This window comes from Molothrus aeneus, chromosome 2, assembly GCF_037042795.1.
Source record: "Molothrus aeneus isolate 106 chromosome 2, BPBGC_Maene_1.0, whole genome shotgun sequence".
Taxonomy (NCBI): domain Eukaryota; kingdom Metazoa; phylum Chordata; class Aves; order Passeriformes; family Icteridae; genus Molothrus; species Molothrus aeneus.
This window is the reverse complement of record NC_089647.1, coordinates 102818317-102962495: the sequence shown is the minus strand read 5'-3', so window position 1 is coordinate 102962495 and position 144179 is coordinate 102818317. Positions and strand designations below refer to the sequence as shown.

The 144179-nt window shown below is 40.2% G+C and overlaps 1 protein-coding gene across 1 annotated transcript; it reads right to left on the bottom strand.

Moving 5' to 3' along the window:
• Window positions 1–48546: 48546 nt before the first annotated feature.
• Window positions 48547–143640, bottom strand: PHEX (phosphate regulating endopeptidase X-linked). Its single transcript, XM_066571650.1, has 22 exons — window positions 143529–143640; window positions 139351–139419; window positions 138023–138184; window positions 122240–122326; window positions 120964–121190; window positions 117682–117750; window positions 117010–117126; window positions 113889–113972; window positions 113434–113579; window positions 107190–107283; window positions 102098–102226; window positions 98522–98623; window positions 82542–82619; window positions 80835–80938; window positions 72819–72877; window positions 61549–61603; window positions 58325–58392; window positions 56815–56945; window positions 53832–53897; window positions 53616–53720; window positions 51856–51932; window positions 48547–48649 (listed from the first exon to the last, which is right to left on the bottom strand). The coding sequence occupies exons 1-22, from the start codon at window positions 143638–143640 to the stop codon at window positions 48547–48549; spliced, it is 2244 nt and encodes a 747-aa protein (XP_066427747.1).
• Between the last annotated feature and the right edge of the window lie 539 nt (window positions 143641–144179).

The following is a 144179-nucleotide window of genomic DNA, read 5'->3' as shown; positions in this document are numbered from 1 at the left end:
CTGAAGTCCTTCTAAGGACAGAGATTTCTAAGCCTAATATTTACATATATAAGGTTCTTAAGTACTTCAATCTCCTTTAGCACTGAAGTAGGAACAGGTCCAAAATGTTAGGTCTGCAGTCAAATTTACAGTACTGAGCAATGTTATATAAAACTACCCCTGCAGTTCTATAAAACACTTTTTTTTTTTAACTTCATATTGCAAAACCACATGAAGAACAGCAAAACTATACACTATCTTACAAAAAACAAACTAGAAAGGGAAAGACACATCTTTCATACCTCACATCAGTCAACATGCACAGATGCATAAGGAAAAACATTTTCCTCACACAGGTCTCTTCCACTAGTTGACGTAATTTGGTTTTTGCAGCTTACTGTTCAGCTCAGTTCCCTTCTCCTCTGAAACCAACTGATCTCTTAGAATGATATTAAATGTTCTTTTCTGGTCTTTACTGGGCAGGCTGGTGAATAACCAACCACATAGGGAGTGACAATCTCTTCTATCCAGGATCATTATGAATTCTGCTTAGATACACTAAAAGGGGAAGCCCCTCAAAATTGTATTAAGATGTCTTTAAAGTAAATTTCAGGTTTATCACACATTTTTTTATTTAAAGTCCAAATTAGCCAGTATTTTCCTCTAAAATTCATCACTCTTTTAAAGGTTGACTTGTATATTTATTCTTTTATTGGAGGAAAAAAATGTGTGCATGTTCCTCGTATCCAAAGAAAGATAAACCTTTCTGTCCCAAGGAGCAGACTGAGGACTTGCCCTCTTGCTGGATGAATGCATATGCAGCCAGTGATGAATTAGGCATGATGTGCAGATGAAGGGAAACACAGCAGAGGAGGTGGTGAAGAATAAAAGATGTGGAAATTTCAAAAAGGTAGTTCAACAAGGGCTAGTGTACAATATAGTGGGGAAGGAAGCTGAGGGCTTAATTTCAGCCTAGACTAGCTTTTTTGTTTTCACTTGTTGGACATTTCTACAGGTTTAAATATTTATTGATCATAGCATTTAATTTTCTTTTTCTTCCCAGTGGCACAAAGAAGAACCAACTTTTAACTGTCCTTTTTTTTTTCTTTTTTTTTTTTTTTTTTTTTTTTTGGCTGTTTGCCTTGAATTCCTGTGAAGGACCTTAAGGATCTCTACATTATCTTGGATCTTGGAAAGATCCAGAGCAGCACCATTTTAATGGTGTCTATGAATGTATGGGGCTAATTTAATGGGAAAAAAATAATTCCTATGGCCATGCAAGCTCTCCAGGTGCAGTCTGAAAGGGGTGAAGGATGGATTCCCTTTGGCACTTAGCAGACCATTGGCTGTGGTTATTATGAAACCCAAGTCAACCTTGGGGATCACAGCTGCTTGTCTTAACATATCTAATGAAGGCAGATGGGAAAATTTACATGGAAGTCTTAATCAAAACAGAGAAAAAAACATTACATTTCCAGTATTAATGTGCTGATCACACTGATACAGAGCCACTATACAGTCTGGGAATGAGCTTTTCCAGAACAGACTTTATAGCTGCTGGAGTTGATCCAGAAACCTTTGCAGTGAATGGTGCCTTCTGAATTACATGCGATTTCCTTCATTGACTTAAATGGTCTTTGGATCAGGTCCATAATGAATTATTGCTTAATATAGCCCACAATCATGATAAAAAATGTTCAATAAAAATCCCAAGGAAGAAAAGAAGTTGCAAACTTCTGTCCCTTGGTTTCCCTTTACAAAACTCCCTATTTAACAAATAGCACTGATTCAGATTGCAACCAACCACAGTGTGATCAAACCTGCCTCATAAACCAAGGTCTTCTCACAACACTCTTCAAAACTTGGGTTCCATTTTTTGTGGGGCAGTGATAATGATGTGGTGCAATCCAGACTGTCTGCTGGAATTTATTGTGTTATGGGGCCACTCCCAGTCCTGTATGTCCCCAGTAATGACCTGTGCTCAGTACACTGCAGTGGGTGAATAAAGCTCTGAATTAAACAGAAGCTATGTTCAGAGTCTGAAGGATCTCATTAAGCAACGGGTTATATCTGACCTAATTAATAGCATCTCATATGTGAGGATGAGCTTCTCATTTTAACATTTCCTTCAAGTTAGTAGAAATAACGTAATTATCCATATGATATCTAAACCTATCTGAAAACATGAATATGGGATTCTTCTGTGATTTTAATTCATCTTGTGGAATAGTTAGCAAACAGTAAAAGGTGGAGTCAATACATTTAACAATAACAGAGTTAATAAATAAACAACAGCCTTTTCAGGAACTTTTAAATCTCTATATTTGACATTTTGCCACTCAAGTAATTCCCCCCTAATCCTAAATTACATAGCAAGTACACAGCTAGTTAAATCTCAAAACCACTGGGCTGGTCCCTGAGGTGGCCTGGCACTGTATCCACACACACAAAGCTGGCATGCCTGGGGGAGCCTCCCTGTGAGAGGGAAAACCCTCACTGCTCTGAGAAGGCACTAATGGCAGCAGGCATTAAATTACTGGCAGCAGAGTTATTTTCTCTCTCTTGGCTTCCTCCACTTCTCCCACCCAGGAGGGTTGTTCAGCCAGCAGTGAAACTGAGCAATGAGCAAGCTGTGTATGCTCAGGGTGGCCTCCAGTCACTGCTGGAAAGGACTTCCACCGCCTCAGCCTTTACACAGGAAAACTCCAAGAAAGAAGATATTCCTCCTGCCAGAGGGGAACAGGTACATTCTGCTGGACCTGAGGTGAGTCTAAACCTAGGCCTGAGGGAATGAACATAGGAAACTCTGTTCTTCAGTCCTTTCTTGTGAGCAGGAAAGGCAGATTTCCCCCTGCCTGGAAGCTGCTGTGAGCATGCAGAGCCAGCCAGCCCTCCTGCCTGGTGTGTGTAAGAGCAGACACTGAGGCCAGCAGCTGTGAATTCAACGAGGCTGAAATGTTAAATGTTGCTGCTCTGAATATCACATTACTTCATTTCTCCTTTAGGAATGCATATCTAAAAGTGAGGAAATTTCACTTCCCATGTAGAAAGCAAGAGGTCATTTTCACCTCCTCTTCACAGTGACTGAATAGGTGGAGAAAGTGCAATAATGGATCTTTACAGTGACCCTTATATCTCATGAGAGCATTTTGCAGTGAGGTGTGTGCAGATTTTTTGCTTAAATTCAGATAGTGCCTAAGACTAAGCTTTAAAATGGCCTTCTTTCTTTAGAAGTGCTCTGCATTAGTTGAGTCAATTTGCAAATGGAAGTGTTTGTTTTTTCCCCACTGCCACTTCTGTTTAGCTGTTGATCTGAATATTGAGCAGAGTTATTTTGTTCCTTGTGGACCATCAGCAGTAATACTCATCCTCCATTTACAAGTTTGTTAAGAGAACTATTGATGGGTATGAGTCAGCACAGTAGTCAGTTCTTCCCCAATTATCTGATTTGTTCCATGGCTTTTATAGAAAAAGGGGAGGAGAGGAAGCAAAAGGTTAGTGGCAAATTGAAATAATAGGACACAGGCACTAAGCAGCAGGTGCAGCAAGGGAGAAGGAGTTTTACAACCCTGAATACCAAACAAAAAAAGCATCAACAAGGGTGATACAGAAGGTTACAAGGCTGGCATGCACTCCACTGTCCCCAAGGCAGGGCTGCCTCTCTGGCAGTGGTGAGTTTATCATCCAGTGTCAAAACTTTTGGCAGGAAACAGATAAAGCCCTAACTCTCAGTGGGAAGAAAATGGTGTGTGCAGGTATTGGTCCTACCTGAAGAGATGGTCTGTTGTCCACCCTGCCTGCCGAGGAAACAGTTTCTTGTGTGCATCTAAGTATATTAAATACCTATTTACTTGATTCTAATACATTTTAGACTTGGGACAGTATCCAAATTTAACATAAAGACAACCGTATAAAAAAAAATATATGTTTTTAGCAATTTCCTGAAAATCAGTGGCTGGCTTAGAGAGAGAGATAGAGAAGCCCAAAATGACCCTGTGGATGCACAGCCTTCAGTATGCACTGCCCACTGCCCAGGTAGCAGAGGGGCCAAGCTAGACAGGTGTGCTTGGAGGGCTCCAGTGCCCCCAAACATTCAAAGGCTCTCAAAGTCTATTCAATAGTGGAATATTTGACTTCAAATGCAAAGCTAAGGAACCCAGATCCCATTGCTGCTGCTGCTGCTTGTGGAAGTAGCAACTAACTTCTGTGGTTGTGAAGGAAATCTTGAGATGCCTGGAGCAAAAGGCTGGAGAGGTGTGACTTTTCTCATTCATCTCCATCAACCATTAATCATGAAATCTAAAAGTGAAAATTTAATTAGCAATGTTAATGATTTCACTGAGAACAGTTTTAATCAAAACATACAGTGCTTTTCTTTTCTGAAAATCTTCAGCTGCTTTATCCTTCTGCAAATCTTATTTTTGCCAAAACCCCTTTAACTTCTCAAAAATTCTAGTACCTTCACCTTCCATAACCCACAGCCTACTTTAATCAGAAGGCAAAGAATAAAATATATCAAATTTTAAATCAATAGGAAAAGCCTGAAGTGACTGTGGTGGGTCCTGAATTCAACTTCTTTTTTGTTTGCTACACCAGAGCACAGCAGGACATGGTCCCCTCCATGGAACACAGAAAAGTTTGGCTTCAAGGTTCTTCTCAGGGCTTTCTGTTGAGCTTTTTTTAGCCATCTTGCAGGCAAAGGGCCTAAAACTTCATTTTAATGGACAATAGTCTGACAGTAATTTGCCTTCTTTTTTTTTAATCCAAAATTGCTCTTTCGTACACACATATAAACACACATGTTCTCCCATGCATGCCTGAAACATTTTGATATATTATTCTCACAATGAAGAATTGTTTACTGGGAAAGACATTATGGAAAATAAAAATTGCAATAATATCCCCAGGATTCTGTATTGCCAGCTTTGGCTAAAACATGAATCCATCAAAGAGACAGATGCATCATTACTTTCCCTAAATACTATCAAGTAGGATAATCACATCATTCTTTCCTTTATCATCAGTCAGAAACTAAGATTTACTATAAATCAAACCTTTTCCCATAAAAATTCAGTTATTTTCCCCTGCTAAATTGAGTATGGGAACATTAAAATTGTTAGCATTTTCTTCCCTAAAACTCAATGAATGTGACTTGACTTGAGATAGGACCCAGTGTGGCAGGCAGAAATATATTTCCTCTCTTTGAGAAGAAACCAGTGATGTTCAAATGTAAACCAGAGGCTTCTTCAGCATAATTCTGTGATGATGTTAATTTTGGCCTGAATTAAATGCCATTTGTCACCATTAAACAGAAAATAGAAAACACACAAGCTAATTAGAGAGTTCTCTATAAAAATATTGCTATTGAGCATGTAAAGTTAAATGTTTTATTGTCATAGTAGATCTGTTTAAAATTAATGGGAAATCAATGCTCATGATAGCATTATGATTTTATTTGTAGTTTTTGGAGAATCATCCAAAAAGTCTTGATTTGGAATATTTCTTCAATATGTTCTTGTTAATCAGAAACAGTTGAGTGTCCCAGTGTTATGGGATGTCAAGGAGTAATAGGGTGATATGCTCCCTTCTAATCAATAAATGGCAGCATTGTCTATTAAAAACAGAATTTTAAAAAGTGACTTCAACACACATTCCTGTGAATAAATGATTTTCACTCTGGTTTGAGACTTTCCCTCACATTCAGGTAAATTCAGATGATCAACTGCCCCATCACTTTCAGTTTTCATATGTCTCAACATCCTCAGGAAACAAAGTACTGGGAATTTCAGAAGCAAGCCAGTCAGGATTTTTACTGCAGAAGAGCAACTTGGATCATTGAGTCTATTCTGAACAAAATCTCCAGCCTCAATTTAAAGCTGCTTCTGTTCCTTTACCATTTAATACTCTTTGCAGGGCTCCACTGAAGCCAATATCCTCCACATCCTAAAGTCAGACCCCATATATAGTTGATGGTAGCACCTCTGACCAAACTGACAGATGCATGGATCTCCTTCCTTGTCAGAAAATAAGTTATACCTACCAGTCTGTAGGTATACTTTATCAGTATAAATTTATTTTATCTCTTTATACAACCTCAGTCACTAACACTGCTTCTCACATACATGACTGACTCAGGAGAGCTCCACCAGAGCCAGCAGAGCCAGCAGAGTTATGCTGGTTCATGCCAATTGCTAACCCCACTTTTCTCCTTCCTCTTTCCCCGTCCTTCACAGACAGACACTCTTCTCATTGCATCTGTTCTTATGCACTAAATCCAACAAAGCTCAGCCCCTCTTCAAGAAATTTTTTCTGCCTGTAATCCACAGTTCCTGTCTCTTGTCTGGTCTTTAGTAGAGGTTTGCCCTTTAGTTGCTAACATGTCCCATGTTTTATTCCAATTTATGATTTTATGTCTATCACAAGTGTGCCCAAAGGCTGGATGCCACCAGTGTCTTCACTGGAAATGTCCTGCACCACGTTCATTTTGGTCTGTGTGCCTTCCTCCAGTCCACCCCTCCTTATTACTGTCTTCTGAATGTTTGCAATTTCTTACTATTTTCCCTAAACCAAGGGTTGGTTGCTGAGAGCTGAGAAAATACCTCATGTAAAATCCTCACAGTTTATTTCTCATGCCATATAATCTTTTCTTTGACACGTTCAAAAAGAGCTGAATGGCCTTTTGTTCTTTCCCAGCATGGCCATTCTCACTTCACTGAAGTGGGTGTTAGTCTGTAGCCCACACGAGGTCTTTTTGGTCTGTAACAAGGGAAGAGCTCCTTATTCCCTGTTCCAGAGAATTGTGTGTTACTAGACACCTGCATGGAACTCTTTGAGGGATGCTTTTTGAAACCCTTCCCTAGAAAGGGGATTCCCATTGTTGCTACATTTGGATAGGAACTGCTGAAAGTTTAATGACCTTTGCAAGCACAAAGGACTCTCCACTGATGCCCACCACACAGTTAAAGACTCATTGCCCACATAAATAGAGTCCATTTGTTCCAGGGATGTTTTCAGGACTTTTCAGATCATCCAGATATATGCATATTCCACCAGGTCTTTATTGCAAAGACTCAGTCTTGAGTGAAAGGGAGTTTCCCCCAAGGGGCCATATCTGCCAATATGGATAACATGAACTATTCATATTGCAGATTCCATTCTGTTCAAGCCTCAACAGGTGCTGATGAATCCCTTCTTCCCACAGTGAGCTCAGGTGCAAGTTATGCCAGAAGGAAGATAGAATCACTTTCAAAAATCCCCTCTAGAGACTTCACCTTCTCAGAGCATCTGCTGCACTCATTGCTAAATCAATCCATGGCCTGAAGATCATCTCTGACTGCCTAACACAACCAGGACCACAATGTGAAATTATAATGATGGCAAAAATATTTTTTTAAAGCAATCCAAGCACCCCCTGAAGTCCAGGGGGTCAAGAATCCTGGGCTAACAGAAGCAATTATAGGACAAGTTCATAACACTGTACTGTCACTTGCATTAATATTCAAGGTGAATGATATGGATTGACAGATGCAATCAGTGACCTTGGCAGAGCACCTTGTTTAGTGCAGAGAAAACTCTGGCTGGGTTTTGTCTCTGATACCAGTGCTCAGCTCCCAAGGATCATAACCCCAGCACTGCAGCCTTGGGCCAGAACACTTCCACTGATTGCCAGCTGCAATCGAAGATCTTTGCCCTCCTGGAGGGAAGGAACAGGATCAGACTCAGGAGAAAATAGATAAACAAACCCATGTAGCTGGGGGAATAATTCTCCTATTCTATTTGTTGCTGATATCCAGCATACATCAATAAACCTGTGGGATCACTTGGGGGAATCTACAGAGCAATGGATGACTATGCTGTACAAGAGAATTTTTTTTTTCACTAAAAAGAAGGCTGAAAAAATTAGTTCATAATTATTTTTGGCTATGTGTTCAAGATATAGAATCAAAATACAGAGTAATTTTCTCCCTCCCTAAGAGTGCTGGGAAAAACAGCAATGAGCTTGAACAGCAGCAAGGGAAATTTAGGATAAACATAGAGTAATGTTTCCTGATGAAAAGGACAGCCAGCCCTTCCACCACTGGAGGACTGCAAAGCCTAAATTAGACAAATTCATAATGAAATCCTGCCAGAAGAAAAGACAGAGGGTAGATAGTCTCTTCTGTCTCTATTTTTAAATTTCTAGGTGTTGGGAGATGAGGTGTTGGGAATCTTTCTGTTGGTCCAAGTCCCTGGCTTTAGCTGCAGGGACTATTTGATATGGCTGCAGAATACAGACATAGTTCTAGAAGTGCTAGAAGATTCCCAGGTCTTTGGGATTTAAAGCAAAGGATTGAACAAAAAAACAGGTCCTGAGATTTAAAAACATCACTTCTGAACCTCTGTTTTTCTAAAGAGCACCTCAATCTTTCATTCTCTACTGCATGTATGTACAACTAGTACATACACCAAAACATGAACAAGTGAGGTGCTTCTGAGCAGTGAAGGGAAATGGGCTTTATAGAATTATTGTATTTGCACCTATAGGAAATGCAGAGACACTGCAACGATTGCAGTGCTGGATTGAAAAGAGTATTTATTCTGAAATTATAGAAATCACCTCTCCTTGACCCTGTCTTCCAAGGAAGTCAATACTATACCTGGCATTATGCATGCCACTAGATTTCAGCTAGCTCTGACATCTAGTTATTTTTCAGCTTGTATTGAAGTCCTTCCTTCGCTAGTTCCAGTTTTCCCTAGGTTTTTGTACAAAATCTTCTTTTTTTCAAGTTTTGTCATATAGAAAATTATTTCCCGATTCATCTGGTAGGTTTCTGACAGCTTTTGTGAAAGAACAAAAGGTGGCTTATTTCCTCCTCTATTGACAGTATCACCTCAACTTCAACATGTTTCCAAACTGCTGTGCTTTGTTTTCTGTATGCTTTTAATTACAGCTCTTGTACCTTTGGAAGAGTGAGGTTTTTCTTCCCTCCCCCCTGAGAGCTGCCCTGTTCCCCTTAAAGCTTTTATTTTCTTGTCCCTTTGCTATCTTGGTATTGACATGATCTTCATTACTATCTGATTCTGTCACTTCTCATTCTTTAATGATGCCATCTCTCTGCCTCAGAGCAGTGTTCCAAGGATTATTTCTGTGTCTGTCCAGGTGTTTTGGGCAGTCAGTCTCATATCCCCTGCCACTGTGCCCCCACCATGGCACAGGCAGATCCATCTCAGTTATACTCCATGTGTCTCATGTGCCTCTAGGGCTAGTCCAAAGACAAAGAGAGGCTTGGAACACCTTAATTTAGCATTTAGTGTACCAGGGAGTGCCAGGAGCATCCCAAGGTCCTTTGGCATCTCCAGCTGTTAGTGATATGCCTCAGCTGCAGGAGAGCAAGGACAGACTGCAGGGGGGGCTTTGTCTGCCTGCACCCCCTCCCTTTTAGGAGCATTTTCTTGACATGCCTCCTCACAGACAAAGTTAATCTGTCTTTACTAACATACAGCTGCCAGAGGCTGATGTTTCCTAGGCAACATTCCTATGGAAAAGCAAAGGACTGACCATTCTCACATTGCTCTTTTGAAGTCAAGCTATAATTTCATTTATTAGCCTTTAAAAAGGTGGTTGCCACTATGCAGGTGAAAAAGAAGACAAAGTAGCCACTACTATTTCCCAAGAGCCACAAGCTGGTCTTTACACACTGCTCTTAGCAGCACAGGTGTGAAAGTGCCCTTTAGGCTCATAATAATTCCTAGGAGAGTTAACATTGGCTGGTTTTTTTAAACAACAATAATCTTTGCACATTTTTCATTCACTTGGGGAACACCTATCAGCTAGGTGCTCCAGAGCTGGGTGAACCCTAACTAGTCCTCTTATTTAAACCAGCTGTAAGCCTGGGTTAGCAGCCCCAGAGGAGGCTCCTGCTGATTGCTGAGGTCAAGGTGACCCACTCTGACTGCTCACAGCACTGCACAAACACAGACACTGAAGTGCTCCTCTGTTTTCCATGTCTGTCTCCAGCACACTGTGAAATTTTTATTTTTTGTAAGCTAATCCAACCCTGCCTTCCTGATAAGCATGGCTGTAAACTTAATTGTTTGTTTGTTTTTTGAGGAGGAGGAAGGAAGCAGCAAGGAAAGCATCGCATGCTGACGCAATCACAGGAGAGAAAAGCAAAACCTCTCCAGGAACAGGTGGCACCTAAACAAATGCTGAACAAGGCAGTTCATCAATATGCTCACCCTGTGCTTCCTGGATTGGCTTTCTCTCAGTCTTAACTTGACAGACTGGTGGTTGCCAGGTTTTTCTCAAGAGAGAAAAAACACCTATCTAAAGCCTATCAGAGGAACTTGCCATGTCTATTCTCAGCCTCCAGATCTATTGTGGCAGAAGAGAGGTGGGGTTCTTCAGCTAGCCAAGACAAAAAGAATCAGCTGTCTGCAAGCTGATAAAAGCAAAGCTGCAATTTCCATTTACTTTTCAGTTTCCTATGTGCAGTGTTGGGCTGCTTCAGCTCCCTGTCACTGAAAGATTTGGTTTATATTAGAAAAGCTCACATTCTGGGGAGCAGCAGTTGGTAACAGGAGAGCTACCACCACTTTCTCTTTTAGAAAAATCACTCCTAAGCAAAAAATAACCCTGTCCTCACAATCAGAGCAATTGTATATCAGAGGCATACAAAATAATAAAATAGGTGGCGTGTTTTAGGTGGCTCAGACATGCACACGCCACCAAAAAGAGACTGCTATTTTATACCAGGGACATGTGGATTGCTTATTTTCTACTTTATCCTGAACAAGCTATGGAGAGCATGAGCTGCAGAGGGCAAGGTGATCCCCTATCAGTGATCCCAGGGGATTTTCTGCTCCAGCTCCCACAGCCCTGAAGCATTTACCATCACTGTAACATTAGGCAGCTGGCTCTAGAGCAGAACAGGTGCAACTCAAAGGCCTTGGTGCTGTAATTCTCAGTATTTGTGTGAGGGAACCTGTGGGCCTCACACACAGAAGGTGAGACAATATAGCTGTCTTTGCAGGTCCTGCCTATGACCCTGTGCATTCAACAATCAGGAGGAGAAACTCCCTCCCCTGCACGCTCCCCGAGGGCTGATGCAGGTCACACATGAGTGAAGGCAGCTATTTCACACTTGGCTTGCAGAGGGCACAGCATGCGTGTCTGGGGAGCAGGGAGAGGAGGGAATGGGGGAAGGAGGAGAAGGAAAGGAAACAAGGCAATGGAACTTGAATCTGTCCTTAAATCATTCACAACACCAGCTGGGTATAAATGCAATTCTCTTAAGAGGCTTGGTTTTTTTAATGTTTGTTTGGATTTCTCTTTATAACTTGTCAGAGAAATCTTTTATTATTTTGGGTTTTTTTCAGAGTTCTTAAGTCCTCTTTTATCCTCTCTCTTCAGCTCAGTGTAGTTAGAGACTGCCTAGTTTATCTCCAAGTCCCAGGAAACCCCAGGAGCTGCCCTCCCAAAGCCTTTTACAGTTTTGAGTTCACTCACTGGGGACATTGGAAAGGAACAAACCACATTCCTTTGGCCATGACCTCCCAAGGCATACCTGGCAGATCAAACCCAGTGTGGGTTTTGGAGACCTAATTCAGCTCATCCATCCTATCCACGATTCTGCTGTATCGATCTTGATGCCAGTAAAAGCCTGAAATTTATTCCAAGATCATCTCAGATAACATGGAAGCAATGAGTAGAATTGTTCATTCCTCTTGGTAAGCATGATTACAACCCATGAATGACACTTCCTTGCATGAAACCAAAGCCAACTGTGTTAGTAAAAACTGCCTGTCAGAGGTGTTCTATTTAGAGACAATTGCAATTCAGGATCTTAAAACATTTCATAAAGAAACAGAAAAAATATGCAAATTTTGCTGAGGAAACAAGTTTTCAATGAAATAATCTACAAACATTTCCAATTTTGGGGGGATTTTTTTTTATTGTTTTTTGGGGTTTTTTGGGATTTTTTTGTTTGAGAAAACATTTAATTTGGAGAGAGGACAGAACGAATACCTTGGGGGTGGTAAATTTATTGGCACATATTTGACATGGATGGCACTAGGAAGGCTGACAGGTTTCTTCTTTTCAGGACCCATCCTGCACTCCTTGCAGAGCCAAGTATTCCTGCTTACATCAGGCACACCCTGACTGAGATGTGCCTCTGTCTCTGCAATGCTGCACTTACAGCCTAATGTATCAAAGCCAGTGCACATTAATTTTAATTCCTATGACTATGCCAAGCTGTAAATTGAGGCAGTTCATGAATCATTCATCTGGAGAGGCAGCTTCCAGGAGAGAGGTGAGGCAGATGGCTGTGACAGCTAAACCTCACCAGCTATCCCAGGTTTAACTTCTCCGTCTAGGGCAGTATTCTTATTTACTCTGCCTACTGAAGCCCTGTGAAGACAAAATATCATTTCTCCCCTGCAGCTTATCCAGCTTCCTTCTCCCAGGAGCTACTCAGAGCTGTCACCTCACCCTTATTTGTCCCTAACCAGCTCCAGATGAAATGAGAAAGGAAAACCACCTAGCTTCAGCTGTAGCTTGCTGGTAAGAAAGTCTTTTTTTGGACTGAAAGGGAGGTGAGCTTGTCTCAGCACCTCAGGCAATAATTCAGAGAAATAGGGACATGCAAGGGCAGGGCAGGAGAAGCTGAGCTTTCTCTGGTATCAGCAATAAATTTTCCCAGAAGTCTGGGAGGAAGGTGTTGTGTCTCACTTTCTCAGCCAATGAGCAGTGTACAGAAGAACTAGGATGCTTCTGGAGGCAGGAGAAAATGTGGGCTGAACATGGAATGTTGTGTTATCATCATTTGTGTGGCTCACAAGCTTTGTCTCTGCAAAGGAGCAGTCCTGATCTGCCTTGTAAAGATTTTATCATTAAGGAATCTCCCTTGTGAACTCACACACTCATTTCTCTGTCCCCAAAACAAAAGGCTCTCCACGTCCCTCTGTGTCTGGGGGAGGGCAGCTCCTCCCCAGCTGTGAAGCACAGTGCAGGACAATTCAGGCAGGGCTCTCTGGGAGCTCTCCCATCCCAGGGTACCACAGCTCTTGCCTATCTTCCACTCCCTGAGATGTTAAGAACAGACACCCACACAGCTCCAGCTCTGGGAATGCTTTCACCATGAGGGATCTGAGAGCTCCTCAGTGGTACCAGGGTCCAGCTCTTGGGCAGTTCACTGAAGCTCAGTAGCCCAGAACTGTCCTTGGGCCCTCGCTGGTCTCCTAGGGCTCAAGCAAAATGTGAGGCATAGATATGGACACAAGAAGTGCCCCAAGCCCAGTGCCACAAAAGGATGTGCTACTTCCAAACCAGCTCTGCAGTATAAGAGGAGACTTGAAAACCAGGGAGCTGGAAAGCTGAGGGAAGCCTTGGAATTTGCCTAATTTGCATTGTATCAATTCTGTAAACACCTCAGAAGGGATATAGCTTGAAAACTTGTTTCTACCATTAGATAGCACCTGCTTCGAATAGCAATGAACAAAAAGTGAAAGAAAAGGAGAAAACAATGTTCTACAGTTCTATTATGTCTCCTGCAGTTCAATGAAACAGCTCCCTGGTTTGAGCTCATGAACATTTACTCTGTGTTCATTTTATGGGCTTTGAGTAACTCTTCTCAGTTAAAGGACTTTTTTCAGCACATATGGGCTTCCAAATATAGTGAAACCAATTTACTTTGAAAAGCAATATATCTGCTAAAGGGCAGTTTTATTTTCCTTTAGGTAAAGCAGAACTTTTATGCATAGCAGAATCTCAAAATACAAAGCCCACTAATTGGGGACAGGGAGAGACAGTATACTAAGGCTAGTTAAAAACCTGGTGAAATATTTCAAAATCTCAAAGGATCCTGACCTCAAACCCTTTATAGCAGCTATTCCCAAATACTCAAGCTCCCTCCAGCACTTAAGCAGGAATGAGCAATCCCTGTTTTACTACCTATGTGTCTATTATACAAGAAAAAATTGTTTATACATTTGAAGGACCATTTGTAGACATTACACTGAGAATACACTCAACAGTGATTAAAGAAAAGCAGGTCTGCCAAGAGACCTGATATGTAAAAGCAATGAAACCTTGTGCACTGCCCCATTCACCCCTGTTCTCCCGCCTCCTCAGGCTCTGCTCTCATGAGGAGTTGAAGCTTGTTCTTTTTCCTCTTGCTGCTGTAGCTCCATAAATCTGCAAGCCAAAGCTAAAACCTGGCGTTCAGAGACTTGTAGGGTCTGGGTGCTATATCTGCCAGCTGGGGACATCAGGAGCAGAAGTCCTTCAGTCTGAGAGGGAAGTCACCAAGGGTTTGCCAGTGACAAACACTGGCAGTGAGACTGTGCTGGCAGGGTGTGACAGCTAAAGCTGAGCGTGGTCTGTGCAGTGTCAAGATGTGAGCAAGACACCCAAACCCTGACTGTAAGCAGTAGGAGGCCAGGTTCCAGTTCAGCTCCCCAGCCTCACATCCTGGTGCCACTTCCTCGGGATTTCTGCTGGTCAGAGTGACCCCGAGATGCCTTCGAAAGTCTCTTTTCCCAGCCCAGCCATCGAAGAAGGAGTCAGGATTCTTCTGTTCTCCTTCTCAAGGTTGTTTATTATTTATTATCTATAAAATTCCTTCTCCAACCTGCCGAGGTCTGTCTGGCAGGTCAGGTTGAGGCACTCTGCCCACCTCAGAGGTGGTATTGTCTCTTTATACTAAAAACTACGTGTGCATTATTTACCATAACTTCCCAATACCTATCACCTGTGTTAGACAGTGAGCTTCTACCTTAAACCAATCCAAAAGTGCCACCCAGAACATGGAGGCTAGGAAGAAGAAAGAAGAAGGACAGGGCATGCCCAAACTCCTCCATCTTGGGACCCCGAGCCCCCATTCTAAAAACCCCAAAAATCTATTTTTCACCCCATGACAAACTATTATTCTGCTTAAACTCTCTTGACTTGTAATTCTTCATATAAAGGTGTTAATTTGCTCCATGGGTCAAAATCAAAGTCACAGGTGTCTTGGGCTCTGTGCCAAAGTCTCTGAGCCCCCTGGCAGGGTCTCGAGCCATCCAGAACAGCCAGAGGGATGTCCTGAGTTCCAACACCACTTGAGCCACCAAAGGGCAGCCAAGACACCCACACAGGGCTGGCTGAGGTGATGTGGAGCTGAGGGAAGACCTCAGCCTCCTGATGAGAGACAGGACATAGCACCAGAATCATTTAATAATGGTTTGCTGCACTTAAGTACGTGAACCTTGACTCCACTCAGTTGAGTCAGCAAGGGTTTTCACCTGTTACAGACACCAGCATTTGTCTGGTCAATGGCTCTCCTGGGCCAGTTACCTATGTCAACAGTATGGCTGTATTGAAATTATTAGGAAAAATTTCTACACTGATAGGGTAGACCAGCATTGGAACAGGCTGCCCTACACAGTGGAGGAAAAAAATCAAAAATGTGTAGATGTAGTGTTGGACATGGCTTAGGGGTGGACTTGGCAGTGCTGGGTTAATGTCTGGACTCAATGATCTAAAGGTGTTTTCCAACCTAAATGATTGGGTTAATTGCACTCTAAGTGTGGTTGCACACCCAAATTTCTACCTACCTCTGGAGTGTACCTGCCTCCATTCACATGGGAATGGAGCTGTTCATTTGGCAGAGAAGGGGGAACAATTTGTTGTAGGTTGCAAAAATGCGACACATGACAGTCCCTGTAACAGGGAGCAGCAACCTCTGACTATTCTTCTCCTTGAGTGACTGACTGAGTAAATCACAGGGCTAGAGAGCTCAGCTCCCCCTTACCTGCCCTTACCCTGTGCCTTACCCTCGTTTCATTATGTGGCAGCAGAAAAAGAAGTTTTGGATGTTACTCCTTACCTGGGCTCTCTGAAGCCTGGTCTCAGGTGTTTCACATTGACATTACACAGTGAGGAGGAAAAACTGAGAGCTTTTGCTGCATAAGCATCCCTGTTGGAAGAGACTGCCTGGATTGAGAAGGCACATGTTTGCAGGTGAAGGGATTCCCTGACCAAGCATGAGCAGTGCCCTACAGCACAAGAGGACACAACTGTTGAGATACAGCACAACACACAAACAGGGTCCACAGTGGAATATTACACCAAAATAATACCCTGTGGGGGTATTACAGTTTTTTAATCATTATGTTCTGAGAACCTCTCTGTAGGATCTGGAAAAGCTTCTTCTACAAACAGAGAGACATTCTGGACCTCAAATGTACATCAAGTGATGACAGAATGGCACCACCCCCTCTGCAATGGCTCAACAGCTTGGGTTTGTACCACCTCCAGTCAGAACAGGTTGGCCTGAATTCCTTCCAGGACATCAAAAAGCTCTTATATTTCAGCAACAGTTCTTGTCTTCCACAGCAGTTTGACCTATTGTCTTAGTGGGAATATTTTTTTTACTATTCAATACCCACCACAATAAATCAGACTTTATATATTAACAGGAAGCTCAGAGTAAGTTAAATATCAATGGATTAATTAAATGTGATGGATAATGATTGCCAGCTAACACAGGCATTTGCAATGTTATTGCATGTTTTAATAAACAGTCCTCAAATTAATTTGTGAGGGTGGTGCCTATTCTGAATCCATGCTTTGTGCCTTGCCTCCCCTGCCCCACTTCAAAGAACATTATCTGCTGCTGTTGTGTGGTGGAAAACTCCTCTGCATATGGAAGCAGGTGCTCCCCAGTTATCACAGACTGACATTCAGCACCTTCACTGATGTGTAGATAATGTCAGCCTGGAAAGGTGGCAGGCAGCATCTTGTCCAGCCTTCCCTGTGGTATGGGAAGATAAGCATCTCCAGCTGTCAAAATCCTTCTCCTTTCTTCTGTATGCAAAACTTACATCCCATTTGTGACAGCTGAGGATGAGAGATATGCCCTTGGTTTAACATGCTTTGCAGTTAATCCTCTCCAAAGTGTATTTAAAGCCAACAGCAGTAACTCAGTATATTAAGGGATTTGGTCAGTGACCATATTTTAATGGCCATCACATTGACGGTGCCCCCTTTATATTTTAATTCTCTTGTGGTACTTACGCATGCATTGCATGTACAGGCATGCATAAATTGCATGTAAATCCTGTGGCCTGAGAGAAATGCAACCCTGGCCCGGAACAAAATATGCGCCATTTCATCAGGTTTTTGTATCATTACCTATCTCAATTTGCAGAAACAAGCTGCTTATAATTGCAGTAAAGAGGCTGATGCCTGATGTCTTCTAAGCACTTCAAATAGCACATGATGATATAAGCTGGAACTATTGTGCTTGCTCTAAACAGTGGCCTGTGATGACACATTGTGATGACATGGACTGTTGCAAAGCTAGCAAAAACCACCTCTAGCCATAGGTATTGGGCAAATACAATATAGTATAGGTAACTAGTATTATAGCAGCATAAATAAACTATTTTGATACTACAAGGAAATATTTTTAATCCTGTTTTCCTGATGTTTATGTGATTGCACTATGACTGTATCTGTCTGAAAACTGTTGAGTCAGTAGCAGATTTCAATCAGCTGTGACAGAGCTTCAAAGGGTATTGTACTTTTGCCAGTTCTGTGAACACTGGGTATCTGAATAGAGTTATAAGAGACACATTTAACACCCTGATGAGAGAAGAGGGGGAGAAAACCAAAGATCAAAAAGAGAAAAGGAGACAGAGAAAAGTTATTGTCTTATTAGACATCTGCATGTTTGCTGCCAGATGCAGACCTTGGTGTGTTCCCTGCTTGCCTTGTCCCTGCTCCTGGCATCAGGTAACCCAGCCTGCATACAGCAGCTGAAAATCAGCACCTGGACTTTACACCCTGCCAAGCACAGTTACAATCAACAGCAAAGACAACACAAAGACACCTGGACTTACTGCTCTGGGGTTCCCTGTGCTTCACTGTGGTGCATGAACCTCCATGGGCTGGGGAGAAACAAATGCATGGAAAATCAGGAAGCTGGAAGAAAATGCATTTGACTCGTTCGGGTAGGAGCTGATTACTTTTAGCCAACACAACAGCTTGTCACTGGTCTCTCCTGACCATTTGTGTCCAATTGGGCTTCAACCAGCAGGACTCTGAGCAGCCCTCAGTCATGCCCCATGGCTATAAATTCCTGGGAGCACAGGAAGGAACAAATCCAAATCTCCCACAGGCTGGTGGAAAGCTTTAACTGGTGATTTATTGCACAGCAGGACAAGGATCTGGCTGCTTTACTGATAGGAAGCTGCACAACTCCAGAGCATGTGTTGCATCCCTCTTGGAGGCAGGCATCTGACAGCAGCTGAAAACCAGAGTACCTTTGGTAACTCTGCTCTTGGCACCTCAGGTCCCACAGATCCATTCTGACATACCTTACCTTGTCACTGCATAAAGGATCCACAGAGGATCCACTCCAATGGCTCCCAGGGATTCCTCCAGCAGGCAGTGCCCGGCACCCACTGTCCCGTGCTGACACTGTTCTGTTCAACAGCTGTAGAGTCACAGAAAGGCTTGGGTTGGAAGGGATCTTAAAGGTCAAGGTAGTGACTCTGCAGCTGAGGAACAGCCTTCCCAGGCCTGCAGACAAGTTGAGGTGGGAGAACACCTCTAGAGATGGTCAAGTTCAACCCCCATCAGTCCAGCTGTGTCTCACCAGGGCTGAGTCACTCTCTTGGACCTGCTGGTGACACTTTTCCTAATGCAGCCCAGGGTGCTGTTGGCCTTTTTTAAAAGTAGGGACATTGCTGGCTCCTGTCAAAGCTGGTGTCCACCAGGACCCCCTCATCCTTCTCTGCAAAGATGCTTGTGAGTCAGATGGCCCCTGGCATGTTCTGGTGCCTGGGGTTTTTCCTCCCCAGTGGAGGACTTTACACTTTCCCTGGTTAAACTTCACAAGGTTCCTGGACAGCCCCTTTCTCCTGCCTGGTGAGGTCCCTCTGGATGTCAGCACGACTTTCTGGTGCACCTGACACTCCTCCCAGTTTTGTACCAGCTCCAAGCCTGATGCTTTCCCACAGCCAGAGCCTGCTGTGGAATGACACCGTGCCTTGGTGAGAGCTAACTCCATCAGTGAGATTATTGCTTCAGCAGCTCCAGACAGGGCTGAGCCTCCTGCTTGTGATGCTGTGGGCACCAAGAGGCCAGGGCAGGAATCTGGTCTATTTATTATTCTACAAGTAAAATTACAGCTCAAGAAAATTTACAAATGAACATCCAAGGTCTGAAATGCCTTAGATGTGCAAACAGAGAGACCGTGCCCTGAGCCTTCTAACTCACCTTAAATTGTTAATATCTGCTTTGCAACTATTTGTCTGAAAATGTATTTCATCTGAACTAACTGCTGTGCAGGACTGAACCAATGTTTTGTTGTGAGACATGCTAGATACAGCAAAAAACACATTTCTACCTCCAACACAAATGCTTGACTCCCCCATCCTTATGTTTGCTCAGGCCCAACAAAAAGTCATATTTCTCATTGGTTTTTCTACTCATAGCCACTAGAAATCAGTATAAAAGAAAAAAGAAGTAGTGGGAAAAACTCAGAATCTGAAAATTTTAGTGCAGTGCTAGTAGAAATATGGGTATATTTTTAAGTCCATTTGATGAGTTTCATGCAATTGAAAAGGAAAGTAAATGAAAATGTAGGGGATTTTTAGTTTTTGTTTTGTATTTTGTTTTACCTTTCCACAAGTAATCACAGGTTCTAAAATGTTGGGGTTTTTTGGGGTTTTGGTTGCGTTTTGTTTGTCTGAACAGAGGAATTTTTACTGCAGGTGAAGTAAACAGAAATAATGGTAAGGTAAACAAAATTGCAACTGTGTCTGGGGGGAAGGTAGGGAAGATGACGAATCTATAATCACACCTCTGTCAGGCTGGCTGCTCTCAGCTCAGATGGCAGGATGGTGCTCTCTAGGTATAATGGAGATCTAAAAATAGCTGCATCATTATATAACCCAGCAGCAGTCTCATTCCCTTTCTAAATATAGGCTGTGCAGCAAAGGACAGTCTGGTGATGCGCTGCTCCCGATACCGATTAATAGCATGACTCACACTGCCCAGCTAATAAAAATGAAATGTGTGCCTTGGAGGCACCACACTGCATAGGGGGAATTTGCACGAGGAAAAAAAATATATTAGATTTGGTTTTGTGACCAGTGAAGGAGAAACTGAAATCTAAGCAATTTCATCATGCATAAGTCTCTAATCATAATGGCTTCAAAGAAATGTGAAGCTGTCATTAATGAAATGTTTAATGTCTTGTGTTCTGTTCATAAAAAATAGTTTATTGCCTTTGAGTAATACTGCAAACTCATTTGGGGGGCTATAATAATCTCACATTTCCTAGGTCAATATGGCTGGCATGCTTGGGATGCCATTCAGAGGTGGGCTGTGTTCACTCAGGATACATGTGCAGAGCTCCCACCACCAACCAGGCTGCACATGCCAAAAGGAGAGAAAGTTTTCTGTAAAGAATAAACATTCCTTTTGTAAAGAGTTTTGAGATCAATGCAGCAAATTGCATCTAAGGCACACTTTGACCTTCAAATGTTAATTATCATGAATAGTGAGGCTTGTACACCCTTGTTCAGTCATGCTGCTGCTTTGCTCCCTCACATCCAGTCTGCAATCAATATTGCCATTTCACACACAAGCATTTTGCATCCACCTTTTTGTCTTTAAAGTTAGGGTGCTGTCTCTGCTGAAGCCCTTGCTGATGTCTTTATTTAATTACATGGCCAAGGTGAATGTCTAACTCTACATTGTGACTTTAACTTTGATGAAAAGTGCTGCAGTGGATTAGCCCTGTAGCTCAGGACATTGGTCTTTGCTCAGGAGGGAAGGAGCCTTCTGCAGTGAATTGCAGCATCATTTTGTACCATCTTCACCAATTTGTCCAGGCTTTCATGTCTTTCATTAGAAACACTTTGGTGTTCTTCCAGGAGCTTATGCACTAAAGCAGTTCTCAGCAGGGCCCTTGGACAAGTGAGGCAGTTCTTGCTCACCACTGAAATGGGTGCTTCTGTGTGAGGCTGAGGTTTCCTGGCTGGGAGGGCACACCCAGGCATTAGATACCACAGTCTGAAAATTCAGCCTCCACTTCCTACTCAGATACATTCTGTCCACTGCTTCTTCAGACTCCAGCCCTCTGGTTCAACAGTAAATTGACCATTTCCTCACCATAAAATAGTCCTATGGTGTTTTGCTGAGGAAAATCTTAGGTTAACAAGCACCAGAGAAGAGGGAATATTATCCACAACTTATTTTTATACAATTTCTCTGACTTTTTCCAGCCTCTTGTTTCAAGCAGTTAGATGTTCCATTTGCACCTCCAGCAGCCTCAGTGTCAGTAATTCTTAATTTAAGCGATTTAGCTGAGTTTCCCATCAAAACAATATTTTTTTCTTCTTTCCCCTCAGGATGTAGAGCTCTGCTCCTGCTGCTTGCCTTTGACAGATTTACGGTAATAAAAAACAAAGTAAGAAAACTGTTATTTTGCTTTCAAACACAAATCTTTTGTGACAGATTAGACATGGAGGGATAACCTACCTGGCTGGAGGAGTCAGGTATTTATCAGCAGGACTGCACAGCTATATTCAGCAAAGACATGGTACCAGCAGCTTGATCTTGGTCATGTGGATAACCTTAAAACCTTTTAAAACCCAGAGCAATGCTAAACAGACACAAAGGGAACTTGTACAGAAATGACAATCCTTATCAGTCAGGAAGGTTCCTGCACTGAAAGCCTCAGCTCTGCTGCACAGCTGTAGTGGTCCCAACCAGTTCCAAGGGTCCCCTCTCACCTGAGGCTGAGGATACAAGGCACCAGCAGCCAGCCCACAGCTGCCTCATGCCACATGGGATAACACAAATCCTGAAATACAGCTCTGGGGGGCTTCCAAACCTGACAACTATCATGAACCCTAAACCTACTCTATGGTGAGGAAGAGCCATACCCAAAGAGGAGAGCTACCATTTTGATGAAAAGTCACATAAATAAAGATTTGTGCGTTCCTGGGTATTTCTATCTGGCTTGAATGGACCTGAAGAGAGGCTGAAGATGGACAGAGAGGCAGAAGATGGCTCCCAAAAGGGTCCCCTGTAAGTATTGATCTGTAAGGCATTTTTAGAGAAAATATAAACCTTATGGACACTTCTGTGTGTATTTTAAAGTGCTGCTTGCATTTAAAATGAAAAGAGGCAGAGGAACACATTTTAGATATGATTGTAAGCTTTCCAGGGAAAAGCAGACTGTTTATTTAGAAGCATGCAGATCCCATGGGAAGGCTCTGGGACAGGTATTCCCCAATATATTGGGCATATCAAACCCCATGCAGCAAGGAAATTCAGGGTAACGGGTCTGAAAGCACAGACAAAATGTATTCTGATGGTAACACAGTGAAGTCCCCAGGCAAGTACTGGAGAGCAGGGATGCTGTTCTCTGCTCTCTAGCAGAGCACTGGCAGGTTCTCTGACACTGCACATGTGGTGAGGCCACGCCACTGCCCCAGGCAGGATTTAAAATTCATCTGGCTGGATTTCCCCAGGGGCCAGCTCTGCAGCACCCTGCCAGGGCTGTTCACTCGGTGCCCCTGAAGGCTCCTGGACTCACCTCCCCTGCCTGAAAAGTTTCCAGGCATCAGCATCCAGACCTGCTCAGTGAATATGCTGAGATTAATTTACAGTTTCCTTCCTGATTGATTAGTTTGGAATGAGAAGCAAATCATTAAACCCCAGGCCTTTTATTGATAATTTGCAAATGGGAAAAATGGTTCAATTCTTGGTATTGATCATTAGTTACATCCACTTTCCCACAATTACACAAAACATGGCTTTTGTTGCTTGAATTGTGCAGGTTAAAGCCACATCTAGGAAGAAAATATGCCTCCCTGTGGCTCATTGCAAAGGATCTTGTCTTCTACAAAACAACTGCAGGAGCAGGAAAGAAAAAGAAGCAATGTGCTGCCTTAAAAAATGCTTGTGGTCTTGTGGAGAACAGAAAGGTCTTAACTTATCAGCTGCAAGAAAAAAGGTAAAGGTCCAGAACAGCATAGTGATTCAAGCCTTACAAGCATAGACTGGAATTTGGTGAATCTTCCAAGTTAATGCACAAACAGCCAGACCAAAGTAAAAAGATCTACAAAGCTCAAAGGCATTTCTGGCTTAATAAAAGCTAGTTAATAAAGTTGGGAACTGAATATGCATCCTGCCCATCCCTCTGTCTGGAAGAACCACACAGACCCTGTCTGTGTCCACATGTGTTTCCAGGGCCCCTCCAGGTGGGAAAGCCTCTCCCATCTCCCCCACTGCTCTTGGCATGATGTACCACGAGTCTGTCTGACCCAAAAACCCCCAGCACCCTCCATGCTTTGCATATCCAAAATTAATGCAGCAGGGACCATATGCTAAAACATCCTAACCAGGCAAGAAATCTTACAAAGGTAAAACTTGAAGATTTTACCCTTCATTAACAAAATGCCATCACAGTTCATTCAAAAGTTGGAATTATTTAAAACCCGATGTATTTTAATCCAAAAGTAATTCTAAATGGATGGTTTGCTTAGCAGCTGTGTTCTGGGATGAAGCCCTTGCTAAATCTAAAATAGCCTTTTTTTTATATAATAAACGTATATAATAACAACCAAACCAGATGCTTTAGCCTACATTTTGTATTTGAAGGTACTACTGATATAAAAACAATGCCCTGTAGGATGGTCCTACATCGTGCAGTCCATGCCTTGAAGAGACAAGAAAAAAAGGAATAGCCTGGCAAAGAATAATCACCTTTATTATAGGTATAGCTGAGGAACAGGGGCACTGAGTGATTGGCTGTCAGGCTCATAATACCACTGGAAGGCCACAGCCAGACCTAATAGGGTCTGCTTGTGCCAGACAATATGTTCTCACTACACTGCCATCTTTCTTCACTGATGGAAATGGCTTGTTTTAAAAGTAAATTTTCATTGGAATCAGCTTGGTTAAAGACACCCATTTCTTATGGCTGAATCACACATTAAAGCTGAATAACCCCTATTCTTCTGCTGCAGATGACTGCTGTGGACAGCTGTAGTTATAGGCACTCTAATACTACCAAAAAACCAGCATATTAATTTCAGTAAAAAAAAATCACTGAAGTTTTAGGACCTGAAAAGAACATTAAGAAAAGATCTTATTCTCCTTAACTCTGTATTATACTGTCAGGTGACAGGTATGTGATTCTGTACAATATTGCCAGAAAAAGCCCAAGATTTAAAGCACCTGTAATATCTCTGACACACACTAGAGATGTAATAACCTGGGGCACAATGTTCAAAGTCCATCTGATTCCAGGTGACAGCAGCCAGAAGTGTGCACTGTGTAGAGAGGTTGCTGTATGTTATATCTATTTGTGCTTTCCCTTTGCTGAGGAGTTTTTGTTCACTGCTGTGGTCATTTCTCTCACTGCATGCTCAATTTAATGGAGCAAAAATCCCCAACAGGGAGATTTACAACAGGGCAAATCTTCCTCTGGGACAGCTGCTTTGTTTACATAACATGCTAACTTTCCTGGCACTTATGTGTTTTATAAGAATATGTCATTGGAAGTGTAACACTGGGTGCAGGGATTGCAAATAAAGTAATGGTGTATTAATTACTTTCTTTTTGCACCAGGGCTTCTAAATTTTGATGTAACTAAATAGAGAGCAGGACAAGAAAATGTGAATCACTTGAGACTTCTGAGCAGCTGTTAAGGAAAAGAGTGATGACTGGCTCTAAAAATAAAGCAGTGGAAGAGCAGACGTGATGCTCCAGGTGGTCTGTGTTCCCACAAAGCACCACAGAGGATACAGCAGCCATGTGTCTGCAGTCCCCATTGGAGCTGATCTGGAAATAAAGACAATCAGGCCTGATTGTCTGCTGCAGACTGAGTTTTTCTGCCTGGGGAATGGCTCTCCCAGAGATTTCCAGCTCTCTAAAGCCCATCCACACAAGTCCATTAATTATTGTTGCTCTCCTAAGGACTGAGACCCAAACCATCAGTGGCACTAAAGATAGTTTCAAGACTCTGTTGCCTTTCCTTGGCACCAAATTTTCCTCCTATACTTCTGCTTTTGCCCTCAATGTGCTTACAAGCTGCAGAAACTCTATTTAGGGTTGATGTCTCCCTCCTTCTCCTGCCTGGCAGCAGGTGGGCACAGTAATGGTCTCGTCTCTTCTTCTCTTCTCTTCTCTTCTCTTCTCTTCTCTTCTCTTCTCTTCTCTTCTCTTCTCTTCTCTTCTCTTCTCTTCTCTTCTCTTCCCAACCTTTATTTTCTCACATTAGCAAGCTGCTTTCTTTGTGAAATAAAATCAGTGGCCCAAATGCAATCTCTTCCAAGTCTCTCCCAGACAGTGAATTTTGGCAGCATTTAATCTGAATGTCAGGGGTTCTGCTGACCAGTTTTCAGCTTCTAGTCCTCACCAGGAGGAGCTGAGCCACTGCTGTCACTGTTTCCATATTCACTAGAGAGCCCAGCCAAGCAAACAGGCACTTTATCTCAGAAAGGGCACATCTATGGATTCACCAGAAAGACACAAATGAGAGATAAAGCAAATGTGGAGAGGACAAAGACAAGGGAAGATAACAGAGGAATTAATAATTTCTTCCATTTTCCAAGCAGCTCTGGGAGCTAGCTGTGACATCTTTGCAGCACTCATCCCACTGCAAACAGTGATGTGTTTTAAAATATTATTCAGGCAAGAAAGGGTGTTCTATTACTGCCCTAACTTTCCCAGCTCAATCTACCTTTTGCAGCAGACATCTATGCCTTCATAAAACACTGCCTTGCTTTTCCTCTCCTACTAGTCATAATTGTGCATAAATCTTTATCACAGAAGTTTGCTACTCTAGTGAGACCACTTTCTTCAATTTAAAGAGCTGAGAAACACATTACATTGTTAGTCAAAAGGGCAGGAGATAAAAGGTTTGAGATTTCTAACTTAATTTGAGATATCTGTGCTTGTGTTGTGTGATAATGTTAAAAGTAAAGTGTGGGTGGGCTCTGGTTTTATAGTGTCTGAACTTCTTAGGGCCTCTTCCCAACAACACTGCAATAATTCACTTACTACACAAACTACCATGCAGAGAATGACATTATGTTCCAAACCTGTGGAAGAAAACCATGACAGAACTAGTAAGGAAATAATTTCTTCTGAGTGTGTCAAGGATTGAAGGCCAATTTATTTTTCAGAGAAGTCCAAATCAATTTGTATCTCCTCAACATCTTGAAATCCAGGTCCAATTATATTTTTTCTTTGTAACTGTGGCAAACAGGCAGATTTCATGGTTTCCAGAACATTGTTCTCCCATTGCAAGTCAGGTTGCTTCATTATTTCCAGTGGGAAAAAATATTTTGGGGGGAGTCAGGCAACTCGAGAAAGATCAGCGGGCAGAATTTCTTTAAGTAGATACAACATAAAAAAACAACAGAAGTGTTCACATTTACTGCAGGCTGGGTTTTAGACTAATATCCACATTTGGAAAGGAACACGGTGATCTTGCAGCAGGAGAGTAGTGCAGCTTCTTGTGAGGTAGTGAAGCAGAAACAAAAATTTCATCCCAAAGTTTCTCCTCTTCAGATTTAATTTGTGTTCTCCATGGTACTTGAGTGGTTCCTTTTGTGATGCTCCACAATGCTGGAGCCAAAGCTGTGGAGTCTGGATCTCTGCTGGGATAAAGCTAGGGCAGGTTTTCAAGGTAGAATTTCCTCCATGGGTGGTTTGCCCTATGCCTTTGCTGCCTGATGCCATTTTAGATCAGACTGAAAGGAGAGAGTGTGTGTGTGAAGTTCAATTGTAGCTAAACCAGGAAATCACCTCCTCACTCCTTCAGTGGCCAAAGGTGCTGGATGAGTGCACTCTGCATTTCAGTGCCTTCTGAAAGGGTGCAAGCTCAAGGTTATACTTTCTGTTATCCACTTCTTCTTTAAATATTTTCCTCTTTTCCAGCTAGGTGGCATGCCAGAGCCCATAAACCTCTTAAAATTCTAGCTTTACCACACAGCTTTTACAAACAAGGTCATAGAGAACAGAAGGAAAACATATAATTAATAATTATCAAGACTTACTGCTGTGTGGGCTGCAAGTCCCTGCTCAGAAATTAGAACCAAATTATTCCAGGCTTTTAAAAAGGTAGTTAAGATATCCAGCATACCTAAATTATCTCCTCTGAGAGACTACACCAGCTCCATTAGCTCCCTGCATGTGCTTTGCTCCATGCTAACACGTACCACGTGCTTTAAATCACAGCAGCCAGTTCCTTGCCACTGCACTTGCCTCGCTCCCCACACTCCCTGAAATGCCTTTCCAGTTCCCCTTGCCTTGTCTCCTTCACCCCAGCCCCCTCTTAATGCCAACTGATCTGGAACAGCCACACAGATTATTTAGCAAAGCAGGGAAAAAGGAAAATATTTCAAATATTTTTGAAATAGCTGCAAAAATAAGTAGTGCAATCTTAGTCCCATTAGGAGAGCTCCAGGTTTGTTTTGGTGGGAGACAAGAGAGGGAACTACCAAGCAAGGTAAACCCTTATCCATGGTATTTCTAAGCACTCCTTACCAAAATCTGAAAGTTATCCAGAGAATTATTAAGGATGTATAGGTTTTAAGACAAGGAGGCACAAGTATGTTACCTAATCTGACTTCATAATCCTGGATATTGAATTTGTCTCATGTTCCTCCAGGTTATCCAGCAGTTTGTTATTATGTAAAGAATTATTTTCTAGGCAAAAGTATTTATATAAAAATCTAGGACTTCTTCATTTACCAGTGAATTTCCAGAATTTTTCAACTTGAAAAGTTGAGTATACATCCCCATAAGGGACATTTGTAAGAGGTGGGCCAACACTCTCCTGGAAAAGCTCTCCCTGAGAAGTCTGTCCTCTTCTTGGAAAGCAGCCCCTCTGTTTCAGATTTTATATATTCCCTCATCAAATGTTGTGCATGTCCTTTGCCCAGGGAGTGGGTCTGTGGTTAGTCAAACAGTACTTAAAAGGCATCTATTTTTCTTGTAAAGTAATAAATTATTGACTCTTAGATTGTGATATAAACATATTCACCTAGAAAATAATTACTTATGTTCTTCTGGCAAATAATAGAAGGAAATCAGATTAAGAGCATTTATTCAATAAATAAAAAGTAAGATTGTATCCAAACATCTGTCACCAAATGAAATGCTTCTGCAACCCAAATCCATTTGTTAATTGTCTCCTCTCTGCCTGGAATGCAGCTGTTTAGGTAATTTCTGGAGCAGCATCTATGTCATTGACAGACATCTGTGCAGAATTGGTGATGTGCAGAGAATGCTCTATTTATAGAGAGGCAATCATGCCTTTCTCTTCTCCCCTCCTCCCACCCACAGCTCTGCAGTGATATCAGGGGAGCCCCAATCATGGTATTAATTTATTTCCAGCTGAAATGTACCCATAAAGTTTAGTCAAGAACAAATGAGTAAAAGAAAGTGAAGATCATTTTTCTTGTGCTGAAAAATACTGTTAGATACCAACCACAGTGATTTCTTAATATTAGAAAAGGGCAGTATTTGTTGAAATAGAAAGAACATAAAAATAACATTTTACAAATAGTATAGCATCTATTATTTATCATAGCAGTCTTTGGGTAAAGGCCCACAGCAAAATATTTGACTTTGAAGATGAAACAAAAAGAGGTGGCAACTATTAAAAAACCTTTTTTATTTTCTTTATGAAAATTTTTTGCTGAAATGTAGCCTCTACCTAAAGCAATCTTGCTGGAGAAAAAGAAAATAAGAGTTTTAGTTCTTTTCAAATGCTCATAGAAGAAAGGAGAAAGTTCTGTACAATGTTTCATTTATGAAGGGACCAGTTCTATTTAATTATTTGTTGCTTTCTATGGAGCAGGATGCTCCTATTCCACAGCAAGCACCCTGCGTCATAAACTTATCACAGTAGTTCTCATGTTCCAGCCCCAGAATAACAGAATTTGATTGAATGCTCCTTAGGAAGAAGAATAGGAAGGTTCTTGAGACACTTTCTAATGAAACACATACTAATTATAGTATTATTTAAAAGTAAAACATTTCAAAATGTACTTTATTTTACAGTGTGAGGGGCTATTCAAATATTAAAGATCATATGTTATTCACCTACAAAGAAAATGAGTTATACTCTAAAATGGAACATACATAGCAGGGCAGAAAACTCCAACATGACATTTTTGTGAATGTGAAGGCATTCTAGCTAGAAATTGTTATTTCCAGGACTCCTGTGCTTGACAGCAGGCTTCAAATGGGCACAGTTTAAGTAAAAAAAAAGAACAAAACTTCTATGAAATGTCTTCAACATCAAAAAAATGACTACACAGGTCCAATGTGAAGGGAATTTACAGATTTTGTGCTTACTTTTGTCTTCAGAATTTAATTTTTGCTTAATTGTCTGCATTACATAAAATAAGAAAATTCCATATGTTGGCTTGTGCATCTCTGCTCAGAGAAGAAAAGGATCTTATGATGACTTTGAGGAAGTCAGGGTAACCTGGGGTTCTCATGGCTTTGCTGAGTCTCAGCAAAGGACATTGCAAAAAAATTAGCCAACTGTTTCACTATTCAACAATTTAATTTATGTCAGTGTTGTTATTTGTAAATTTTTCATATTCACAATCTGTGCTAACAGCTCCAACTTTCACAAGCAATACTTCTAAATAAAATGAGGTACTTGCAAAGATCAAGAGGTAGAACAGTTATTTGTGAATACCTATTCTGCAAAATATCTTGGTTCAGTTCCTGTCCAGGTTAGAGTTAGCTGCAGGCATTGTGGAGCCTGCTAACTCGAATGAGGATCCTCCACAATCATTGAAGGTTTTTCTGCAGCATGGGTGAGGTGATCTGTTGGGTTTTCCTGGCCTAAGAGAGATATCAAAACATTTTAAAATACTCTGCATTGCCATTCAAGCTCTGCTGAAAGGCAGTACTGCAGCTGCCTGCTCTGTAGACTCACTTCATGTTATTCCTGTCAAATGTTTTTGCATCTCATGCAGTCAGGCTGGGTTCTGCTCCTGGCTGGGCCAGGCTGGAGAGGGCCTTGGCCTTACTCTTTAAGGTCCCTTCCAACCCAAACCAATCCATGATTCCATGATCAGCACTGGGCTTGCATTGCTGATTCCACCAAGGCCCTGCATAAACTCTCAAAAAGAGAGCAATCCATTTTTTCAGACCTGATAAACCATCCAGCAGACTGATCTGTGTTCTCCCAAGCTGAACTATCCAGGAGCCCAATGTGACTTTGACAAGATACAATCTATGTACTAAGACAAATTTAGGCACAAATTTTGAAGGTCTGAAGAGAAACCCTGGCAAGTGTTCACAACTACTGGTGCTCATGGGAGAGAAATCCAGAGTCTGACTAGACATCAGCTTATTTAAAAGCCCACATGGCACAGCACATCACAGCACATCACAGTCCTGAGTCTCAAAGCAGCACTGCCCCAGCAGAAAGAATGCCAGGAAAACATTTAGCAGAGAACAGCTTGAGGCTAAACTTTGTGTTAATTTTCTTGCCTACCTCAATCTTTTCCTTTTACTGAAGGCTTTTACAACCACTGCATTTGTCAATGTCAGACATGGATAAAATGCACAGCAGTCAGGACAGAGATTAGTGGAAAACTGGCCAAGGGTTGCTCCCTCCATTCAGTCAAGTCCTTGTGTCTTGAAGCATGACAGCTTAAATTTTTTAAAGCAGTTATGTAAAATTGAGACTGCATTTGTGTCCCCTGCAGCAGCAGGTCACTCTGCCCCCTGCCCTGGCCAGGAAGGCTCATCTTCCTGGCAGGGAGCAGAGAGAGCATCATTTAAATTAACTCCTTGGCTGCCCATGAAGAGCTATTCCACAGCAGGCTGGGAAAGTGCCACACCACTTCTGAAGGCAAAGCCACCTGCTCCTGAGGAAGGACAAAAAGTCCAGTTTAATGCACTGTCCATGTGTGTGGTGCTCTCTGGGTTCCATGTCTTTCCTCCTAAATGATGAGGCCACAGGTATACTTGAAAGCCAGGGAGCAGATAGATAAATTTGCTGTCATCCTTTTCTTTTTAGTTTGTGTCAATTTTACTTTATTTTGCCAACAACCCCAAGAAGGAGTTTACTTGCTGACCTTTCTTAGATGTGTTGTTACATGTCTGAAAATCAATTTCTAGAGTTATCTGTTGTCTTTTTTTTTTTTTCCTTCCTCTCCTGTAGCACTTTGAAATGTGTAGGCTGGGCAGAGATAAGCGATATAGGTTGGCTGGACTGACACAAATGTAACAGGGACACAATTTATGACTCAGCTCATTCATGGTAGACTATATGCTCTTGAGATACTTGATGATTTATGGCCGATGTAAATTGTGATGCTTACTGTGCCATTAGCAAAGCCATTATCTCTGTCGTGAAAACTTAGAATCAATATATGTCAGCAGAGACAGAAACAGTATTGTGAGCTTGCTGATAGAAATGGCTTTGTGGAGAAGCATTCTAGGATTCCATTTGACACAGCCCTTTCAGAATTCTGAGAACACCAATTTTACTAGTGAAAATCCTGAATTCAGGTAGTTATGTCCTTTGCAATTATTAGGTACATGGTAATGGCCAGAGTGCATTAGCAGCCTCTCTCAAAAAAGAATTTTGCAAGTCACAACTAGGAAAAACTAGCCTGTAACATGAGGCTGCCAGCCATTCTCTAGATAATAACTAATAATATGTTGAAATATTACTTTTTATAATGAAAATTAATTCCCAGAATTAATTTTTTTATTCTGTAAATGAAGAAAATACATTTTTGGAGAAATGCAGTACTAATTAGAGCCTCTGACTGAAAAAGAGGATCAGCACTATGAATTTGGGACACTGAGAACAGGTTGGGTGTCATGCTGCACATACAAGGCAAACATCTGAGCTAGAGCTAGAGTGAGCAAGCCACTGACTACAGTCAGTTCACAGTGAATATCACACAAACTCTTTGTTCAAAGTCAGCTTAAAAATCATTGTTCTTCAAGTGACAGCTCTAAAGATTTATTTCACTAAATAAGACATCTTTTAAGATTTTTCACTTTGTGTTTTTTTTCATGAGCAATTTGTAAAGGAGAACAGCAGAAAGAACCACCTGCCTTTTCTCAAAGGTATTGCTGAGGTCTCAGGTTGAACTGCTTTCAGAGCTCTGGAGCCTTGGATGTGGCACTCTAGCCTAGCTCATTCTGGAAACAGTTATCAGCCATGAAATGCTGATCTCTCTCCCATTTCTCACTTGCAATTTGATATGAACAGCATTTACCATGCAAAGAGTCAGGATTTTCCATCAGGCTCTTAATAGCTTCACAATCATTATGTTTGGCCCCTGCATCAGTTCCTTCCCCCACCTCTTGCAGGACTGGCTCACCAAATCAGACAAATCCCAAAGTGCTCTTCTGTCTGCCCTTGCATCTCAGATGTTCTCAACACCCCCAGACCTAGACTGGCCAACCAAAACAGTTGCTTTTATCGTGGTCTCTAATCCACCATCTTCTAATTTCACACAGTGTTGTTATCAGAGGATTAACGCTGCCAGAGACTTGCAGAGTATTCCAGGTTGAGGAGAACTCTGGCAGTCTCCAGTCCACTTCCCACTAGAAGCAGGGAAGCTAGAGCAGGTTGCCTAGGATGCCTCCTGTTGGGTTTGAGTGTTTCCTGGGATGGAGACTCCACAGTTTCCATTGGCATTTGTGTCCTTGTTTGACCTTCCTTACACTGAAGATTTTTTTCCTACTATTTTTTCATAATTTTTCTTATCCTTATTTCTGTCTGTTGCCTCTTCTCACTGCACCCCTATGAGCAGAGTTTGGATCTGTCTTCTCTAGACCCCTCCCATTAAATAGTTATGGACAGCAATGAACTCTCCCCTTTGCTTTGTATTCTGCTGAAAAAGCAATCCCCGTGGTCTTTCCTTTATATCAGGTACTCCAGCCCCATGAATCCCAATCTTGGGATTGTAGCTGAACTTGCCCCAGAAGGTCTGTATCTTTCTTGTAGTGGGTAGCCCAAAACTGGATGCAGAACTTTCAGCACAACATCATAAATGCCAAATACTTGGGAACAGAAATTTCCTTGGACCCCCTAGGTATAGTTATGCCAAAACCGTGCAGGATGTGATTGGCTGCCACAGAGATGCACTGCTGACTGATATTTAACTTCCAGCACCAAACTGATATCTCCCTTTTTGTAAGGTTGCCTGCTAATCACTTAGTCCCTTGCCCAGATGGTTGCAGGGATTCTCCTTTCCCAGGTGCAGGATTTTGCACTTCCCTTTGCTGAGCTTCATGAGGGTCCAATCAATGCATTGCTCCAGTTTAGCAAGATCTCCCTCTGCACAACTTGGTATCAGCTGTGAATTTTCTGAGTAGTGCACACTGTGCTATCATCCAGGAAATTTAAAGACATCAAGCAGTCCTGTCCCAAATAGGAATCCCTGAAGACTATCACAGTGACCACCAAATAGGTACACGTTATACTATTGATTAAAATCTTTTAAGACACATAGTCTAAGCAATTATCCATTCACCTTATTGCTTGTTGTCCACTGAGCCAAACATATCTCACCATTTTGGCTGTCAAGATACTGCGGGAAACCACACCAAAGGCTTTGCTAAAGTCAAAATACACAGCATCCACCCCTGTCTCCTCACTGTGGGTCATCTGTCGGGTCACAGAAGGCAAGCAGTTTCTCCAGGCACAACATGTGCTGCTGGTAACTCCATGCAGGCTGCTCCGAGTCACCCTTCTGACATTCCAGCACCAGGACAGGACCTCCAAAAGCCTCACTCCATAAACTTTGTGATGCCCATCAAAGCTGCCATGGAGCAGCCACATGGTGATGCTGGCCTGCTCCTCTGGTGCTCCCAGAGACATCCCTTCTGGACCATCGGGCTTCCACGTGCCCAGCTTGCCTGACTGCTCCCTTCCTCTGTCTTCCTCTCCTCGGGGTACTGCTGCAGAGGAGACTGCAGCCAGCCTCAGGAGCAGGAGAGCCTGAAGGCAGTCTTGGACAGCAAAAGAGGCAAAAAGGCACTGACCTCCTCCACCTTTTCCATGTCCTTTGTCCCTCCATCTCTAGCTGTTCTTAGCAGCAGGCTCACAATTTCTTTAATTCTCCTTTTCCAATTCTGTTACAGAAGCCCTTCTTCTTGTCCTTCACCTCTCTTGCTAATTTAAACTCCAGCTGCTTTTCTGGTATCTCTCTGGTTTCTTATATTACACTAAATTAGATAAATTCATCCCATTGGTAATAAGAAAAAGTCTGAGGAAGAACTGAGTATTCACTGGAGCCATTCACACAAGGGAAATAGCCAAATGCATCTAAATCTTTCAAGACTTGGGAGCAGCAACCAGATGGAAAGGGACAATTTCCAGATGCCAACCCTCCATGGAAGATTTCAAATCCTCAAAGAAAACAGCTCATAGAACATTTGTCTTATAAGAAACATCAGAGAAAGAAAAACAATTGTTCTATTCTGTTACTGTGCAGCTCAAATCCTTTCCCAAATTCTGACTCTTGCTCTAACTCTCAGTGCACACTAATTACCAATTGTATTTTAACATTCTGTCAGCACATTATATCTATTTCCGCTAAGAAAACTTTTGGGTTTTTTTCCCATGGCACATTAAGATAAGCACTTAATTAATTAAGCTGCCCAGAATTGAATGCAGATGTTTGGGAGTGCTACCACTTCTGTCAAGTATGAAACATCATTGTTTGGAAACATGTCAGGCAGCTCCAAAAAAAAAAATCCATGGTTGAGTACATACTCAAGGGACAAATCACTGTGTCCTTCAAATCCTTGCTCTCTCAGGACTTCCTAGGAGGATCTTGGCGCAAATAAAATTTTGGAAAACAATAGGAGTGTCCTCTTAGTCTTCACAATGAAAGGCTACAGTATTTTCAACATGCAAATATTAAAACCCTAGAAGATGAAATGTGTTTTCGATCTTTTCTTTGAAGATTTTAGTTTGCTGCCAGGTATTAATTCTCCTATTTCTTGTGAACCATGCTGCTACTCATAGAGGGTTCAACACATTCACTGTCTTTGCTATGAGAAATTTTTGACATTTTCTCATTAAGTATATCAGGTACTAAAATAGCAGAAAGAAAAAACAGTAACTATCAAAGGAGGACTGGACTCTTGCCTTCTTTTCAAGTAACTTTCCAGACTAAGGTTGTTACTGTAGAGCTAAGAGTAGAGTTCATATCAGCTGTCTTGCCAAAATTATCTCCTCTTCCCTTTGATGGTAAATGCTTTATCTCTTTTTCTTTTGAACTTTTTGCCCTGATGCATAAGGAAAGTGTTCCAGTTTCGCTTCATTTTCCACAAAACAAAGCACACACCTAGTCACACATCTGCTGCTTGGTATTGTAATGCCCAGAGCCAGCCTGGCTCCTCCTTTAGTCCCTGCCTTCAGGCACATTTCTATTTCCATGGCAGGGATCTGAGGCAACAGGTCTTCAGCTGTGTTAGAGCTTAAAATGGCAAATGGGGCAGCTTTGAAGCTGTCCATTTATACATCCCCTCTTGCACTGCTGTACATTGCTCCTCTGGGATAATGTGACTATTGCCTCCTTGATTTCCTACATCATGCATGTTTTTCTAGCTCCTGAAGCCTCTTCCCACATCAGCTTGAGAATCAGCTTTCTCTTTCTCATTTCATGTGGTATTTTGGCTTATGCCCTCTTGCATTTAAACATTTAAGATCTCTATCACAGTTTCGCATCTCTGTTTTATCGCACTTGAATCTTACTTCATACATGTTGTCTGGACACAGGGAGCAGGGCTTTTCTAGTTCCTGCACTACATAATTCTGGTTAGTTAATTCATGCAAGAATTATCTGGAAATTATTTCTATATTCACATACACCAAAGCCAGCTCTTTTTGAGAGTAAATGTTCCTTCTAAATAATTGTATTTGTTGGTGATATCCACCCTCTGCACCAGCAGAACTAAGCAAATCTTAGGCATTCTTCATGTGTCCTTTGAAATCCTGGGAAATTTAACTTTGATGAGGAAACATTCAGTGTTTTTGTTCTTTCTTTTCCCTCACTGTTCTCTTGACACCAAGGACATTTCACTCAATCACCCCAAGAGAAGGACCTGTCACCTTCAATTCTGCCTGATCTGTCTTTGTTTCCTAAGCTGTCACCTAATATAACATGAGCCCAACAAACTGATCTGGAAATGCCTTGAAATGAAAGTTTTCCACAGCAGGAATCAAACCCACATCAGCCATCATGGAAACCAATATCTTCACATGTGAAATCATCTCTCTCCAGCTAAAGCATCCCTTGGGCTCTCCTTTGTCCTGGGGTTTGGTCAGGACTTAGGTGCTGCCACATCAGCTGCTGGTGACCTGGACGTGGCACAGGGCTGGGAGAAGGGGAACAGTCTCAGGTTTCTGTGGTTGAGATGACCCCGGAGGTATTAAAAAGTCTTTTTTTCCCAGCCCTGCCATCGAAGAAGAAGTTGAGATTTGTTGGTTCTGCTTTTCAAGGTTGTTTATTTTTTCTTATCTATTACATTCTTTCTCTGACCTGCTGAGATCTGTCCAGCAGGTTGGGTTGTGGCACAGCATGTGCCCTTGGGATGGTGTTAACTTTTTATACTAAGAACTATCTGTACTTTATTTACAATAATGTCAGACAGTCTGTCTCTAATCCAATCCAGAAGTGTCACCATCACAGCAGAAGATGGAGGACAAGAAGAAGAAGAAGAAGAAGAAGAAGAAGGACAGGACAAGCCCAGATTCCTCCATCTTGCTTCTTGATCCCCCATTCTAAAACCCCAAAAATTCTACTTTTTCACCCTGTGACAAGCTATCATTCTACTCAAACTCTTGTGGCTTCTAAATCTTCACACAAAGTTGGTAATTGTTTCCCTGGACTAAAATCAAAGGCACAGCTGTTTTTGACTCTGTGCCAAGGTCTCTGAGCCCCTTGCCAGGGTCTTGAATCACCCAGGACAGCCAGAGGAATGTCCTGGGTCCTGACAGAACAGTGTGCCTGTGGTCTCTGGGCTGATGTAGGTCTTCCCCCAGCCAAGTTAAGCATTTCTCTTTTGGAACTTCTTTGCTTCTGGCAATGTAAACACTTGAATAACTTTGCAAACACCAGTCAACTAAAAGTTAGGCTCTGAAAAGTTTTGACACTGGGGGAGGGTTGGAAAAACTAGTTGGGAAAACATTATTGACAGAAAAGACAAAGCTCAATTTTGACCTAAATTTCTCCATCTATCGCGTAACAGAGCAAAAAGGGTGAGTACAGGGACAACAGGGACAACTCTGGGCTCTGGACAGAAGGCACCAAATACTCTTTCACCTGCAAAAGGAGACAGAGAGCAAGGCTGCCCATGAAGTCCCACATCTTTCAAGGTTTCTGTGGTTGTTTGCTCACAGGGGTGCCCGAAGTCACTTTGGTGACCATGGAGAAGCCACTCAGTGTCTGCCCTGGGGTGAGAGGCTGGCCTTGGCCTGTGGGAAGTGCTGTGTGAGCTGGGTGAGAACAGGGCAGGGTAAGAGAGCAGCCAAGCCACAGCCATCCAGCTGGGAAATGCAGAATACGCTGCTGGGGCAGGGAAAATGTCACCAGTGCTTTTCTTAAGGGTCCTGACATGCACAGCCCTGGGGAGAGGCTGTAGGTAGGAGGAGGTGGTTGGAAAACTCTATCCAAAAGCCTTTGGGAGTGACAAGTGGCAAATTCCCACTACACACTTGCAGTTCTCTTTTGTGAGGAATGGTGTAGGGCCACCCTCAGTTTTAGCCAGACACCAATTGCTCCTAGTGACACAGAAAGGAGTGTAACTCCACACTCCTTCCTTGGCTCTGCCTGTACAGCTCAATTCTAAAGATGGCACTGTAGGGTTGCTTTGCAGCAGTAAGTACAGAATGAGCAAGAAAAGAACATCAGACCCCAAAATTTAGGGGAAGACTGCAGCAGAGCAGCTAATCCCCCTTGAAAGGATGGGTTCATGTCCAATTACACATTTTTTTTCCAATCCACTGGGAAAGCCATTATACTGATGGCAGTCAGATTGCTGCAGCTGCAGCAATCTTGAAAACGTTTAGGGTATCTTTGATTAAATGATCTAGTGGACAATGACTGAAATTTCTTCTCTAGGAAAACCCTAGCATGGATAGGTTTTTTTAATTAAAATGAACTAATATGTGATTTTTGCTTGTAAAATCACAAGAAAGGGAGAAAACAAAAGTGAGTGATACGAGAAAGGGAAAACGCCCCTTTGTTTTCTCTTCTGACTAGCACCATACTGGTTTTAAAATCCCTTTGCTTCCCTGTGTAATCAGGTTGATTAAAATCCTCTAAAGAAATAGAACAGCTGCAGAGACCTCCAAAATCACATTATTTTCTATTGCATTGTATTATTTTCAACAGCTTTGTTTCCAAATTATTCTTTTCCCTTCATTGCCTCTGAAAGTCTATTAGTGGATTTATTAAAAGAAAGCTGAATAAGCATGCTGGATACAGCCACAGTGATTGCCTCAACACATGTTGTTCGTGCAAGCAGGTTTGAGCTGCTGGCTGTCACTGAACTGAGGCAGAACAAAGGAAAACCCAGCTGAAAGAATGAAACTGTTCACTAAAGAAAGGTTCCATAGTTTGCCCTTCTAGCATACCCTGAAGAGCTAAAATAATTACTAAGCTGAAGTCATACCATGACATTTTACCTCAACCCATGCTAGGAGGAGAAATGGTCCTATCTTGTCTCTAAAATGACCTGACACCTTTGCACTGTGTGAGGTTGTGCTGCCACATGCTGCCGCTACAAGCTGTGCCTCCCAGGGAATTAGCTCATCTGGGGTGGCTTGGGAAGGGGGCACCCTGCTTGCTTCCCACTCCTGCTTGGTGGGGATTTGCCTGGCTGGAGGAGGGAGCAGGAATAAGGAGAGGCTGGTGCACAGAGCACACCTCACACATTAATTCACTGTTTGTACAGCACACACAGGCATTTGCACCCATGCACGGGAGGAAGGGAGTGCATGAGCCCTGGCAGGAGCCCTGCCCACGTGCATGAGCCCTGCACGAGTGCATGAGCCCTGCATGAGTGCATGAGCCCTGGCACTTGGGAGGTGGCACACTGTTGCAGTGTTGTGAGTGTCCCCAGGACGAGGTGAGAGATGAGAATTGACTCCAAGTTCTCAGAAGGCTGATTTATTATTTTATGATATCTGTTATGTTATATGTTATTTATGTTAAAAGATGATATACTAAAACTATAATAAAGAAGGATAAAGGAGACATCAGAAGGCTAGACAAGAATGATAATAAAACCCCATGACTGACCAGAGAGTCAGACACAGCTGGACTGGGATTGGTCATTAATTAAAAACAACTCACATGGAACCAATCAAAGATGCACCTGTTGGTAAACAACCTCCAGACCACATTCCAAGCAATCAGATAATCATTGTTCACATTTCTTTTCTGAGGCTTCTCAGGAGAAAAATCCTGGCAAAGGTATTTTTCATAAAATATCATGGTGACAACACACCAGTCCACAACACACACTGGGTGTGCCCAGTGCTTAAACAGACTTCTCTGGGCCAAGTCCCTTCCTTCTCCCCATTGCATTAGGTTTTTCACATGTAGGCTTCCCTAAGGAGGCAGGAGGTTTAACTGGGTGGGGTGACACTGTAAAAAGGTGTGTTTTACAGGGGTGACACTGTAAAAAGGTGTGTTTTACAGGGGTGACACTGTAAAAAAGGTGCATTGTACCCACTGCTGTAGTGGGAACTGGTGGTGGAGCTACTGGCGACTCCCCAGGGAAGGGGTTGAGTCTCCATCACTGGAGGCATTTAAAAGACCTGTGGATGTACCATTTAGGGACAAGGCTTAGTGCTGGACTTGGCAGCGTAGGCTAACCATCTTTTGCAGCCTGAAGGGTTCTGTGATTCCTCTCTGGGCAGCAGGGGGTGCCCTGTTTCCCACAACCTCTCCTTCTGTGCTGCACTGCCCATAGCAGTGAGTTTTGTTCCTTGCTCAGCCCACCCAGCAATCTGAGTCATCTCCAAACAAAGGGAAGGACGCAGCTGCAGGCAGAGACAGCTCTGCAGGGCCGTAACATCGCTGGAGTTTGCACAAGCAAGATGCAAGTGCTTTCATTGCCTCAGTCAGCATGATGTCTCAAGTCTTCCCACCTTTTTGAAAGTCCTTTAATTTCTTGGTCAGGACTACAGATTTGTTTGTTTTTTCAGACAGTACCATTTTAATGCAAGTTACACAGACAAGCACAGAGTTTTTCTTGCTGAGCATCTTTATGTGCCCATGGTGAATCACCCATCTCCTCCCCAGCCACCCTGCAGCCCAAGAGCACTGACCTTGCCATGGGTACCAACAGCTTCCCCTGTCACTCCAGTACCACAAAACTTTTCTGCCTCATCGTGGAGACCAAAGCATTTAGGAGAGACAAAAAAAATTTATGGATTCAAAAATATTTATGATCTCAGTGTCATAAATAAGCCTACACTTAGTTTGATAGAGCATAGCAAGTTTATTTTAATGATTAATAGAACCATATCTAGAAAGGGCAAGTTGAAAAAGCTACTTTGCAATTCTGAAACAGTGACAAATTCACTCTTGAAATGTTTAAAAATATGAAAATGGACTATCTGCTAAACAAGAGCAAATAGAGTAAGTTCTATGCAAATGACTGGGGACAGGGCAGATTCTGAAAATACCAGAGGCTAGAAATTTTGTTCTGCCTAGAAGAAAATGTGTCCCAAATAGTTTTAAATCAGTAAACTTTATGTGCTATTATCCAGATGGAATAAAATGCTGGCCCCACAGACATTAATCACTCAATTAACTCACTGAGGTCAGAGTTTTACCCTGAGACTCAATTTTTTAAAAAATAATTCATGTTTCTGACACTTTTATATGCACTCACATAGCACAGACTTCCCACACTGTGCCTATATATATATATATATATAAATTTATAGCAGTAATTGTACTAATGCTTTTGTACGAATGCAATCTTTTACTGTTTTACAATACTAAAGACTTTCTAATTTCTCTTTGTCATCCTATTCAGACATTACTCCCTATTTTGCTCTCTTCTCTCCAGTGCAAGCCACCCAAGGCCCACTCTAGCAGAATGACATGGAAGCACATGTGTTTTCTGGTGAAGACCAGCCCCATTCCACAAAACACACAGATGTTTTTGAGATGCAGCAGCACTGCATTGTTTTGCAGCACAGACCTACAAAAGCACCTCTTTATTCATTTAAAATGCCATAATATGGAAAGTGGCTGATTCATATGATGTGTTCTGTGGTGAAAAGAACAAAAAATACATATAAACTAGAAACCAGTGGCAGAATTGCAGCCTTTTTGGGTGCTCTAGACACCCAAGAGAAAGCAAATAGCCCCCAAGCCCCAGGGCTGATTGGGGTGAACTCTCAGAAGACAGTGCTGCGAGCCCCACCAAAGGACAGAGCTCAAACACCAAGTTACAAAGGCAGATAAGTCTCCTGCACTCAGGTTTTTCTCCCACCAAAAATAATCTGTCAAGTTATAAACCATTCCCCTGACCCAGTCTGGCAACTTCATATCCTACAATAGCTTTCTATTTCTTATTGCATATCATGGCATAAACTCACATGTTCGTGTTTCCCTAATTGTTGTATTTGACAATGTAATTTTTCATTTATCCTGGTTCTACTCAAATACTGTCTTAGTGTCAAGAAGATGTGACATCATATTTTTTCAGATTTCTATACTTAAATATCTGCTGCTCACATTTCAGAAGAGGACTAAGAGTCCACATAAAACAACCTAAGTCCATACAGCAGCACTGGTATGTTAAATAAACTTGGTGGTAGAAAAAGTTTAACATCCCTGTTGAAGCCTTTCCCCAAGCTTTGTTTACCAGTTTGGACAGTAGATATGGATGTGATAAAATTTTTAGAGACATGTATTATAATGTGCATCTCAGTTCACAACCACAGTTCATATATGCAGCTGTGTATGTTTCTAACCTCATACTTAGAGTGTTCCAGCTTTGGTTGCTTATGGATTATTAAAATTATATCATTATATCTCTTTCTTTGATCACAATTTAGTGTAACACTTCTCAGTAACTTCCAACTTTGATGTTATATTTAATAAAATATAATGCTGTGCTGAAGAATCCCTGGGGTATCTTTAAATTCTTTTCTTTTTTATTAATATATATTACACTGTAAATGGGATTAAATTGTCTGATTAGTGAAGCAGTTTCTCACTGCAGCAGTTAAACCCTGAATTCCTCAGGGTGTTCTATAGACATTGTTAAAGCATCTTGCCAAGGTGCTGATAACCCATGAGAATTAAGCCTAACATTTCCCTTGTGCTGAGGCTGGTTTCACGCTCTGACCCCAACCTTTACTTTGTTAATTCATCTTCCTGTAGAGAAAACTTTGCTTTTGTCCTTAGAAATTTTGTAAGGCTGCACTGTAAAGTAGGAGGGAGAACTGATGCAGGTTTTGGAAGACACCCTGCCACCCCAAACCCAAGAGCTGTGTGGAGAGTGGCCTGCAAGGGGCTGCACCACCACAGAGCACCATCCAAAATCTGCAGCAAGACCAACATCACTCATTGTTCTCACCAGTAGAAATTGCTCCTTGATGCTCACAGGCACAGTGCTGCCTTGAAGGGGGCCAGCAGCACTGCTTGTGTGTCAGGAAACTTGGCCAGGGCAGAGCCCAGGGAAGGGAGCACCCAGCCCAGAAAAGCCCAGCTGGTGATGCACGAGGCCCCAGCACAGCCCCTGTGCCCAAACTGCCCTTGACCAGTGCTCAGTCACACTCATGAAGGACATTGTGTGCTGAGCTGGAGTGCAAACCCAGGCACAGAACAAGGACTGTTGTGAGATTCACATTCTCTGAACCTGAGGGAAGCAGTGAGAGAAGCAGAGAAAAGAATGATCAAAACAATTCTTATCTCATTTGCTGCACCTGTGTTGTGCCAAAGTAGAATGCAATATGGAGATTGTTTACCCAGAATGATGGTGGCTTTTTTCCTTGGTCTATCAGGGCCAAGAGTGTGTGTCAGGACTGTCAGGTGACAGCCACGAGATTCTGTGCATTTGAGTTGAGTGCTTTGTGCAGATTCAGTTTAGATGTAATGTAATATAGTGTAATATAGTGTAGAATAGTATAGCATAATAAAGTAATTAATTAGCCTTCTGATATCAATGGAGTCAGATGCATTCTCCCCCATCGTTGGGGTTGACCTGATTACAATAGACTGTCTTATCAAAAACTCCTCTGGAAAATGCTTTAAAACAGCTGCAAAGCAAAGAGTGGGCTGAGAGAGGCAGGGATTTGGGGAAAAAGAGACGAGGGAGGCTGATAGGCGGGTGGATATTTTCTCACTCTTTCTTGTGGTCCAGTGGCTTTTGGTTGAGACAGCTCTGCCCTTCTGCAGTTTTTACAGCATCCAGCCCTCATCCACAATAGCTCATCAGATGTTCATTTTAATTACCTCCAGCAGGGTAATGAGGGCAAGTGGACCCTAAACTCTGGCTGATGATGCCTACACAATTCTCTGACAGAGAGAGGAGGTCCTTAGCCTGTCAAGCAGTAAAAGTAGTCTTGAGAACCTGGGGCCACATCATTATGCTCTTTATTACATCTCATTAAGACCATATATTATAGAAGTAATATTGTAGACTTGGACAGTGCCAAGCCAAGCAGGTTTTACCATACTGCTAGCATAGGAAAATTCTTCATCACTTTAGCTTTATTTGCTAACACAATTGTCTTTAAAACAGTCAACCAATGTACTATGCAAGTAGAAACATTCAAATGTACAATAGACTGACCAGTAAATAAAAAACAGATTAAAAAGACTTAAAGGCAAAAGACATTTTAAATCACTATAGTTCTGCCTCCTGAGTTGTCAGGCTTTTAACATTTCATTGACAGATACATGTGTATATATATATATATACATATAACATTGTTATGAGATATACTTCCAAGTCTTTAATTGAATAATACTCAATGAAAATTTATATGCAGACCTACCTGATTATTGTATAAATTATTCAACCAATTAGTGGCATGATAATGTTCCTACCTAAATAATAGTGAAGTCCAGCTGTACAGGGCATGAGGCAGAGTTTTATAATACAGCTGAGTTTTTTGGTCCTTTGGTGTGCAGACCCAGCTTGGACATCATTTATGTACCTAAGCAGTTCATACAGATGAATAGCACAGCTGCCTTTTCAGAGAGCTTAGTCTTCCACTAATATGAATGAATATGATCAGCAGAAATATTCACAGTGTATAAACTGGTATTTTAGCATTTCAGGCTTAAACAAACAAAAAAAAAAAAAACCACAAAAAAAACCAAAAAACCAAACCAAAACAAAAAAAAAAAAAACAACAAAAAATCTAGACTAGATTAACTAGAAGAGAATAGGTTTCCATATTTTTATGACCTGAAGAAGGACACATGAGATAGGAGTAGAGGTTGTTTCTTTATGTCTACACAGTAGAAAAATACCTCCTCAGATTTACAAAGGTAAAAATGTTTCATGCATAGGTGACCCTTCCCCTCCTGGTCACTGAAGAAGAAGTAGACTACTGAGCCAACAGGAAGAAACATTTCTCAATATTACTGACAATTAAACAAAATAACATTTTTAAAGCTCTGGGAAAAGGATATATGTGGTGAAGGATTTTTTTTGCATAGATGTAATAAGTGAACCTGAGAGCAATGCAGGAAGGCACTGCTGGCACAGACCCAGGAGGCACAATACAAAAACAAAGCACAGCCAGGTGCTCTGATAAAACAAAGACAATGGGCAGAGCCCTCACAAACCATCACTAATGTCTCAGCTGTCTTTGATGACAAAAGTTTTAAGAACTTGTTTAATTACCTTCTGTTTTGCTTTCCAAATGGTACCTAAGCAGCTTATCCAAAGCGAACTGTAAATTGTAAGATCAATTCTTTGGTTTGAGGTTAAAAGCAGCAGGTGAGGCAGGCCAGGGTCCTTATGTGGACACAGGCAAGACCTAAACCCCAAACACTGAGCACCTGAGTCAACAGCAAGAATTTCCTGAATTAGGATGCAACTGATGGATGTACCAGTCAGCAGCAAGGACTTCTGCCTTCCCCCAGCAGTGTGTGGGTACCCTCTCAGCTGCCAAAATCAGCATACAAAATCAGGTCATGATCTCTCTTCCAGTGCATTGCCCCCAAAACACCAGCCCAGACCTGTCCCCTGCCTGCTGCAGGAGATGGCCTAGCAAGGATGAAAGAGTTTGCAGTGGTTCCTGTGCCATTGGGAATACACACACTATCGTGCAGAAATCCCTGTTATTAAACATGAAAGACCTGAGCCTAACAGGCAGCAGGAAGAGTGACATTTAAGGCAAGAAACATCAGACATTTTAGAAAAAAATCCAATCCAGTACAGAGAAACAACTTCATAAATCACAAAATGACAGAATCTGTCCCACTGGAAAATAACCATGAGAGAGGAATTCTTGCAAATACATCTCTGATTTGAGAGATAAAATTAGAAAACACAGAGCTGACTGTTGTGAAACTGTCTTTGCATATTCCAGTAATTTATAAAATTCAGATAAGTGCCTGAGTTGATGTCCTGATTTTTCTGAGGACAACAACCATATTGGTAGTACCTTTAATTGGGCCAGGACATCAACCCTGAACTTTGTGCTGTTGATCCAAAGCAGCCAACATCAAGTCATGTCAGTGCTCTGTGGGCACAGAAATGAAGTCAGTACATACTCAGTTTGCTTGTTTGAGGAAAAGCTCTATGAAAATACTGCCACCGTTATTCATGGGAAAAATACCTCTCGGAAAAAATTTAGTAGTGGCAATTCAAATGATAAACTGAAATCCATAGAACTCAGGAATTGAGCTGGAATGAAGGAAGGGAAAATGCTTTCCTCTTAAGAAAAGTTTGAATTTTTCAGGGAAAAAAAGATAAAAGAATGTTCTGATCCCAAATCACAATATTTTGTTTCTAAAAAGTGGAAACATAGCCTTAAGGACAGGAATGTCTGTTTCCTTCACTCTGGAAGGTATTTTCCATAGATTATCATTCCATTATGACCCCCTTCTTTCCAAAGACACACAGGAAAATAACCCAATTTGTTTCAGTTAGTTAGCTTCAGTAAACCTTCCTCCACCATGACTGTTGGACACTCACAGATTCACAGAATGATTTGGGTTGTAAGAGACCTTAAAGATCATCTAATTCCAGCCCCCTGACATGGGCAAGGTCACCTCCTTGCACTTCCACCAGGTTGCTCAGAGCCCCATCCAACATGGCCTTGAGCATTTCCAGGGATGAGGCACCCACAACTTCTCTGAGCAGTCTGTTCCAGTGCCTCAGCACCCTCACAGTAAAGAACTTCCTCCTAATCCAAAACTACTCTCAGTTTACAGCCACTGCCCCTTGTCCTGTCACTACATGCCCTTGTGAAAAGTCCCTCTCCACCTTTCTTGTAGCCTCCCTTCATGTACTGAAGGCTGAAATTTAGGTCACACCGAAGCCTTCCCTGACCAATCCCAATTCTCACAACCTTTCCTCATAGGAGGGGTGCTCCATCCCTCTAATCATCTTGGTGGCCTCCTCTCCCTTTCCTTGACCTGCTGCCCTCAGTGCTTTGGATGCAGCCCAGGGCACTGTTGGTTTTTTGGGCTGCAAATACCTGTTGCTGGGTCATGTCCAGCCTCTCACCCACCAGCAACCCCAAGTCTTTCTAGGCAGGGCTACTCTTGATCTGTTCACCCCCAGAGTTTGTTGGTACCAGGAGTTGCCCAGCCCTGGGTGCAGCCCCTTGCACTTGGCCTTGTTTAACCTCATGAGATTCCCATGAGCCACTTCTCAAGCTTGTCCAGATCTGTTTAGATGCCATCCCATCCTTCAGGTGTGGCAACCACTCCACTCAGCTTGGTGTCATCTGCAAACTTGCTGAGGGTGCCTTGATCCCTTTATCTGTCATTAATGAAGATATTAAATGGCACTGGTGCCAGTATGAACCCCTAAGGGGCACCACTTGTCATTGATGTCCCTTGGAATTCTGAGCCATTGACCATCACCCTCTGGACCATCCAACCAAGTCCTTATCCAACAGTATTTGACCAACCCTTGTAAGAAAAAGTTTCTCTTACTAACATTTCTATACTGATAAAATAAAATAAAAGCATATAAAGTTTATATTTTGTATATATGTATATACACATGTATATTACTCCATATGGATTTGCAGTAATTAAATCAGTCTAAAGAAACTCCTTATGAGATAATTCCACCATGTAAAAATGAAATAATGCACAAGGTACAAATATATACCACTCATATGGGTACCTTTCTGATAGGAAAAAAGAGCTGTGTGTGCATCCTCCCTCACCCCCCATCTTACCCCCCCCCCAGTAATAGTTATATGTTGAAGTTTTTCTGCTGTAATAAAATATCTTTCCATGATTATTCTTAAAAATCAAATTGAAAACTCAACTGGTCTGTATTTTTACTGTATTTTTAAGTCCTCTACTTGTCAATTGCTCTTTTTATCCAGACAAGTCAAATGATGCTGGTACTCTGTTTTTCTGTCACCTTAAAATCACAAGTCATCCTGCCCCATCCAGAACATGAGGGCAAACACACACAGTACTTAAAAAGCCATGTAAGACCCAGAAACAATAAAATACATCATTTAAAACTGGTATACTATTTCTGGCTTAAAAAAATAAATGTCGATGAAGCTATCTTCACACACAAGGTGCTGGGAAAAAACTGCCTACATTGTAAACCAGAATAAATGCTGCAATATTTATGAGTATCATGGTGCTGGGAATCCCCTCTGAGAGCCTCTGATTTTCACCATACATTGATTTTTATCATAAGCTGTTCTAAAATTAGAAGAGGCCATGATCTGACAAGTATCCTTTGTGTTTTAGTCCTGCGGATGAATACCATGAGGTACTTTCTCAGCTTGAAACTGTTCCAAAACCAGAGGCACTAATCTGACATATTAAACTGAACTAATAGAAAGTCTTGTGTCTTTACATCATGCAGCATCATTTATGGCATGCTGGGCAGTGACAGCTTAAGTTATGAAAATGCAGTATCACACAGCAGATCAGAGCAGGCTTTATAGCAGGTCTCATGAATTTCTTCATCCAGAAAGAATAAATTTTACTGTGGAAGCATAGAACCCCTGCAGAGCAATAGATTAAAACTGGATTTTAGCATTTTCGTCTTGCTCAACTATAAATCAGGAATTAGAATTGATAATGGCAGTTATCCATCAACAGCAGTGATACTGCAGATGAGCCAGAGTAGTTTTATGGTTAAAAGGAGTTACTTTTTATTATTATACCTAAAGAAAAGCTTTTCTATTTGGAATGTTTCTAGGCTCTAAGTAAGGAATGATCAGATCCATGCAGATCGTCAACATGGGTGAGGAAGACGCATCTGAAGTAACACCTCTCCATATTTCAGAGCGTCATTCTGAAGCTCTGGCAATGGGTTTGAGCAGCTCAATTGCAGGCTCCTGAGAGAAGGGCTGGCAGGGAGAGCTACCAGAGCCGGCAGGACTGCGCCCCACGGTTCATCGTCGTGTTCGCCGCGCAGTTGAATGCCTCGCGGAACTCCTCAAAGTTGCTCATGGCTCCGATCACTCTGCAAAGAGAAAAGTGCTTGACACGCAGGTTGCCTTTTGTCAAACACTACAGGTCTGCAAGTGTTCCAGTGTTTTTTCACTTCAGGCTGAATTTTCAGGCTTTCATATCATTTTCCCCACAAATAAAACCAAAATGTTCAGAAGGGCTCCCAGTTAAAGTTAATATGAAGCAAATATTGTTTCATGCTTTGAGAATCATCTTGCTTTGCTATAAACTTTAGGAAAAACAAATTCATTTTGTGATATTGTGTCCTTTAGAACAATTTTCTAATGTAACCCTTGCAGCACAGGTGGGAGATCAGCAGTAGCTGTGCAGGGTGGAATTGTTCTTCCAGCCCTGGCAGACAGCTGCAGTGCAGCAGGCAGGAGGATGGAAGCACACACTGGGCTTGTGCTGGCAGTGGTTTCATGAGGCTCCAGATTCTCCTAACAGCTTGCTCTGCCCACCCACACACATCCACACCCACACACACTGGGTCCCTGGGACTTTACAGCTCTTGTTGGGCAGCTCAGCCTTGCACCTGTGAGCATCACGACTCCTCTGATAGTTTGGAAATATATTTTCTGAGCCTTCTGCTCTGAACAGCTCCCAAGCTCTCTTGCTTCTACCACAGGTGATACTGAAAGAGCAGCACATCCCTGCCTGGCACAAGCTGGACAATGTGCCTGCATTCCAGACTGGCACCTTTAGGCACAGGGGAAGAGCTTGGTCTTTGCATGCAGTAATCCTTGGCTCCTGCTTCCATGTCTGCATTTGATGCAGTCAGAAACTATTATTTTACCTTGGCTAGATTGAAATTGTGTTGTTTGCTGTTTTTCCCCGTGCTTTCAACCATCTTGGGATTTACTAACCTGAAACTTGCAATGGTTGTAAAGAGTTTTCTGAGTTAAAAGCAGAAAAAATATCTCCTGTGATAGTAATTGTATACCTTGCCTCTGTTATGCAGCAAGGAGGCATTTTTCTATATTGCAGACAATTTGCTTCTCAGTGTAGCTCAGCATGGTAGAAAATATTCTTATTACATTGATCAGACTTTCTGTGAGTAAGAAAATTTGCAGTCATCTGGCACAAAAATGCCTAAAGGTCAGTTTTGTAGCAAAGATTACCAAATTAGGTTAGGCTTCAAATAAGATATGCAGCTTTACTGTAAAAAAAAAAAATTGCAGATACATATTCAGGGGCAGGAACAGCAAGAGTTGGTCATGCAGAGCTGCTGCTGATGTTGGTGGGAGTTCTGCCTGCCATGCCAGGGATTTCAATCCGAAATTGGCATTCAAAAATAGCAAAGACACATGCTAATACTGAAAATCTGCCAATTAAAAACAAGTAAACCTGGAATTTATCCAGTGAAAAAATCTTTATGTGTGCATGCACACCACTTTTCTACCCATGGTTTGATTTTGCCACACATTAACTGAAATCAGAGTGGAGTGTCTGGATTTCATCCCACTGAATTATAGTAGAGACACCTTTCCTTGAGCAGGTCACACTGGCCTCCCTTGGTAATCAATAGAAAGATGTACTTGCATAGTCTAAGTAATTTAAATTTATTACCTACTGAAAGATTATTTTTATATATATATATATATATATATATATATATATAAACATCTAAAATGACTTTTCCTTTTTGACTTTGAAAAGAAACTGGTGTGAGTAGTTCAGATGCATATACCTGTGCTCAAGACATATGTTGTTCATTTCTATAATTTTTATTGTTACCTTTTATGATTACTTTTTAAAGGGCTGTTTGAGCTTTTTGGCCAGAAAGAGCTGTCAGTGTTGGAGCTAGCTGTATTGCAGTTATGCTTATAATGGTCTTGAGACATAAATGAAACCAAGCTGGGAGAAATAGATAAGATATTTTTTTAGCCCAGCTGATATGATTTGCAAGGAGACAAGCACCACTGCTTTTCTTCAGTTGTGAAACAGAAGCCAGTTCAGAGTATCTCTCACAAAAACTAAGAAAAAGTTTTATCTATGTTTTCTAGATCTCAAATTAACCTAAACTCTGAAATTTTCTTTCATAGCCTGATGCCTTTCCAAATAAATACTCTAAAAGAGTTTTCCAAATAAATACTCTATCACTAGAGTTCCATGTGTATCACCATCTCATGGGAATGTAGCTAGGAAATTATTCAGAATATAAATATACATACAGGTAAATAAACCTGAGGATTTTAAAAGACAACAGATGGTTATTTTACCAAAATCTTAACATGGGTAGGAATTACGAAAATAGTATCTCTGTAGGCTGAAGGTCAGCCTGATGCTCCCATCCTCATTGTCATGATGTATTTTCAATGTTAAAAGGCACACAGATTTGCATACTGCAGTACTTTTACCCTCACTAACTGGTATTACACTCTTTCAGTCAACAGAAAGTGGTGAGATTCTCTAGAAGGCAAATAATCCACTGTATTGTGTGAATTTTGTTGTGGATATAACATCCTTTGTCCAAATAAAGAGGTAATGTAGTACTTGACCAAGGGAAAACACAGAATTCTTAGTTAAGTAAATGCAACCAACATGAATCCCAACAAAACCAACATGTTCTTGGTGAAGAAGCAGAAAAATAAACTCAGGCTTCTTAATTCCTATGTAGTCTAAAACTTCCCCCCTTCCCATGGCAGGGAGTTCATGAGTGTCTGTGGCCAGAGGAGCCTTCTGGCCAGAACAGGCTCCCTCTGTTATGGCTGGACTACCACAGCTCCTTCAAGCAAAGTGTCCCTGGAAGGCCAAGGGAAGAGTCAGGGCTTGAACTGAACTCAGGGCACAGTTTGCTTTGCTTTATCAATGTAATTCAAGGTGAAGACTAAGGAGCTTTTAATGAACTCAGACAGATTAAATCAAGGCCCCTCCTTATATTCACTCTTTTCTAAACTGGAATTGCTTAGGGAAAGAAAGTGATAGATGAGGCATTTTAGGTACTCAGGCCATGATTACAGGACATCACAGGGATCAGAGTGTGTTCTGGTTCAAATGCTTTTGAAGGTAGATGCAAGCTCCTCAATTTTACAGAAGAGCATTTATAATAGTGAGAGATAAGCTAATAAAAGCAGTTCAATTTCCATCTAAACCAAGAGCACAATCCAATTTTGTGCTTGCTCTTAAACCCCTCTTAAAATGCTATATTTCTGCACTTCTGTTCTGCAGTGATTGATTCTGTGTGTAGACACTGAGGAAATACCATATTTGCACTACCTGAACTGAGGAGGGCTGTGAGCTCCAGTATATATTTGCTCCCTTGCAGATTCCGGTCTAAAGGAGTTGCATCTTACCTAATAAAATAAAAGAAAAAAAAATCAGAAACAGGCACATTATCTGGGATGACTTTTTATGCACAGCAAAATGTAATGTCACTGTTCTTAGGATGTCTATTACTTATAAAATACATAAAATGGAAAGACCATAAATTCCTACTTTGTTTCACCTTTGCCAATCTGCAGTTTTCTCTTGTTTTTCAAATCCCCTAATGGATCCAGTGTCCACCCACTGTTTTTCTCTACACACTCTTTCACATCATCTAATCACAGTCACTTTACTAGTTCTTTTTTTGAAGTTCTCTATAATGGTAGCTTGTTCTGCAGCATCTCACACCTTGATAGTTACCAAACATACTTCTTGGTCTCAAAACTATGTACTGTGTATAAAAGGTACACATAATAATCCTTATCATCTCTAGAACTGCTGCTATATTACCTTATATATTTATGCCATGTTGGAATGTCAGTTTCTTTCAAAATTATACATATTCCACATTTCCATCAGTGGTCCCCAGTTCCCTGTACCTGATAAGTTACTTAATTCAATCATAACTGACCAAAAAACAGGGTGGATAGAATATTTGCATAACTGAATAACCACTCTTATGCTGTATCCATTGCATGAAGTCTCCTTTAAACTGCCCCTACCTTACCTAAGTCTCTACATTAAATGTTCCTATCAACAAAATCCTTTAAGCCAGATTGCCCATAGGATTTCAGTGAACTTCAGTGCAATTTTTTCTGGCTGAACACAGTCCTGACATTTTATAAAAGCCTGTTGAGTGTCTTGAGCTTTGTGGAAATAGACTGAGCTCGAGGGTACCTTGCATACACTGCTCTCACTGTGCATGTGCCCTCCCTGTGAGGGACCATTGGACATATGATTTCTGCAGTTGTCCTGTAAGAGCCCCAGATGTTCCCTCTAGCTTCAAAATTTTCTTGGAGAAAAACTGACATGAGGTGAAACTCTATTCAGCATAAACAATGACAATGGAATAGTCTCTTTGTTCAATATAGTCAAATTGAAACAGCCATAGGCCCACAGACTGCTACACTGACTCTCAGCAGAGAAATTATTTTCAGCCAGGACTGGTTGCATTGTTGCATTGGGTCTTGTTTTTTCAGTTTGGGATGATTCATTCCTTCAACTGGAGGCAAAGTTTTATAGCCTTTTACTTCTCATGTAGGGAGTTTGCCCCAATTTCTTTACTCAAATAAATAATTTCTGCTCCTCCCTCACTCTATGTTTTTTCCTAAAAATATCACAGCCCTTATCAAAGTTTTGTCACAGCATATTTAGTGTACAGATGGGAAAAAACAAACTAAGACTTTCTTCACTGCTGCTTAGTTCCCTTGAACAATGTACACAGTAACAAATGGTGTGAGTTAAAATTGAAGGAGGCTGAGGAGTCAATACATGCAGGAAGACCCTTTTAGTGCAGAGAAGTAGAAAAAAGAAAGAAAGTTGCTGTGACAACACTGCAAAACCAAGAATCATTTCAGCAGTTCCGGCACCATGGGTAGTGGAGGACAAAGAGGGAAAGAGAAAGAAATAATAACTGTGGGAGAAGTCTCTCCTTATACTCTCAAAATCTGTGTTTGGGTGATGCAGGTTGTTGAAAACAAGCAAGCTCATCTCTGCACTGCACATTGTTCAAGTTAATAGATGGGGATTTGAAATACATTTATTCTACTCACATGGGCATAACTCAGAAAGAAAAGCTGGTTATGTGTGAACTCAAGGCCTGGCAGTAAAGGCTCTTCTTCTCCTCCTCTCTTTTCTGTAATCCATTTCCTGTATGCCTGATAAGAAAGAGATACTAAGTGCCTTTCAGCAACATGAAGATAACCACAGCTTTTTTTTTTATTATTTTTTAAGTAACACGATGTTTCAGATATTTTCCATCTACTTACCCTGAAAGCTTCTCGCAAACCTCCATTATCTGCAATGTTCTCTGCCAAAGTTCTCTTCCCTTTCACCTTGGCAGAATGAAAGAACATCAATCATTTGACCCATGTCTGAACTTCCTACTTGATCAACTTTAAAAAGAGGGGGCAAAGTAAAACAAGGCAAGAACACCTCAGTAAATTTCAAGCAACTTTGGTTAAGAAAACTGGGTTTCCATGTGAATACTGCCAGTAAACTATTTTCTGTGATGAGTTATCCTGGCTCTGGTAATAGATCTCTCTAGTACAAAATATAGTAGAATGCACTTAAGAATCCAGTCCCTGATCTTTGAGTTGAGTGTCAGTAATTTTCCCCTAAGGACTGTTTATATCTGGTGACATGTGACATCCAGTAGCCTCTTAAACTTTTATCTAAAAGGCTATATTTATTTCTCTACATAACTCTTAATATGCTACTGGGATGCAAAAAATAACTTCTGAGTCATAACATAAATAAGCTTAATTAAAAATAGCTGTCAGAATCAAAATTGGTAGTATATTCAGTGCTCTAAAAATATCTGCAAAGGAGATTCCTGTTGCTTGTCCTGGGTATTGATTCCAAGAGCAGGAGCAATAGCAACAAGAATGTGTTGTGGGAAACTGCACTATATAAACTTTGTGAGGAAACTACTCTCCTGGCATTATCAAGTTCGATATCATTACAAAGAAATCCTAATTTCTGCTGAAGTGGCATTATCTCTACTCACCCAGCCAACTAAGGTCCTTGTGTTACCAACTGTATTTGTAATTAAGCAGTTTTACTCTCTCCTGTGCCTCGAACAAGCAAGATAATTGAGGCTGGTTTGAGCAGGGTTCTGTAGGTCAATGCTGGCTGCAGCCATCAGCTATCCCCTGCCACAGGATGCCACAGTGGGGTTGGCATCAGGACTCATTTCAGGATAGAAAATGAGGGGAAAACTCAAGGGAAGGGCCAGGAACACAGCCCCACACTCAGTGCAGATGAGCACCCAGATTGGACTGGGACACCTTGATGCCTTGGGTACAACGCTACAGGAAAAATGGGAGCCAGAGAGGAAAGTGCAACCCTTTCCTGTCAGCTCTCCCCTGCCCTAAGGAGGGTGGAGATGGAGGAGAGAGAGAAGCTTTTAGGAGAAAAGGTGCTGAGACACCAGGGAGCAGACAGCACACAGCTGACTTTTCCTCTGGCCTTTTTGCTCGCACATTTCACTTGCACTGGGCTTGTGAGACTGACTTAGAGCACAAGATCAGAGTAACCTAACAGGGCCACAGGCCAGCTAAAAAGCGGAAGAATTCTTTCTGCTGATCTCAGGCAGCTGGGGATCAAGTATTTGAGACTACTCTGCACAGGGAGTTTGTGGCAGGGATCATGGACCATGATAAGCCCTTTATATGACGAAATGACTTTATGTGATTATGGCACTCTGAAGCTATTTCTATATCACTTTTTCTTTCATTAGGTTTCTTTTCTGGAGACATTTGTATTGTATACCAGATGAGAAGGAAGAAGAACAAATAGGTTTCTTAATCCATGAAAAATATTCATACAAGGGTAAAAAACCTGCAGAGTATTGATGCAAATGACAGGCCAAAGTGATAATAATAAAAGGCCTTTGCTTGCATAGCTCTTCCTACAAAAGCCATAAATATGTCAGAAAATTGGAAAAATATTCTATCATCTAAAAAGTGCTTTTGGATATCCTGTGGATATAGGAGGAATGGGATGACAAGGCTGTGGGTAACAGGGTCTCTCTAGTAAGCCCATGGACTTCAAAGGCAGTATCTACACTGGGATGAAATTCAGACCTACCTCATCTCAAGAGACAGTGCAAAGGTTAAAGGGGATGGCCAAGCCAATGGCAGAGCATGGGAAGAGCTCAGCCACATCCTTGGGGAAGGTTTTAAGGATCTTCTTTGAGTGGCATTTTTGTAATGACACTTTTTTGTCCCACAAATATTCAGGAATGAGCCTGAGAATTTTTATTTATAAATTAGATTATTATGAAGGATTTCAAGTCTAAGTTGCTGGACTTCAGACTAGACCACATTATGGCTTTCTTATCTCTGAGATCAGCACAAACAAGCCTGGGAAAAGTGCTAGAATTGTTGATAAGAATTTCATGGGTCCTCACTGTTCTTAAAAGGCAAAGATTTATTAGTATTTGTAAAATGTAGATAGAGGTGATAGAATTGAGTGGGGACTGGAGTATGTGTTTTATCCTGAAAACTAAGATTAAAATCGTGTCCCAGACAATATCACTGGAATTTCAGCTATTCATTTCTGAAGGTCTGGAACAGATCCTGTTTATCCTCATTCTGGACACACATATGAATGTACACCTCTTCAGGGAAGCCCATACCTTTGATAGACAACAGAAACAATTCCCTTGCACTTTCTCAATCCTTTTCTAGGAACTACTGCTGTCATATTCCCTTGATTAAACATACAAATGGGGTCTGTGTGCACACATGGAGGAAATAGCAAGAGTGAATCTGAAATAAAGTAGGGCTTATGCATCCATTTTATAGCTGCAATAAATAACAGGCAGAATTGTAAAAGGAATCTATAAAACATGCTATTATACTCTTTCTAAAAGAGTGACTGCTCAGTTTTCATTACAGACTTCATCTTCAGAAGACATTTAACATGCTCACAATAATTAGACCAGCCCTGCTGAGTGACTTCATCCTCTTCCTCTGATTCCAAAATGATGTGATGGAGAGAAATGGTTTAACCCTGTCACCAGAGTGTGGGTAGTGGTATTTGACTGGACTAATCAAACCTGACAGACAATTTTTGAGACAATTATTCACCTCAAAAAATCATTTGTTGTGAGAAATGAAGTTGGTAGTTTAATATTCCAATATGTTGGGATTTATAAAAAGAGAACTTAAAAAAAAATGAAAAAAAAAGCACAATGACCCAGACTCCTCATGTACCACTGTTTTCAGTCACTGGTGGTTTACATACATGTAAGCCAGCTTGCTTCCAGTAGTAGTTGTTGTATTGATTAATCATGCATTTTGTTTTCTCTTTAAATTTTTCTTCAGAGTCAGTTGTCCACCAAGGGTCTAAATTTCCATTTTTGTCATATTTCCGACCTCAAAAAGGAAAGAAAGAAAACAAATGTTTTTGCAGGAAAAAGCTTTTAAAGTTTAGGAATATATCACCTTCATAGAAATGAGAGGGGAATGGTCTCATGTGAGTGTGTGTACAAAATGGATAGGATCAGTGAGCAAAATCATGGCCCCACTCAAATAAGCAGTGAAAAGCTGGCATTCTATTTATTGTCATAATTTCCATTTGCAGAAAAATATAGTAATAACTAATGAATTCTACAGTACATTTTATAGTTACATAGTGTAAGAGGCACTTAGCTTTCTTGAAAGTATAATTGCATTTTTCATCCTCAGACCATATGTCTTTCATTCTGATAATGTGATAATAATTAATTTATTATTAATTCTTGACCTGATCAGGAAACAAATCCATTTCATGAAAACTTCTAAAATTTCCACAAGTTGACAAATTCCCTAGAGATGTATTTATTTCTGTATTTGGAAGGTAAGACCCTGGAAAGGGGGAAATCGAACTTTAGGTTCCTTTCTGAGGGGCAGGAAACAAGGTGGAGATTAGGTGCTCACCAACACAAAGTGGGAGTTTATGAAGAAAAATGTCTCCATTTGCTTGTGCTTGCTGACACAAAATGTTGTAGAGCAGTGCAAACGGGATTTGTGGCGTTTTTTGGGTTTGTTGTTTGTTTTGGGGTTTTTTTAAGGTATTCTATGTTGCACAACATAAGCAAACTCAAAATTACTCCCTAGAGGAGGAGGTTCAAGTTTCTTTCTCCCTGCATCTCCCTCCTCCCCCCTCTCCCCTAACTTTCTCTCAGGAGCCCAATTTTTAAAAGCACTTTGCTGAGACAGCCAAACATGAGTAGTGGCAATGCCCCACTTCATCCAGTTTGTCAGGACAATTACACTGACATTTTCTGACTATTTTTTTTTCCCCGTCTCTCTTTTTTTTTAAATTTCATTTTAATATTTTGCAACACCTTTTCTGTACCACTCTTGTTACAGTATTGTATTTTAAAACTTGTGCAATTATCTTTTGAAAAATGTCAAATCTGAAATGAAAAGTTTTCTTTGTAATTTTTATCAATCAGAAATTATCCCTTTGTCCTTCCCACTCTCCCCTCCCCCTGTTAGGACTTTCAGAATCTGTTGCTGATTCAGTTTTCATTTGAGACAAAATGAAAGAAGCAAACTTGTGGTATTTCTTACCAAATAAAATCCAATTCAGACAAGCAAGATTCCATGTAAATAAATCTAATAAATACAATTTTATAATTTTTTCACACAACTCAGCACCATTAAAAAACCAAAACAAGAAAAAGGCTACAGCATGTACAAGTCAGCTTTCTAATCTGTCAACTCTGTAAATAAAAAAAGAAGTTATCAAAGTGCAGTCAAATACTCACCATTGCTATCAAATCCATGAGTAAACTCATGGCCAACAATCACTCCTATGGCACCATAACTTAATGACCTATAAAAAGAAGAAGCAGTTTCCTCAGAAAGTGTTCACAGTCATGAACATTAAAGGACAAAAGACATTAGGAAAGATCATTATTGATTTAAAAATAAGCTGAGGAGGAAGGGGATATGGGTCTAAAAATCAGACCTACACAATTTTGACTTAAAGATGTTGAGAGTCTTAATGTTAAACTCTTGTTTAAAAGTAACATTTAATCTAAAACTTTGCTACACAATTTTGACTTAAAGATGTTGAGAGTCTTAATGTTAAACTCTTGTTTAAAAGTAACATTTAATCTAAAACTTTGAAAGCATTGTGATGGTTCACTCTTCCAACCAAATCCTTTATCAGCATCATATGAGCTCCACCCTCCTTCAGCTGACTGAATTCTCAATGTTGTGACTGGGAACAGGACAAAGTCACAGCTGTACCTACTCTGAAACAAAGACTATCTTTTGTGAAGCATTAACAGATCTCCATTCAGTTCTAAAAAGAAAGGTCATATAATTCCCTTGCACCTGCCCTGGAATAGGATATGATACACAGTCAGATCTAAGGCACCTGGGAAACAAAGTAAAAGGAAATACTTTGTATTCCTGACTGACAATTAATTATATCTTCTTTATTATATCCCAATAAGCATGCTTTTAGGAGAAATAGGGATGAAAGAGGGAAAAGCTCAGGGATTTTTTACACCAAATGCAGTGGGTATCATGTGTAGGTGATTTACTAAATGTATCTTTCATTTGTGGAGTTACTTTTTGTGATTTTAATTATTTCAGTTATTGAAATGCTATACTTCAAAGTAGCTCATAGTATTTCTAAGACATTGTATTGAAATAGAAGAAAGGCAGAGGGTTTTGAAATAACGTTATTGGACCTAATGATCCATAGTGCACTAATTGCTCATCTCAGTCATGCCCAAAAACTATTATATCATTTAATTCCCTATGCTCCCATGAAAATCCTTCACTTTGTTTTTTTCTTTCCTGAATGGTACTTTGCATGTGTTAAAATCTCCCCTACTGCTTTTTAGCCCAAGTACTGTTACAAACCATCTCCAAAAATGCAGGTTAAAATTATATGTTTAAGCAACAGAAATACCATCCTTTTGTGTGACAAGTTTGTAATCTTGTGTAGCACACAGTGATAATTACCCCTAATAAATGCACTATGTAAGACTTGTTTTCCATATCTGAAGTAAGGGGTTATACAGGATCTTTTGCAGCTGGAGAAGTATAAAAATAATGGCACAAAACATGTAAAGAGATCTAGAAGAAACAAGCCCTATTACTAAATACATCTTATTTTTCCTTTAAGGTTCCTTGTCACCATGAGGGGCAGGGACAAAGAACAGCCTGGTGTTCTGCCAGTCCCTGGAGCTTTCCTAAGTTCCAAAAGATGAGGTTAAGGTTGCAGTGAATTTTGGGCTTTGTATCTGTGAACCCCAATGCAGCATTCTGTCCAGCTCAACAACATTTTTTCCAGGAATTTTCCCAGTTCTGTTCATGCTTTTCACTTCTGGGCACAGTAGGACACAGATGGAAGGGTTAGGTGCAGCCCAGCAGACACCATATTAAAGGGGACCCTTCTGGGACTGGGGAGGCTCAGAACTGAAAGGAAACTGTGAGGTCAGGTAGTTTGAAGTCTCTGTTTCAATATATATGGCACTGGAGACTCACAATTGTGAATGGTGGCATTTGAGTGTTATTTTATTTAATGTACTGAGATGTAAAAGTGATAACTAAGCTTTGCTTCTGCAAATAGATGTAACTGGGTTTTGGTGGTTGTGCTGGAACTGGACACTAAAATGCCACTAAATGTTAAATATTTGCTAAATTAGTTTTTCAGCAGGCACTGGTGACTTTTTGATGGTTTATCTGCTCCACTGCCATGTACTGTTTCTTCTAAGCAGACAGAAAACATCCAGAATATTTCAAGGACAAAAACAATCTGTTGTCTGATATAAACCAGCTACATTTGTTTACTAAATTACATTTTGATACGTACTCAAGCAAAACCAATTTAAGCTAAGGTAACCTTTAAGGAAGAGAAATGAGCAAAGTATAATACTTTGAAAGAAACACAGTTTTATCACTATGGCAGAAGGTCAGAATACAGAGAAATCAGAAAGCAAAGCTGGTCTGCAATAACTACAACAGAAAATAAGTTCACCTTAACAAGAAAGGACTTTCTTTTATCCCCAATTCCCACTTACAAAGTCACCTGGCCCACAAGAATTCTCTTTGAATACAAATTAATTAATTCATAAATTGAACGTGTCTTTTTACATATATTGCCAAATTTCCTGTTTACAAGGACACGATCCAGATTGGATGACGGCAAACACAAAATGTTCAAAAAGTTTGATTTTTTTAAACAATGATTTATTAAGGATATATTTCACCAGAAACTGGCTTTATATAACTGCAAAATAACTTTCAGAAACTGCCACCAGAAATTTTTCATGGTCTTATCCTACCCTAAAATAGAAGGCTATTGAACTGCACAAAAGCAGTGATTTTTCAAAATTTAATGTATGTGACCTATAATTACCCTTCCTCAGCCTCACTGGCACATGGGCCTGCTCAGGCAATCACTTATGCACATGAAGATATTCTCATGCACCTCGACAGGCACAGACAAGGGCCCATTGCTAATCTTAGATATTAGCAGAAAATGAACAATACACTGATAATAATTGGCTTCTCAGGGTATTCACTTCTGTTCAGGAAGTGTCAGTATCTGATTTACAATTCCTTTTAATACCTGCCATGTGCACACTGCTGCATCTGCATGCTGTAGCACTGAAACACTTCCACTTGGGTGCACTTAATTAGCAATTCCTGTGAGAAATCAGTCATCAGCTTAAGACAACAGCAACACATACAGCTCCCAAGGGTAAGAAAATACCACACAAAGCAGCACTTCTCAAAGTCAGCCTTTCCAGAGGCAAAAGCAGGATACAGCAGGAGAGAACACACAACCCAAGGACCAAGTTTGCCCTTACAGCAGGACAACACAGATTTCCTTGGAGCTGCCTTTCAGTTGTCTTCAACACCACAGCCTTCCTCTCCTCACCCTCTTCTTTGTGTATTTCTGTTTGCAATACCTTTCCCTGTTATTCCTCAGTTGTAGGTGGATGAGGTTCCCTTGTGCACTACTTACCTAGGATATTCTGTTCCCCAAAAGAAAGGCTTTTGAAGTTCTCCTGCTGGGAATCCTGCAATAACAAAAAGGAAAAAAAACAAAAAAGAAAAGAAAAATCTGGTGAGGTCAATTGAATACAGCTGAATAGCTGTCACAATGCCCAAGGATTTCGATTTTATGACCTCATTTGTTTGGTTTCAGAAGGTTTTTCAAGGGGAGCTTTCCCCTGGGTGGTAGAATGCAATAGAGAGGATCTCAGAGTGGCAGCAGAGATCCTGCTACAAGCAGGTCTGAGTAAATGCATGTGTTCCTGTGAAAAACACTCCTCAGGCTTCCTATGAAGGGTCCTGGATTATCCTCAGATGTGCTGACTGATCAATAGACAATACATAGGTAAAGTGCAGTAAGAATTAAAATACTGTTAGCTTAGTGAGGTTTCAGTGAAGCAAGAAATGTGAAAGTGATAAAATGTAAGCCTGATTCTATTTAGTTTATGAAAAACAGAGGTAAATGAACATACTTAGGCACTTTTGTAAGGGAAATCTGTAGATTATTAAGGCTGTAGGGTCAGCCTAGCTACAGATATTACCTGGCTGCTTCTGGTTCTGGCAACTAACCAGTTGCCAAAAAAACAGCAATGGAGACACTCTGATGAGTGATGAGCAACTGATGTTTCACATAGGAAACAAAATTGTTCCTCAAATTTAAAGTCACAGGTTTATTTTTAATTCCAGGGGGACATTTTAGTGCCAGGATACTAAAGACAGTGGAACTGCACGTGGTAAAAGTTTAACAGCCCAAATAATTGCTAAATAAAACATACACCCATGGTCAAAGTTCTTATATGATGGTGAAAAGTGCCATCCTTCTAGGCCCAAATGTGGAATTTACTGTCTTGGGTCACAAACTCTCATCTCTAAAGCACCTGCTTAGAAGATTTACCCACATGGTCATCACCTTGTTGAGGAAGAACATTTCCTCAAATGATTCACTCGTTTTCCCAGGAACTCTTCTTTACCCTATGGGTCCCTTTTCAAGAAATCACCTGAGTACCCAGAACAATACAGAAACCATATTCATTTGATTCTAATACTATTCAGTTTTTTATTGATAGTTTGGTTATGGATTTCTTTATATCTGAGATAAGTTGTCAGGCAAGATCTTTGTCTTTTCCTTACAAGGTCTTTAAATACTTACTTTCAAATGAAAAAAATCCCCAAAACAGACCCAGGATGCTGAGTGTAATTCATGCCATGCCAAATGATGTGGCACAAGGCACGTCCTCCTGGCCTGCCCAGCTGCTTTTTTCTGCTGCTCCTCCATGGTTGCCATCATCCCTATCAGCAATTAGCTTATAAAAAGTGTGGCCTACAAAATTTTTTGAGTGTTGCCTGGGTTTTTTTTTTCTTACTTCTCCAGATGTTGTTTTATTTTTTCAAGCATATAATTTGCTTTTCCAGCAATGCAAACCACAATTTTACCAATGTCAAGGACAAAGTTTTACTGATCTAACTGTCCTTGCACAGAGATTATTTATCATACATGTTTTGAACATTTTAAGCAGCAATGGTACACACATACAACCTGATGAAAATTGTTTATTAGGCCTTAAGAGCTGTGTTCAGAGCTGAAAATCTAGTTTGAACTGGTTCCCTCCAAACACTGACATTCAGAAAAGGTTTTGGAAAGCTTAGGTTCTGCTAACTCTAAATGATCCTATCCCCACAACAACAGAGGAGAGGAACTGTGGCCAAAATGAACAAATGAGCCCATACCAAAGGCAGTGTGAACTAAGGCAGCACAGTCACCCCACAAATCATATTTAATGATCACAGAATCCTGGGAGCCTGTCACTGCACCAAGAGGCTATTCAGATCTTTTAAGGAACTGCAATTAGTTTTTCTAATTTTAGAAAGCTGCAATTAGTGTTTCTAATTTTAGAAATTTTCTCTAGTTTTAGATATAAACTTGTAGTGAGTTTGCACTTGTCTGCAGTAGAGGTAATATGCATTATTTACAGCAAATTAGGTGCAAATCTTCACTCAGGCTTATCCAGCTACACTAAATGTGTCTTCACAGAGCACTGCTGAAACACATTCAGCTGTGAGTTAAGCCATGAGATAGTTTCACTGAATGAGTCAATGTGCATGAAAGGTAGGAAGCTCCAGTGCTGAATCTGTACAACAGGTTGGTAATTATTGTACTCAGAGTCAGGATCCTTTTTAGGTTAGATATCACTGGGAAAAGTGCTGGTTGAAGGAGTGGTTTCTGCTTCTGGACATGTGTGAAAACATCTCTGTAGTTTGTACTAAAGGAAGCTCAGGAAGTATTTCCAGGCCAAAGCAGAGTCAGAGGCCAGTAGAATGTACTACACATTTCAGAAAACCTCAGGAAACTGGAATACATTATCACCAGTAGGAGTTGTTCTGTTTTGTTTGGAGAGTACATGTTTTTGTGGTTTTGTTGGTTTTGTTGGTTTGTTTGTTTGTTTGTTGGTAATAAAGAAAATCTAGGTTTGAAAGTGATTCTTGGTGAGCTAGAAAAGCAAATGGGTCCCATTCTCCAGAGGTCAGCAGCACTGAGGGACTGAGGGTGCTTGTCCACTATTCCAACACTAGAAGGAACACAATGAGAGCTGACAACACCTTTATGCAACATCTCCTTCAGGCAAGCAACAACTACATCATCCTTGGGAGGATCAAGGATAACAATGTCTTATACCTAGAGTGTCCTTGAAATTGTAACGTGAGATTGATCACCAGACAGTTTCTTATTTTGTGCTGATCTGAATCCCTTGATTTAGGCAATTCCCCCATGAAGCCTGTTTCTTTTTTTGCTTGGCTTATTGCACCTAAAAGGATAATGAAAAAACTCGGAGAGCTCATATTGGGCTGCAGATACAATAAATACTAATGGGATTACTTCTATGCAACTGGATTTCAAGCAGACAAAGGACAGATCTGGAGTAAGACAGACAGATTTCAGGGAATTTCACATCTTAAGGAATAGATATAGGCAGTAGGAATGTATTTTGAGCTAACACTTGACCGCAAACTTAGCCTGTGTTGTGCATCTTTTAAAGCTTTGTCCCTCTACACAGCCCCAGAAGAGAGATACAGGCTGACAGTCTCTCTCTTTATACAATGGATTACAAATGCAGGCCCAGAGTCTACACCAAAGCCATTACTCACCAACAGCACACAGGAAGAAAATTGTGTTATCTTATTACAGACCCCACACAAATGCATCTGCCATCAAGACCTGGACTTGCAGAATGTGCTTTGACTACTTTCTTAAAACCTACCCTTAATTTGGAGCAATGCCACTGGTCTGCAGCACCATTCTGAGATGGGCACTGGTGTCACATGTCACAAGAGCACTGCTCTGTGGACAGCTGAGCTCAGGCTGTCACAGAACACCACTGGTACCCTACATCCATGCATCTTACTGGTGGCAAGGTGGGACAGCCAGGCTAGATCATCCTCAAGATGGACTTTGTGCCACTGATCCCACCATACTAGGAACCAGCTGTTCTGATCACAGCCCTTCAAGCCCAGCAGTTCAAGGAGTTTTCAGTGCACCTGACCATCTGCTCGAGTGGTCAATTCTTCAGCAGTTGGTATTTGAGCATGTTAGGGAAGACAGTGCTGAAATTCTTTCAAAAGAATAAATCATATTTACATCTCTCTCCTCCTCCACTGAGCTAGTAATTTTAATGTAGAAAGCTGGTCAGAGAAACTGTTTCCAGGAATTACTTTATCATGTACTCAGGGACTGTTGCGAGCCTGGCTTGTAATTCCCTAGATCTTCCTTCTTGAAGATAAGAGTGACATTTGCTTTCTTCCAGTCCTCAGGAACCTCCCCCAGTCACCATAGCCTTTCAAAGACTACCAAGAGTGGCCTCATAATGGTGCTGTGAGATTGTAGGTGCACCCTGTCAGAGCCCATGGGCTTGTACTTGCCCAGTCTATTTTAACATTCCCTAACCTACTCCTCCTCCATGAAGGGCGAATCTCCTGTTACCAGGTCCCCTGCCCTCATTCAGCACTACATTTTCCCTACACTTGCTGCTGCTGCTGCTGCTACACTTGCAGAAAAGTTTCTTCACATCCCTTGCCAGCTTCATCTCCAGGGGGGCTTTTGGCTTTCCAAACCCCTGTGTCTCTGCACAGTGACAGTTCAACTTTCCCCTTAGTCACCTTACTGCTCTGGAATGCAGGGGCACCTCAAGCAGTGAGCCAACACCTGGCTTACTTCAAATATTTCACTCTGAATTTAGGCTGATCTTGAAGCTCTGACAGAACTTTGCCTGCACAGGACTACTTTTAATGTAATTAAATGTTTCTATCTTCATTTTATCTGTGATGTTATTTTCAGCATCTCCCTCCAGCAAGGTGCTGTAAAGCTTGTCAGAATGTATTTAAAATTTGAAGGTGTTTTCTTTTTTTTCAGTTTTGCAGGGGCTTTACTGTCATTATTAAATCCTAGCTAAAACCTTCTGGTATTATTATACACACTTTGCAGATAAATACCCTTACCTCAGTATGATATTGCTAGTTTACCAAGAAGATGCAAATAACTACATTTGATCTGATAATTCCCTGAAAAAATGCAGAATAATGGATAAACTAAACCAAAACCACATGAGACGACTCACCAAATCATGAGGAAATTTGGAGTTCAAGACTAAATATGAATTCAAATTGCATAGTTCACTTACATTATTCAGTTATATTGCATGCTGTTTTTAACTGAGCAAGGAAAAGCCTTATTCCAAGTTAGTGCATTTACAGCTTCCAGTAATGAGGTTGGTTTGTTTTAAGCAACTTCTGACAGGCTAGTGAATCGTATAGATAAGTAGCAGATATGGAAGACAGCTGTGCTAAACTGGGTGATATACAGGGTACTCTGCCAATTGGTGTGCTGACAGTTCTCAGATGTATTCAAAAGCTCTAACTTGCTTTTTTGAAGTCCCATTAATTCACTGAATGAATTCAGATGCAGAGTTTTAAAGGGATAAGATATAAGCAGAAGACTAACTGCTGGTCAGTAATCAAAGACTATTGAATTCGTATAAGGAATTAAATGTGAAGACAGCTGGGATGTTGGTTAGTTGTCTAAAAACAGCCCAAAGAGCAGGATACATTTGTTTAGAATGGTTCCACAGAGTTGTGTTTGGACTACTGAATCTCATCCCAGTGATGGTTTTGATGTTTGGGGTCTAGCTGTCAGTCTCAATGGCAAGAAGGGTTCCTGCAAGTTTCATGTCAGATAAAACACAAGAGAAAAAACACATTGCTTTCAGATACTTTGAGACACCCAAATGGCTTTGAGCACCCACATGTAGGCGACAGAGACCAAACTGTCTGACATTACAGGGACCTGAATCATACACCTTATTTCAAGTTTTATCCTCTGGACAAAGAGGACAGAAAATATCAATTGTGTAAGGCACAGTAACTGTTCCATGCAATGCATGAACACAAAGCTTAATTTTATTAAGAACTCATAATAATTAATTTATTGTGTGAATAAATTCATTAAAGAGATACAGGGAAGTAATGGTCTTTGAAAGCAGAGGACTCTGTAGCCTCTGCTTCAATTCTTGGCTCAGTTTCTCCCTCATCTGACAAGAGGCTGTTTTTCTACTCATGAAAAAGAGAGAACCTGGTGTTTACCAACCTCAGTGGGGCAACATGAGGAGAAACATGACATGGTTTGTAAGGTGCCAAGGAAGACTGTCTGCTAAGGGAGTAGGAAATGTGAAAACATCTGTTTTATGAGAAACTTAAATCTTTATTTTATGAGGAAAAATCCTCAGTGGATTCCCCAGGGTGAGGGAATGGGGGCTAGGGGGAGAAGAACAAAGAACAAATTCTTCTATTTTATACATTCATAGATAGGAATTTTAGGAAGAAAAAATAAAGAATGGAGGTAAGGATCATGCACCATGGTTAAATAAAAGAGAATAGTAGTCTTTAGTAAATCAGGAAAATTGAAAATGAGGGCTCACTTAAGACACTTAAAGCTTACTTAATAACAGGGCTCAGAAAGTGTCCAGTCCAAATCTGTTAAGTTCATTAACCTCCAGGAAACTAATGGCACACTTGAAACTACTTCATCAATAACCTTCCAAACAGTCCAATTCTTAAGGGAAGAGAAAATGCCCTATGCACATTCCCCTCATCCTGCCCTGGCCATGGCACCAGGTGCTGTTTTCCAGCACTTCCCTGGCTCCTGGCAAGATAAGAGTTATCCCTTGCAACTCCCAGCATCAGTGAGCTGCCAACGTCAATATCTGCGTGATGCTTCCTGCAAAGATGAGACTTACTGGCTAATATGAGCTCTCATCTGTGGTTTTCTCTGTGGATGCTAATTTGAATGCAATTTTTAAATTCTGTTGTAGATCATATCTGCCTCCTGTAACATGTATTGAGGCCTCTCTCTAAAGAGGCCTCTTGACTTTCACTAGAGAACTGCAGTAACAGCACAAATGACTCAGAAGGAGCATGGATATAAACTTACAGAGATAATATCAACATTAATTATCCAGTACATCTATTCAAGCTTACACCTCATGAGTGCATTGCTTATATTTGCCTCAGTTCACTGTAAATCTCCCCTTCATTACTGTTCACAGCCCACAAATGTGACTATTTTTATATATTCTAGAGGCATACATATTTACACTTAAAAAAAATCCAAAACACACCAAATGTCTGATGAATAGTTTCCTTTTATCCTTAACATATTCAAAGGCTAATATGTTAGTGCTGTAATGAAATAAAACCTTTTCTTGAATAGAAGTATGCTAGCACACTTTGATCATCACTTGTGTCTATTTTCAGCACGTATTTTTTGACTGCTCTAGAGTGCATTAAAATAAACAAATCCTTTAGAAATTGTTTTTGGTGTTCCAATTATGATAATTAAAAAGATAGTATTCATGCTGCTTAGATGATATGAAGTGTACTTAGATACATTTTGAGACTCTAAAGGCAATGACACATACCTGTTCTCCTTGTTAAGTACCTATAATTAAAGGGGAAATTGACGAGCAAATGCACAGAAAATTGAAAAATTATCCAAACTAGGATTAAAAAATAATTAACCACCATTATAAACATGCATAGTGGTTCCTTTAAGACACTTTGAATTATGGAAAAAGAGAAAATAAATAAATAAAACTCACATACAGAGAACATCAGGAATAAACTTGTATAACATTAAGGTAAATTATATGTAACATATTTTTTAACTCTGCTCTTTGAGGCGCATCTTACCTTGATGCAGCTACTTATTTCTCCTTTGGAAATATTAATAGAATCACTGGTCATTCAAACTATCAACAGTTTAGTAATGAAAATCAAACAAAGCAACACCAAAGACAGAAGTGTTTGCACTAAAAGACAGCAAAATTTGGTACATCTACTGCATTTGCAAGATTTGCTAAATTCTCCCAAATCTAGTAAATCTTTTAATCACCCAGTTTCTATTCTCTATTCATTTTCTCTTTTAGTGAAACAAGACCTTTTTTCCAAGTTACAGAGCAGTCAAGTTAAAAACACTAACAGCCTGCCTGTATATGAAGATCACATGGACCTGCATGGATATTCCAATATTTATGTCAGTGATACAGATTACAGAGAGAGAAGAATTTGTGATCCTTCCATCAGGAGTGTCAGAGACATCCCTGTGCTCTGAATATAGAAAGAAAAAGCAGCTGCCTAAAGCTCAGAAGTGCTCAGGACATCCACATTCACCTTCCCTTGTGCCAGGTACCTGATGGTTGCTCCTTTTCAGAATCCATGGGTCAAGGAACTGATGTTTCTTTTTCTCTAAACTTTTTCAAGAAGCCTCCAGTGACTAATCAAGTTTGGAGTTACTGTAGTTTTGTTGATATCCTCACTCAGCACATTTCCATTTCCAAGCTAATGGTCCTAATTTTTAGAATCAAATTTTGGAAGTGGGGATTTTCCAGTTCACATAGAAACCACTTTCCATAACCAAATTTTATTACACATTTTAAAATTATTTATCTTATTTCTCAAATTCTTCTTAGCAAACTCACTTACAAAGAGCAAAAATGGATGGGCCTTGAAGACAATAAAGTCCAATTTGCTCACTGAAAGCAGGGGCACTCAAGCAGATAGTGAAGAGGATATCTGGTCCATTCACTCATTTACAGGAGTGATCAGCCATGGATGTGAAGGCAAAGAGTTTCAGGCAACTACCTGTGAGGTAATTCTTCTGGAAGCACACATTCCTACCTTCCAGCAGCCAGCAGCAGAGGGAACTGTCCTCCTGGACTGGGTTTATATCCCTCTGTTCTTTTGTAAAGAACAGAACACAACACCCTCTCTTCAGTTCATCTCCTAATGCAGTGAGTAGCACAGACCCTCACAACAAACCCCTCCAACTATTTGCCAACAAGTAATTGGTTCCTACCTCCTTTTCTTATTCTAATCAGCCATTAATTTATGAAAGGACCTTCTTTCTTGTCCCATGACAACTCTCAGTTATTAGTATTGGGAAAGAACCTCATCAATAGTGTTCTTTGGAAAAGAAACATATGATCGTATCAAGCATACTTACTTGCTTTCTTAATTAAAAAAAGCCAAAACTCTAGTAGATTAAGAAAGCATGATTTTTTTCTAAAAGGAAAAGCAAAAAACATCTCAAAAACATCTCAAAAACATCTCAAAAAACATCTCATCTCATGTTCACTCTTCACTGTTATATCATATGATTATTCATTCTCTCTATTCAATCATGTTGTGGTCACAAACAGATTCCTTCATATAAAGGCTAAAATGGCTTGTTATGCAGATCCCTCTGAACTGTCTTTTGAAAAACAGGATTTGATACTTGTCACACCTATTCTTTCTGTGCTGAGGCCACTATAAGTCATAGGCTATACATCAAAGCTGGTTGTTTGGAAATTTTTTGTCTAAGTTCTTTTGAAATACCTGGGAGAATATTATCTGGTCCTTATATTTGTCACAGTTCCTTATATGAATTTCTTCTAAAGTCCCTTCTATTGACTTCTATTCTAAATTTTAAACAATTTCTGAGACTGACCTCTCACAAGAAAAAGTTCCAGAATTAGAATTTCCCAAACTCTTTCAATGCAAAGAATTATCTTATTTTTTATGCCTTAGAGACTCTCCTCTCTCAGGGAATTTGACAAACAGGTTTTAGTATAAGTTCTTATGCTCCTAGAAATTTGGTCCATGAAATTTTTCTGGGCTTGCTATATCACAATTTTACATCTAACTTGCTAGAGTTCAAGCTTAATTCTTATTCTCAAATGATTCTGGTTTCTAGAACTTTTTTTTCTGTTATTTAACTAGGCCTTTAAAATTGCCACAGTTCTGTGGCATGTGAGCAGCCCCCAGAACTTTGTACAGATTACTACTGAAAACACAACTGCAAAGCAGTAAGGTAGCAGAATTAATGGGAAATCAGTAGTGATGTGTCAAATGTTTATCAGCAGCTTCTACCAGAGAATGTCCCTCCCACATCACCCAGGGCTCTTGCCCCATAAAAACAATGCCACTGCCATAAAAACACAGCAGCCAGCAGTGGCAGACAGTACTGTGCCTTTCTCTGAATCCTCCCTTCTCTTGCACATCATTTTTAGGGCATGATTACATTTTTACCTCTCTCTCAGGTGCAAGAGGATTTTGTTCAGAAAGAGCCACCTAAACCCTTTTCCTCTTTGAAACAGTCCTAAAAGGACTGAGAGTCAGTGGCACTGTCCAAACTTCCAGGTCACCTGCCAGCAGAATGAGAAGTTCAGCAGTTATGATATAGAAAATACAATCACCTCTACACCCATGACTGATGGGTTACATTTGACAACTGCCTCTTTTTTGCCTCCTGACTCTTTCAGACACAGCAAGTGTGAAATGTTCAGCGGCTCCAGCCTCTCATCACAGTTTTCTCTAATGTGCCATGGCAGAGAGACTGGGACAGCTGAACACTGCTCAAATTTGAAAGAACCCAATATTAAAGAAGGTATAACAGCAATGGCTCTCATTTTTCTCTGAGCAGGCTTCCTCTCCACTCACACAAAACCTTCCTAGCAGCAGTGGTGGCTGGAGGAAGAGCAGCTGTAATGCTTCAGGGGTACCTCAGAGCTGTGACCACCTCAGCCAATGCTACCTCAGATGATCAACAAAAATGTGACTGCCTAATGATGGCAGCCCTCTAATTAAGGCAGAGCTATCTAAATTGAGCACTAATTTTAATCAAAATAATTTTCTAATTATTATACGTGCTTTACAAATGAGATCACTTAGACACAAAAAAAATTTAAGTGAGTGCTTTGAAGGCAAAACTGTTTACAGAAATTGGTAGAAGCAAATACCAGCAGACTCAAATTGCCTGTCCTCTGTTGTACCTTCTTCAGTGTGATACATTAACTTTGTGCCTTTCTTTCTGTGACCAAAAGAGATTCAGGAGAAAAAAGGAGAATCACTCAGCAATTTTTGAGGTCCTGACTCTGGGGACTGAGACCACAGAAGTGGTGGCAACCACTTTTCAGACCCTAACAGCTTAGAATGAGAAGGCTGATTTAACATGCAAAGCTAATAAGAGCAAAGAGAATTGCCAGGGTAAAGGTAAAACTGTTGCACAAAGACTGGCATAGAATTTTAAAGCCTGTTAGAAAATTTCAATTCAAACCCCATTAAAGCAAACAGGAATGAACATCCAAACTCGTAACACATCATTGAAAAACTCAGCTCTTCCACCTTATTTGTTTCCACACTAGAATATATGCTGCCTAAAACCAGCCAGTAACAAAAAATAGAATCAGACAAGTAGTACTGCACATACAGGTAAGAATTTTCAGTTAACTACAGATATCACTCCTTGCCCTTGAATGAATTGAACAAATCCACTGGATATGCTCTATTATGTCTTCTGGTCTATATCACAGTCTTCTCTAGTCACATTTATTGTTACATGTCTGTCAATACTAAAGGACAGAACTGCTATCACTGTGTATTTATGGAGATGTGTGTACATATTCTTGCTACAGAAAACAGAAGATAGAGACATTAGGCTTTAATAAAAGTGATTTATGTTATCATTCACAATGGACAGAGTACAAACACACACACACGCACACACACACTCTTAAGTCTCACAGCTGAATTACCAGGTTTGAACTTTTAATTTTCAGTCATAAGAAACACAACAGGTACAGCTGTTATCTGAAGCTCGATACATACATTCCCAAACAAGCATTTTATAAGGAGGCTCAGAAGGAAGATACTCACTGATTTGGTTGGTAGATGCACTATAAAAAGCATTTACAGTAGTTGGGCTTGTAAACCACCTGGAGTAAGAACAAGAGAAATTGTCTGTCAGTACATTGGCATTCACCTTTATGAATCAAAGGAGCAAAGATAAAAATTGAACTCAGTAGAAGAAAGTAAAACATTAGGAACTTAAGATACATTAAAGTTTAAATATTTCTCCATTTCAGTACATGCTACCTTCACTTTCTAGAACATTGAAATCTATTGTTTAATGACTTTAACTGCATACAGTCAATAAATGCCCAACAGGAGCAATTCTTAGTGTTCCTATCATGTGATCTGTTTAATTTTTAAGTGGCCACTGTGCTTGTGAGGCTGATGAAACAAAATTCACCCAGAAGAGGCTGCAACACGGACAGCAGCTGTGAAAACTCTCCTGGGTGTCTTTCAAACACGTGTGGAGGAACTCCATGTGGGAATTAGAGGAGAGCATTTTGAAACAAGTAAAGTGGCTTTAGAGGCTTTGCTGAACAACTACTTGGAAAATTAGGATTATGCCAGCAACATAAAGAGATGATTTCTGGGAATGTAAATTCAAAATAAACAGCTTCATGTTCTGTGCCCTATGCAGTGAGCATGACCATCCTAAACAAACAGACCTCTTGCCAGGCATTTTTTCTCATAGTTTGATTTCTCATATATACTGGAAGAAACCTTAGATTTAAATAGGAGTTGGACTTTGATGATCCTTGTGAGTCCTTTCCCACTCAGGATATTCTATGATTCTATGAATAGCAAATGAATCTCCTTAGCCTAAGCTCTTCTGTATTGAGAGTGGCTTCAACCACATGAATGGAAAATCTTGACTGACTTCAGCTGGATCCAAATCCCCTCAGATGAAACCCTGAGTTCAGTGAGCCCAAAATTTCACTTTGTGGTTTTATAAGAGAGAAATTAGGCTAAAGAAATAAAGATGATGATAATTAGTGGCTAGTTCATAATAACTTAGAAGCAACTCCAGTAAATGTTCAAACAGGAACATCCTGATATCATTAGCAAAATATTACTCAGAAGTTTTATAAAACTGTGTGAATGCAATGTAATTGCTTTGGAAAATTTCTTTTAAAGAGAAGAGAAAGGAGCTGCAAAACAATGAGTAAGATCTTTCCAAAGGAAGATCTATCAGAATATGGAAAATGTGTGATATCAATGACAATGTATACACAATTCATGCTTTTAAATAGCCCCCTTAGTAAAAGAATCATCTGCAGATCCTGACTGTTTTTCTGACAACTGATGTCCTCACTTAAACCATGTAACAAAGGGGATAGTTCAAAAATGGCAGCATTTTGTCTTTTATCAATAAATTTAACTGCTTGTATAATTCTCCAAGCTGAGCAGCTTATTTTGCAATACATCAACTAGAAAAACTAATAAATGAAGGCTAAAAGAGTGATGTCATGTACATATCCTAACCATCCATTACATTACATGCTCTAATTGTCAGAGATAACTTTCCCTGTCTTGTTCATTAGGAGATTGTGGAGGGGAGGAGTAGGGGGAGGTTGTTTTCTCGTCTATTTTCTGCTTTCTTCATAGTAAGGAGATTAAATGTTAGAGGTAATGTAGTGAGATAATGGAAAATTGAAGAAAGAATGTATATGGTGAGGAGACAAAGAAAAAAAATTAGGGGCTTAATTAACTACATTTGAATTTCATGTTTGTTCATAGCAGCAATCAGCTGAACTGTTTTGAAGGATGCAAGCCTGCCATTCATGCCTTGGGACTGGTGCTCCAGGCTTAGCTGTAAATCTGGAGGACTGTCCCTTTTTTGAAAAGGAGAAAACCCATCTGAAAGAGTCAAGACTTCAATTTATATTTTACTGTAAGTTTGAGCAAAGACACATAGTGTTGTGACTGGCACCTCACCCTCTTGGCTTGTTCTGCTTACAATGGCCTTTCTGTTCTCAAACAGCAATTTTTGAGCATGAAAAAGGCTTCTGGGACAGAAAATGCTCCCTTTTTGCAAAGTCCTCTTAGCCTTTTATTTCCAGTCAGAGGATCAAGGGCCTGAGACGTATAACAGACACTTCAAAACAGATTAATGTGCTCTGGCTCTTCTCTCCATCCTCTGGGGGGGCTTACCACAGCTAGCTGCAGAGAAGAACCACCACAAGCAGCAGCAAAGAGCTCTTCACTGGCTAGAGACAGCCCTCCAACAGCACAAGTTTGCTCTTGCTCTTCCTGGGTGAGGAGTGGTGATGCAGGAACTTGCTCCCCATAGCAGCACCTTAGTCTGCCCAACAGCAGCGGTGAATGCTGGTGACATTTGGTCCACATTTACTGAGGAAGGACTTCACACAACCCTCTGGCCATACTTTCATACCTATGAACTCATAAATTTGTAGCTTGCAGGTGAAGACAAATCACCACATCCCTGTCCTCAGGTTGCTGCTTTTCTCATGATCTACAAGAGCAGAGCTCATCCTGTTTGCTGAGCTTAGCATGAGCACAAGGCTGAGAACAGCCTTGATTTTCCCAGTGCAAAACTGAACTCAGTTGTTTCCAGGTTGCTCCTTTATAAAAATGCCTTAAGAATGATCCTGTATGGAATTCATTTTGCTTTTAAGCAGTTAAGAAGAGGACATATAGCAGCCATACTGAGAAGTCAGGAAGAATGAGAGCTCTCTGGTAAAAAAGCAGAGTATTTAATATTTGACATTTGGCAAGAAGCATATTTCTAGTCCAGCATTTTGTTGTACCATTCTGAGTCCTCTCAAAAAAATTTAGGAAGTATTTTCCACAAAAGAGTAGCAATAACCAAGACTGCTTCCATCCAGACTAGCAGAACAACTTCAATTCTCCTCTGCCATGCACTTTCATTTCCTTGAATGACGGAACCTTCAGGGACAGTCCTTAACTAAAAACACACCAAATTACAACATGAAGGGATGCAATAAATAGCTGCTGTTGCTGTTAAATTTTAAGGTGAAGCAAATTTAGAAATAACTCTCCCATTCCTGCTTGAAGTCAGATTCCCTGAGCATTTGCTCTAGGTCTGGTTACAATTTCTGTGTGCTTTATCTACTCACAGAAGGATAGAGAAAAATAAAGGCATCACACATTCCTAGCTCTTATTAACTACAAAGTAAATAAATAAAAATTCTAGAACTGTTTACACTGTTTTTATTTGCTATAAGTTTGTGAAAAGGGGACAGCTTTGAATGATGTCCTGTAGCATTACCTATCTACTTCTGCAGCAGTCAAAACCTCATTCTGCAGAGTTGACACTTGTATGGTTGAGATTTCTCTTGTAGAAATAAAATGTGAAACAGACACTGAGATAGCAATTGGGGCAGAAACTCTCTTAGGCTGTGTTCTTGAGGCTGAAATGTCCTCTGATATTTTCTTTCTGTGTTTAGAGTATAGTGTGCTACATTGCCATTCATGAATAGGGGAGGTTGGGAACATTTACAACACAGAAAAAAGCTTATTAGTTTATTTAATTCTCTGCAAAGCACAAGCTGAATTTGCAAATTGATCCTCAGTTTTTTGAATTGGAAGAAATCATTCGGTCTTCTGTTCAACATTCAAAGTAAGAAATAAAAAATAAATAATCATGTAAACAAAGAAAATGAACTTGTGAATGTACAAAGAATTAAGCTGGTTAGAAATGAAAAGCTGTACAAAGTTTCTGGAAGCTGGAAAATTTCTTCCAAAGAAAACACTAAGAAAAACTTCTATATGGGAGGCAACCTTCAAGGTGACTTTCAAAATTGTATTTCCTCTTCTTATTGTTAGCCTCTTCTTTATTTTCCCATGTAGAAACAGATTATTATCCCAGGTCAGGTTGGCATCTGTCTCCCTTAGGAATGGACAAGCAGCGAGGATGGTAAGGCTGGGCCCAGCCTTCAGTGCCACATCCCTGCTTAAAATGAGGCTCAAACACCAGGAAAAGGCTCCAGGAGGCTCCTTTCCAGCCTCACCTCTCCAGGGCAGGTCCCAGCCACACAATTTCCAGAAGCATCTCTCCAACAGATAGCAGCCTGCCCAGTGTTTTTGATGGCTGCTTTTCCCTTTTTGCAGAAGGAGCTTTTACACTTAGAGGTATCCAACCCAGAAACTCTCAGAGCTGCCCTCCCTTGTGGCAAACCAAGAGCCAGGGCTTACACACAATTGTGCGTGGTCAAGAAAAATAAAGATAAATCCTGGAGGAGACCCCAGAGTCCTCTCATAGCATCCTTCTTTTACATTCTCTTATTGGGATACCAGACACCTACATCCCCAGTTCTGAAAGTCTAGTGAAAAACAGAAAGATTTGGCCAGGTCTAAAAATCTTAGATTATGTGCTGACTTCAAAGGAGAAAGATGGCTAATAATGAAGTGGTGGGGCCAAGTAGTCCTCTGATGCTTTGTTATTTGCAAGTATGATATCAGTGTTAAGAAGGACAGATTCTGTCTCTGATTAAAAGGTGCAGGCATGTGCAGGCACACACACAAGGATATTTGTATGTATGAATGTGTGTGACTCCATGGAAGGATAGACAAATGCAACTAAAACTCTGACTCTCCTTAATTTTTCCCTTCCCATGGCCATCACTTCCCCCTGTACTGCCTTTCACTTTCCTCTGCTCCAGGTGTATCTCCCCTGGTTTATAATGATTGTCCTCACACCTGGTGCCCACCTTCCCACACTGCTCCTTCCAGACTCTCCATTGGGCCCTCTCAACCCTACCTGGGCTGGTTTGTGCACCACATTCCTCAGCTCCTGCACAAATCCCTTTCATTTTTCTCTCTGCTGATACCTGAGCACTTTTTTTCTTGTTGGATAGAGCCAGCTGTGAAGGTGACAGTCACCTCCCCAGCCAGCTGTGAGGATGGCAGCTGGCATCAGGGCTGGTGTTGAGCACAAGTGACACCTCCCAGAGCTGTGGTGTCCCCAGGGGAGCCTGGCCCCAGGACTGGAAGAAGAGGCAGCTCCAGCACCCCAGTGCCTTGTCACAGCTTTAGGGTACCAGTGGGGCTGGGTGTGGAACATCACCCATGCCCTGAGCAATGAGAGCTCATCTGAGTTCCTCCATGCTCCCCTCTCCTGTCAGGCAGATAAATGCCAGGGATGGAGGGAACAGGAGAACAAAGATTTTTATAATTACTCCTGATTTAGGTTTTTTTTCCTTCCTTTTTTTTAATTAAAAACTGTTGAATTTCCGAAACAATATACTTTTCCACTTTGTTATCTCTCAGGATCTTTTGGTCATTGTGACCCAAGAATGTTAAAAGTCTCTTTTCCCAGCCCAAGTGCTTGAAGAATGAGTGGAAGCTCTTCATTTCTCAGTCTCAAGGTTGTTTCTTGTATCTTATCTATAAAAAATTTTCTCCTGCCCTGCCGAGGTCCGTCCAGCAGGACAGTTCCAGGCACTCTGCCTGCCCCCGGGGCGGTGTTATGTCTTTATAATAAAAACTACACATACAATGTTTACAAATACTTTCCAATACCTACCACCTATGTTAGACAGTGAGCTTCTACTCTAAACCAGCCTAAAAGTGCCAACATGACAGCAGAAGATGGAGGCCAAGAAGAAGAAGGAGAAAGGCTGGACATGCCCAGATCCCTCCATCTTGCCCCCTGAATCCCCATTCTAAAATACCCCAAAATCTACCTTCCCACCCTGTGACAACTTCACTATTATTCTACCTAAACTGTTGTGGCTTGCTGATCTTCATCTAAGGTTGGTAGTTTGCTCCACGGGTCATAATCAAACCCACAGGTGTTTTGGGCTCTGTGTCAGGGCTTCTGAGCCCCCTGGCAGGGATCTTGGCTGTCCTGGACAGCCAGAGGGATGTCCTGGGTTCCCACAGTTATCCATATTCCCCCTTGTTTTATCCAACTGCTTTGTTTTGTGTCTCCCGTCTCTCTCCATCCCCTGATGGTCTTTCCCTGGTGCTTTGATTGAACTATAATTTTAATTTCACGTTTAGCTGAGGAAAGTGATTCCAGTTTGAAATAATTATTGAGAAGCATGGACTGTCTGCTAAAAGAATATAGTGTTTTACCTTTTGGGTGTAATATTATTTTAGCAACTTTTATTTTATTTCCTTAAACACTAATTTTCTTATTTATCTTTTTTGGTCCACAATTTTGATGATCTTATAATATCTATCTTGAAATATAAATGTTATGCTAAAAGCTACTAAACTAGGGAAAAGAAGAAATGAAGCAAATAGAAACAAAAACCCAAGGGTAATTAGCTATTAACATAGCACCAAGTCTCATCAAAAATTCTGTGGAGTTACATGAAATGTAAAAGTTTAAAAAACAAAAACAGAAAAATAGGAGAGAAAAAGAAGACAAAAGCATCAGAAAGCAGTGGAATATGATGATTTAAAAGTGAAAAGTAGCTAAAAAGTGGCTGATATTTTTGAGGCAAGGTTTGACATGACTTAGACTGGTGAGTGGGAGTTATTGGTTTATTTAAATAAATTTTTAAAAAAATTCTGTAGGCAGCAATGACTCTGTGCCTTGGTGTCCCTCAGCAGGCAGAGTGACACCACTTTCAGAGCCCTTTTCTCTCACTGAACAGTTGCAGAGACAGAATAATGTCCCAGCAGGAGCCCTAATTATCCCTCCCTGCCAGGGCTTAGGTGAGATTACCTCCAGCCCTGCAGAAGGCAGAGCAAATAGCTGTGCTAACAAAGGGAAGGGACCAGAAATCAAACTGGCACCCAGCAGGCCTGAATGTGCTCTGAGGGCTGACAAGAAAAGAGCTACAAAGGTGATGAGGGGCTGGCTATTATGTGGTCCTGGGAATAAGAGGTAAAGACAGGCATGAGAAGGGTTCAATCTTGTAGAGGGCAATTGGATAACACTCATTTTTTAAGCATACCCATGTGACAGCTCTCAGAATACAGTCCTGGAGTCAGGGGCTGCCTACCACATGATTTCCTCTCAGGAGAGCTTTCCCAACCTGCGCCAAGTCTACAGGTTCTGCATCAGGGCTGGCTGCCCCAGGGCTGACCACTGCCATAGAGAGGCCAGTGCTGTTCCACTGCTCTCTTGGAACTGCTGCCCTGAAGAGAACACACCACCACAGTCTGGTCCTGCATCCAGGAAAATCCCTAAAATCATACCCCAGGACTGACCAGTGCAATGTCAGAGAAAGCTGCGATGAGAAGGTAAAATTCACAATTAAATCTAAGTTATAAATAATGCCTTGAACACACAGGGCCAAATTAAAACACTTCAACCATGAGCAACCTTAGTTTGTCCCCCTGCCTCATGGACAGCACAGAGCCACCCCCAGAAGAAGGCACGGTTCAGTTTGAGTAGGGTTTCTGGAGCCCTAAGGAAATAAACCACTGGAACTAAGCACTGCCACTGATTTCAAAGTCTGTGTGTAGAAGAAGTCATTTTTAAGGAGCATGATTAGACTAATTAAGTTCTGCTTAGGTTTTAATTTGCATTTTAAGGATTTGATTACCCACCAGTAAGAAAAGAGAAGGATTCTCTTATGTATTTTATGAAAGTTTGTGACACAATCTGCACTCTCATGTTTACAAATAAATAAAAATAACATACGTAGATTCAATTATGTTCCATTCTGTATCATTGCTATCAACAGCAGGTAACTAAACAATGCTGATTTGTATTTCTAATAACAACATTATCTCTTACTATGATTTCATTCCTACAGAATTCAGTTCATAAATCCCTGCTGTACCATTTCAAACTCTAACTGTGACCAGGAGACATAATCCATTTTTAATTGCAATTCAATTACCCCTTTTTTCATTAAATTAAGTTTAAGCTTCAAGCACATGACTATTCTGCATATGAACAGGGATACCTTCAAAAAGAAAATTCACAGGAGTTTCTGAATAATGGGAGTTTGCCCATAGGCTTTTTGTGGCATATCATATTGCTGTTAACATAATTCTATTAAAACTTAATATATAACAGTATTTAATATAAAAATTAAATAATATAAGTTAAAATATTGTTAGAAGATTATGTAAATTTGCCTTTTTTCTACTCACTCTGTTTTTGGAACTTCTTTTCTAAGCCAGTAGAAATCAGATTGGGCTGCGTATTTGCGAGTTTGCAATACATTGCCAAAATAATCACTTTCTGTAAACTTCAGCTGTACCAAGAAAGCACAGACATTTTTAAAGCATGTCCAAAAAAACAAAAGCTCACATAAAACAAACAGAACTTTTATTTTATATGAGATAATTACCTAATTTTTTTGCGATTATCAAAGCAAGTAAAATTTTCACACTTGGTAGGAAGAATAAATATTTTATGAGCTTAGTTAAAAAAAAAAAAAACAGTGGCTGAACAGATATGTACAAGAGTCTGGAGCACTGGGAAAACTCTTCATTGTGCAGAGTGCTGCTGAAGGAATCATAAGCACCCAACAGTGCATTGCAGACTGCACATTTCCATGGCTATTATTAAGAGAGCCTCTTTCCCAAGAGGAAGTAGGCTTACTTTTATTTTTAAAAGTGCATTTTAAAACCACTTCCAACAATGTAATGAGGTCCCTTTTTCAGTTTGTTTTACATTTTATAAAAAATATTTCATATTCTGTGCCTTCTGAGAGTTCTACCACATTAAATATTTACAGCCATAGGGCTCCATGCTTCCATAAGTTTCCAAATCTAATAGCACACAGAAAACTAAACAGGCAAGGCAAAGGGATGTTAATAGGTTATAAATCCCTTTCATCAGTTTAAAACAATTCTAGGATTTGTGAGGGAGTTGCTCTTTGAATGTAAACTTTGGGTTTGCAAGCATGATTAACAAGTATTTTTCACCAGCCATTGCCACTTATCTGAGCAAATAATGCCACACACTGAGTGACAGACTTGGTTACATGCTCTGTCTCATTGCACTGTTTTCACTGCATCATCTCACCCTACAGCTTCCCTGGACAAGGACTAGGCTGATGGACATGGTTCTCCCAATAAATGATGCCTCTATTTAGTGTCTGTTCATGTGCTCTGGCAAAGATGATGATTGCTCTTGTATTTTACTGCTTCAGGATTGAACTTGTGTTTCTAGTTTGCCTGTGACTTTCAGCAATACAATTCATCAAATGCATGCCACAGTTGGAAAGTAGTAAATTTATTGTTGTTGTTGTTGTTGTTTTTGTTGTTATTAATAATTTGCCTTCCTGCCTTAGTTTTACTGAACAGGTACTGGGGCAGGAAGGAGTCCCCCCACAGTATCTTTGTCCAGCAGGCAGCACAATAGGCCTATACATTGGTTAGGACCTCTTGGCATGATTATAAACATCAATTGTAAATTAAATTCATAGCCTGGAGATATGAGGAGAACTTATATATGGCATCCTAAATTGTGATATTCTGAGGTAAATTGCATTAGGCTTTTTGAAAATCATTATTTTGAGAAAAAATGCTTTTGGTTTGTTCAATTTTTACAACTAAATGTGAAATTATTACAGTGCGTGCATAACCTTTAAAATGCTTAATAGCAGGACGGTTCTTTGCACCCAGGCAGATTTTACTCCCAGCAGGACTCATGATCTCACTTAGATACAACAGCAATGAGTATTTAGATAAAATTTAGAGCTAGCACACTTCAAAAATAAAATAAAAATAACCAAGCAATCATGAGTCCAGGTGCATGCCAAACAAAAGACTAGCTTGACTTGAGACAGCAGCAAAACAGAGCAAATAATGGCTGCAATAGATGAATAAAGCTGCAAGCCTGGCACTTACTGTTTTGATGTCTTCATTAATATATGTGTCATTCATTATAAACTGAGGGTAACCAACTTTCGCCATAACTGCTTTTGCCTTTGAAAAAGAAAAAGAGAAAAAAAAGTTTTGACAGATAAATCCACTTCTCAGCATACAGCTTTTTCTCTTTCTTGCTAAGTTTCCACTTGGTATTATTAAGCTTCCCTGGAGCCATCCTAATGTAACTTCAAAACAACCTGCCTACAAGGTAAACTTGGTGCCACAAATGAGCTTGGCATCACAAGGCAGAGGGTCCAGATTCTGTTGTCAGATTATCACAGTGGGTCTGTCACTGCCTGCAGAGCTCTTGCGTACTTACAGCGACGTGTCTGAGTGCAAAGTCTTAACAGCTGATTTTCCCTACAGGGTTTTGTGTTAATCAGATGGTCAAATGCCTGTTTGTACACTGTTTTCCAAAAGACAACAGGAAATGGCCTGTTTTGCTATGGCACAGTAGTTGGTACAAATCCAACTGCTAAAACAGATTTGATGCACAGATGTGAATCAAGCTTGATCCCAGCAAGTGCAGCCTGGCGTTTCCACTGAGGGCCACTTCCATTTGCACCTGAGGATGGGTCCTTTTCTGAAGGACACTGTACTTTCTGAAAACCACAGGACTGGTCTGTGTGTAGTTATCCAGTTTCCCTCCCTTTCTTTGCAGTCTTTGCTCTTTCCCTAATGCCACTAGAGATGTTAAAATAAGACACTTCATTTTTCATTAATCCTCTTTCAGTTGTGATTTGGTCCCAGCATTTATGCACAACCTGTGCAAATAGTCCAGTGTGAAGTAGCTGTAGATGAGTATTCCCACTTTGTAAATCATGGTGTGAGTTTATAAACAGCCTTGGTAATGTCCTCACAAAAATATCAGACACCCAAAATCTCTGTGGAAACAAGTTTCCAGAAGAAAAGCAGAAGTACACTAAAAGATAAGATGACACACCAAGAAGTGAAATGTGACAAGTCCATAGGATAAATTACAGCTATGATGGATTAGGTTAGCACAAAACTTTCATTTTTTATATTTTCATGACGATGAATATAATTTCTCCATAAGTCTTTGGAATTCCCTCCATTCAAAAAATGCTCCTCTCTGGTCATCAGACTCTGATGTCAAAACTCAAATGAATATTGCAAGATATGAAAAACAATAAATGATTGGCCTTTAAACCAAGTACAACAGTACCAAGCCTGCATTCTGCTCTCTATGAGCAGAGCCTGGGTCTTTTTTAGGGTCCAACAACTTTTATTCCTTTTTGCTTCAGGGACTGACTGCTTAAGGGAAGATTTCCCTTCCTCCATACAGCCTTTCCCCTTCTCCCACTTCAGAGCATCTCAATACAGCAGGGCCTCCTATACAGCAAGACATAAAACCAGCTGTTCCACAACTTTCAGAAGAAAGGTGATGGAGGATTGCTTCCATTTAACCAAAGTCATTCTGTCTCCTCTTTTATTTTTCAAGAAAAAAGACCTCCTTCAATTTCTCAATCTCACTTCCAACCCGAAGTCATAATCCTCCATTTGTGACATCACAATTAATTGTGGTTGAGATAATTAAGATGTCACAAACAGAAGATAACAACTTCAGGTAGGAAATTAGCAGCAGGAGCAGACAATCTCTTAAGCAAGAAAGATCCCATTGTCATGCAAATTGCCCTAGTAATAAAAAAAGCAATGGAAGAAAAATGCTGAATGGAAAATATGAAATGAGCCAAATTAACTCTCAACAGAATGTTTCCCCACTTTGCCAGAAGGTTCAGCAGCCTTTCATGATATTTTAAAGGCTGTGATGGGGAGGGAGAACAAAAAGCCAGGAAGGGAACACGATTCATCTGCAAGTTTGTATGTGTTCAAGAGTGTCTAAATTTTTCCTGGTGGTGTTGTTGGGTCCAAGTGACTGAACTTCGCAAGGAAACAGAAAATTTCCTTTACCATTTCCCATGTTTCAATACTAGTTAAAACTAGCTTTGGAAAAGGATAAAGCAAAACCCAACAGTTTTAATTTCTGCTAAGTCAGCTACTTAAACAAATCAGGTGGATCTCAAATGTTCTGCATGAGTTCATCATTTGCTTTGTGACTTTCACATTTGATGTTGTGAGATTGAGATTTCTAAGCATGAGAATAAAATACTCAGACACTATGGAGATTTTTTATAAAGTCTATATAAAACCCTAGTAAATAACAGAGTGTGTCTTGAGATTTTGAAAAGCAACCTCAAAAGGTAATGCTGCTTGTAGTACTTGGATGCTTTGTATGTCTAAAGCTGTCTGTAATTTGTGAGATAGATAGATAGATAGATAGATAGATAGATAGATAGATAGATAGATAGATAGATAGATAAGGGGGAAATGTTATATTATTGCATTTGTTAAATACAAGGCATTACCACAATATGTGTGGTTTAGAGATCTGAGCAAGTAAGACAGACAAAGCTGATGCTGACAGTGAAGGATGTTTGGCTCTTGGTTAGGTAAACTGTTTCCTATAGCCAAAGCAAAACTCATGAGAGATCATAGGAAGCCTTCTGAAGTCCTTGGGAATTCCTCTGACTGGGCTTCCTCCTAGAAGCTTTGCATCAAGTGCAAACCTTTTCAGCAGAGCCCAGCACAATTTATTTACACAACTGACAAGTTAGAAAGTATCACAGGTTTCAGAACTTGCATGTTGGAAGTTTTGTTTCTGTGCCTATTTTTCTGTTCACTTGTGTAATATTTAACAGCAGTCAGGAGATTCCTTATTTACATAGCACAAGGAAGTGGAAAACTCTTCTATAGCTTGCTTACTCTTTGATAATGATGTCATTATTTTCCCCTTGATAGGATTAAAAGTATGTATAAGATACCAGCCTTCCAGGAGGCAAGCACAGGGAGTCAAATGAAATGTGACAAATGTACAGGAACCAGCCATGTGGTAGTTGCACATGAATCCACCATGCACAACTTTTTATAGTTTAAAGGCTCATTTAACTCCTCTCTCTAATTTGCATATTAAACAGCCATGTGTGCAGGAAGAAAAAAGGCACTGGGGTACTTCCCCCAGGCATCATTAAACACTCAGCTGAGTTGGGCTGCTGGGTAAATTAAGGAAACTCATTGCTGCAGGGTGCTTTAGGGTAAGTCATGACAACTCTTTCCTATCCCAGCAGCCAGAGAGAGCAGGCTCTGAGGCAGAGGAACCAGAGTGGGACTATTCCACCACTCCTTGTGCATAGAAGTTTCCCCACTGACTTCAACACAGCCAGGATTTTACCATCAGTGTCTTTCTGTCACAGGGAGAGCATTGCAAGGCAGTTTTACTACACAGACAAGATAATAAAGGAGCTTTCACTCTGCTTAACAACCTGCCAACGTGGGAATGCACACGTGTTTCAGTGCTCTAAAGCAGCCCAGTTCCCAGCCTATTCAAATTCTTACTTGACAACCAAGCATGTGAGCATCCTGAGAGCCTTTTTGCCTCTCAGAGTATGACTTGGATATTTTATACAATACTAAGTACTGACATATTTTACTTACTTAAAGAGAAAACAAAACAAAACATATATCTCACAACAAAGTTTTATGAGTCCAACAGCGATCTTCTGTATATTAACTTACTCAATAACTTTGTGAAGATCATTTTTAAGCTTCTAAATATATAAAAAATTAATACAATTACAGTTCACTGAAAAATTAGCATGAAATACATTGTGAAAGCTAAAATCATTCATGGCAAAGTAATGTTCCATTTAATTACAAAGATTAATTCAGCCTTTATATATGTGCCCAGTCTTTTCATTTTTCATTGAGAACAGATGATTCAAGAGCCATCTGGTAATACTGCTGCATAAATATCACTGCATCTATCTAGAGTTTACATATGGAAAAAATAGGAAAATAGAGTGGTGGATCTTGGCAAAACACAGGAAAGTTCCATCACAGGGCTAAAGCCCAACCCTACAGATGTCAGTAGGAAAACATTACTGACTTGAGTGAGAGATGGATTGAGCTCACCCTAATGATGCACAGTATTTCCTTTGTGGGAAAGTGAAATATCAGGGATTTTCACATTGTCAACTACAATGGAAAGTGAAGTGGCAACTCAAACATGAACACTTGGCCTGAAATGACAATTTTTAACAGTACTTGATCTGCAGTGAACAGTCTGATGCACACTCAAGAATACAGATTAACATTATTTATTTTTAAAACTTAACTGTCCTCTTTTTGTTGCATAACTGTCCTCATTTTGTTTTGTCACAATAATAGAAGCTGTGTAGACTTTTCAAGAACTAGTGTTTCATTTAATAACAATTCACATACCACCACTTCACACTGCACCATAACCATTCCCTCTGTATTACAATAATTGCTTTGAATGCTCTAAAATACTTGCCAAAGTAATGAAGAGAGAAAACACAGCTATCATTTCATCTTTGTAATAGCTTGAGGCCAAGGTCAAAGAAAAAGTAAAATAAATAATCAAGTGACTTGTGCGAGTAATGACACCCCATGTATGCATACAATTGCTTTCAGTTAAACACACATTATGGTTCCAAAAGTAGCTGAGTCCATTTAACAAATTTGTGCTGCCAAATGGAAAAAAAGTCCTAGTCCTTGTCCTTCTTCCCCACTCCTCTCAGCTCTGTCCATAATTCTTCTCATGCTGTCCTGCACCCACAGCCTCCAAAGGCTGCCTCAGCTCCTTAACACCCCTTTCTGTGGGACCACCTAAAACACCCATAACCCAGCAGAAATTTAACCAAGCTTTTCCCCAGCCAGATCACTGAGCTGAATCACTCACTCACCACATGGAAACCCAACAAGTTCTGGAACTTTTACAAGCCAAGTGCTGGGGACACGTGATGTGACAAAGTGGAGAAGAGTTATGTGGTACAGTAGTTACCTCCTCCTCTGAATGAGCTTTTGAAACCAAAGCCTCACTCAGACAAAACTTACTGGCAAGACAATATTATTTAGTACACTTTAAAAGACCATACCATACCTTATAATCCTAGGAAACAGAGAGGAAAAGGCGCACAGCAATTCCCAAGACAAGTGTTCATTGAGATTATATGTTCAGTCTTAATATCTACTATTCAGCAAGACAATATTATTATTACACATAAAGTTTAAAGCATCTAAAAGTTTAGTAGGACTACCATGGACAAAAGAATCAGAAAAAGCCACAATGTACATCAGTGCTACTCTTTTCTAAATCCATTCTGGGTCTCTGGAATACAAAGATTCAGTCATTGGTTCAAGCACTGTGACAGAAGTTTCACTGGAATTAACTTTTCAGTTTAAATGAATCCCACATTAATTTTTCTTTTAAGCAATAGAACTGGATGAAGTCAGAGAAAGTGCAAAACTAGATCTTTATTTCAGTCTTACTTAAATAAACATACTAATTGACTGTGATATTTTCATAAGCACAACTCCTCAGTTCAATGTGGCACTGCAACTAATGGACTCAGTCATTTTTTCTCCCTCCACCAGAAACTCATTCTGCTGCCAGCTTTGCTTTAATTTTGCTGAGGAAAAAAATTCTTTGTCCATTTTATTTTCATTCAATTTTCCACTTGCAACCTCTGTATGACAATTAGCATGATTCCATTCCAGAATATTATATGTGAGAGACATATATTCTGTCTTTCACATACAGAACATCATATCTGCAATATCTTTCTTTGTGGCACACAGAAAATATCTTCATCTTTGAAGATATAAATGCATTTATACTGCAGACCAGTACAACTGAGCGCCTGGCACAGGATGTGCTTAACTGCTAACTATTCCTGTCCAAAGCACCTGGGTGAGTTTTAAGGGTCTTTGGATTCTCAGTGGAGCTGGAATGATGCCCATGGACCAGAAGAAAGGGTGATGCCCAGATATGGAAAATGACTCAGCTGTGGCACCACCAGCAGTGACAGCTCAGCTCCAGTGTGGGATTTTTCTGCACTGGATTCCTCCCTGCACACCTGTGGATCACTTGGGGCATGACTGCCCCAGGGTGCGTGCAGAGCTCGGAGCTCTTTCAGCTGCACTTTGAACGAGCCAGAAATGAATGTGCTGTGCTCTGAAGACACAGACTATCATTAGTATGATGCTGATATAGATATAGATACAGATATAGACACATGCCCCACAGCATGTGCTGCTAAGCTGCCTTTGATAGGACTCATGCCAAGCTAGGCTTGGACTCTTACTTAGCACTGTAAAAAACCATACTGCTCCTGCCTTAATTTTCAGGCAACATTCCATGTTTTCCAATATCTCTGAAAATCAAACAACCAAACACACTCCCCAACTCCAAATTAAAAAAAAAAAAAGAAAAAAAAAAGCCACCTTTGGTTGGTCTTTGTCACATTGGTGACAAAGCTGCAAAAATTATTATATTCAGTTTTCTATAGAAACTCCGTTCTGAAAGTGAAGGGACTCCTTCACTGCTCACCCCTCAGAGCACCTCATGAGTTGATTCATACTCCCATTTTCATGCCATCTCTTGCTAGAAACACACTCACCTTGATCAAAAAATCTTTTCTGCTGTTTTGTTTTAGCTCAGGGCAAGCAGCAGGCTTAAGAAAACCCACTGTGCTAGCAAAATGAAAGTTCACAGGGACCCAAAACACCGCTGTGTGCTGAGATCTCTGGCACTGGACACTGAGAGAGGGGCAGGCTCAGAGATCAGGAAAGAGTGAGGAAGCTCTCTCCCCATCATAACTGTGTGGGATATGATTCACCATAGTGTTTCTTCTCCAGTTTTAAGCAAAACTCTGAATAACCTGTTCCAGAAAGGAGCAACTTCTGACCTTAGTCTCTGCTTGCATCAGTTTACATTCATTTAACATTTTCAAGGTTAAGCAAAGGTTGCTGAGCTCTTTTTATTTAAATAAAGGATAGCATGTGAAAAATTCCCTTTTCATTTCTCATTTCACGAGTGAGCTTCAGCCGCAGTCTTGATGCAACTGAGACCAGACATGGTAGAGACCCTTTTTAACACTACTCCAACTGAAATAGTGACTGAGAACTTAAACACCAGGAGTACTCATGACTTGCATGTTTTATCTCTGAGGAGGAATTCCTTTTGCTTGAACAGGGACCTGACCAGCACTGTAATAGTAAGCATGCCACTCTCAGTTGTCCATGCCTTGTAATGTATGGGGGGAAAGCACATGCATACATAATCAAATACACAGGCTGCAGAACATAGAGGAAAAATATTCAGAAAATGCTCTACTCAAGATCAAATTCCTCTCTATTCCAAACCTTTACATATTCTTAGTTTTAAATAAATTATATCTAGGTATTTTCACATTGATGAAGCTCCTCCCATACGCAGAAAACTGAGCACAAGACACTTCACAGCTCCCTCACAAATGAGGGCAGCTGAGGAAGCCTTTATTCTTAGTCACAGCATCCTGGCCTCTAAAAGGCCACTAAAGGAACAAATTCCTGAGTCTGATGAGCTGTTTGTGGTACAGCTCCTTTACAGGTAAACTCCAGCAATACCAGTACCTGAAGCCATTTAAAATCTCACTACTTTGCTTCAGACCCCAGTGACTGGTACAATACCTGAGCAAGCTGAAGTGAGGCTGGTTCACACACCTGGTTGTGAACAGCTCAGTGCCCACACTGAGGGTCCATGGTGTGGTCTCAGCCCACAGCCCTGCCCTGCTGAGCTCCTCACCCACTCCCAGGCAGCAGGCAGCTCTCCTCAGTGGGCATTTACAGCAGGTGGAGATCACCCCAGCCAGGAAATGCACTTTCATTGCAGAGAGCGAGGCAATGCCACGCAGATCCCTGAGCATGCCCTTGTAGACTCCTCACACAGAGAACAGCTCTCCTGCGCCTCCATATCTGCTACTGCTGAGCAGGGGATGGACTACTCTGTCTTTTGTAACTGTACCTCTGCAGGAGACAGGTTTACTTGTTAAAACAACAAAGATAGTGAAAGCTAAAGCTGAAACAAACCCAGACTTCCAAGGGTGGTGGAAGATCTCTTGCTCTTTGGAAGAATTACTCTGTCATTTAGCATAACAATGTTTTCATGTTGCGTTTCTGCCATAAAAACCTTCAGATTCACCCTGGGCCCTGAGCATCTGCAGGTGTCTGTCCATCTGTCTCCCTCCTATTTCAAGCATGAGATTTGTCACAACTGTTTTGATGTCACACTCCCATTCTGGCCTTATATAGTCGTGGTTGAGTCTGAAAAATGACAGCGGTGAGATATGGGTTAAATACAATTTCCTCTCCCTTCACCTGTTTTCCACTATCTTTTTGCACAGTGCTCAGGTTATTAATGGAACTGACATCCCTGCACAACTGAGTGAGCAGTAGCAGCAGCCAGATAACAAGGGAGAAGCTGACAGCAGCAATCTAACCCCAGAGATAAGAGATAAGCAAACATGCCATGGCTATTAGTTTCAACTCTGGCCAATGGAGAAGAACATCTCCTGTGGTTACTGTTCAGGAAAGCCCAGTCTTCCTGTGAAGGTTAAATTAAATTCAGGATATGATAGATTATTCTTAGAGTTCAAAAATTAAAGTGTGTGATGAGAAATAAATATTTGATGTAAAATGGATAAGAATGAAAAGGGGATGTTAATCTGATAGAAAGTGAAGACCAATTTTTATTCAGAGAAAAACATGGAACACTTCTACTCTAAAAGAAAAGTACCATTTCTTCCAGGTGAAAAAATGTTACTCTAAGAATTGGCATTTTCCAAACAGATATCTAAGGAATGGTGTAGGAGTGGCAGCCTCAAAGTCCTGACCAAATTCCAAACTAGGTAAGTAGCACAAATTTTCAAATCCCTTACATTATGTCTGAGAAGCATCTTCTTTCCTTACATCTTCCCATTGAGTTGTCTCCTTCTTTTCATATGTCATGGTAGAAGAAGGAATGGGCTGTTTGGCCTGAAAAAGGGATAACTGAGAAGGAACCTCATCAATGCCTCTGAGTATCTGAAAGGAGAGTGTCAGAGGATGGAGCCTTTTGGAGGCTCTTCTCAGTGGTGCCAAGCAACAGGACAAGAGGCAGAAACTGATGCACAGGATGTTCCACCTGAACATGAGGAAGAACTTCTTCATGTGGAAGTGACCAAACACTGGAACAGATTGCCTGGAGAGGCTGTGGAGTCTCCCTCACTGAAGATGTTCAAGAACCATCTGGGCACAATCCTGTGCCATGTGCTCTGGGATTACCCTCCTTGAGCAGGGAGGTTGGACCAGATGACCCCACTGTGGTCCCTTCCAACCTGAGCCATGCTGTGATCCTATGAAAGATGAGTTAAACCAGGAAGATAAGCCCCTAGTGACATATTTAATGCACAAAGGAAATGCAGACATTGGAAAAGAGTTAAAAAGAGTTCACCTTTTCCAAACTTCAACACATTCCAACCTTATGAGGAGATTTGCTCATTGCTCCCTGCGATGCAACTACTACAGTACAACCAGGCCCTCGAATTTTTTGCACCCAGACTGAGACTTCCCTATTTTCAGAACGGTCACTTCCACAAAGGAGAAGCGTGGCTAAGGTTTAATTGGCACTCAACAAAAGTACACTTTCCAATTGAGAAATAGCAAGGTTGTTTCAAGAATATCTGTATCAAACTTTCTAGTAAAAACAGTAAATTAGAAAGTCAGCAGTCTCCCCTATAGGCTTTTGAACAGGAATGACGTGTCTAACTGCAATTAGAGTATTTGGAAATTTCTCCTGCTTTTCTTAGCTCTTCTGAAGTACGTCTAGCAGTTTCTATAACTGCTCTGAAGCAGTCTTATACTTTGTGAAGTTCTCTGACATCCTTGAAGCAAAGACATAAAGTCATCCTAAAGGAACGTGTAAAAGGTGTCTTGCAAGCTTTAGTTTTGAAACTCCATCCCTCTCTTTTACCAAGTATTGTTCTATCTGTTTTGTGTTGGCTTTCATTCTAGAAATAGCCAATGAAATCAGAAGCCCTGAGTCTCAAGGCTGGTTCCACTGTCATATTTTTGCATTTGTCTTCATAGGATGGATCCACAGATCCCACAAGACTCAAAAGGCATTTCTAATTTTTGCAGGGCACCCAGTAACCACTTTCAAGACTGGATGATTTGTCATCTTTGTGCAAAGTACCTTGGCATTAAGGAAGATTAATTTCAGCTCCTGAAGCTGTGGTGCCTGGCCTTTTTGTCTGGGCTTGTCTCAGATCTCGATGAAATGTTATATTTCAGAACTGTATCTAGTGCATGCCTTGGACAGGCTATGTGAAGAAAAGCAGGAGGCTCCTTTCTCCCAGTATGTATTGCTGTGCCAAGACTTTAGAACAAGAGTGAGCACAAAAAGACAACTGGTGATGATGATTCTCTGGTTTTTGCACTACCACAACACAGAAGAAGGTGACATTTTTCAGTCAAGCAAAAAGACACTCTTTTTACCCACAGAGCACAGTGAGGCAGTGGGACTCATTGCTTTGGGAAGCTGTGGATGAAAATTGTTGTGGGTTCAAAAAGTAATTAGACAAACTCACAGGAGGAAAATATGAGTAAATACAGAGACACCACTTCTGGCTCAGGAAGCAAGTGAGCTGCAGTTTGTCAGAGGCCAGGAAAGGACAGTGGGAATGTGTCCCTTTATGCTCGCCCTGTCCTTGAGTTCATCTCTGAACATCTGCTACTGTTTGGCCACTGTCCGAAGCAGACCCTGGACTCTGCTCTGAGCAGTAAAACTGTCATGGTCAGAGTGAAACCACCCAACTGTGAGGAGACAGAGACCAAGGAGAACTGAGGATGGGGGTTGTGGCTCTGATAAGTGACTGCAGGTCTGGACAGGGCCAGCAAGTTCCAGCTGGGAAACAAATGGCTTCAGTGGGATAACCCACGGACACCCACCTCCTTTAAAGTACCTATACTTTGTAAAATCAGGGCTTGTACAGATGGCTCTTGATTTCCTAAGGTCCAAATTACACTGTGTTGTCTAGGGAGCTTTGCAGTTCTCTGAAGAAGCAGAACAAGCCCTGTAGGCTAAACAAAAGTACCTAACACTGCCCAAGAGAGCCACCTATAGCTAGGCACGGTCCTGATATTTTCCTGTGCTCCTCTTGACTCAGTCTTCAGACTCAGATATGGAGAAAACAAATGTTGCGTATACAACTTAGAAATAAAGCAAAGCAGCAGGCAAGTTCAGGAGCCAAATGAATGCACAGTGACCTTGGGATTTGTGCTCCATGACTTAAGGAGGTTAATAATGTTACAGAAAAATCTTACTAGAGGAAAAACAAGCTCTTTTTTGGCTTATAATCCATGCTTTAAAAATAGTACTGCAAAGCAAAAGAACTAACTTCCAAATAGGAAGTTATTCCTGTGCCATAGCCTAAAAGGATCTTTTACAAGAGACTTGGAGAATTTAAGAAAAACTTCTTTTTTCAAGCCTCCAGTTAAACCTAAGAAGAAAGGACATTTTAGGAAGGAAAAATAGTGATTAATAAAATAATGGCTCCTGCCCAGGAGTGGGAATAATTTAACATGTCAGTGATGATTTTCCATTGAATTATCCTTTGAAGAGCAGAAGCAATAAATTACCATTTTAAAGAAGTGAGCCCTCATCACACAAGTTATGTCAATGGAGTTTCAGTTGCGGGTTCCCCCTTTCCCCCATGGCCCACCATGCCAAAACACAGCTGTCAATAGCATTTAGCCACCATAGCTGGCTGCATTCTGCACCTTCATTGTAAGGGAAACTAAAGGGTGTCCCTTCACTCCTGCACCCCTGCAGTCCTGCTCAGAGGCTGTGACGTGGCCATGGGTAATTCACAGAACATGCATTTGAAGAGTGTTGCCAGAGACACCCTTGGAGCTGCACCCAGTTGAATAATTTCTCTGTTCTGCAAATGAGGGCAAAATGTAATGACCCTTACAAAAGGGAGACTAAAAGGGCAAGAACAGAAACTTGTTTGTGGTGTTTGTTTGTTTATCAGAGCATTCCATTGAAAATTCGGGGGATTAACAGACATACTTGAAGCAAATTTGAGATGATACTCAAAGACGGTACAATAAAGAAGGGCTTGAATAGAGCAGAGGTGTAAGGAGAGGAGAGAAAACAGCAGCACAGCACAGAGCTGAGCGCTTCTCCCGGACTCTGAGCTCCTTTGGAAGCAGCGTGAGCTCCATCCAGAGAGCCAGGTGAGAACTGCACATGAAGGCAGAGCCACCTCACCCTGTTAGAAACCTTTTCTGTGAGATTGGCTTTTAGATGGTCTGGTTTAAATTCATCTCTCGATCGCAGAAAGAAAGGAATGGAAGGGGGAGAGAGGTAAATTATTAGATGTTATCTCATGATATTGTTTTGTTACAAAAGGAATGTCAAACCTTAACTCTAAACTATACAACAGCTGAAGAGATTATTCTCAGATATCAAGGCTGCAAGACAATTGTTCCCTGTGTCACATGGAGTAGTATATTTGATCCTTTTAACATCAAATTAGTAGTGTCCCCTCTGAGTAACATAAAACAACAGGACAGACACAAAGAGTCACAGATGGAGTAACTAGATAGAGCTGACAAGCTGCCTAAAGCAAAATTCACGAATAGTTTCTACCAGAGGGTCTTTTGTAAGTCCTTTGGAGGTCGATGGTTCCTTTGATTGCAAAGCATCAGGCTGACAGCAAGGTTTACAAATTTGGCCTCAGCCAAGCACAAAAGAAAGGTGGGCATCAGTCAGAAAACAGGAAGCAAAAAACACACAAAACAGTGAGTATCTGAATCACAGAGAGGATTTGCAATTAATTCTCTTTCAAACCTGCCATGTCCTTTACATTACAATGTTGATCTAAAGATACAATCACCACAAGATTCTCTATGCTCATTGCCCAGACACCCAGATCCCATATTGACTCTCTTCTTCTTTCAGGAAATTTGTTAAAAAATTGTTAATTACCCAAATATGCCTGGAATTAAAGAAAAACTAAAGGAAATTAAATAGATGACATGAAGCAGGCACAGTAAAAAAAACCACCATCAGGTTTCTGCAGTTAATTTCTTTTCAGAGCACTTGAACATTTCACAAATGAAGTGTGATTAAAAATACAAAGGATGAGCAAAATATCTGAATCAGTCATTTCCCTGTAGGATACAGTTCTGCCATAGAACTTAGGGCAGAACCTCCAATCTGTACTGCTACAAGGGACAATGGGACAGTTACTGATGAAAACATAAATTACCAAAATATCCTTTACCTAACTAATAGCATCCTTTCTTTACTTAATTGATGGAATAGAATTAGAACATTTTGGTTGGAAGGAAGAACATCTTGTCCAACAGCCAGACTACCTCAGGGTGACCAGAAGTAAAAGCATGATGTTAAGGGCATTGTCCAAATGCTTCTTAAACACAGGTTTGGGCCAACAACCACCTCTCCAGGAAGCCTATTCCAATGGTTGACCACCCACTTGGCAAAGATAAGATTCCTAATGTCCAGTCCAACCTCTCCTGATGAAGTAGCTTTGACCTGCTCCCACACATGCTGTCACTGGATCCCAGGGAGATGAGATCTGCACCTCCCTCTCCACTTCCCCACTTCAGGAAGATGTAGAGGTGGCCCCTCAGCTTCCTCTTTTTTTCCAAACCAGACAGCCCCCAAGTCCCTAGCTGTTGCCCTGCACCTCTTTTTTTCCAAACCAGACAGCTCTCAAGTCCTTAGCTGTTGCCCTGCACCCTCTCTCTCCCAATTTATACTTGGTACCTGGTGTTTCTCCATCCTGGGTGCAGAGTTCAGCATGTGGGTGACATTTATTGACAAAGAAATGCAACTTTTACAGATCTCTAGAATAAAGCAATAGTGGGGTTTTTTTTAACCAACCAATCTCCCTCATAAAATTCATGCTTGTCTGTGCTGCTTTATTAAAGCCTAAGTATTGAAAAAGTAACAGCAGAAAGTGCTAGGCTCATGAGATTTAATTAGAACAGTGTAACAGATTTTGAAGGTTCTGCTGTATTATAAAACTTAGATTTCCCCTGTGAATTATCTGACCCTACATGTAATGAATCTATTTCTTGAATTAAAAACAAGCTCATCCAAGAGTTCCAGGACAAATAGAAGATCTATCATTAACAATAAGTAATATTTGATAAACATACACACACTCCATGCCTGGAAATCTACCAAATGTCTCTCTAGGCTCTTTCTTTCCAGCCAAGCAGCTATTTCTGTGGATCTGAACTTAAACTTGTAGACGTAAGTCGCATCACGTAATTGTTGCTGCAGTATCTAAGGCATTACATAACACTCATGTCTTACAAGTTTGACTTTGTTCCTATGTCAGCAAACTACGAAATGGTTTTTCAGTTCAGTGAGAATGATTTTGAACCATTGGCTATACATTTCATAGTACTATGGCTTGTAGTATTATTTTTGTTGTACTTATGGAATTTAGTTTGTCATGCATTGTTCAGCCCAGACTCACCCCACTAAATTCAGAACCTTCAATGTCTAAATTGGGAGCAAAGTGCCACTTGCTTCCAAAATCTGTCAACAGAGGGAAACAGCCAACTCTACCTACTGGAGATCTAGCCTACCTTCTGATGAAAATCCTCCTTAAAATGAGAAAGGGAGAGCTTTTTTTAGGAGTTCATTGGGTTTTGGCAATGTTTGTATTATTTCCCTTCTGAAAGGCAGGTAGCAAATTTTGAACAAATTCACTAAGCATGTTGTTATATAGAAATATCTTTATTAAGGAAATCATTAGAAAATCATCCTGCTCTTATTTTGCATCAATTTTAACAAATATCTAAATTACAGATTATTATATTTCTAATGGTATCTCTAGGAAAAAAAAAGTGTAACAGCCAGGAAGAAGTAATAACTGCAGCCCATTTACCACCAGGTTAGCAGGAAATAAATGTCATTTCACTATTGTTCTCTTGTTATTGAGTTTATTGGTGCATTTACGCAGCTCTATTTCATTTGCACATATATGAAGAGCACTGCTTTATAAAATGTAAATGGACTGCACATGGAATTTGAATCTTTCCAATGATGAAATTCCTCAACAGTCTTTTCATTAGAATTACTAAAAATTTTGAAGTCCATGTTTGCTTTTAAATTAAAACACTGCTATTTTTATTCAAGCACAGAGAGCAGGAACAGTTCAGCACTTGCCTGTCAGTTTATTCAAAGAGGGTGCTTACTAATTCACTGATATCCCATTGACTCAGTAAATAAGGACACAGACGTACACAACACCCTCCACTTGTCTTTTTATACATCCCTTCCAATTGCTGCTCTGGGGGCAGAGCTCTGCATCTGGACAATCTTCCTTTCCACTCATCACATGCTGTAGATGTGGGAATAGGGTGAAAAGGAGGTTTTGAGTACATCCTCCAGCCTTCCTCTTTGCCTCCTGCATTTTATTGTGACTTTATCTGAAAGCAATCAGGACCAGTAATGCCATCCTTGATTATAACACTTCATAACTGGCATTATTCTGTCAGGAAATGGATGGTCAGCTGGGATCGCCACTATGCTCTCAAAAGACAGCTCTCAAGTTAGGCCTCCCTCCACAGCACTGGAAAAACTGTGAAACCTGAATTATTCTCATATCCTCTTCTAGGCTAGATCCTCCCTCTTCACAGCAAATACTCTTGGCTGTCACAGGGGTTACAGGCACTGTTTTCTGTCTGTAGACTGCTGTGTCCCTGGGATCCCAGTTAAGGTGAAGACTTTGTCAAGAAAAGCCAAATTTGAAATAAGCTCATAGTCTACATCAGCCAGAGCCAGATAGGGAAAGGTGGATGCAAGGAAAGAAGAACAAGGTAACAAAAATAACTTCAGCAGAGAAGCAGGAGCTCAGATGGCTCTGCATCCAGAAAAACAAATGTGTCCCTTCACAAAGAAAATGATCAGCAAGTAACTGGAACTGCAAATACAGTCCATGGCATACTGTTAACACTCAAGTGAAATCTTTATCATAACAGGATTTTATTTATTCAACATTTATATTTATTACCTTCTCATGAGCTTTTCTTTTTGTTTCAGAGTCCATCCAGTCGTTCTCCTTTTCTAACATGTCAATAAAAGCCCAGCGAATTCCTTCGGTCAGTTCCTCCATCTGCAAAATATTTAGTAAATCCCTCCCCAGTAAAATATATCATGGCAGAATCATTGTAAGGAAAGTTTTGGTGTATATAGGAGTGATAGATTTGTTCAGACCACAAATAACTGCAGATCAGATGGTATCTGCTCTCCTTTCTTGAAGGCTATTTTCTGATTTCTCCAGTAGTAACACGCTTCTTCTGAAGGCAAGGTTTTTCCCATCTTCTTTCCGTTCTGGCATCACACACCCTGCTCATTGCTGATCATTTCATGTCATATTTGTGAGAATACCCATCTTGAAATGATAAAAAACACTGACAGATTTGCAGTCCTTTGGGGAGATTTCTGTGCCTTAGGTTCTAGATCACTGGCCCATGCAGAAGGAGCCAGCTGAAAGGCATTTGCACAAATAAAGCCTTTCCTGCCGAGAGAACGTCTGTGGCTTGGTTTGGTTTATGTGAGACTGAGACACGCCTTATTAATACTGGCAAAGAACTGAATTTGGGCTGACAGCATCATGATCCAAATACAAAGCAGTATCCAAATATTTAGCCTGTATTTAGCTGCATTTGTGAAGCATTGCTACCCTTTACTTACAGCAGGGAGGGAGGCCCTGGCTCACACCACTGAGCAGCCTTAGCTGCTTCTGTGGTCCTGGACCATAAATGACAGCTTGGATCTGTGAAAAACTGGGAAAGCCCACAACCATTTCACCTCGGCTGTTTCTTCAGACACCTCTGCAAAGGCAAGACCATATCTCAAGCAAGTAAAAAATAATAGTAATAGGACTGTTCAGTGAGCGTGCACACTAAGAAAACCCTGAAATGACAAAAAACAATAATGGCTAAGAGATGCTTTATATGAGTTTAAAGAGCACTCATTCCTATTGATCTGTCTAGCAGCCCAGAAAAGTGTATGCAACCAGCTGTCTTTATTTATGTCAGCAGATGAACCCCACGACAAATAGTCATGGGAATGCTGTGAGAGTGAGGCAATGAGAGAGATCCAGCCATTGCCTGAGTCCTTTAGCACAAACCAGAGTTGAGACAGCACAAGACATGACAGATACCCATTAGATGAAGACTTATTGGAACTTTGTGTTATCAGTTATGTTACATTTAAAAATAATGAAAATGTCAAGCAGCAGAGATTTGTATAATCTTATTCTATAAATCTAGTAGATCTGAAATGTCATTAAAATCAGGGACTAAACCCTCAAAAGTAACATTTCTTTTAACTAAATTGTCATTAATGTATCAGACGAACATTTTAATCTGGAACTGTCCTTTATTTGTGGTGAAGTCAGAAAAAATGTACAAAAGTTCCTTGGATTATTAATTTTTTTCCTACCCTTTTCAAAAAACATTTTCTCATCTCAGAGGCAATATGGGTCAACCAGAGCAGGTCTAGCATTAACTATGACTAAAGAGTAAACATTCACAGTAAACTGCATCCCAGGAAATAGGGTAACTTAAAGATATTGATGGCAGAGCACTGACTCAATTAACTCTGCTCACTAATGAGGTGAACTCCCTGTATTTGGAGGGTACAAGTTCAAAGTCAAGCTCTGCAGCTGGGCCCTGGTGTGTACTTAGGCTTTATGCAGCAGCTGTAGCTGCAGGGGGCAGGGGCAGAAACCTATTCCTGCTATCAAAGTTATTACTGAAACTGCTCAGGCGTATCTGTAAAAAACACTGCAGGCACTCTGAGTTAGAAGCAGTGCTATATTTAGACACAAATAATTTCTTTCTTGAGAAAACTGTCTAAGGTATGAAACATCAATCACAAAACATGGGGGGGGGGGGGCGGGGAGAATCCATATTATCCGTAAGTCAGGATTTGCTTATCATAGACAGATATATGCCATAAGCCAGAAAAAAAAAAAAAGAAAGAAAAAACTATACAAATAAGAGTGCTTTACTCACATGCATTCTTACTGCTTAAGAAAGAGAAATAGAACTGAAAACCAGTGAAATGAAAATGGTAACACCACAAATTATTAAGTTGAAAAGCACACTTCTAAATGAAATGCAACGAATTTCATCTGTATGTAATTTTATCTCCATGGGTTTTTCATTTTAAGACTGAATGTTGTGACCTACTCTATGAATTTTATATACATTTCTCACTATGGGTGCTACTGCAAATTCAGACTTGATAATTTTCCAAGCTTTTGTCTAAAAGGAATGTGCATAGTAAGAAACATTCTAATTAACTTGCATTTCAAGAGAAACTCTGCTCTATCTGCTTCTCATAATTTTTCCTCACATATGCAAATATGAAAACGTGTCCATCCCCTCCATAAAGTGTACATTTCTTATACTCCTACTCTTCCCACTTATCTCTGCAGGATAACATACTGCATATGCCTGGCATATTTTTGCCACAAAATGGCCAAATAGCACATTACAAGCTGGATCAAGAAAAAGGAGATTGAAAAACTGAATCTCAGGGAGGAAACTCCAGTTGAAGGCAAATATGAAAAGAAATGCAGAACCTGACGGGGAAACAGATGACAAAGATTTGGACAAGTCAAATAAGCATGTGCTTTCTAAAATGGAATCCTTCCCTGTGAAAGCAGTCCAAGTGGATAAAGGGGCAAACTCAGGCTACTGAGCCAGGGCAGTGCAGGGCTTCCACAGGGCTGCTGCTCCCAGCACAGGGTCCCATCTCATGTCTCCTAAATGGTTGTGCCTCTCCTGCAAAGAGAGCTAAGTTCAATGACTAAATCAGTCAATTTAAAACTGATTACTGCTGGAAATTCAATGGCTGTAAAAGCAGATATTGGAAAACTTTATAAGAAAAGCATGAAGTGAAAATAAGTCATAAATTATTGTGAAGGGTAATTAATTATTTGAATATTGAAAATTTTAGAACTAGAATGAACATCTCTCTAGACTCAAAGGTATGGAAGAATTTTTCCTTCCACTGTTCAACAGGAAAGATTTGAATCCCAGATATAAACTCTCACTATGTGACTCTCAGCTTCCCTTAATTTGGGCCAGACACCAGTCACATGTTTCTTGCTCAGATCACACAGACTGCTACTGTGCAGCAGTCACAGTTTTCAAAGAGCAATCCTAAAGCAGAGAAATCTAAACCAGTTTTTTGATTAGTCAGTAAAAACTTTACTATAATGAATTATATTAGCAATACCAAGCCATTTCTTATCAATACCCCTCACTCTGTTCCTGCACAGCCTGGCTGTCACTATTTATGTAAATTAACAGTGTTCAACCTGTTTTTTAACTGGCTGCTTATTTGTCTGTAGGACTGCAGATGGAAAGAAGGGGCAGTGCCCAGGTGGGTAGAAAGGTAACACTTCTTCAAATTCATTCAATTTTCTCCTAGGGTTTTGGAGGTTTAAAATTCAATGAAAACATTTTCAAAAATCTTATGTCTTTTTAAACTTTGTTCTAACATCAGAGGCAATTTGTGAGGATGAAACCACTAACTGAAAATTTCCAGACAGAGACTGCAGAGGACTCACCATCTCTTTCTTGTCTTCTTTAAAATGGGCTTTCACAAACATCTTACCCACAACGTAGGGGAGGGCATTTTCTACAAGGTCCACACATTTATCCCACTGGGGCAGCAAAGTTGTAGTCCCATGGATCACCTGTTGACAGGGGCAAGTATTAGGCCATAACATCATGCTGTTTAAGAAAAATCCACACAGGGTATAGGCCAAAGCATATTTGTCAAAAAAACACCAAAAGGAAACAATAATGATTCTCTACAGTTATTTCTACTCTACAGTTATTTCTATTTTCATCCAATGCTATAACAAATATTTTGAACACCACAAAATACCTGTAAGATTTTAAACTTCAGAACAATACAATGGTAGCAGCGACTTAGAGAGCCTAGGCCTTGAGAATTAGTGCTTACTTTGCACTAATCTTGGTATTCTTTCTTTGTGAGAGACAATTTCCACTAGAAAAACCCTGCTGTGAGATATCTCCTGAAAACATTTGCCTCTCCTCTGACAAGGTGAGAAGCCTAGGAAGATTGTCCTCATGAAAACTGGGTTAGTCCTTATGAAACACCTCCTGCAGAGCCCTCCCTCCATTGCCATGAACTAATGTCATCTAACACAGATGGGTACAGGTTCACACCTTCTTGTCATTTACCTGTCCAACTACTTTTAAGGCAGTTTGTGTAAAATAGTAAAATTGCTTTCAGTTCCTTTCCCAAATGGAGCATTTTCAGGAGAAAAGAGGGTTAAATCATCAAGAACACTGAATATGTTTGTCTCTCCCCCCCAAAAAATTTAAAAATCACTCTATGTTTTAGTAGAAAGACTTTGGTAGAACAACTTGCATGTTTTACTAAAGGAATGGTATTAAATCCATACTTTCAGGCTCTGATAATGTCACCGTAAATGAGCTTCAAAAGAAACAGTTAATAATGGTCAACACAAGGAACAAGGTAAAACAGAACTCAAGAGCATTTGCTGCCTTGGTGTCTGTTTCTCTCAGGAGCAATGTTATTACTGTTGAATAACCTAGCTAACATTACATTGCTCATCAAGATGCAGTTCGTGTAAATAAATCCTGCACACGAGATAGAAGATGAGCTCATGTGAGCAATAAACAATGCTGATTTAAGAAACTTTTGTTATTTTCAATGTTCAAAGTATTCCCTTCCCACTTAAGGAACTTCTTAAGCTTTTCCACAGAGAACAAGGACAATTCCAGTCCAGCAGTCAACACCTGACAGCAGTGTAAAGGCAGACTATAGTCAGCATCAGACCAGAGCAGGTGGGATAGAGATTTTGGCCTCTCACAGATCATAAAATCCTCTTAAGCACCAGTTTTGCAGTTTCTGAGCCCTTTCTTTTTTCCCATTATTCTCCTCCTTTGAGCACAAGATTAAATGCCCAGCAAAATTAAGGGTTTGGATTTGTCTTTTTCCAATAGGAAAATATTTCATTGGAAAATTCCAGAGCAGCTTAACCCTCAGCTATTGAAGGTGAGATATTTTGGTAGTTCAAAGATTGATTTTCCCTATCATATTGTCTGTAATTAAGCATAATCAATGACTCACACTTAAATACCCCAGTGAATTGCATTTCCAAGTGCTTTCTATTAATACTGTATATGCAGTAATAGATTTTCGATGGCAAAGAGTACATTGCTTCTAAAAAGAACCCCTATTAGTCAAACCAATACACAATAAGGTGATTTTTTTCTAAACAAAGCCAAATTTGACAATCAACTCCTTTTCCAAATTCTTCAACCTTTATACATAACACAACAAAACGCTCAAAAAAAGATAAGAACAAAAGAGAAGAAAATTTCTCTCTGGGGTCAGAGTAAACCTGCAATGGAGTTTTTTCCTGATGCAGGGGAAAGAAGGGGAGTTATGGTATTAGTCATCAGAGCTTGAAATTCCTTCCAAAAGCTGTGAGTATGCATCAGCCATAGAAATAGTCAGGAGACAGAGCTGGCTTTCAGACTGTGGCATACTATTATTACAACATAATAATTATCATTATTTTGAGGAAGGCTTGACTGTAAGGAGAACATAAAGGCAGCACAGGCTGTGAGACCAATAAAAATAGAGCTGAGAGGAATAGATTATATCTCACAGCTGGTTTATTGATATTTATGTCACAACAGCCAACAGGAACTCCCTCAAATGGTCCTCCTAATATTAATGTACCACTCTAAAACACAGTACTTCAGGTAGTAACAGTGGCTATAAATAGCAGGTTTCAAGCCCTCCCAGCCAATTCAGAGCTTCACGACACAATTAACAAACCTCTTCCCCAGGTGCCACTGCACATTTACAAGGTCTCAAAGTGCCACTGCAGAGGAGCTGCTGATAGTTGCTGGTGTGGTACTCAAAGCACTTTCTCTAGAGTCAGCAGGTTTGTTCTATTTCTAAACCTGAAGTTTTTTTAAAGTCTCATCATTCATTTTTCCTTCTCCTTGCAAAGATTTTAAGGCCCTGCTGCCAAGATTTCTACACATAAGGTATAAAAGCTACCAATAGAAAATGAGAAACTGGAGAAAAAAAATAGTCTGCTTATGATGGTTGAGGCTGACTGAATCAATGAAACAATGAATGTATAAAATACATCCTTTCCTTTAAGGGTCACTGATTTATCTCATGGTCATATCTTTTTAGTAGTAATTCAATGTTTTATTCTCTTACCTGGCAGAGGGGTTGGTGGATCCTTTTCATGATCCTAAAGTGCCACTAGTTCTCCATCCTCTGACTAGACAAATCTTATTCAACAATAGACTAGTCCAATGCCTTGGACTCCATTCCTTGTGTCCTTTCTATTGACCGGTGAAATCTATACCCATTTACATGGCCAGAATTGTTTAATTTACCCATCTATGACTTGCAGGAAGGGGCAGAGGCCTCCTCAGTGATCTCACTGCAGGCCCAGAGCTGGGAGGAGTGGCCAACACCCCCGAGAGCTGGGCAGCCCTTCAGAAGGGCCCTGACAGGCTGGAGGGATGGGCAGAGGAATGGTCTGGAATTCAGAAAAGGCAAATGCAGGCTCCTGCACTGGGGAAGGACCAGCCCAGGCACCAGCACAGGCTGGGGGTGCCCTGCTGGAAAGCAGCTCTGCAGAGAAGGGCCTGGGGGTCCATGGACAATGAGCTGTCCATGAGCCAGCAGGGCCCTGGGGCCAAGAGGGCCAATGGGATCCTGGGGTGCATTAGGGACAGCAGTGCCAGCAGGGCAGGGAGGTGACCCTGCCCCTCCACCCAGCCCCAGTGAGGCGTGTCTGGAGGGCTGTGTCCAGTTCTGGGCTCCTCTGGACAAGAGAGACAGAGATTCCTGGAGCAGATCCAGTGAAGGGAAACAAGGATGAAGAGATTGGAACATCTCTCTTATGAGGAAAGTCTGAGGGAGCTGGGCCTGCTCAGCCTCGAGAAGAGACAACTGAGGAAAGCCCATCACTGTTTAAAAGTATCTGCAGGGGAGGTGCCAAGAGGATGGAGCCTTTTGGAGGCTCTTTTCTGTGATGCTGAGCAATAGGAACAGAGGCAGAAATTGATGCACAGGAAGCTCCACGTGAACATGAGGAAGAACTTCTTCCCTGTGCAGGGTAGGAGCACTGGCACAGATTGCCCAGAGAGGGTGTGGAATCTCCTTCACCGAAGATGTTCAAGAACCACCTGGGCACAATCCTGTGCCAGGTGCTCTGGGATGGCCCTGCTTGAGCAGGGAGGGAGGTTGGACCAGATGACCCCACTGTGGTCCCTTCCCATCTGACCCATTCTGTAATTCTATGACAGCCTTGATGAGATTATTAATAAGCACTGAAACACTTTGAATTAGATTTCTCTCTAAGCTTCTATGTCCCAGACATGTGACAGCAGCCAGTTACCAGATTAAAATGCACCGTACCCAAAACTAAATATTTCCTTTCAGGATTTTTTCTGCCATTACATAACTCAATGTAACTCAGTATTATGCTACAGACTGGCTGATAGCCAGCATCAATCTATTTTACCTGACTAGCAAGAAATGTCCCAGGAGGGGACACCTACAAACTTGTCACTGTGGTTCTGACAGCCAATTTCTCATATCTTACATTAAGAAAATAGCATCTTTAACAAGACTATTTTGAATATGATCTCAGAAGTACAAGAGGCTGCCTTTCCTATGGAGTTTCCATCAAGCTATTGGAGTTTATTGTTAGGTATGTGATCAACTCAGAACTATTCCAGTATTACTCAAAGCAAAACAGTATAGATTCTTTAATTAGTCACCTGCATGCCTCACTAGGGAGCACAGAACACCCACACCTCCTGCACCATGCCAGCCTCCTGTTGTCAGCCAATTTTCATAATGGCAAACAAAGTTCACCATCCAAAGAAGCTTAGACACAAGACCAAGTACAATTCAGTTTCAGTTTCATCCTTGGTTTACTTAAGGAGCCCTCACACTGCCCACATGATTACCAAGGTGTATTTCTATTCAGGGTTCAATGAATCAAATGTATGTGTTTTACATAGATGCCCATATTACTGAACAGATAATTAGTTCTGCTCTCACAGCTTGTGGCACTTTTCTGCTTCTTCTGCAACCCCAAGCTGGAAGGCACCTGATCATTTTCTCTGTGGAAATGGCTGGATATCCTTGTGCTAGAGCTCATGTCATGGCATTAGAGCATGGGAGAGCATTAAGCAAGAATTAAGAAATTGAAATCCTAGACTTCTGGTTTAGTACAGCTGTATTTACAAATGGGCAAAGAGTAGTTTTCAAAAACTATAGATTTTGGTCAAAAGGGTCTGGCCTGAATGTCACAGCCCATCTAACCTCAAGTTTCTGCAAAAGAGGACTAAGTTGTTTAAAGGGGAGATTCCAAAACCTCTTTAACATCATCTAAAGGACTTTTTTTTGTTTTAGTGTCATATAAATGTCTTAGTGTCAAACACAAAAATATGTTTATCAATTGTTTTAGAGGTTGTCTTCAAAAATAAAAAAGTTTATTCAAGAAATGTATCAAGCATGGAAAACATTTTGTGTTTTGCAAAGGTAAAAGCAACTACAAGGAAAACCAACAGTGTCAACACTAGGACCCTTGTAAATGCTATGAAAGCATAACTTACCCGAGAAAATTCCAGCCACCGATACTGAAAGCGTCTACTGAGGTTAAATAACCTTGAATAAACCATCCTCCATACCAGGTAATTGGCAAGAGTCCTGTTAAATCAGGCATATTTTTATCAGACATGTAAACACATATGATGTACCACAAAGCACTTACAGAAATAGCTCCCCAAACATTTTATCCCAATGGTGGAAACTTCACCTAAAAAATTAATGAGTGATGGCCAAATTGATAAATCCCAATTACATGGAAGAATCTGTATGATTGCAGCCATTTAATATATAATTGCCCCATAATAACCATCTGCTAGGGATAATTTATAACAGGTCCATCACCTAGTATGTAATTTTTAGGTAATGTTTTTTTTCAAAAGGCAGCTTTGATTTTCCTTAGAAGTGGCAAGAACTGTGTTATAATAAGGGTTGCATCAAAGTTCTATCCAGAGATTAACTGTTTTTTTCTTTTGTAGATCAAAGTGAATGCTATCTTCCCTCATTATTAGGGCATATAAATGGTAACAGAATAGATAAGAGTCCATCCCATATACACTCTCATTATCTCATATTTGTAACTTTCATTAGAAAATTATCAATATGCTTTGAAAACTTCTACTATTCACAAAGTTATTAAAGTATTACCATTCCTATTTTGTCAGATGGATAATTGAAATACCAAAAAAAGAGAAGTACCAGTAACAAAAATCTTCTAAGAATTTAGGCTGAGAGATCAAGGAAGAGCTTGTTTAAAATTCCCAGGAGATCTGGCATCCATGCCCCTTTTCTAAAACTTTGGGCACCTGACTGGAGGATTTATCCAGCCTAGATTGAGATCTCTCCATGTTCAGCAGTGGCTGTATCAGCTAAAGGTGCATTCTGAAATCCACAATTCAACCTCAAACAGTCTCAAAACATGTCCAACATGACCTACACTTAATATTCTCACCTTCTTTTATACATGACACTTTTCAAGGACAGTCATTGCTTCAAAACCAGGATATGCAAATGTTATTTGTTTCCCACTGGGATATACATAACATTTTTGACAGGCCATAGACTTCTCTGTGAATAGGAAAATGGCTTCTATGCAACCAAGGGTGCTATTATGGGCTGTCTGAACAACTCCCCCATCTCTAAAATCCCATTTCTGCAATCTCCTGTTGCCATAAGTGTGGGGCAATTGCTGCAGTGTCACCCCATTAGAGACACATCACTTCACTCAGAGACACATCCCAAGCAGCTCCCTCCTCTGAATCATAACAGCTTGGGAACACACTTTGTGGGCATGCTGTCTTGACAGCAGCATTTGCTTGAGACATAACTTTGGTTTTGCCTCTAACCAAGCTCCAGTCCACCCACACAAAGCCTTCACCTCAAGATGTGTTGTTGCATCTCTCACACTGGGTATATTCCCTCTTTTAGTACACAGATATATTCTATACTGCACCTAAATGCCCACAATAATCGTAAAACATATCTGAAAAAGATTGTTTAGCATGCAACATGTACATTTATAAGATAGCACAAGTCACAAAAGCCAAAATAGATAATCACACCATTTTAGGATAATGTTGAGGATCATTAAAAATTCATTTCAACCTAAGAAACGCCACAAAGTTTAGACTTTTCCCTTAAGTTTCTGACAATGTGGAATTTTCTCATTCAATAATGACAAGTGAAGCACCCTAAAAGCTCTCAGCTCTCATTGTTTTGGTAAATTACTCAAACTCCAGAAACCTCACAACAATCTGCCTCAGATATTTCAGCAGAGCTGAAGAATATCCAGCTGTAGCAACTTCTGCAGCATTTATACAAATCTCACAGATGAAAATGTTAAAGATTTGCTTCCAATCAAAAGCCTTAGGTAAAATCCTTAGCTAAATAAATCACTATCACACACCGATTACGTATTACAATTTGGTACTTACTCACAAAACCAAAATCAATTCTGTCTTCTGTGTACTTGTTTTCACACAGCAATGTTTGTCCTTACATTTGAGTTGGGGAACCTCTCTCAAAATGGTAATGAGTGATAGACTGAAATTTATAAAAGGGGTCTCAAAAGGTGTCTTATTGAAAGACAGTAATATCAACAAGAATTCAGAAATGTTTGTGTCAGGTATAAGTAATGAAGGCGGGTGACAGTTGCAGGAAATATAATTAATTGAGGATTTTTTTAATTTGGGAAGGAAAAGGCTGACACATGCTAAGACCAAGCTGTCTGATGAGGCAGTAATAATTCCAGATTGTAACCACAACAGAATCCACAATGCATTAAACAGGGAGGTTCCACTTAACACTTATGAATCGGGTAGGAAACAGGTGGAAAGGTTGAGGGGGTTTGTTGTCATGTGTTTGAAGTCCAGTGTGCTTTAGTTTGTTTTTCAAAACAAAATAAAATATTAATTTATCTGAATTTGTTTACCTATTTGGGGAATGATTATTTTACATTTCGGGCTAACTGTGCAAACTTCAAATAATTCTATTCTCTTCAATTGGCTTAAAAACTAACACTTTTTGCTGATAAAGTGCAGATCTATAGTGCAGATCTTGGGATGATTTTCATCCTAGTTTCACAAATAAGTTCACTGAGGCTCAAAGAAGTTCATCTCTACAGATCGAGCAAAATCCAGTACAAAAATAAAACATAAAAATCCTCTGCTCTTTCAGTGAGACCAGACTATTTGTTGTTGTAACCTCTCAGAAGAGTACACTCTATTTTAACTTCCTGTTAAATGCCTCTTGCAGAAAGTGTAGGCTCACTTTTAACCAGTATGACCCTTATTATGACACACTCCCAAAGGAAGTGGTAAAGAGCCTGTTTGCTGGGACAGTTAAAATTATACCAGTACTTATGAATATTTACTAAAGCACTTTCTGTCCTGTCTGCGAATAAAGTAGGTTGCTCATGTAAAATTCTGTGAGTTTGCGATATTTTAATCAACAGACATGGTAGCAATTAAAGAGGACAGATTTAATATGAGATAGGTGGAAAAATTAATTGACATTTTAAGAAAAAGATCTCTCACAAATTTTAGATCTGTTTGAAAATTCTATTCAGAATTGAGTCACGAATCAAATTAAAAGTACTGAAAAACTTTTGCCTCTATTGCTAGAGGCACTAATTCAAGGCAAATTATTGTAACTTCTCTGATTTTTCAGACACAGACTAAGACCAGAAAAGAAATCCAGTGCCTCTCTCCATCTCTGAAGAAAATTCCCATATCGCAAAAATATGGGAAGGTAACACAAGGGAAAAGGGGCCTGCAAGAAAGCTGGAGAGGGACATTTTACAAGGACCTATAGTGAAAGACAAGGGGAACTGGCTTTAGACTGAAAAAGGACAGATTTATCATCTGTTAGGAGGAAATTCTTTGCTGTGAGGGAGATGAGGCACTGAACAAGTTGTCCAAGTTGAAGCTGTGGATGCCCCATCCCTGGAAGTGCTCAAGGCCAGGCTGCCCTTGCCTTACGAGTGGGTCAGCACAATGGGGCTCTGAGCAACCCAGCCTGTGTGAGTGCCTGTGGCAGGGCTGCTGCAACAAGGGAATCTGTAGGGTGCCTTCCAATCCAAACCATTCCATGATTCTATTAAACTAATTATGCATTCTGAGATCTATGAGAATGATAAAGCTGCTTCTTTCAACAGCTGCAAAGATCTCCAGAAAGGGTGGATTTAGAGTATCCTATTTATGGCTCCCATAAAGCACCAGTGCACCAGTAACAGGGAAGGGATATAAGCTCCTAATTAGTGCCCGCACAGCTGTCTCCCCCTTCACATGGCACAGCTGTACTGGAGCTCTGCCATGGCTCATTTACATCACAGCTACATACACAGTCCTCTTCTTCCTCTAATAGAGATAAACCCCATAAAAATGAATTAGTACACCAAAAAGCTGAAGGAATCCCTAAAGACCTCTTACAAAGGTGTGACTCACTTCAGCACCTGACATGACTAAGGCTGGCTATCCCCAAGCTGGTGGAAACTCCTGCAGGCCAGTGCTGAGCTACTTGGGCAGCTCACCATGGAGAGCCCAGCTCCTGGGCTGGAGTCACAGCAGTGCCCAGGCCTGGGGACTTCAGACTGACCTCTGGACACTGCTGCGCCTATTTGAAGCTCCACATAGAAACTTGATTATATGCAGTTAAGGAAAATTCTGCTAAACTCATGCTACACCATGTTAATGTGCTCTCTTCTAGTAATACTGCCCCGTGAATGATTTCACAATTCAAGATTGCTCAGCAGGTTCTCTGAGGGAGAAATTTTTAATACAAGCATTGTGAGTCTGTACAACTTTCCACCTCCAACACAAATTGCTTCTGTAGCCAGACTTAATTTTCACTTCATTCTTTCCTCCACCTGAAACAAACTACATGAAATACTTCACCAGATCACTGTGTAAAATACTGGGGCATGAGCCATCTTTTTGTGACACTTTAAATAGTACCCAGGCTAGCAGGGTGCTCATTCAGGAAGAGGACACACAAGGCACTTGAATAAAAGTATAACTTAGGGATAGCCTTGTAACTGAAAAGAATATGAACTTGGTGAAAAGTACCTGCTTTTCCTAATGACATTCCATCTCCTGAGATGATGAGAAGATAATTTCCATTATGAACACTGAAGCAAATCTAAAATTTTGAAATGTTTTTTTAGGAATTTCAGGTCTAGATATTTACAGTAACAAATCAAATTCATGTTGTTTACAATAAATAAGTCTTTACAATGTCATATGGAGAATAACAAATGAGATTACCTAAAAGAAAATATCCTTGTTAAGCTTTCACAGTTCACCCTACAGGGAAATGCTGAGACCTCATTGTTCGGAGTCCACATTGAGATATTTCCTAATTTTCTCAGGCCAGATAGCAAGGTTACCTCTGGAGCAGACTCTGACATTTTAAGTAATGGACATTATCACCTAATAGATAAACATGATCTTGGTTATCAGGCCTGGGCTGTTTGGATACATTTCACACACAAGAATTTGAAGCCTGCTTGGGTTCAGTTTAGCACTATTTGCCATTTCTAACGTTTTATGATGCCAATTTCTTAGGATAAGACTGGGCAGAAAATGCTTAAGCCATTAACACCAATAAAATATGCAGTGTGAATATAATGGAACTGGTTTTGCTCACCCTCTCCCCGTGACCTGTGAGGTCAGAAACCTGGTCTTGGGCTTTGCTAAAGACAGGCATTGCAATTATTTCTGGTCTTACTCCAGCCTCCTTCTGCCACGACACACAGGCTGGCTTAAATTCTCTTGAATACTCAGATTTTCCTTTAATAAGAAACTAATGGAAAAAGTCTCCAAGTATTTACTCTGTAGTTACAAAATATATTTGCATCTAAGTGTGTTTTTATGCAGAAAATAACTAATTTCCTGTTATCTTGCCAGATATGCATCCTCTAAATCACACATTTATACCCACGGATGTAACAAACTTTGAGTTAGAAAGCAGAGACAGCCCAAATAATTTTTAAAGATAGATTAATATTGGCAGCAGTAATGCTACTTATCTGAATCTTTTTAAAGAAAGGATTTTGATGATCTGTAGGCAAATCAGTAATTTTTATTTTTCTAATTTTTTTTTGTTCTATTTTTACAGGTACTAAGAACTAATGTAAGCATTACATCACTAGTGACAGAGAGAGACAATATAAGAATAATCTTTGTCCTTTTTTTCCTGAAATGCATTTGGTTGTGGCCATACTGTACAATCAGCACAGATTGATATTTGGAGACAACATCTTAACAAAATCTATTTTCAAGTTCAGTAACATGCCTCAGAGACCAAATTATCACTGAAATCCCTTAGATGTCATCAGTAAGGATGCTTCAAGTGGGATGTCACTTTTTCATTACTGCCCAAAGCTGTCTTGCTTCCCTGTACAAAGCACATCTACTGTGTTTAATCTGAGCTACCTGCATTTTACAACTATATTCTACAGGAGTAAAGGATTTCACAAGATACAAGACCCTATAAAAGTAAGAGATGCTGAATGCTTCTGGAAAGAGCAGCTTTACTGCAACCTGTGTTAGCCATAGAAGAAATGTGTTGAAACTGAAAATTCTCCTGCTGTGCACAAGGTAATATCTAAATCCTCATTCAGACAAAACCAAACAGACTGTTTGCCTGGAGACTTGATTCCAAGAATAGCTGAAACTCACAAAAAAAAATAGAAAAAGCCCAGCATTTGATGTCCCCTTACAAGTGTGAGTGAAACCATCATAGGATCCTTACTTTTTCCTTTCATTTTCTAGTATCCTGAATAAATCTTTGAAGTACTGGGGAACACGGACAATCACATTTTCTGAAGGACCTATATCTTTAAGCTCAGGATAGAGTTTGGTGTCAATCACCTTCTTGATGTATCCCAGCCAGTCAAACTGCAATGACAAAGAGAAGGCTGGTTAAAGCAGATTATGGAAGAGAAATGATTTTTTAACTAAGTTACAACTTTAAAACTAATGGTTTCAATGCTTTACTTATTAAAAACTTAGAAACTATTGCACTTTGTCATTACATATGTTTTCAGTCCTCATTAAAGTTGGAACTATATTTAAAAGAACATACTCTCCAAATGAGCACACACATTCCTAATGATACTTCTTTAACATGCTTCTCTGAACACTAAAGACAGTTTTAATTATACAAGTCAGATATTAAAAAAAAAAAATCAGTTCTCCCCAACCAACCTGTGGAATCATGGCACTAAGCTCTGATATGTTCATTTTATTGTACATCACTTCACTTGTTCGGTTTTCATATGGAATCATGATCTGGTGAAGAGAAAAAAATGCACAAAACCATCAAAACAAGGTTTATCTTGCAGGGACTCTTACATCATTACCATCCTTCATAATCCCAGTGCAGAAATATCTCACCACCTCTTTTCCAAGCATTTATGGCATTAACCTCTGTTTCTGAGGATTGCATTTAACTGGAAGAAATGGAACATGGTTCCTTTTATGTTTAACTTATTGCTGGGAAATTTAATGAGCTGCAAGTCTTCTTTGGACTTTAGACTGATTTAGCTCTATTATGCTAAGGAAAGACATGCTAATACATAAGAGATAAAAGTACACCTTGAGCATTAATATTTATCATTCCTTCCTATCCAGTAGAAGCCAACCTCAGATTTAACAGGTCAAATCTGAGATAGGTGTATCTTCATAACTAGAGGTGCATATCATGAAACAGTCTTTGAATGTTTTCTTCCTAGGGATTTACTCCACCTGGGGGAAGAGCCAGATACACACAAGTTTCTCCCCATTTCACCCCATCATCCTGATTTCCATAGCAGGAAACCTGAGTATATAGGCCAGACATGAATAAAGCATTCCCCAACCAGGCCTCTCATCTGTATGACCAGAGGAGATGGATCTCAAGTTCCTCTGCAGCCTCCAAGGATACAGCAAAAGAAATCCTAATATGAAGCAAGTCCTTTTATAACTGACAAGAAGGACATGCAGACTCCGAGACACCCCTGTGGTTCATAATAGTAAACCAAACAAAGTACAAGATATAGCTTAAACTTTTCTCAGTGTTCAAGAGAAACAGAAATTCCTAATGGCAATTCCAGCCTTGCTGTAAGGTAAATCCTATACAGCAGGCTGCATGCTGGGCAGTCTAAAGGACAGAGATTGACACCAGACTAACCAGACAGCTGGCACTTCTCCAAACAAAAATCTCCAGTAAGTGTTTATGGTTTTAGTATTGCTCAAGCCATAGGGGAAAAAATTGTTTTCTTTTTCCTTTCTGCAAATTTCACTTATCTGAAAAATCTTTAAACACTTCTTGAAGCCATTTACTCCCTTCCCCTCAAATCCTTCCTTCTAGCTCCAGTGATTCAAACTTAATAAAAAAATCTTCCTTGTACACAAGATCTCTCAAAGCATGCCACTCCTTCCTATATCCAAAGTATTCTTGCTGCCTCCTCCTGAGCACAGAAATTCTCCATTTCATATCTTTACTTGAAAAAATGCAGAGGATCACTGGATACAGTAAAATCTCCAGTGACAAACAGGACTACCTCCATCACAGTAAGATGTTTATATAATCATTATGTTTATTAGGGTTTATGCAACAATTCATGTCCATTGACTCATGCCTAATTTCTGGACAGATGTTAGGAGGATTATTCTTACTAAAAGAACCTGTAAGCAAGCATGGCTTGTTGCATAATGATGTGCATTACTGATGCTGAGGGTTGTTACATGATCCATGTCATCTTACATGCCAGCTTCCCTCACATACTTTGGGGATTTATGCTCTGTAAGACACTTGTTAAGGAAAGCATTAAAGCTACCAGAGCTAAGGATACATCTTCTTATGCCATCACTGATAAACAGGACAAATATGTACTGTTTTTCAAGTATGCTGGGTCACAAGGAAGTATTTGTGCATTAGTCCATCCATGCTAAGTAACTGAAAATTAATATTGGGCTTGGCTTAGACGTTTAACAAAATTTCATCCCTTTCAGCAGAGAGATGGAAACACTGATTGGCTGCTATTGTGGGTGGCTCTCACTTCTGTACAAACACAGCATCAAGAAGCATCCTGTAGACTGCAAGAGCAGGATCCAGATAGAAGACATCTGCTGCATCACCTGTCCCATGCAACAGGATTTTCTGCTAAGAGGAGACCAGCATTTCACAGGGATAGCTGCTTTCCTTGCCAATATGAAGGAAACTCAGCTCAGCTGGCAGTTCTGCAAACCAGCATCAAGTCAGTACCCTTACTTTTTGTGGTTTCCCAACCACAAAGGGTTGTGACCACTGAGGCCAACCCTTCTCTCTAGTTTTAGTAGAGGTTGAAATGATAATGAACTTGCCACTCCCATGAGTGGGGTTCCTGTAGTGTATTCCTGTAGTAGCCACGCTGAAACAGAGATATGGAGAAGCAAAAACACTCCTTCAAAACACTCCTTTATCCTGTGGCATAAATTAAATTCCTTGCAAAAATGTCACCAAGGAAATATCAGGACCAGGTACCAGTTTTAAATGCACCTAGCTTTACTAAATTCTGTTGGTCCCCTAAATTAAAACATCCTCTCTCCCAGACTACTTCATGAAAACACTTCAGAAGCTAAGGGTGGTACTGTTGTAAACACCACCTCTCACCACCAAGATCCAATATCCCACCTAAGTCTTGCACTGCTTTTAGACACTTACACAGAGAATCAGGCCAGTCTGCTTCTTAAACAACAGAGATGTGTATTCTCAACACAGGTGCATGGCAGGAGCTGAGATCGTACACAGCTTCAAAATTATAGAATCATTTAGGTTGGAAAATACATGTAAGATCTTGAGTTATGTCATATTTTTCCAGCTGCCCAGTGGGTACCAGTGAATTGGTGTAGATGCACTTCAGCTGGGATATTGATCATCATCACCTTTTTGGAAGGAGAAGCCCTAATTCCTATGGTGCCATCCTCAGGCACTTCCACAGTTTCTAACACATCAACAGCCCCTGTATCTCTGTTGCCATGTGGATCTCCATCCCCACCTCCACTGAGATGGCAGACCAAAGGACCTTGCTAATACACCCTCCCTTAAACATTGCCATGCCACCCCCAGCCTTGCCTCTGGTCAGCCTGGCTGACATTACCATTTAAAACACCAAGGGTATTTGGCTAAGGTTTTCCCCCTGACATAAAATAAAATTAACAGTTTAGAAATTAACTAAGGGAGAAATATTATTCATCCTTTCTTCATCAGGATCTCTTCCTTTCCTTCTGCTTCTAAAATCCCTTTGCTAACGCTGTTGATACAATGGCTTTTCATTTCAAGAAAGCATTATATTGGATTACCAACCTCTGCTATTTTAACTTCCAGTTTTAGAACTGATTTCATATCAGATTCAGCTCGGGAGGCATTTGCACCCAGCAGCACTGCTGTATCAACCATGAACTTCAAAAAGGCATCTCGGTACTGTAAAGAAGGAGAAAGACTGAGATGACAACAGGATTTGCTCTTGAACAGAGTTACAGCAGCAGACCAGAACTGCCCAGCTATAGGAAGGGGTATATCACTTTCATGTCAAGGTTGTGCTTTCCTTACCTTGAGTGCCAAGCAAGGTAAAAAAGAGAAATAACACTGTAAAAATACCGTGCATGACAGAGACAACTGCTGTGGTTCAGAGAGTACAAGTCTCAGGAAATGCAAATGACAGTTCTGGATTAGACTGACAACTTTCAGCTCTTACAAATGGATTAGACAATGTGTAAAAGTGTACACCAGTATTTTAGGCCAACTAATACAGTAACCATCATGGGACAGAAGTACTTGTATGCAAGTGCAAGCTTCATTTAGGAAACTTTGCAAGAGTATTTGATAGAAGTGGAGTTTTCTGCTAGGTACCCTGCAAAACCCAAATCCAAATAAAGCACAAAACCCTTTCTCAGTTTGGAGCTCAACCAAACAAAACAAACAGTTAAAGAGATGAGGGGGAAATGGTGGCTCTATTATCCAGCTGACAATACTTACAGATTTGGCTTCTGTGGTATTTTCTAGGTAATCCTCTCGAGATGACAGAGAGAGGCTTGCTTGATCAAGCTGTTAAAAACAACACAAAGTAACATTTAACTGGTAAATTCATCAGATTCAAAGACAAACTGACAAGAAGCTTGGGAAGGGTTCATGTTTTTCTGACAATTACAGTAGTTGTGTGCAAATACCTAACATATAAAACACTGCACCAGTCTGAGTTGGACAAGATTTCAAAACAGGAAAATGCTATGCTGTGCGGACAGGTATTAACTAAATCACATTACTGTGATCTAGGGGGCCTAAGATGACCCCTGCAATAGCTGAGCCACCTAAAGAAAAGAATCACACATGTGATTTAGGTGTTTAAAACAGCTACATCAATGAGTAGGAAATGCAAAAGGACTGGGTCTACAGGATCAAACCCCTGGTTCTGATGACCATGCGTCCATCCTACGTCTATTTCAGGGGTACAAGAGTGAGCTTGGGATCACACCAATCTAGTGTATGCACCAAATGCCCCTGAGGTGCTGGAGCATGAGAGCTGCTGTCTGTTTGGGAGGCATCATCAGGTTTCTGTGACTGAAACTGAGGTTACATTTTGAGCTGCACCCTAGACCAGCACTGGGGGCTGTACTCAGTCTCTTTAAAAGATGAACTGGAACTGAAGTGCCTACCTGCCAGGATTGCATGCACAGGATATTGTTATGTCCCCAGCACTTTAGGTAAAGGTGTCTTGTAGTCCAGATCTTTGGCCTTCACTTACCTTTTTCATCTACACATGGATCAGATTTCTTGGTCTACATTCACCCTAATATTGGAATTAGGCCTGAAAGCTTGAGATTTGCATTTAGTGTCTTGAGTGAAACATCTACATGGGAATATTTGCACATAGTTTCATTTGAAAGATAGGAATTTTCCTAACCAGGAAAAACTCACTATGCAGCACATATTTTATAATAATAACTAGGAACTGAGATTTCCCAGAACTTTTCAATGTGATCAAGTTAGGTTATGGTATGGAAGCCAAAGCTGAAAACTTCCACTAACCAGCTTCCAAACTCTGAATGAGATACTGATTGGAGCAGAAACAACTTCTTAGATGTTCTAAATATTTTTGGTTTGATGCTGCAATTGTTTTTAAAAGATAAGTCTAGTGACACTATACTGTATTTATTCATAAAATTCATATAAGTCTTATTTAATCTAAATACTTTAGGTTAAGTGATTTATATTTCACATTTTCTACATGTGGAAAATAAATAAAACTTAGAATTTAAAGTGAATGAATAAATGTAATCTTTTCCTCTACAAAACAAACCATCCTCAGAAAGGAGTAATTGTGATGCTCAGTGCAATCCTCATTCTTTGAAAAACAGCATAACTTTCTTTTCTCAGCACAATGATGCAAAAAGAATATACTCTTATGCTTTTTGTACATGTGTCTTTGCAATAGTTAACTTCAGATTATTTGGGGAATTTCAATTATGTGACTGTTACATTAAATGCTCATTTAAATTCTGTGGTCTTAAGAATTAGATTTGACAGCACATTAAACCAAAAGAGCACAAATATGAGAAATAAACAAAAAATGTTAACCAACAGCTTCAGCACTCATGAAAAAAAAAGAAAAAAGATCATGTTGAATGCTGAACAAAGTTTTATTTGGAGTTTCCACTTCTTTTATGACCCATTGATGATTTTGCAATGCTGAACAAAAAGAATTTTGCAATAAAGCCCTTTTTCAAGCAGATTGAAATACTGTGTGGTACATCTACACCCCAGGGAATTTGTTAAAACATGGACAAAGTAGTGCACTGGCTGATGCATTCTGCAGATCAAGGTCCTAATCAAACTAACATCACAACACCCTACAGAATAATACATCACTCATAGAATGTTGTGCTTCACATAGATATTTAATTCCTGGGTGCCCCTAAGCATAGAGAGTGAAGGTGCTGCTGCTTGTAAATCATTTCCAAGAGACCAGCAGTGAGGGTGTCCCTGCCCAGCCATTTGCTGCCAGGTGACTTGAACTGAAATGTTATGACAGGAGACACTCAGATAAACATCTCCCTGATTATACAGCTTCAGTTCTTTTGAGTGAGTCTCCAGCTGAAGAAAAACTGACAGGAGCTAAACAGCATCATAGCAGAATGACATCTTTAATACAGCAAACTGTTGATTTGCTGTTGATTATCCTGGAAAATGTCCTAGAGATGAGAGAAAGTTACCCTTTAACTTTATGCCACTTAAATGCCTCAGTCAAAAGACACAATAAAGAAGTGACTTAGAACTGACATCCACTCCAGTACCACCACAGTCCCTAAATGCAATGTATTCTTGACTACATTCCTACAGCTAGCCAAGATGCCAGCAAAATAAGGATCTTAAATCCTTTTCTTGCTGTGATGAATGCCATCATAACTTTCTTATTTGTTCCTTCTCTCTTGCCTTCAGGAACTATTTTCTTGTAGCCGTGGAGGGAAAGTCTGCTCTGGCTTCTCATCTGAAGCTCTTAAACAACAATGCATTTGGCCCAGGCATTCAGTCTTGTCACAGTTATACAATTTTATCTGGGACTCAGTCTTGCCACAGTTATACAATTTTATCTGGAGTTTTGTTAGACTACAGGGAGACAACATTTCTTGAGTCTTTTTCTTACTAAACTGTTATTTAATGCCATGCACTGTTAAGAGTTCAGTAATGTTTTGGTCTAAAAGCAATTTCAGGAATATTTCAATTGGTCTAAAAGCAATTTCAGGTCTAAAAGCCTTTCAGGAAAAATGTGAATTCTTTTATTTCACGTTTAAAAGCACTTGGGATAAATCTGTGTTGTAAGGTGCTGTATAAGCACCAGATTAAGTGTTTCCATCTCAAGAAAAACAGCTCAAGTTCAAAATATCTGCTACTGATGGACCATTTTTCATCCTCACAGACAAAAAGCCTTCTTCATGCAGCCGATGAGTCATAAAGCAGCACACAGAATTAGATACTGAGTTCTTATTCTCATGCACATAGACCCTGGCTATTGGTCTACTGGGACATTTTTATGGGGTTTTTTCCATTTGAAAGAAGAAAACCTGTACAGAAATACTTTCCAATAGCAAGTGGTTGCTACTGCCTTCTACACTCCCATAAACTGGCACCTACATACATCTGTAAGCCAGTAGATAATAATAACAATAATCAAATGTAAACCTTTGGTATGTAAACGTGTTTAAAAAAAAAGAGACCATAAAACAGCATGCAAAGTAACCTATCAGAGATGCTGTGTTGTACCTTCAGGATGTAGCGGTGGGAGATTTTGTCATCAGCAGCCACATACAAACGGATGAAGACAGAGCTGCTGTATTGGCCACGCAGAGTTGCCAAGGCTTGGACTAGGCTGAACCTCCTTTCTGACCACAGCCCTTCAGGTCCAATATTGGATTCCAGCACAGGCCAGCGGAAGGGTGAATGCTTCAGGATACTTAACAGGGGTTTCACATCGGCTTTTTCAATTTTATCTGAAATGTCAAAGTGTGACAACAATTACATTCCAGACAATTCAAGTCCAGCAGCAGCCACACGAGACAAAGATTTATTGGCACCAATTGATTTCCAGGCAAGGCAATCACAATAGCTGAAACTCAAAGCCTCTGCTCTGCCTGTGAGCACGGCAGCATAGAAGTCCAATCCTGTTTATCTGTATCAAGAATAAGAGAGGCAAGTCAGTGCCTTTCCAAAAAGGCAAAGGCTGGAATTAGGTAAATAAAATAAAAAAACCACTCCTTGCTTAGGAACTAGCATAGATATTTCACTAGTTTTAGGGAAATTTGGGGGGTTATTGCTCATAATCAAAGCTAGAGAGCCAATATCTGGACACCAAAGCTGTAGAGCAGGCTATCTCATTTGCTGTCAGTCAGACAGGCCATACTGGAAGAAAGCTGTGCAGAAAATAAATCCTGAAAGAGTCAGAAGGACAAAGGGGACTTCAAAGCCTTATTTCACCTCTGCAGCTACCTAAGAGTAGTGATGTGTTCCAAATTAGTGAACATTATCTTACAGCAGCTTTTACAAGCTGAGGGAAAGCACTCTGCAAACATGGCTAACTTGCTTGGCATGCAGATACCAAAGCTAAAGAGTCCAGGGCTGTCTATACCCAGCCCTGGGGTAGTGTTTTGATTAAACAGATTTAGAGAAATGTAGAAGGTGATGAGCAACAGGCTCTTGAAAATATCAATATGAGAATTTCATCAGAGGGTTCTTCTGATTTAATAACCCCAGGTACTAACCCCACAAGCCTGGGGCACAGTTTAACTTCCTTTTGCACAGATAAATATCTCTTCACACTTCTGACAAGCAGGGGTTTCTCTAAAACTGACTTGTGCCTGAGTGTACCTCAGTCTCAAATCACAGCTTTAAATGTGCAAAAGACCCTAAACCCCAGCTGAATCCATATCAGCAAAATCCATGCATCTGCACATAGCTTCACAGAGCTCTGCAGAGAGACAAAAAGCCTGCCTTTATAAATGCAGGGGATGCATCTATGCCCTCCTCAAATCAATCTACTTACCCTCATTCATGCAAGATGCATAAAGGATCTTGGCCTTCTGTACAGCTTCACTGTCTCGTCTTTTGCTGATGGGTTTCTCTAGCAATGCTGAAAAAACAAGTCATTTTTTTCAATACTTTGGAAGATGTAGACATTGTTTGCCTGTTTCAGCACTGGCTTTAACCATAGGATTTATTTGATTAAGTATGAGGCTCCATGTGTACTTTCTTAAGCAGTAGCACAGACATAATTGCACCTTTTTCAATCCCCAACAAAGAAGAATTTTTTATTGGTTTATTTTAAAGAGAACTGATATAAAGCCAAATGACAGATGCAGCTTGTTACTCATCCTCACAACCAGCTACCCTCAGCAAGCTGAGGTGACAGGCAGTTGTGGGGTGGGAACCAACACAAAGACCAGGAAGTCAGGAATTTTTTCAAGTGGCTCAGCTTCTGGTGCTGGTACATTATGAAATCAGGACCTAATGGGGAAGGTTACAGGATCCCAGGAGCAAGCTGTAAATCAGCCACAATGCAGCTGCAGATACAAAGTACTGTGGGTAAATGTAGAGATAGCTGAGCTTCAAGGGATCTGTCAGCTCAGGTGCTGCACAGCACAAGCACTCCCATGGCCAGGAGAAACAGGTAACTCTTGAGCACAGCACAGGAATAGGGCTGGCAAACTCTGTTGGACTCCATCTGGTTTTGCAAGACCCAAGCAGGTCCTGCACAGCCTTACCTTAATGCTACTGGGACCACTGGAAGGAGTGGCTTTGCTGGCATCAAACAGCATTACGTACTCAGCCAGAGCTAAAAAGCCTTGAAAAATTCAAGACTCCCTTCCAAGCCCCAAAGTACCACCCTGGGCTCTGGGTTTCAAATGAGCAGAAGCAGCACAGTGCAAGTGTGCTGAGAAGCATGCCCCACACAAAAGGGGGAACAGAAAACCAGAGTGCCAGAGGCCTGTGAATGCAGAGAACCACTGAGACTCCATAACACCAGCCATGGTGAGACCAAACAGCTCCCACACAGAGCTGGATCAGGATCAAGGCAATGTTATTCCTCTGCAGAGTACAGAAGAGGTGGTGGCACTGCCATCCAAAAGCAGCACTCTCCTGTAAACAGTGACAGGCGCTCACTCTCCAGCCCTGCTCCTTCCACGCCTCTCCAGGGAGGCGGAAGTTGGGTGCGACTGCTGGGTTCTTCAGCTGAGAACAGCCTGGGTTTGCACAGCTTCTCTCAGTATTAGGAGCTCACTGCTTGAGGCAGGATCTTAACGCACTTATTTCCCAAAATTTCCCTAGCCCCCTGAGGAACCAGCCATGCTGTACCTCAGATATTCCCCACCTGAGCTCATGTGAGCACTCAGGGGACCATAATGCAGACCTAGCAATGTTTAATACTTTATTACTCAAGGAATACCATAGTGATGAGCAATGCAACTTTTCTCTCCCTCCAACCCCTTTTCTCTTTAAACAAACAAAAAATCCCATTGCCCAATTCTTTTGCTTGGACCCTTAAGACGTTTAATGAGATTATTCTCTCTTAGTTATGAATAAGATTTTTCCATAAAAATACTTCTGGAGAGGATAGCTTTGGTTTCAAATCCTCAAATATTTCTCAATTTGTTAAATGCAATGTAATACCAATCATCTCTATATATGTTCAGTGTGCACAATTTGTAGCAGCATAATCAGACCTGTTCACATGTTTAAAATGGCATTTTGAAAGAAACTATAAAGGAATCCTCCATAAAACTAAGGATGAAAAACTACCCTCCCATTAAAGCCATTACAATAATTTCTGTCTTTGCCAGTGAGCTGTACAACCATGAAATTTTGAAGCTAATAAAATCCAATGGCTAAAGCTCAAGAGAGAAACAGATTATAAGAGCCAATAAAATCAACTCTACAGATAAAACTGCATCAAATTGTGTTAAAATCAGACCTGGTGTTTACCCATCAAACTATCTCATTAATGTGACATCTACACTACCTCACTACTGCAAAGAGTGAGGTGGGGTAGATGCTGCCAGCTTGCTCAGAATTCTTTTATAAAGACAACTCTCAGTTCTGATAACATAAAATCCAGTGATCAAATATGAAAGACTCAATAAGATGCTTGAATCCTGTGGATACTGAAATAGGGGGTGTTATCCATGGATGGTCTTTAGGCTACAGAGGTTTCCCAGCCTTAATCTCAATTTTTCAGAAAGATTTAGAAGCACAAAACTGGAGCACTGCTCACATCCACATGATTCCTACATTAAGTAGTATAAAATCCAAATACAAGATTTAGAAATTTGCTTCTTATTTAGCTCACAAATATATATGGACTTTACGTGTCCTTGAGTATTTAAATTCTTAAAGATGAATGGCAAGAAAAGGCAAGACCAGCAAGAAAAGGCAAGAAGCACAGCACACTGAACAAAGATATATGTAATCAATTAGTCTGTCTAGAGGTTGCTTATTCATGGAAAGAAAGTCACTACTGTGATTGAAATCAATGTAGGCCCATCAAGCTCTCTTTAAATTAGTGATATTGGGTGCTGTGAGCAGCTTGGCCGCAGCTGCAGGCTCTGACAAACCCACCCAACAGAGCAAATCTGTTTGTGTGGGTCGATGCACGCTGCTCTCTACGGGGCAGCAGCTCAGTCTGCTCTCCCAGGGCTCTGCAAGCTGAACAAACCTGCCCCAGGGCCATCCCACACACCCTGAGCAGTGCTTCACCTCCTGACATGTGACATGGATTTCATCTACAGCAAGGGAAATGCCAGCCAGTGGCACACAGAGAGCAAATTCAGCCCTCTGAAAAAATTCACCTGAACTACACTTGTCTGGGAGAATCGTCTTTCTACTTTAAAAAACTGAAATAGCTTCAGATATTTTCTGTTTTGAGACCAAAATGTAATCAAAACCTATGTTGTCTGTCAAGGGATAGGAAGAGAAAGACCACCAAAGATCAGTTAATGTTGTTTATCATAAGATACCACAGATTTGCTGTTTAGTTTTTTATTTTGTCTTTCCAAGCTCCAACTCATGCCTCACTAAGGAATTGTGTGTATTCATACAAATCCACTGAGAAGTTCAGTCTGATAGGCTTTCCTTAAGCACAGTTTCCTTAAACTGTGACCTAGTTAGGGAGATCAGGGCTACCAACATTTTGACTAGAACAGCTCACTTAGCACTGAGAAGGACATTGAGCTTCTTCTTGGAGCTGTTTTTCTTGCTTGCTTTCTGTTTTCTTGTTTCAAACTAAAAGTTTTAATTCCTTAAAGCAATCTTGCATTTTAGGACACCATTTTTTTTACCTTTAAAGAAGAATTGTTAGGAATAAATAGTTTTGATCAGATTAGGAAATACACATCACTCCAACAAAATCTACAGAGGTTAAAAAGAAACCACAATCTAAGCTGATTTCCAGGCATCTGAAAAATCACAGAATTGTTATTAACATCAACAAAAATTTAACAATTTTTTGCTGCTACTGAGTTATACTGCTAGCCTGCCTGCAAAGCAGAATATCATAACCAAAAATCACCAGGACAAAGTGAACCAGCATAGCTTAAGCCAGCTGAATATGCAGTTTGGATCCCATTTCCTTAGCCAAATATCAAGTATATGTTTGAATAGCTTTTTTAGCAAAACAGTTCTTTTTCAGTTACATCTTTCACTTTCTTCAATTCTAAATTATTTCCAAAGTCATTTTCTTTGGCATAAAAAAAAGATCCTTGCCTCTATCACTGACCTCAGCACCTCATTGTTCATGTTTCCATATGCACAGGATGCCCAAATGCAAGATTTATGTTTCCCTTCACATAAAACTTGGTTATGGCAAGTGTCAACACCTGTTAGCAATTGCACTCCACTGTGCTGTAATAACATAACTCATGTCATTAAGCAGCTACCACTTGCACAGTCAGAATCTGGCTAAAGGTGTTCACAATATCCTAAACTTCTGAGGTTGCAAATTGCTTCATTATTCACCTTCTTGTATAAAGGAGATGAGGGTGTAGAAGTTCCCATTTCAGTCAAGGTTCTTGAACTTCTGTCACCCCAGGTCAGGCAGGTTTGCATCACTGCACTCCCTGACTCTCATATGAAACACAAAGACTCAGCATCACCAGCAAAAAACCACTCCATAGCTGTAGTCTGAACTGGAGATGTTCAGATATACAGCCCAGGAAAAAAAGGCACAGCTGCAGGTGGGGAGCTGGGAGGGAGGAAGGGAGGGAGGGAGGGAGGAAGGGAGGGAGGGAGGGAGGAAGGAAGGAAGGAAGGAAGGAAGGAAGGAAGGAAGGAAGGAAGGAAGGAAGGAAGGAAGGAAGGAAGGAAGGAAGGAAGGAAGGAAGGAAGGAAGGAAGGAAGGAAGGAAGGAAGGAAGGAAGGAAGGAAGGAAGGAAGGAAGGAAGGAAGGAAGGAAGGAAGGGAGTTTATATTGAGTTGCCTTTTCATAGTTCTTTTCCAGGGCAAGAGGGCTAAAAAAGGCCAGCTTCCTGTGGTTCACTACCCTTGAGTAAATAGCAATCATCTGCTGTTAAAAGTGAGAGCAAGGCACATCACAAAGTAAGCTTTGCATGTGTGTTTATTTAGCTGCACACTATTCTAAAGCTGCTAAGGATAGTCTTGTGGCTAAGTGTTACCTTTAATCTCACTTTCCATTTCCAGCCCTTGTTGATTTTCCAGCCCACTGTCTTGCACAGCTTCACTTTGGTTTTCTACCATAATATTTTATTTATGGCACCAAGAAATCCCGTACCTTTCCTTCTTCTGACTGGGACTGCATGAAAAAGGATTGTAAAGCCAGATTTGCAGAGAAAAGAAACATGCACACAATTCATTCAGATTAGAAATATTGATTCAATTTATCAGTGTCCCGATCAGATTGTATATATACTATATCCTACCAGACAGTTTTCTATATATATTGTTGAGTTGAAATCCTGTGCTATTCATGAGGTTTATTTCCTATTATAGTGAGAAAAATAAAAGTTTTTAAAAGTTTTCTCTGCACTTTGCAACCCTAAATATAGAGAAATATCTAGTTGATAAAGACAGTAGCATTTTTTTCCATTAGTTTTTGTCCTTATCCTTTTTCTCTGTGTGGAAAATGCAAGCTCAAGTGTTAGCACAGTGATATCTGGCAATGATCTGAAATATATTATAATGCTTTGTATCTTGAAGGAAAAGAACTCCATGTGCAAACATCCCCCAGGGAATATGCTTGGACTGAAAAAAACCCAAAAATTATACAAGAACCCCAAGGGACATCCTATTTCCTGGAAAGTTGTAACCCTGGAAGAGTGAAAAGCTAGAAGCAGACAAATAATGCAGTGTGAACTCCCAGGGCAATGCTAGAACAGACAGGAGTCTTGGATTGCAAAACCAGAGAAGAATCAAAATGGGGAGATGATCTTAGTGTGTACACAGGCTGGTGAGACAGACTGGAACACAGCCTGCCCTTTGGCTGTCTGAATTGTAAAACAATGTTGGACAGTTGGACAGAGGGCAGAAAAATATCAAAACAATGGGTTTTTTCTTTGGAGGGTGTGGCTTGAGAAATAGAAGTGAGGGACAAAAAAGCATGCAGTGAGGGAACATTTTTCTCACAAGAGATGTGAAAGGGTGATGGGAGCACAATATCCAAACACCTTTAGAAAATGCTTGGTGCTAGAGAGGTCTTTAGAGATCTATGGCAAAAAGGCATAAAGAAAGCCAACAGTTGAACAATGTAGGCAAATTCATCAGTGACAGTGATTAACCACTGGAACCAGCAACCAGAGGAGATAGTGGCTTCTCTGCTCCTTAATATCTTCAAGACTTAATGCTTTTTTGGGAGATAAACTTTACCCTAAAGTCAATTATGTTTTATCCCAATGCAAGCTACCGAGCTGCATTATATGGGTAATGTAATTGTCTGTGACACAATAAAGGTCACAGGAAATAATCTAGTGGTTACTCCTGCCATTGCACTCTATCCATTTAGGATACAGATCTCAAAGCACTCTTAGGCATGACAGAGCAAGGAGACACAGCCATTATCCATTGTTGCAGATAAAGAAAGTGAGCCACAGATTGCTCCTTATCTAACTAATGTCAGACTCCTAGTGATTGAAATAGAGCTCCTTTATGAGCATAAAGCTTGCTGAACTTGATCCACACGCTCAAAGAGCTTGATCCTTTGGAGACAGTGAATGCCCCTCAGCCCTTTTCATTTCAGAGACAGTGGGAGTTGCTTGGCATTGCCCAGATGATTCTCAGTACTAAACTGAAAGCTTGTAACGCATTCTTTTTGGGATCAGACTCAGAAAGCAGCCCAAGGGCCTGCACATTCAGCAGGTTTATTTGTAAATACCCAATGACAGATAATTTCTCTTTCAATACTTGAGCAATTAAGACTCTGCTAGTCACCCTGCCCTCACTGTGCTCTACAGCTATAAAAACTGAGTTTCTTAACTGATGAGAAGAATAATTAAAAGAGCTGTTCCCATCTCTAGCTATCAGCGACAACCTTTGTTTCCTCCCTAAGTTAGCACTATTATGTGCTCCCTCTGTGAAAAAACAAAACCCAAGTTATCTTTTGGAAAATTGCAGATGGTCCTCTGATGCCAACAGCAGGTTCTTTTAAGGATGTTCTGTGAGGAATTACCTCTAAAATGTAGAGAAAAACCTTCTCGAACCTTGGTTGGAGTTTAGCAATCAAACCAAACACACAACACATGTGTGCAGAATGTCATTCCTTGGGGTCCCTGAACTATAAGATAATTATGATTAATCTAGCCCTCTATAAAAATTTCTAACTATTAATTCCCATATTTTCTTCATGCTTAAGACGCATGGCAAAAGAGTTGCTGAAAAGAAACCTCTAAAACCCAAGTATCCACCAGCACCTGTGCCACTGGGGTTGCTTAGCCCTCCAACTGTAACATGAAGGCATCACCCCCTCTTCAAACTCTCAGCACTCTGGATTTCAGAAGTCAAGGTCAGGATGGTTCACAGAGCAGAGATTTGGCCAGGATGCCAAAGGGCACACAAAGAACTTTGAAACCACACTGCTATTACAGACATCACAGCTAGACAAATGTACAGTCTGAAGCAACATGAGCTTACACGTTTCAAGAGAGATCATTTCAGAATGGTTTGGGGCCAGCTGACATTAATTTAGAGTATCTGGTTTCCAGTTCCTCCTTCTCATAGTCCAAAGTGAAGGAGAGCTGGCAGTGGTAAGTGTCATTGTTCCTACAAGGGGCACAATGTTCTACCCCAAAATAAAAGCACTGGCCACAGCACATAAAATTGTACACAAGACTGCTGAGATCTTTTGACCAATGGTAACATTTCTGTCTTGATATATGAAAATAAGAATTTAATTAGACTGCAACATTCCAGGCTACAAAATAGTCAAAGAAGAAAATCTGATACATATATTTATATTCTCATCAGTTTGGAAAAGGGACTTTTAGCTGGAATGGGGTCTTGAGGGGAGAGTGAAGAATATTATATATATATATATTTATGTATGTATGTATGTTCTAAATGGAAGTGATAGACTTAATTGATATTTCAAGCTGAACATATTTCTTGGGAACAAGACAAGTATCATCAAGCCAAGACTATTCTTAGAGTTAAATCTGTTTCTTCAGAGCACTCTTCTGAAAAAGACATGGACATCTGCTGTAGGACACAACATTTAATGTTTCAGTACAACTTTATCCCTCTTAGCAGGTTAATAGCACAGGTCAAACTCCCACACGATTGCACCTGCCCAGCTTCCATTTCAGAATTGTTTTGCATCTGGAAGCCTTGGAAGAAGAGCAAAGCAAGATCTTGCCTGCCTGGAAAATACCACAGAGACAAATCTCAGTGGAGGTGCAGATGACTGCTCACAGTTCTCGTCTGACACCAGCGCAACCCAACCTCAAATTCATCATTTCAAGGCCCCATTAAACTCCTCTATGCCTTAAAAACACAATTTCTGCTGAGAATGTCTCCTGATAGGCAACTTAAGTCTGCAAAATCACTCCTTTCCTCTAGTAGCAATCGATAGCAATATTTGGTTTCTGAGGTTTCCCTAAAATATGAGCTAACCTAAATTTATTTCTCTTTTGTAAACTATTAATTCTGCAAATTGCTCTGCATTGCTTCTTGCTAGTTCATATATTTTATGCACAGTCTGACATGTGAAGTCTGGAGTCCTTTTCCCCACCAGACACTTTATAGGAAGTGAACTGCAAATAATTGGTTTTCAAATAAAAATTTGTTTCCAAAAGTCCAAAATATGAAAATACACAATCTAAAGATAAAATTTTTAGTCCCTCACAAATAAACAAGCATGAAAAGCAATGAAAAATTTTCTCACCACCATAAATAAATTAAATAATTGCTAAATTGTTACTGACATTAAGGCTCTTCCTTTTCTTTGTGCGTTGGTGGCTGTAAAGAATTCTCAGTTTCAGAGCACAGGAAGGAAAGTATCCAAGCCTAATGCAGTACAAAATATATTTCCTTGCATTTTATAAATACCTATTTTGAGTTTCTGATTAATTATAGTCCATATTTCTCTACTGTTTGCTAAATATATATATGGAAGAACAAGCTAACATCAAAGGCTTGCAAAAAAAAAAATCTCCAAATGGTTAAAACTATCCTTGCCTAATTAAAGCTTTTTGCTTTGAGTGTCTAAAGTAAAATAAGATAGCAAATCAATACACCTTTGTGGTGCTTATAATGCAGTTTTTAAATTTTTCAAAAGCACACCTTATTTCCACTTTCATGTCTTTTGCATTCCCTTCTTAACAAGCCTTCTACTACATTCTTACCTTTCTTCTCTCAGTTCCCCATTGTTAATAATCAGATCACCAGAATCATCTTATTGGAGTACGCAAGGGATTGAAATAACAACTCAAAGCAAATTTCATAGTGGCAAACCCCTTTTTCACACAGAAATATGAAAAAATGCAGAGCACTAGATGCAGAGCACTAGCCTCCTCTCAGATTGCCCTACACCTGCTGTATTGTATATTCCCACTTCTTTGGAAAGCAGAACCACCCAGGATGTCAATGGCCATTAGTCACTTTTGGAAGGCCTTGTGTTGGCTTACATAGCCTCAGATGTGCCTTAGATATTAAATATAAAAGTTTCCCTATTTTCAAACCAGTAACTATTTTGTTGATTTTTTTTTCTTTAATAGAACTGCCAGTGTTTTCTGCAGCTCCATAAGTTCATTCCTAAGAATAGCCCCTGTGGAGGTGATGCCTTAATCTAGGTCTGCCTTGCTTTGATAAACTGTGTCTCCCTCCTCTCCTTGTTTTATTTTGTGAGCTGAGGGGAGAGGATGGGTTGGTGGTTGGTTGGTGTGGGGGAATTTAGTTTGTTTGCTCTTTTTTTCATTGTTTTGGTTTTTAGGGGGTTGGTTGGGGTTTTTTGTTTGTTTTGGGGTTTTGTGCTATTGGTTTTTCTTAAAGGTATTTAATCATGATCAAGACACCAGTTATCAATTCAGGAAACTATCTTTTTTATTTGATGCAATTAATGTCCATCAGCCAATGTCTTGATGGCAGCATTCATCTCATCATGGATGGAGCAGTGACTCTTGAAAATAACAGCCCCTCATTATTAATTTTTCTGATATTCCAATGGAACATTTAAATCATTATGAATTAATTTTGCACTCATGAAGATGTAATTAATATGAATATGTATTTCATGACAATCTCATAATTAATCAATTCATATAGGTTCTAGTTCCCAAGCAACATAAACCAAGTAGAGCAAAAAAATATTCCCAAATACAAATTTCATTAAAGGATTCTCTATTTAGACAAATAAACCCAACTAATATACTGACATTCTAGGGTTCCCCCTCGCCCCTTGAAAAGAAATTCCCCACAAATTCTTTCCTTGATTATCCATTTTAGCAATATGGAAGTTTTCATGGAAATAGCATTCACACAGCTGTGCTTACATAAATGCTTCCTAACGCTGCTCCGTGCCCTAACACACAGCACATTTCCCAAACGGAAATGTTGTTTGTTTACAGTTTCAGCATTTGGTAAATTCTCTGAGTTTGTATATCAAGAGATAAGCCCATCATGTGAGTTCCTCCAAAAGTCAGCATAACTGTACACAAACTGTGACCAACTAAAAAAAATTTTTATAAGGAGGTGAGAGCCTCTGTTCATAAATTAAATTTCAATAATAAATCCTACTCTTTTGAGTAGAATTGCCTTCTTTCCTGCCCTGCCCTTCTGGCCTCCTAGTATTATGCTTTAGGGGATAACACATGTTATTATAACGTTAAACAAAAGATTTTACACCACATTTACACCAGAAGACTGCAAATTTCCCAATCGTTACAATATAGGTGGAGCTCCATACTAAATGGCAGCATTACATTTACTTCATTACAATAATAGTTTCAACATGTACTTGTGGAAATTTTTTGGTCAAAAAGGGGAATCATATGTCATGGATTGCTGTGCCTTCCAAGGCATCAATCCTGATTCTGTAAAATTACCCACCCAAACACAGCCATCAAAAATTTTGAAATTCAGTATCTGCAAGTATGAGTGACATATATCATACAAACCCCAGGTTCACTGTAAATTTAAGGGAAATATGTGCCACATATGGAACGGGAGTGAGCAGGATGTCCTGCTCTGGTTCTAGCTGAGGGATCAGAGGAGGATGCCATTCCTGTCTCCAAACCAGGCAGCTGCTGTGGGAATCCTGTGGCTCAGTTACTGTGCTGCCTTTAAACCTCATTTAGGAACCAAAATTGTCTCCTCTCTGTACTCATGGTTTCCCAAAAATCACCCATTACAAACACAATTTTCATTTGGAGCAGCCACAAAGCCTGGAAAAAGTCCTGGCTTCTCCACTTTTGACTTAGGTACTTACCAAAAAGCTACTCACTTCTTGCCTGGAGAGATTTACCTGATTACCTTGTGCCACTTATGTTTTTTCTTACATTCAGATAAATAAGCCACTATAGGAAAGATTTGGACCACTGAAAAAGCGTCTGTACAGCTCTCAAAAAGCTCAAATAACTTTGAAGGAAACAAATCACAAGAGACAGGTCAGCTAATATGGAAACCTGGGGAGAAGTGTCAGCAGCTGCATTACAGATTTTATGGGACACATCCAAACTATCCCAGTGGTCCCAGCTGAATGGTAGGAGAGAAAACCCAGCCCTAAAATATCCCTGTAGCACAGGGTCCTATGTGCAGGATAGCAACCATTCAACAGCAACAACAACTGCTCAACACCAATTCCTGGGATCAGTCTGAAAGAATATCCTATAGTCAAACAGCATAAATTTCCAAAGAGATATTTTTACTTATTGGTTTTACTTATAAACAATTTCTTTTCCAAAGGAAATCATTGCAGTTTATCTTGGGAAAAGCTGCCTACACTGCCAAGATATTTTGTTTGCTGTCTGTCTCATGTTCTTCAGAAACTCACACACCCTATCCTCCTAAAAGGCCTCCATTTCTTTCTGTTTACCACATTGGAAATTCCTCATTTTAAACTGACTCGCATTCAGAAAACAGCCACACTACAAAACTTAGCACAGCAAATCAGCCTGAAGTAGGTGTCTCACTGGACCAGGAACAGTATGGAGACTTAATTTGTAAACTGGTTTCCACAGTCATAAATTAAATTTAAAAGATCTGGAAGACATATTCACAAATTATTCACAAAATTTAAATCATCTCCTTTGCAGCGCTGAGATTTAGGAATGTTTGTGGAGTTTTGTTTTGTTGTTTTTATTTTAATTTATTGCTTCCTGCATGGTCACTCCCAAAAAGAAAAAAAATAAGCCAGCTGTATACCATTGTACTTCTCAGAAAGGAAAGGAAGCTTCTGGGTTCACAACTGACATTCACCACAGGTAATAAGCACTGAATTATGTCCCTCAGACCTCCAGCTCTGAACTGTTCACAAAAAGCCACTTGCTTTTCAGTGACAAGACAAAAGCACTCCTAAAACCTTAATGGAGTTCATCAAATCAAAATAGAAAAATTCATCAGGAACACAAATAGCTTTGCAGGAAATATTATGGCAAGTGGAAAACCATCCTAGAGTTACTTGACCTGACACAAGGCTGAAGATGTTGCAGTTTGAGATCGCTTCTGTTCATACAACACAGGCCACAGACAAATGATTCTTTCCATTTTGAAGAACTCCAAGAACTTCCTAATCAGAGGTCTCTTGGGCACCAGGAGTGTTTGCTCTTTAGTGAGGTACTTTTTAACATGCGTGTGGTGTAGCTGAAAAGAAAAGGCTGGCTTCAGGTCTAGGACAATCTGGTCCAGCCCGGAATGGTTAAGGGGAAGTAGTCGTATATCAGTCCTCTCCAGGAAAGTTCTATAAGGAACAATTCTATAAGCAGTTTTAACCTAAATATTACATGTCCCTTACCTAGGTTTGGATCATAACCCAAACCACAGGCCTCTGCTTTTGAGGTATTTTTGGCTCTACAATTATCTCCTTTACATTCCTCCGTGACGCCTGAAATCCTGCTGAAGGTCACATCCAAGGAAAGACCTACCACTACTTTCTCCAGGCTGGAACTTTATTTATTTTGTATAGTCAGAAGATCAAAGCAAGTTACACATGTGGTTTGTGGATTCCTCTGAGCACAGAAAAATAAACCCAAGTACCCTCAAACAACGTATGGAAAAGAAATTAAAGGGGAAATGATGATATGATTTTAGCTTGAATGCATGTTAAGACAGCTAGAGAAACCCATGAGAGCATCATATATATATATTCCTACCCCATTATAAACCCAAATCTTTAAAAAAAAAGTATTTTTAACTATCACATTACAATTTGGATATCTAGAAGAACCCCAAAATTAATGTTTCTAATCCTGATCCTTTAATCAACCAGAGATATGCAGACAAAAAATCTACCACCCAGTAGTTTTTAGCTATTTTGGATTGACCTACTACCATTTCCTCTCTTTGTAATTCCCTATTAAGGCACCAAAAACCTTCACTGATACAGAAAATGTTCTACCCTTTTTTGAAGCTGACACCTGGAAAACTGTTTGCTCTTGTGAGTCTCAAAAAAACTCCAAAAACACAGCAAAAAAAAAAAAACACAAAAAGAGAAAACTAAACAAAACCCAAAATTGCACACACACACTAAAAGAAACAAAAAATAAACAAAACAAAACAAACCCACCAAACAAAGAAACCATAAACAAACAAAAACACACACAAAAAAAAATAGAGAAAAAATGCTTTGTTCTCAAACCCACTAACACCTAATGCAGGGCTCAGTACATTACATTACACAGCCACAACTACCTTTTTTTTGGTAAGACAAAACTAATTATTACACCTGCTGTGCATTATCTACTGGAAGATCTTCTTCTGTAGCAATTGCTCCTGAACAAAAAAAAAAATTTCCAGAATATTGAAGATACATTTGTGCAACCTGTGTAACAGGTCTTTGCCCAAAATCCCTTTCTCCAGAAAAGGAGTAGGCTCAGGAACATTCAGAGGCCAGAAAACAGATTAGAAGTCCAAATAGTTTATTTTAAGTAACATAATTTTTAATAAATAGCCTGAATAAATGTTTCTATCTCTATCATACCATCAAAGAAAATCAAATATGAAAAAATGTGTCTTTCTGGCCAAGCCATGTTATCATTTTAAGATTAATAGTTTTCTTTAATGTGATAAGTATTTCAGAGCATAGAACTTGCATAACGACTAGGTCTTTAAAGACTGAGGTTTTTTTAATCTACAGAATGTCAAACAGGGATACTTACCATGTGGTACAAAGTTCTACTAAGAATTCTTGAGAAAGGAGAGATTCAATTTGCTTCCAAGGTCTATTCAGCCCTATAACTGTTTCTCTGTGCAGGAGTTCTTCCTCTTTTTAAAACTGCTAGCAAGGTTGTGGTCATACAGAAATTAATAACTCAGTGTTGAGCTAATATATTGAAATAACTCAAGAGAAAACACAAATATACCTAGAGGTTGAAGTTATGCTTCTTATTTCAGCTACCAATGCTTTCCATTTTCCTTTTTTTTTTTAATTACAAAGATTATATTTTGGAAAGTTCATGAAGTAAAAAGTTAAGGAAGAGATGGGAAGTGTTATTTTAAAAACACTCCTGTAACCAACCAGCATTTCACATCTTTTTGTCCCTATCTGTGCCAAGGACCTCTTATAAAACAAATTTGTATAAACTCCCTTTATCTGATATAGTGTTTTCATTAAGCAAATACTTCCCACTTGGATGTTTCTTGCTTTGTCTTGCATTTTTTTCTAGCTATGTACTATCAACTTCTATAGGAACTGCAGAAAGAAAATCAAATAAAAATCTGTCTTAGCATGATGTCCTTGATTAGGACCTGTAAAAAGAGGAAATTAAGGATGACAGTGACAGCTTCCTACTTTATATTCAATTAAGACTGGCCTCTTTGTGGCTATGGTTCATGTAGGACGTGCACTTATCTAATACAGCCCAATTCTGGAGGCAGAACAATTAGAATGCAAAGCATAACTTAAAACAGGCTCTGGCAATATTATTTTTCCTTTCCTTGTGACATCTTCAGCAGACTTTAAACAGAAGTCTTGAGATCATGTACTGTGCTGAAAACCAAAACTCATATTCTGAACCCAAATGCAGCTTTTAAAATACTTAATGATGTGAAAATTGGTACAATAAGACTAAAGAAAGCAATTGGAGAAGGGCTTTGGTGCCTACACAAAATCCAAAGAAAAACAAGTGCTGTATTTAAGCATTAAATTCTAAAACTGACCTCTGTTCTGTGGTGAGCTCAAGCCGGGCTCTTATGTCAATTATGTACTCGAGGTGGGCAAAGCTCAAGCACACCACCAACAATATTAAATCTTGCATGTCTCCCTTTTTGTGAATGACTCACTTCTAGTCGAGACTAGAAGAATCTGGCAAGATTTTCCTACCTAACAATAATCATCACCCTTTCTCCCCAGCTGGCCTGCAGGGCTTCCTGGCTGCAGAGTATAGCCCAAAGGCAAGTCACTGGTGGAATGATCGCGAGCAGGACGAGGAGCAGGCTTGGTCTCATGGCATCTCGAGACTACACACGAGCAATGGGATCCAAACTGGTACAAGGAACATACCTTTCTTCCTACACGTTTCCACCCTGGGGCTATTTTTTCCTCCAGAAACACATTCTTAAGCAACTTTCTGTTTCACTGATGATAGCTCAGGTACTTCAGTGGCAGCCTGAATGGCAGTGGGAAGGAAACCCAATGCCCAAACAACCTCCATCTCCGGAAGCCTGAGAATTGCCTCTGCCAAGGGCTAGGTGAGTGTACTGGAAAATATCATCCTGGTTTGGTTTTGTTATATTCTTTCCTGCTGTTGGCCACTGTTAGAGACAGCCTGCTGCCCTGGACTGATGATTGATTTTGGGACATTCTTAACTGTGTGTGCTGAGCTCCCGCACTCTGGTCTAACCATTTACTTCAAGGGGGAAAGAGTTAAATCCCCTTGTCTTTGCCTTTTGCTATAATCAGTATAATTTCATCCATCCATTCTTAACTGGTAGAATTACCAGAATTCCCAGCAGTTCTATTCTTCCTCCCAAATTCTGTTTATGTTCAATTCATTATCTCTCAATGTAATTTTCAATTTAAAAAAAAGAAAAATATACTTAAAAGAGAACATCAAGTCAGGCTGTTGGATGTTATCCAGTGATGAGAACTGTGGAGATTTTTGGTAATCTCAAACCCAGCCATTTAACAAGTTACAGTGACAAGCCAACCAAGTAATTTTAGAAATTATCAATTTACCCTTTAGTTTGAGGTCCACTTTGTGTCGCAGCCAGGGATAAACACCATAGTTGGACATATCTTCAGGAATAGGGTTATTATCTATCCAGCCATCACATGCAAATCGATAGAAGTTCTCACATGGATCTACAGATTGATTTATCTTGCTCAGGATGCTAGCAGCTGTAAAAAAGACACCACATAGATTTTGTGGAACACTTTTTCATAAATAGAGAATTAGACAGGGCTACAGTCCAGAAATTATGATTAATGAGAAACAAACAAACAAACAAAAAAGACAAAATATCTGCAATAAATCTTCTTGAGAGACATACAGCAATGACGACTGAACTTAGCGCTACATGAACATGAGCTGCTGGAGCCAGACACTTGAAGACAGGCTCTCCATTGTTGCCATGATAGAATTAATTGCCTGAGGAATTTAGTAGTGATACATATTAAGTAGATTGTGATTAGCATTTCAGTAACTGTGCAGTATTTACCTCTAGTTGAATACTGCACAAGAAAACAAATCAAATTCTGATCTACCATTAATTGGAAAAGATTTTCATCATTTTCAGCTCCATTTTGTGACTGCTTCCTTACCAGTTACTATTGTCAGTGCAAGAGAGGTGTTAAGAGAGACATCAGTTTGACAAGTCCAAGACTCAGTAGCTTTTCAGTACATAATCATAAAACCATAAAATAGTTTGGCTCGGAAGGAACCCTTAAAGGTCACCTAGTCCAACCTTCTGCAAAAAGCAGGGACATCATCAACTGGACCAAGTTGCTCAGAGTCCCATCCAACCTGACTTTGAACACCTCCAGAATGGGGCATCCACAACTTCTCCGAGTGACTTTTGCCGGTGTGTCACCACCCTCACCATAAAAATTTTCTTCCATATAACTAGTCTGAATCTACCCTCTTTTAATATAAAATCATATATAGTGTGTGCCAGATCTGGTACAAAAGCACCTCTGTGCTTAACAATACACTTGCTAGTTTTCTGATAACTGGAAAGGAAGCAACAAAATCTTCCTGAAGGTCTAGTCACTCAACATTTTGTTTCCTATTAAAAAAAAAAAAGAAAATAACCCCTATGGGAAACTTTGAGTCAACCCAGTTAGACTAGTATCAGACCAAATTAAAACACAAATTTTAATTGTACAAAATAAACAAAACAGAAGCAATTTGAGCAGTGACTTTCTAAAAAGTTTAGGATTGTCATTCTTTCTCATTAAATGAGCTTTCTGAGTAAAATGTATAATGGGAAAAAATTAAATGGTACAAATATCTCATTAACATACTATAATCATGATATGATTGAGAAGATAAAATTGCTGCTTACCAGCTTCAATGCATTCTGCAGTCAAACAGTACTGTTGCTTCGGATGAAACTTTATAAGACCTTGGCTAACTGCAAAATGGAAAACCATAATGAGATCATTTGCAATGAATTTTGACAGCTGCAGCCAAATGTTGTGTACTCAATCATTCCAATATCAGTGCAGCCCCTGGTCGCAGTGCCTCTCTGACTGCACTGATTTAGAGCACTTAGAATGTATATTAAGTAAATATTTAGAATATATATTGTGTAAATACTGCAGCTTGTACAAATAACTTCCCCCTCCTAGTCCTGCTTTCTCCTTCCCCCTCTTTGCTCACAGGCAGCACAGAGCAAGGGCTGTCTCTGCACAGTGCCTGGAGCAGCATCACTTCAGCCCTACTCACTGAGCACCACCACATACAAACAATTCACATTGTTATCATGCTCCAGAGCTTGGAAACACAGGAGAACAGCATGGCTAGGCTTAGAAGGGACCTTAAAGGTCCTCTAATTCCAGTGCTCTGCCATGGACAGGCAGGAGTCATGGGGACATTCCACAGGACCAGCCTGCACCTTCCATGGTTGGAAATGCACCACGGAGCGGTCTCCTCACCCTCTGCAGGGTTTCCAGAGCTCCTCTGAGCTGTGCTGCCCACACTGCCCTGCAGCAGCACTGCACTGCCCAGCACAACCCAGCACCAACAGGACCTTCCCAGGGTCTCCTTATTCCAGCCTGGGACACAGCAGATTGCACTGGGCACAAGAATAGCTGTGCTTTAAAAGGCACAACCCAGGTTCTGTCTGAATTGTCTCCCAAAAGTTTTGTAATTGCATTTGCTTCCAAAAGCCTTGCTGAGAAGAACTATGAAATTGTCAGTTAATTTTGCTCATCTTTTAAAAACATGTATTACAACTGCCACTGAAATTTAAGCACAGGAATTGCTAATTTCAGATACTGCTCTCAGGCAGCAAATATGCAGATAATTAATACTTGGGTTTAGGAAGGGAGAATCCCAAGGGATAGGTGAAATAGTTCTCACTAGATGTGCTCAGTAGGCATAAAGAAATGTCTCATTATACCCATTATCTTAATAACAGTCCATGGCAAAAACAAAAAAAGCAAATAACACTGAACGAAAAAACCCAACAATGGAATATATTATGGCACCACTGCTTTAACAGTGCTGATAGTTCTAAAGCAATTTCTGCTGTAATTATATGTTGTTTTAAAGTGATAGAAAAATTTGAAATTTCATTTCAGCCCAGGAAAATTTTTTTGCAAAACCTCCTAAAGCTAGAATTGAATATAAAGCTGTTTCCTCTCTTCCAGTCTCACAGTTTTAATGGCAATTAGTAGCAGAAATAGCTGGATTTCAATCCAAGCTTCTCAAAAAATGGGAATGTAAAACTATTTCTGGACAGCTTTTCCAAAGCTTTCATTGGTTTAGTGAAACACAACACCTCAAACACTGTCAATTAGCCAAGAAATACACAAGATTTTAAAGCATACAAAGGTTGTAATTGGAATATTGAAAACCAGGAGAAAATAGAGAAGTGGAGATCTCCAGAATATGATTTTGAGCCACTACAAAGATGAACTACAAATAATAGATACTGTCCCTTTTAATTAAGTGTTGCACTCCTCCCAGCTCACCTTTTTCCCTGATTAGAATTTAGTCCTTTAGAATCCATCCAGGTCTTGAATGCTTGCTGGACTTTTTTCTTAACAAAGCAGAGAAAGGAGGGAAAAGCCCAGACATAATTTCATGCTTAAACTGAGGCAGCCCTTGTGCTTTTGATATTTCTAAACAAACACAAAATACCATTTCAACTGGAAAACCTACAATTTTATCATTAGAATAAATTTTTGGTAGTGACATTTCCATTTTAAATAACAGCTAACTTTGACAGGAAAAACTTTGCACAGTTTTTTCTCTTGCCTTTTTTATTGTTAAGATAACTAATCACAACATTATTACTTAGAGTCATGGTTATAACCCTCAGCATTCCTCCTTGATAAGCCTGTTTCCAGATTCTTAAGCAAATACACTCCACAACTGAGTTTAAAAAAATAAATCTATAAGGGAAAAGGAAAATAATGCAAATGTACAGATGCAAATAATGTTCCTGTGATCTGAGCAGCCTAAAGGACTACCAAATCTGGAGAAGAGGCTCTCAAATTGAGATTCAAAGCTGCTTGACTTCTCACCAAGGGCACTGGAGAGCAATCTGCTTCCTCCAAGGAGGGGGTGGCTCCTGTCCTGTCACAGCCCCCACTCCTACCAGAGTGTCACAGGCAGGGCCCCAGCAATGCTCCCCACTGGGGTCACAGAGAGATCACAGCCAGCACGAGCAATGAACAGGAATTAACAATATCTGTTTCTCCCACATCATCCTCAGACTTGTAGGAACTATGAGAAGAAGAGAGCAGGAGAAAGCTACATTTCACTCCTCATGGAAAATTAATTTCAGGTGTACCAGAAACAACAAGTTTTGCAGACTAAAAGAAAAATGAAGAAAAAAGAACATCTTGAAGTGCCTGAAATGTTTCATATAGACAGAAAAAATTATGTCCATTTCTACAGTTAAATAAAACTTTAAAAAAAAAATTAGCTCAAACTTACAAATGAAACCATATCACAATGAAGTGTGGAAACATCTAATTGAAAAAATGTTAAACCAAAATAATTTAACTTTTTTTCCTTGGTTCTTTAGGTTGAAAATTTCAGACCATTTCCAAAGAAATCCTAAAAGCATTTTGGCTGACCCAAGTCCAGCATTTTTATTTTCTTAGCAGTTATGCCAATGAAAATTTTGATATTGAATCGCTGCCTACAGAACATGCCACAGGCCACTTGGAAAACTGTCTGCAAGAATTAATATATTTGCTTGAATTTTCACACCTGGGCTATGGATAAAGCAGTTTCTATCTCTGAGAATCTGTGGTGGTAAAAGTCAATTCCTTTTATTGCTCTAAGCAACAAACAAACAAATCTAGTGAAGGCAAAAAGAAATAAGGTCTCTCCATTATTACTCCCTGATGTTTATACTGCATTTTTTAAGGGAAAAACTTTTTCTTTTATCTAGAAATTTGAAGATTCAAACTCACTCATGGTTATAAAAAGTTTACTTGAATGGGATCACTGACAGAGAAGTTATTTTCCTGAAAATGTTGCAGAAATTGCTCTAGAGCAGAAAAGCTCTAACTAAGAGTGAGCCTGTTGCTTTAAATATTCTATAGAAAACCTGACATTGTTTTGTGACTGTAAACAAAGCAGACCTTTCAAACAAGATCATAAAGGATTGGATGAAAGAAAAAGATACACTTAGAGGCAAGGTTTCCACCAATCTAGGGAAATCTGTGTTGGTCTAAAGAAACAAAAGGTTGGGCAGAATTGTGCCAAAAGAGGATCCAACTCTGCAAAGTTCTTACAGGATAAAACACAGGTTCCACTTTGCTTGGAGTTTCTGGGCATATTTATACTTCTACACATAATTTCAGAAGTGTAGGCATATGCTTTCAAGTTATGCTAACAAAACCAATCCACAGGCAATTCCAAATCTGGGAGAGGAAAAGCTATTTCCTTCTTTGTTGCATCTAGTTACAGCTTATATATCTAACAAAAATATTTCAATTTCATCCTAGATGCACTCTTTATGACTTTTGTAAAGGCAGCTTTGCAATTCATCGTAGAAGAACAGAAAGATCTGAAAAATGTGCACGCATATGTACTATTGAAGCTTTCTACAGGGGTTTTAGTCAAGCCCTAAATGAAAACCAAATGAAGGAAACCCAAAAAGATTCCATAAAATGCACGCACTACACAGATTCATTTCCAGGAAACAGAGAATATTATTCCACATCAGTCACAACCACTGAATCCGTAATCAGCATAATCTCACCTGCTTCTCTCTGTCCTGTGGAAGAACCCAAGTCTGGTCAGAACACATTCGATTGAGTATCAAAATTTAAATTCAGCATTCAAAACATTACATGAGTTCCCATTGCATCCCCCAGCTCTAGCATTCCCACAACAAGAACTCCTTTACTGACACATATCCCCTTCAGGATGAATATAAAATGGGAGGAAAGCAAAAGAGATTTAGATTTTCACCAAAGACGTTGTGAGACACAAACACCAGCACCCAGCAGGCAGGCTGGAGGTTGTGCTCAGGTTAGTGTCAAGGCTTTCACTTACCCAAGAAAAGAGCGGTGCCAAGCACAACAGTGCCGCTCACAAAGACACCGAGGGCGATCCGAGTGGCTTTGCTGCCTGCTCCCCTGGCCTCGGGGACTGTCTCTCCTTCCATCAGGATAGCTTGGGAGGTGCTTGCTCTCTCAGAAGTCTGGTTTTCCCCTGCTGCTGTTGTGTCAGTGTTTCAACTGTTCACAAACTGTGCCCATGTGCTCTCTTCCTCCTCCTCTTCTCTCCTATTTAAAACTCCAGGTTTCTGTCATGAACCATTTCCTAGGCACTTCCTGCTCTCTCCTTCTCAAGGCAAAATCACATGTATAATAGCAGCTGTCTCCTACGTTTTGCTCTGCCCAGGAGGAGGAAAGGCAAGCAGTGGCCACAGTTTGTGCAGCCCTTGCTGCCTGTAGAGCCTGTAAGAGCCAAGTGCTCAGCAGTCCCCCTTATCAGGGGTTCCGAACACGAGCATTTCACAACGTCGCTGAACAGATGTTTTAACTATTCAAAGGGCTGCACACCCTCTCCAATCAAAGCAGAATTGCTGACAACTTCTACAAACACAAGTCTGATGGAAGGTTTTATTTTTTATTCCTTGCACTTATTTAAAAAGACTAATTATCTGCTGACTAAAGTTTTCTCCTTTTAAACCACTGCTGC

Coding starts and splice junctions, on each gene's coding strand:
- PHEX (XM_066571650.1), bottom strand. CDS start 143,640: ATGGAAGGAGAGACAGTCCCCGAGGCCAGGGGAGCAGGCAGCAAAGCC. Junction 138,185..139,350: donor TGCAGAATGCATTGAAGCTG/GTAAGCAGCAAT, acceptor TCTTTTTTACAG/CTGCTAGCATCCTGAGCAAG. Junction 107,284..113,433: donor CTAGAAAATGAAAGGAAAAA/GTAAGGATCCTA, acceptor CTGATTTAACAG/GACTCTTGCCAATTACCTGG.